We start from the raw sequence: 123,269 nt of genomic DNA, 5'->3' as shown, positions 1-123,269 counted from the left end.
TAAAGGAGAGGAAGAGAGATGAGTCACTATAAGTGTCAATTTTACATTTGAGGAGAATGCTAGCTCGTGCATGAAGCATGCTACTTCAAATTTGAATAACTAAGGCTCTACGACCCCAGTGCTCGGTTGGAAAAAGAGAGTCATGTTGTCATGGAGACCATCCTTTACAAAAGAAGCAGTGGTGAACTAGCCTCATACCTCAAGCCATTGCCTCTCCATGTGGCACAGGGAGGAGCTTCTAAGCCTCTGAACCTCTGAGCCATAATTACCCTTTCTCCCATGTGTTCAAAATGATTGAATTCATTCTGAGCCATATGTGACATGTTGTCAATTTTAAACATGTGGGCCTTTAAGCGAACCTACGAGCCAGCAGTCTTAGAGCCAAGGCCTCAATGGATTCTGCCTAGGACACATGCAGTTACTATATAAGAGTCATTAGTACATTCCAAATTGTTGTAGCTACTTAACCTAAATGGGCTGAAACAGGCTGATATGATATTGAAAGTGACAGATTAAAATAGAACTCTCGCTGAGTGAAGAAAAGTGTGTTAATATCAAGCACACATTTTACCTTGATGTTTAAATCTGATTGCTTTTAGTTCTTTGAAATATTGGTCATTTTATAATGTCAAGAACAAATATGGTCTGATTTTCTCTGCCAGGGGAAAAAGAAAGGGTACTCTCCTGAACAAAAACCTTTACAAACTGCTTCCTTATAAATTCTATATATTTTCAACATAAGAATGTCAAAAATGCAAGGCATAGTAAGTGCCATCCAATACACTGCACTTTTACAGATGAGGATAGTGAGGTCAAGAGAAGGCTGGGCCCAAGTAATGCAATGGCAGAGTCTAGAAGGGAGTTCAGAGTGCCTCTCCTACACTGTGAAACACGGGGCTTGCAGCTAGAGGACACTCACTCTGCTGTCTGTTCTCCTACAGCAGCCAGGGCTATCTGCTTGATGGAAATCTATTCAGAATGTCTGGGAGTGAAAACTGCCTGGCATTCTTATTAATGATATTCTGAGTGGGAAGCAAGTGATAAAATCAAGAACAACAGGTAGCCTGGGAGGCAGAGCAGCAGTCAGATAAACTGAAGCTGCAGCCCCTGGCTCATAGCAGGAACTAAGTAACGACATGGATATGAACCTTCAGGACTGGCGTCTGGCTTTTATTCCAGCTGTGAGCACTGGGTCTTCCAGATGTGCCATTTGACTTGTAGAGTATGTTTTTCGGTGGCATCTGGCATACAACTCCAGCACGGTAGTACTTTAGACTTTGAGATCATGCTGGGGAAGTAGACAAGGGCTGCACTAGGGAGACTACAGGCTACTGCAGAAGCCATCTGGGAGCTTCAAGAGGCCTTCAAAGGCCCACTGGAGCTGGACATCTACCAATGTTGTACAGCTATGCAAACCAGGCAAACATTACAGCTGCTGACAGGCCTGTCTGTGGACAGCAATCAGAGTGCTTTTTTTCAGTCCGAGACTTATGCCATCTAGAAATCTCAGTTATGACCACAAACATCTAGACTGTTCTGTCAACCATAGAGGCTGTTGAAGGATTTGTAGCAGGAAAAAAAAAAGACTGTGGGAACACAGGGAACACATTCTTTACAACCATTCCACATCCACAGATCTGTCTCCTCCTTCCCTCCCACAGTTTCAAGCAGACCTTTTTCATCCTGTCCATCAGGTTTTTTTTCATTAATCACAACTTCTAATAAAGGTAAGGGTAGCAGAGGCTTTCATTCAAAAATCTACAAAGAAACACCAGTTACTGAAATCGGGTCAAGGCACTTTTTCCACATGTCACAGAACATGGCAGAGCTCTTTGGATCAGGCCAGAGCATCTCCCTGTAATCCAAGAGCGACCCTTTGGGGTGAGAGGTAAGTGACAGAAATAGGGAAATTCCTGATTCCACAGACTTGCAGTCAAAAAGCTGCTTCGGGGCTGGTAAGATGGCTCAGTGGATAAAGGCAACTGCTACCCAGCCTGCCCACCTTAATTCTATCCCCAGAACCAAGATTATAGAAAGAAAGAAGCAATCCCCACAATTTTGACCTACACACACAGACACACACACACACACACACACACACACACACACACACACACACACACACACACACACCATGGCATGAAGATGAAAGTACACAAATAAATGTACTTTTAAAACATTAAAGCAACTTCAGTGCAATGGGACAGTTGGAGTTCCCAGTCTAGAAATCTTACCAACTCACTGCCAACCTTAAACTTACAGAATGATTACAGATCTGTACCTATGGCATGGTTTGCTGCTGAGCTCATTAAAATTTAAACAAAGACCCATATGTAATACAAGCTTTAATAAGTATCCCTCTGTACATAAAAAATATTTTCTCCTTGAACTCTATTACAAAAATAAGCATGCTTGTTTATGAGGTTTGCTACTAAAATTCCTCCCTGGGAGAGAGAGAAGTAATGTCTACAGCCCCTCCCAAGGTCTTGATCATTGGAGGGCAGGCACAACAGAACAAGGCAGTGCTCATAGGAACGCACAGAGACCATGACAGCACACAAAAGACCTACACAAGCTCAAGGCATGTTGAAATAAGAGCGGCGGGCTGCGTCCCAGGCACCCGGCCACACGCACGGCTAGCTTTACCAGAAATAATTACACGGAAACTGTATTCTTTTAAACACTACCTGACCCATTAGTTTCAGTTTCTTATTGGCTAGCTCTTACATATCGAGCTAACCCATTTCTATTAATCTGTGTAGCTCCACGAGCTGGCTTACCAGGAAAGATCTTAACCTGCGTCTGTCTGGAGTGGGAGAATCATGGCGATTCCTGACTCAGCTTCTTTCTCCCAGCATTCTGTTCTGTTTACTCCGCCTACCTAAGGGTTGGCCTATCAAATGGGTCTAGGCAGTTTCTTTATTACTTAACCAATGAAACAACAGATAGAAAGATGACCCTCCTCCATCAAAGGCAGACAAAAAAAAACCAGCATTAAGAGGGGGTGGAGGGCATGAAGCCCACCCCTAGCTGAGGACCTACTGGCAACTGATGGCTTCTAGCAGACAGAAAGTAGGTTTTCTTCAAGGATATGAGCACCCCATGGCAGGGCAGGCTCAACAGGCAGCGGTATTTCTGCAGTACAAATTGCACTCAATGGGTTAACAAAGGAGAACTTGTGAAGTTGGATGAGTAGAGAGGTAGAGATGGATTTGGGAGGAGATTGGCAAGGTTGAATAAGTATCATCAAAAGTAGAGAGGTAGAGATGGATTTGGGAGGAGATTGGCAAGGTGAATAAGTATGATCAAAATACCTTGCATGAAATTCTCAAGGAATTAATAAAAATTTTGTTTAAAGAACATTTGGGGGGCTGGAGATATGGCTCAGTGGTTAAGAACACTGACTGCTCTTCCCAGGTTCAATTCCCAGCAACCACATAGCAGCTCAAAACTGCCTGTAACACCAGTTCCAGGGACCCAACACCCTCACACAAACATACATGCAGGCAGAACACCAATGCACATAAAATAAAAATAAGTTTAAAAATAAATGAATAAAATAAATTAAAAAAACTATTTGGAAGTCTATCTATGAGAGTAGGGTTTCTTCCTTTGTATACTAAAGCCCAGTGTGAAGGGGGGGAGGGAACTGGAGAGATTACTAATCAGAACCATCCACTGCCATTTAACTAAGGAAGGAGTCTTGCCACGTTCTTTTGTTTCTGTTATCAGGGCTCACTGCTCACACTGCTTCAGAGCTCTCAAATAAATCATGCTGGGTCTGAGCATGACCCCATTCTGCAGTTGTTCTTTGCTCAAATAGTGTTAAATTGATTTCTGTCTAAAGTGTTCCTTTTTGAAAGTTTTTATTTATTTTGGTTTCTCTGTGTGAGTGTTTTGCCTGCATTGTGTATGTATGTCACGTGTATGCCTGGTGCCTGTGGAGGAAAGAAGAGGGCATCAGATCCCCCATACTATATAGCATTAGCTGTCCCTCAAATTTTATATTTTATAAACAAAGGAAGCATACTTCTAAAGATTTAATTGTTTATTAAAGGTTTAAAGAAGCCAGTTGTGGTGGCACACGCCAGTAAGATTTGCTGAAGGAGGCAGAGACAGGAGAATCATGAGTTCGAGGCCAGCCCGGGTAAGAATTTTTTAATTTGTATTTTATGTTTATAGGTGCTTTAATTGCATGTATGTTTATGTAACATGTGTATACAGTACATAATAGATTCCTTTGAAGGCCAGAAGGAGGCATCAGATCCTCTGGATCTAGAGTTACATGTGGCTGAAAGGTGAGGCACCACGTGATCTTAACCACTGGGCCATCATTTCCAGCACCAAGGGTTCTACTCCTAATCTTTATCATCTAGGACTGAGAAGAGCGCATGCAGAAGAGAGCATAGACGTGAAAACATCTAGGAGAACCACTGGCTGAAATGAAATCCTTGTGTCCAGAACAAAAGCTTGTCTGAGATTTTAAATTTCAATATTAGCTCATTTAGGTACGAATTCTAGGATGAACAAGGTTGCAAAGAAAATTAAGCTCTGAACCCATAAGCATAAGGTATAACAACAACAAAGCTGCTCAGCGAAGAGAGAAAGTGTTGCTGAGAGAGGTCCCTGTAGCTTGCAGATCAGGAAAGCAATGTAAGGTAAGGACCAAGAAAGAGGCCCTCGCTCTAGGCAGTCAGTCCTCTGTGCTGATTTGTTTCCCATTTCCTAAGCATCAGGAGAAAGCCTTCGGAGCTGTAACGGGAGGGACGAAGAAAGTAGGGTTCTGTATCAGTCTCCCTTCTGACAGCACAATGGTTACTTTTATTTTTTTTACATTTATTTTCTGAAGACATCTGCATATAGGTGTATTGTCTTTTAAAGATTTGCTTATTTTATTTTAGGCATATGAGTGTTCTGCCTTCATGTATGTGTATGGTATGTTTAATCTGTGCCATGGAAGCGAGAAGTGGACACAGACCCCCTATAATTGGAGTTACGCCCCATTGTAAACTGCCATGTGGGCACTGGGAACCAAGCCCAGGTCCTCTGAAATAGCAACCGGTGTTCATTTTTTTTTAAGTGAAAATAAATACTTTGATACAGTATAGTCTGATCACAACTGTTTCTCCCTCATCTCTTCCCAAATCCTCCACACCCACCAAACTCCATGCCTCCCTGCCTTCTTTAGAAAACAAACAGGCAAATACAACACACACACTCATACACACACACATAAACAGCAAAAAACCATGAAAACATAACATCAGAAGCCATGATATACAAACAAAAGACTGGTAAGGTTTTTTAAAAAGTCCAAACAAAGCAATAGGAGGCAAAAAGTCTACAGAAATACCATTTGGTTCACTTTGTGCTGGCTGTCTACTGCTAGGCATGAGGCCTATCCTCAAGTGTGGTTTATACACCCAGTAAGACTGACTCCATCGGAGAGAACTAACTTTGCCTTTGCGAGTGCTTGGCAGCTGGAGCTAGCTTCTGGGTTATGGATGGAAGCCAGTTGTCCACTTCTCCCTCTCAGCACTGGGGCCCCATCGGCAGCCAGCATTCTTAACCATCCCTCCAGTCCCTGGCATATTTATTGTCTTTTGTGTTCAAGATAAATATTTCACACCTACTTTAGATACTTGGGAATTTTGCACAAGAGTATGGTTAGCAATCTCTGTTCTCCCTTCCATTTTATATCTAACAATGACTTATTTATCTAGCAAGTGTGCGCTGAGTTTCTTGGAGTTCGGACTCTTACCTTTAGAGCTGTTTTAATTGTGTACAGGACCAGGCCCTGAGCCAAACAGCCACCATCTTCAGAAGTACTACTGGGCCAAGAAACTCAGTTATCGCTGTGAATGAGTACCAAATGCATGCTGCAAATTATAATTAAAAAAAAAACTTTAAGAAGGAAAATGTGGGGCCGTTTGCTGTTCTTGAGGAGCAGCTTTGGTACCCAGCACCCAAAAGGCAGTTCACGACCAACTCTAAGTCCAGTTTTCGGGGGATTTTCTTCCCTTTTCTGGCCTCAGCAGGGGCTGCACACACATCCACATAAATAAAAATATTTAAAAAGAAGTGGAATGAATCAGGCACGGTAGAACATCCCTTTAATCCCAGTACTCAGGAAGCAGAGGCAGGGAGGTTTCTGAGAGTCTGAAGCCAGCCTGGTCTATGGAGTGAGTTCCAGGTCAGCCGAGCCTGTTCAGTGAAATCATGCCTCAAAATTTTTAAAAAAGGAGACTGTTCGTGAGGTAAAAATATTGAGTTAACTTGACCTTAAAGAGGTTCTCAGATGACAACTGCTCACATATTCCTAAGTGAAAGTATTTCTTCAACATAACAGTCTTTATAAATCCACGAAGATTTATCGTATGGTGACTTTCCATTGTGCAAACATATATGTTCATAGGAATTTGTAGCTCTTTGTAAAAATGGTGAGAAAGAGGTGTCGCCTGATTCTCAGTCATATGTAAGACAACAACAACAACAACAAAATAAAACCCACAGGGACACATGGAAGGTAAGATTGAAAAATTTCAATCATCACTAGAGAGGACATTTAATTCTACTATCCTAGTACTAAAAGAAGGCAGAATATTTTCATATGAAGATATTACTGCCATAAAATTGTATGGAGAATAACATGAACTCTTGGGTACTGCCCCCCCTCTCCCTATCAACGTTGATTTACTTTCATTATCCTGAATCACATTTGTTTACTCCAAGTCATACATTAAAACATCATTTGCACAGCTTATATTTCATAATTTCATGTAAATGCTATCCTGTTGTTTTTATGCTATATTTTCAGATGAGATTATACTTATTGGTGATACTATATTTGGTTCTAGGACATCTGTTTTTATTTCTGTACAGATTGTATTGTATCACCTTCCAGAATGTAGTTATCTGATTATCAGCTTGTTGTTTATGTTCTCTCCAATTTTTTCCTTCTGCCAAGAAATGCTAGTAAAAGTATCTTGGCAGTTATGTGGGTAGATGTCCACTAGAGAAATTAGTAAGCCTTCATGCACATACTTTAACTACACTTGATATTAGCAAACAACTCATTAAAAACTCATACCAACTTATGCTCTCAGTAGCAGGGTATGACACAGCTCTTTTTTCCTTACTTTTTTGTCTTTTTTTATTGATTTTTATTGAGCTCTACATTTTTCTCTGCTCCATTCCCTGCCTCTCCTCTCCCCTTCAACCCTCTCCCAAGGTACCCATGCTCCCAGTTTACTCAGGAGACCTCAGCTTTTTCTACTTCCCATGTAGATTAGATTTATGTATACCTCTCTTAGGGTCCTCATTGTTGTCTAGGTTCTCTGGGATTGTAATTTGTGGGCTGGTTTTGATGTAGGAGGTTTTTCTGTTCGTGTGTTACTTTCATTGGTTAATGAATAAAGAAACTGCTTTGGGCCTGACAGGGAAAACTTAGGTAGGGAGAGAAGACAGAACTGAATGCTGGAAAGAAGAGCAGAGGGAGAGCCACCATGCAGCCACCAGAGACAGACATGCCAAATCTTTTCTGGTAGGCCACTGCCACATGGTGATACAGAGATTAATAAAAATGGGTTAAATTAAGATATGAGAATTAGCGAATAAGAAACTAAAGCTAATGGGCCAAGCAGTGTTTTAATGAATATAGTTTCTGTGTGATTATTTCAGGTGTAAGCTATTCAGACAGCCGGGACAAATAAGCAGCCTCTCCTTACAACATGCAGGAGTGTTCCCTTTACCCCACAACCTCTCCAGCATAAGTTGTCATCAGTGTTTTTGATCTTGGCCATTCTTACAGGTGTAAGATGGAATCTCAGAGTTGTTTTGATTTGCATGTCTCTGATGACTAAGGATGCTGAACATTTCCTTAAGTGACTTTCAGTCATTTTAGATTCCTCTGTTGAGAGTTCTCTGTTTGGGCCTATACTCCATTTTTTATTGGATTATTTCTTGTTTTGATGACCAATTTCTTGAGTTCTTTGTATATTTTGGAGATCAGACCTCTGTCTGATGTGGGGTTAGTGAAGATCTTTCCCATTCTGTAGGCTGTTGTTTTGTCTTGTTGACCATGTCCTTTGCTTTACAGAAGCTTTTCAGTTTCAGGAGATCCCATTTATTAATTGTTTCTCTCAGTGTCTGTGCTGCTGGCGTTATATTTAGGAAGTGGTCTCCCGTGCCAATGTCTTCAAGTATACTTCCCACTTTCTCTTCTATAAGGTTCAGGCTTTATGTTGAGGTCTTTGATCCATTTGAACTTGAATTTTGTGCATGGTGTTAGACATGGATCTATTTTTATTTTTCTACATGTTGATATCCAGTTATGCCAGCACCATTTCTTAAATATGCTTCCTTTTTTATTTGGTTTTTATTTTGCTTCTTTTTCAAAAATCAGTTGTTCAAAGGTGTGTGGATTAATATCCGGGTTTCAATTCGGTTTCATTGGTCCTCCTGTTTGTTTTTATGCTGTTTTCAGTACTGTAGCTCTGTAATAGAGTTTGAAGTCAGAGATTGTCTTCAATGCCTCCTGAAGTTCTTTTATTGTTTTGGCTATCCTGGATTTTTTGCCTTTCCATATGAAGTTGAGTACTGTTCTTTCGAAGTCTGTGAAGAATTTTGCTGGGATTTTGATTCATTGCATTGAATCTGTAGATTGTTTTTGGTAAAACTGCCATTTTTACTATGTTAATTCTACCTACCCAAGAGCATGGGCGATCTTTCCACTTTCTGGTGTCTTCTTCAATTTCTTTCTTCAAAGATTAAAGTTCTTGTCATACAAGTCTGCCACTTGTTTGGTTAGAGTTACTCCAGGATATTTTATGCTATTTGTGGCTATTGTGAAGGGTGATGTTTCTCTGATTTTTTTTCTCAGCCCACTTATCATCTGTGTACAGGAGGGCTACTGATTTTTTTTTAGTTAATCTTGTATCCTGATACATTATTGAAAGTATTTATGAATTGTAGAAGTTTCTTGGTGGAATTTTTGGGGTTGCTTATGTAAACTATCATATCATCAGCCAATAGTGAGAGTATGACTTCTTTTCCAATTTGTATCCCCTTGATTTTCTTTTGTTGTCTTATTGCTCTATCTAGGAACTCAATAACTAAATTGAATAAATATGGAGAGAGTAGACAACTTTGTCTTGTTCCTGATTTCAGTGGGATCGCTGGGAGTTTCTCTCCGTTTAGTTTGATGTTGGCTGTTGGCTTGCTGTATATTTCCTTTTTTATGTTTATGTATGTTCCTTGTATCCCTGCTCTCTCCAAGACCTTTATCATGAAGGAATGTTGTATTTTGTGGAAAGCTTTTTTGGCATCTAATGAGATAATCATGTGGTTTTTATTTTTCAGTTTGTTTATATGGTGTATTATGTTGACAGATTTTGGTATGTTGAATCATCCCTGCATCTCTGGAATGAAGCCGACTTGATCATGGTGGTTGATGTGTTCTTGGATTTGATTTGCCAGTATTTTATTTAGTATTTTTACATCAATATTCATGAGTGGGATTGGTCTGTAATTCTCTTTCTTAGTAATGTCTTTCTGTGGTTTGAGTATCAAGATGATTGTAGTCTCATAAAAAGAGTTTGGCAATGTTCCTTCTGTTTCTATTGTGTGGAATAATTTGAGGAGTATTGGTATTGGTTCTTCTTTGAAAGTCTCATAGAATTCTGAACTGAAACCATCTGGTCCTGGACTTTTTTTGGTTGGAAGACTTTTGATGACTGTTTCTATTTCTTTAGCAGTTATAGATCTGTTTAATTTGCTTATCTGGTCTTGATTTAATTTTGTTAAGTGATATTTATTCAGAAAGTTGTCCATTTCCTTTAAGTTTTCCAATTTTGTGGAATACAGGTTTTTGAAATATGACCTGATGATTCTCTGGATTTCCTTCGTGTCTGTTGTTATGTCCTTCTTTTCATTTCTGATTTTGTTAATTTGGATACTCTCTTTCTCTGTCTTTTGCTTAATTTGTATAAAGGTTTGTCCAATTTGTTGATTTTCTCGAAGAACCAATTCTTTGTCTCATTGATTCTTTGTATTGTTTTCTTTGTTTTTATTTTGTTGATTTCAGCTGTCAATTTGATTATTTTCTTTTATCTGGTTCTCTTGGGTGAGTTTGCTTTTTTTTTTTTGTTCTAAAGCTTTCAAATGTTCTGTTAATTCACTAGTGTGGAGTTTTTCCAGCTCTTTATGTAGGCAGTTAGTGCTGTGAACTTTCCTCTTAATACTGCTTTCATTGTGTCCCATAAATTTGGGTATGTTGTATGTTCATTTTCATTGAATTTTAGGAAGTCTTTAATTTTTCCCTTTATTTCTTCCTTGACCCATTGATGATTCAGGTGAGCATTGTTTCATGTGTTTGTGGGCTTTCTGGAACTAGTATTGCTGTTGACTTCTAGTTTTAAACCATAGTGATCTGATAAGGTACATTGGGTTATTCCAATATTTTTGTATTTGTTGAGGTTTGTTTTGTTACCGAGTATGTGGTCAATTTTTGAGAAGGTTCCATGAGGTGCTGAGAAGAAGGTATATTCTTTTCTGTTTGGGTGGAATATTCTATAGATGTCTGTTAAGTCCATTTGAGTCATAACATCTGTTAGTTCTCTTAATTCTCTGTTCATTTTTTTGTCTGAGTGACCTGTCCAGTGGTGAGACTAATATAGTCTCCCACTATTAGTGTGTGGGGTTTAATGTATGATTTAAGCTTTAGAAGTATTTCTTTTACATATGAAGGTGCCCTTGTATTTGGGGCATACATGTTCAGTATTGAGATTTCCTCTTGATGGATTTTTCCTGCGAGTAATATGAAATGTCCTTCTTTGTCTCTTTTGACTGACTTTATCTTGAAGTCTATTTTGTTAGATATTAGGATAACTACACCAGCTTGTTTTTGTTTGTTTGTTTGTTTGTTTGTTTTGGGTTGGTTTTTTTTTTCGAGACAGGATTTCTCTGTAGCTTTGGAGCCTATACTGGAACTAGCTCTTGTAGACCAGGCTGGCCTCAAACTCACAGAGATTCGCCTGCCTCTGCCTCCCAAGTGCTGGGATTAAAGAGGTGCACCACCACCGCCGTCCGGCCACCAGCTTGTATTTTAGGTCCATTTGATTGGAAATTTTTCCCAACTCTTTATTCTGAGGCGATGTCTGTATTTGAGGTTGAGGTGTGTTTCTTGTATGCAGAAGAAGGATAGATTCTGTTTTCATATCCAATCTGTTAGCCTGTGCCTTTTTATAGGTAAATTGAGTCCATTTATATTAAGGGATTGTTATGTCCTGTTAATTTAGTTTTCGTTGTTGGTGATGTTAATTTGTGCGTTTTTCCCTTCTTTGGAATTTGCTGCTATGAGACCATCAAATGTCTGACACAGCTGTTTTATTGAGTCTTTCCCAACACTTGGTATTGTTTTAAAGACTTTTAAGCTAGTAAATCTCATAGAATGCCTATTTTGTATCAGACGCTGGTATTATCTTAAAAGCACTGTAGCTTAAAATGTACAGATGTATTCGTATCTTTTCTATGTTCAGGAAGAAAATTATTTTAGCTTCTAACATTAAATTCTAAAATAGCATTAGGACTTTTCCTTTTTTTTCCATTTATTATGTTTGTAAAAGCACAGCCCACTAAGTTTCTTGCCCGTTTATCGTGTGATAGATCATAACTTGCCATCCGAAAAGGTGTATTTAAAGTTTCCTCAAGCTATTAGCCAAGGGACCCCACCATGTTCTTCTCATGCTCAAAATCGTTCTCTTCATTGGGATTCCACCCCACTTGGATGCTGCTGCCTGCTCTGCAGATTGACTACATTGGCTTATTGGGGCAATAATCAAATTAGTATGTTCCTCTCAAATATTTAGATAAAATTTTTCAATGAAATGCTTTCAATTTTGCTTTGTTCTGGGTTTCAGGCATATTTCATTTAACTTAAGGAGCTTATCTTTACAAAATCCACCCACTGACTGTTCTTAATATGCATCCTAGTCTTATTCAGTGGTAAACAAGCTAAAAATATCTCCTCAGAATTAAATGAGTTTATTTATACTGTGGAAAATCAAGTGCTCAAATAGCAGCAGGTAAACCCTCACAAAATACCAAGGGAACAGTAGCTTTGAGTAGTCCATGAAATTTGATAGACAAAATGAAGTTTCAATTACAAAGGAATAAATTGTTTTTATTTTCCCCTTTTGGTACTAGAGATTAAATGTAGGTTGTTGTACATGCAAACTGTATGTTGTACTACTGAGCTACATTCTGAGACCTAAAATATATTCACATTTTAAATGAAAAATAAAACATCTGATTATCTGTCTGTTCTAGCAATTTCCTTTTGAGCAATACAAATAAGTTAAGCTTTATCCTTAATACTCTTTGTTTTCTACATATTTTATCCCATAAGACCCTTCCAAGATGACTATCCCAAAACATTGTGCAGAAGGGAGAAGTAACTGGCATATAATAAAAGTGACTTGTTTGCTGTGTGATTGCTCACTTGACTGTAGAGTCCACTGCCTGCAGAAAGGAGGTTTCTGTATTTTTGTACTTAATAGTAATAGGCACTTTCTCAGAGGTCCGTGACTGATACGAGATTGATTTCTTCCTAAACCCTGACCAAAATCACAGACCTAATTTTGCTTCAAGTGGAGTATTTCTTCTGCCTCCCCTTTTCCAAAATACACTCTTAATGTCTTCTCTTCTTAACAGAATATTATCACCCACATAAGGCCTTTTTTAACATCTATGTATTCCATACTGCAAGAACAATACATCATTTTGGAAATCTCAACAATAATATTTACTCCTCAGCCAACACAGAAATAACTTGAATACACATTTTATTTCTCAGGTAATTATCTGGATATGAATTAAATATTGATTAACTAATAATTCACTGATGGTAATTCCTCAAGAACTCAAAATAAACGCACAAAAAGGTACTACTTACCATGTGAAGGATGCACATTAAGTTATCCAAAACAAACTCAATGTTCCAAAAGTGGAAAATTCAATCAAGACAATGTTATAGATTGCCAGGCCCCCCACCTTAAGATGCAAATTCTAGCTTCGACGTAGAATATAAAGAGATTGCTGGGTCAAGCACTCCCAACTAAGAGACTTTTGCAAAAGCAAGTGACAATTCAGACAAATGTACATAGCTAGGTACTTTCCAGGAGGGATTATGGAAGTGGACATTTTCCTGGCTATCTAAGGCCTGAAACTGCTTTAATGGTAAAGCAAAGAAACTTTTGAACAAAGCATTACTTTACCAACATTTTCCAAAATTTGGTTCTGGTCAGACTGATCCCCATCTTGTCTGTCACACACATACAACCATGAAGCAAAACTTAAGATAAAGCTAGGTGGTGGAGGCACACCTTTAGTCCCAGCACTCAGGAGGCAGAGGCAGGCAGATCTCTGAGTTCAAGACCAACCTGGTGAGTTCCAGAACAGTCAGGACACAGATAAATCTTGTCTCAGAAAACAAAACAAAATAAAACAAAAAAACTGAAGATAAACAAATTAAGTGAAAGTACTTACAGTACTGTCTTGGGGTTTCTACTGCTGTGATAGACCACCAAAACCATAAAATAACTTGGAGAGAAAAGAGTTTCTTGCATTTTAACACTTCCAGATCACATTCCACCACTAAAGAAAGTCAGGGAAGGAACTCAAGGCAGGAACATGTAGGCAGGAACTGATGCAGAGGCCATGGAAGACTGCTGCTTACTGGTTTGTTCCCTTCCGGATTGCTCAGAATGCTTTCTTATAGTCCTGAGGACCACCTGTTCCCAAGTAGCAGCATCCACAATGGGCTCCGCCTCCCATATCAATCACTAATTAAGAAAATGCACCACAGACTTGCCTACAAGCCGAGCTTATGGAGGCATTGTCTCAGTTGAGAGTCCCCCTTTCCAAACAACTATAGCTTCTTCCAAGTCGACATAAAATAGACAGGACAGTTTCCCTCAGAGAGAAAAAAAAAAGGGATTTTCAACTATAAATGATATCATACTAACCTGAAAAAATTCACTAAGGAATTAAGGCTAGATATTGTAGTGTAGAATTAATGCAACTACATTTGCATTGTAAGTACATTTACAATGTAATTAAATTTTGAAGACTTCAAGGGAAATTGCTGCTATGTTTTATAGTAACACACATTCATGGCCTAATAAAATTAATATACTGCAGTTAAGTTTACGAGCAAACTCAAATACAGCATTTTTTACAGTGATTACAACATTCAAGACCATAACTACATTTGAATCTAAAGAACTTGATAGTGTCTTAAATTATTAAAATCTTGACTCTAATACCACTGTATGACATTTTGTACATAGGGGCACATTATTTCAATATTTTGAAGACTTGGTTTTTTTATTTTATACATATGAGAGTTTTACCTAGATGTATGTATGTGCACCATATGTGTGCCTGGTGCCCATGGAGAACACTAGAGAGCTTCCATCTCTTGGGACTGGAGTTGCAGAAAGTTGTGAGCTTCCTGTGGGTGCTGGAAACCAAACCTGGGGTCCAGGCAAGAACATCTGGGTCTCTCAACCACTGAGCTCTCTCTCTAGTCCCAAGTCATGGATATTTAAGTTATGACTGAAGTTGAAATTTTCCGAGGAATGAAAACTGATGAGACCTTATCACCTTATCTAAGCACGCAGCACCAGGGTAAAATAAATGCTTTGATCGTTGATGACATGTAAATCAATTATTCTATGACTCTTTCAAGAGCAATGCAAAGCCCTATGTGATGAAAAAACTCGCCATTTTTCTTGGAAAAAGAAAAAGAAAAGTAACTAGAAAACAACATTATTTCTTCCTAGAATTTTCATATGAACACACATAGTTAACTCTACATGCTTCAAAAATAGACACAGAGTCAGAGCAATTCAAGTTGTTGTTTTACCATCTACTTGTCAAAGTGTTTTAATAAGTCCCGAGTCCACTGGGGTTACAGTAATGGAGTCATTTCCAATTAAAGCTAATCAAATATGTAATTTTATATGTCCTTCATTAGTTAGCTAAAAATTAAAGTAATTAATTTTGTCCTGAATTAAGTAAGAGGACATCTATATTTAAAATGATGGCTATAAGTTATATAAAAACTTTAATAAGTCTTCTTAATGCTGAATGCAAATGTCAACAATAAATAGAAGTCAAGCAGAAAAACTTTGAGATTTTACTTCTGAGTTTTGATGGCAGGAGCATGGAAATGTTGCTCTTTTCTAGCAAAAACATTGCATTGCTATTTCTTGACTGCACTGGCTTTTCTAAATTGCTTCTAAAAATCTGATTTTTTGGGCTGGAGAGATGGCTCAGTGGTTAAGAGCACTCCCTGTTCTTCCAAAGGTCCTGAGTTCAATTCCCGGCAACCACATGGTGGCTCACAACCATCTGTAATGAAGTCTGGTGTCCTCTTCTGGCCTGCAGACATACAGACAGAATATTGTATACATAATAAATAAATATTTTTAAAAAATCTGATTTTTTCTTACATTTTTGGAGAATTTCATTCACAAACACTGTACTTACATTTCTGAAATCTCAACTTCTTCCCCTCAACTCCTCCCATGCCCCTACACTTCCTCCCAAATTCATGACTCTTCTTAACTATGGTCGACCTGTCTGCATCTCTGTCTCTCTTTCTCTCTCTCTCTGAGCCATAAATACAACCCACTGAGTCCATTTAATATTGCTCATGTCTATATGTGTTTAAGACTGAAAAACCTGATTTATATATTTTAAAAGATGTGTTAAACAACTTTTTAAGGGACTCAATTTTTTATCATTAACTATATAAACAAACAAAAGTAGATCACAACTTGTTAATCAAATATCTTGTTGCTTCTTTTTTTCCTCTTTTGAGACAGTGTGCCATTATGTAGCCCCAACTAGCCCCTGTCTCATTCTGACCACTAGGATTACCGCAGTGCCCTGTCATGTCTGACTTGCATTTTCAAAATAAGTCTTCAGTTAGGCTAACATGAAATCAGCTATGTTGGAGGAAATATGATTGAATGGAACCAATTAACTTTTGATAGTGTTTAGAATAACATTGCCTTGAATTTATCCTATTGGAGTGTTTAAAATTGAAGTCTATGCAGGACCACTGACAGTGGCACCAGGATTCATACCTACTGCTTGTACTGGCTTTTTGAAACCTATTCTCTTTGGACGATACCTTGCTCAGCCTATATATAGTAGAAAGGGCCTTGGACCTTTCCCAAAGCATTGTGCCTTACCCTCTCTGAGGAGTGGATGGGGGTGGGGTGGGAAAAAGGTGGAGGGAGTGGGAGAAGAGGAGGGAGTGGGACCTGGGATTGGTATGCATAATGAAAAAAGATAGTTTTTCTTTTTAAAAATATAAAAGAAATTTAAAAACAATTGAAGTCTATTCTATAGTACTCAGTTTTACGTGTGTAATATTGTTGTCTGATATTTTTTCACGGTACTTCTTACCTTATATACAAAATTATTAAATACATAATGCCAAGAACACAGTGCCCTGTGTTTTCTTTTAAGAAGCTTCAGAATTCTGGCTTTTATGTTTAGATCTATGGTTCAATTCCAATTAAACCTGTATGAAATTAGGCAAAAGACGGAGGCTCATTTTTTTCCATGTAAATACATAGTTGCTCAAAGCCATTCGTCAAAACAAGCTCCCTTTCACCAATCCATTAACATAACACCATGACTAAATTTTTTTTTTTTTTGCAGATTCCACGTATGAGTGATATAATATGGCACGTGTTTCTGTGCCTTAAGCACCAATATCTGGAGCACTTTGGGTTGAGATGATGTTGGAATAAGTTCAAGAGGCTACTGGACCATATGAAACTATTTTTAATAGAAACTGAGTATATTCAGTAAAATGTTGAGAAAGTATATGTTAGTGCCTTCCAGACACAACAGGAGTGATATATATATATATACACTATGGCAGTATGCACAGGACCTGCACAGGTTCAAGACAGATAGGATCCTAATGCTGAAAGTGGGAAGTTGACACAAGCCACTATACCTAACCAAGAAGCTATCTCCAGTTGACAACTGCTTGTAAAGGAGTCTCACTGCAAAAACAAACTACTCTTAACTGTAGGTTTGACAGTAGATGGCCAACAGAAAATGAACTCAATGCTGGTTTGGGAGTTTTTTTGGTTTTGTTTGTTTGTTTTGTTGTTATTGTTGTTGGTCTCATAGTGCTTTGGGCATTTCCTATCTTACAAGTCGTTTTGCTTATATGCTATGGTTTCTAATTTTGTGTTCTTATGGATTCTGTGTATGTGTATGTCTGAATATGTTTCTCATACATTTTTGGTTTTTTCTGTTTGTATTGTTTTATTTTGTTTGTTTTTATTTGCCCATTAAAGAGAGAGAAAGAAGAAATGAAGTTGAGTGGATAGAGAGGTGAGAAGGATCTTAGAGATCAGAATATATTGTATGAAACAATTTTCAATAAAATTAAACTAAACACAAAAAGCAAGTGTATGCTAAATGCTCTCATCAAAAAAAAGACAATACTATAATGCTTTTGCTAATTAGGTAGTCGTTCTACAAACTGCAAATTTTGTTCTATTTAATGTACCTTTATGTCCATTTAAAAATCAAATGATATGCCGGGAGGTGGTGGCGCACGCCTTTAATCCCAGCACTCGGGAGGCAGAGGCAGGCGGATTTCTGTAAGTTCGAGGCCAGCCTGGTCTACAAGAGCTAGTTCCAGGACAGGAACCAAAAAGCTATGGAAAAACCCTGTCTCAAAAAAATAAAAAATAAAAAATAAATAAATAAATAAAATGATGTTTTAAATTTCTCTGTGGAGGATGTCTGAAATCTCTGTATGTGCAGAGATATAGGTACATCTCTATATTTATGCTATAGTTTGGTGACTACTGTAATTTATACCCTGTATTTGAGTCAGGTCTTCCAAATTTTGTACAATTCTTCTATTTTAAAGTTTTATCTTTTCATGGACATTTTAGAATACAATTTCTTTTTTCAAAAAATGCCTAATAAGGTTTGAACCGACATGTAAGTTTGTTCAGGTTCATGTATAATAAGGTAAATTACAGATTTTTTGACATTGATAATTCCTATCTACAAACATGGTATATCACTTTTTATGCCATCTTAAATGTATGTGAGCAAAGTTGTGTATATTTTACCAGTGTGTAAGCTTTGCACGTCTCATTATATGCTTTCCTATTTAACACTTTAGGGTCTTAGAAATATTGCTGTTTCTAATTTTAGGGTTTTTAAAAAATTCTTTGTTGCTAAAAGACAGAATTACAATTAATTTATTCTTGTACAATAATTTTGTGCACTATAGCCAGTAGTTCTAATACATGAATTCTCAGAGTTTTGTGCCCATGTATAATCTACTAATCACGATACTGCTCCTTAATCTCTTCCTGAAGTTACAGTGCTGGCTAAGAATTCTGGTAAGATGCTTAACGGAAATTGTCAGACGAGATATCTGTGATTTGTTTCTAGTCTTGGAGGGAAAGCGTCTAGTATTTCCCCATTATGTATGTTAGCTGGTGGCTTTTCATCAGTGAGTTTTACCAGATTGAAAAAGATTCTCTTGGGGGCCTGGAGAGATGGCTCAGCGGCTGGGAGAACTGGCTGTTCTCCAAGAGGACCCAGGTTCAATTCCCAGCACCCACATGGCAGCTCACAACTGTTTGTAACTCCAAGATCTGATACCTTCACATAGACATACATTGACACCAATGCACAGCAAATAAAACCAATTTTTTTCAATTTTTATTGCCTTATAAATAATACCATTCAAAATTTCCACTTCCTCCCCTCCTCCCATTTCCCTCCCACTCCCCCACTCACCCTCCTCCCTCCCCCCTAGTCTTAAGAGAGGCCCTGTGGGAAGTCCAAGGCCCTTCCCCCTTCATCCAAGCCTACGAAAGTGTGCATCCAAATAGACTAGGGTCTCAAAAAGCCAGTACATGCAGTAGAGACAAATCCCAGTGCCATTATCATTAGCTTCTCAGTCGGGCCCCATTGTCAGTCACTTTCAGAGAGTATGGTTTGATCACATGTTCATTCAGTCCCAGTCCTTGGTGAGCTCCCATTAGAACAGGCACACTGACTCAGTGGATGGGTGCACCCCTCGCGGTCCTGACTTCCTTGCTCATCTTCTCCCTCCTTCTGCTCTTCAACTGAACCTTGGGAGCTCAGTCCAGTGATCCGATGTGTGTCTCTGTCTCTATCTCCATCCAACTAAATTATTTTTATAAAGAAAAGAAAAAGGTCCTTTTCTTTCCAGTGTTTTATTGCAAATGACTATAGAGTTTTTTGTCACTAGCTTTTCTGTGTCTATTCAACTGATTACATATAATTTTCTCCTTCATTGTGTTAATATGATGAGTCACACTGATTTTAAGCACATAAGGCAAGCTCTTAAAAACTGCACATTTCCCTCCTTCGTTAGCAAATCAGTGAATTTTGGTGCTACATTTTCTTATTCATACAACTTGAAATCAACTTAATTTCTTCTGTGTTTTCATCTTGAGCCTATATGTTGTTTACACATATACTGTTTAAAATTTAAATATTTGGAGATATTAGATGCTAACATAATACCTTGAAACTATATGCTGGCTAGTTTTGATATCAACTTGACACAAACTTGTATAATGTGTTATAGGGAACCTCAGTTGAGAAAATGTCCTCATCAGACTGGCCTGTAGGGCATTTTCTTAATTAGTGATTGATGTGGGAGGGCCCAGATCACTGTGGGTGGTACCTTCTTTGAGCTGGTGGTTTTGGGTACTATATGAAAGAAGGCTGAGCAAGTGAGGAGGACTAAGCCAGGAAACAGCATTCCTCCTGGCCTCTGCATCAGCTCCTGCCCTGACTTCCATGAATGATGGACTACAAAGTGTAAGATGAAATAAACTCTTTCCTCCCTGAGCTGCTTTGGGTCATGGTGTTTTATCGCAGCAATGGAAACCCTAAGACACACTAAATGATTCCAATATCTTTAATCAAGATTTATTTCATAGCTTACCTGAGCTAATGGGAGCTCACCAACTCTGGCCTGACAGCGAGGGAACTAGCATAGAACCAATCTAGGCCCTCTGAATATCGGTGACAGTTGTGTGGCTGGGGCACAGCACTGGGGCAGTATGTGGGACCACTGGCAGTGAGACCAGGACTTATTCCTGCTGCTTGAACTGGCTTTTTGGAACCCATTCTCTTAGGAGGGATACCTTACTCAGTCTAGACATAGTGGGAAGGGCCTTGGTCCTGCCCCAAAGCAATGTGTTAGACTTTGTTGACTCCCCATGGGAAGCCTTACCCTCTCTGAGGAGTGGATGGCGAGTGGGATGGGGGGAGGTGAAGGGAGCAGGAGAAGGGGAGGGAGTAGGAACTGGAATTTATATGTAAAATGAGAAAAGATAGTTTTTTAAAAAAATTAATTAAAAAATATTTGTTTCATAAAATAGCACATGTTCTAGTGAATGTTCTTTAAAGTCTTAAAAATAATTGTGTGTGGTACAATTGTTGAGAGTAGATTTTAAATACCTAATTATCAGTTCCGACTGTTGATTTAACAAATTGTTTTGATTACTAGTCATCTAAAGAATTCAATAATGATCTAAATAATTCAACTATTAGTGCAGCAAGCCTTTCAGAGGGGCAGAGCTTGGAGAACTTTGGCTTTCCATAGGTTTCAGAATGCCCAAATTTACAGATATAATTATGATTAAACTGTCCAATATTTGAAAGCCAAATTTCCCGATATTTGCCTAGTATTACACTGGTGTGCGAAAAATCTTTCTGCAATTAGAAATAAAGCTGCAAATAAATTATGCTTGCTAGCATTTAATGTGACCCAGTATTTCCACTGAGCACTACCGTCATCAGTCTTGGTTTCGCTTGATACATGAAACTTGGTACCAAGTAAATTATTCCTAGTCTGTTATATGTGTGGAAAGAACTGTGTACCATCACATGGAATTCAATACAAGGCAAAATCCAGCATTGCATATGAATTACATGCATATCAATCTTGTTATCTGTGTCCTATGTTTTTATAGTTAGGTAAATGTCACTAAGGATAAAAAATCTGTGAGAATATTGATATATAAAGAAATTTTTTCTTTCCCTTCTAAGGACAGGATTAACAGAAACACTAAGTTACATCTCATTGCTTCATGAAGTATTCACACTGACATCTGGGTGCAGACACTAGTGTACATGAGTGTGTGTGTGAATATATGTATATGTGCATGGAGGGGAAGCCATCCACACAGAAATAACATGTTCCTCAAATGGAATAAAAACATACATTGGTGAAGCATTCTTGGACAGTTGGACTAACATCATAAAAGCACATCCCCAGTATTACATTTAGAAGGACTGGTTAACTAGATACCACAGTATATGAAATCTCTCCAAGCTAGCAACCTTGTAAGAAGGTTAACACGTCTAAAATTTTTGATTCGCAAACACCATTTTATTGAAGAGAACATTAAACGCTAGCAAGCATAATTTATTTGCAGCTTTATTTCTAATTGCAGAAAGATTTTTCACACACCAGTGTAATACTAGACAAATATCAGGGAATTTTGGCTTTCAAATATTGGACAGTTTAATCATAATTATATCTGTAAATTTGGGCATTCTGAAACCTATGGGTACCCAATTAAAATCTGTAAACTATCTCCTCAAATCAGACCTTCTTTTCTTCTCTTTAGATTTTTCACCACCTAAATAAACATTGGATTAGCATCAAGGGCACACGGGTTACACTGCAGCGAGTTTTCACTGCGCCCTTGCATGTGTTCAGACACTCGCATGGCATATGCTTGAGCCCTTCAAATAACCTACAAAGGACTTTGGGGACAAACAGGTTATTACTTTAAAGATTCACTTTTTTTTAGACTTATTCATTTTATTTAATGTGCATGAGCGTTTTGTCTGCAAGTATGTAAGTGCATGTTTCACATGTGTTACTGGTGTCCAGAGAAGTCCAAAGAGGGCATTGAATCCCGGAACTGGAGTTAGAGATAACTGTGAGCCACCATGTTGGTCCTAAGAGTGAACCTGGATCTTCTGCAAGAACAATAATGACTCTCACTTACTGAACCACATCTCCAGCTCCAAGCTTGACACACACGCTCACCTTCCTTCAGGGTGGCTTTTAGTTCAAGTTAGTGACATTATGAAAACACAATTGTTTCATTTAATATATTTTGGAATAAGTATGGGGGCCTAGTTCGGTCTTTCAAGCAATGTCTTCCCACTGTTGGTTGGTACTCTCCCAATTAAACAACATGTGGGAAGAACCATGGCTGCCCTTGTTGCTACATAAGGTCAAATGTATAAGAACTGGGTGATAAGCTCAAATGTCAATATTTAAACTGATAAAGAGAATTATGGTTCTCTTGTAAAATGTCAAAGCAAAGACCCTGACACTTGGTGTGCATTAGATATGTGATTAATAAATGACTTAAACAACCAAATGGAATGTGGTCTGTCACATTACGAAAGCCCAGTGACCAACTAAATCACCTGAGCCCTAAGCAAATAACACATCTGCATAGCCTCCGAGTGTCTCACAGCGTGTTCCACTCAACAACAGTTAGCCAGCTTTTCGGCAGGCTCTGTAAGCATGGCTGAAGCAAAGAAGATGAAAGGCATTCCTGTGATCTCGGCTGCTGAAGACTGTAAGGAAGACACAGACGTAACAGACACGTGGACTCGCTACCCACGTGCACCAGCCTGAGGACACGGTAGCCATTGATTGCAAACACTCCTACCATTGACCCTAAGAATCCTCACGGGAAAGTTTCTCCCTCAGAAGTCTTCTGAAGCACTCTGCTTTCAGTCGGCTAGGGCCTTATTTCACTCAGACTGTGAAGTTGTAAAGAAAACCCACATGTTACAAGCTTGACAACTTTCCTAACTGCCTGTTGATGGCCACGAAAAGAATTCACTCCCTGCTTCAGTGACAAATGTGACAGCTTCAGCAAGTCTTCTCTGAAAGACCAATAAAGGGGATCAATCTGTGACGGGAAAAACAAGCAAACGAAAACCAAAGGATGAATTTGTGGAACCCAAAGGTTTCATTTTTATTTGAAAAAGAAAAATTACAGCATGAAATGTACAGAATAGAGCACAACTAATTTGCTACATGAATTATAAGCATAAATTGAGAAAAAGAAACAAGCATGAAAATATTACATTTTAAATGCAATTCTTTGTAAACTACTATCAGGAAAAGTTCATCTTGGCACATAGAAAAGGCAATAGCCCTGAAGAGAATTTACTAATGCCCCTCATCCGCCCCAGGACTTCTGACTCTGCATTATCTTGTGCGTTTAAAAGGAGCGCTAGGTCTAAAAAGCGAATTAAATCATAAGTTGTGCTTCCCTTGGCCTTAACTACTCTACAGCCCTACATTTAACTTAATTCATAATAAGCTAAATAATCGAAGGCACGCTGATTGCATTTGGTTACAAAGTAGACAGAGAAGAAACAATTTTCAAGTCAAAAGTATTCTGAGATGACATTTTATCCAGCACAATGTGTTATCCACTGACTGCAGAATTTGAGGAATAAAGAATACTACAAGGAAAATGTTTTTAAAGTAAAAGAAAAGAAAGAAGTATATGCTGTTGCTTCTTTGCATGTTCAAACAAATAAACCTGAAAAAAAAATCCCCATCATTTGGGCTGAAAGTCTTTTGGGTGGTGTTTCCACATGGGCTGAGAAGCAGGCTGCAAGATCTACTTGCCAGTTGACATAGTAGCTTCTTTACATCAGCAGAGTCACCTCCGACACGGCTCTCTGTAATAGAAGTGGAACCCATTATTTCTCAGGGTGTTTGTTTCTCTGTGTGTGTATGTGCATGTGTGTGCATGCGTGCGTGCGTGCGTGTGTCTTTCTGAAGCAGGGTCCTACTATGTAGCTCAGGCTGGCTTGGAACTAACTATATAGCCCAGGTTAGCCTCAAGCTCCCAAACCTCTCGCTTTAGCCTTCTCAGTGCTGGGATTATGGGCACACACCAGTAAAAGGGGCTTGCATCTCGATTCCCGTGTTTGTAAAGTGAAGTCAAATGAACAGCTCCTTTCAGTTTCTGTATGTGTGTTCATATTGTGTGCATGTCCGTGTGGGTGGATTGCAAGTGTATGGATATAGGCCAGCATGTATATGTGTGCCCATGCATGCAGAGGCTAGAGGACATCGGGTATCATCCTTAAGAACATCATCCACAAAAAAAATAAAAAAAAATAAAAAAGAACATCATCCACCCTCTATGAGACACAGTCTCTCATAACTTCTTTTAAACTTTAAGGTGCAGGTGTTGTGGACTGCACTGCATTGCTCTTGTGTAGGGTTTCCTGGGTAGCATGACTCAGGAAGGTATTCAAAGAGGAACTCTAATAGGTTTTCCTGAATTCCCAACACCTGTGATGAAAGCATTAGTCAATTTTGCAGACTCACTTTATTTTCTGACTCCAAAACTAGATAAATAATGCTAGAAGGCCTGGTTCTGACAAGCCTTCTAGACACACACAGGCAGTGTTCAAATACCAAACGGTTTCCTCTGATTGCTCATATCTGACCAACTAATCCAATCGAATTCATCTAGCAATGATATAAACTAAGGAAGTTTCACTTATTACTATAACTGATATAAACCTGTAGGTTTCAAATTACAGGAAGTAAACCATTTAGGGTTTGTTTCTGAGAGCCATTCAATAGGTCTGGAAGGTCAGGTTTACATACGGATATTACTTGCCTCTTGTACTCTCATTCTCAAATGTATGCAGGAGTTTTGTACAGTTTATCTGATCTATGATAGTAGAAAAAAATTGGATTCAAAATTACATGAGAATCAGGACATCTTTTTTAGTGTTTTGTTTTGTTGACACAGGGTCTCTCTGTGTAGCCCTAGCTATCCTGGAACTCAACTTTGTAGACCAGGCAGGTTCTGAACTCAAAGAGTTCTGGGATTAAAAGTATGTGCCACCAGGCCCAGCTCAGGATAACTTTAAATAAACCAGATGTTAAAGATATTTAAAAGAGTGCTTTATTTCTCACTATTTTCTAACTTAAAAAAAAAATCAGCCAGCCAGGCGGTGGTGGCACACGCCTTTAATCCCAGCACTCAGGAGGCAGAGGCAGGCGGATCTCTGGGAGTTCGAGGCCAGCCTGGTCTACAAGAGCTAGTTCCAGGACAGCCACCAAAGCTACAGAGAAACCCTGTCTAGAAAAAACAAAAAAGTAGGCCAAGTGGTGGTGGTGCATGCCTTTAATCCCAGAACTCAGGGGTCAAAGGCAGGTGGATCTCTGTGAATTCCAGCTCAGTGTGGTCTACAGAATGAGTTCTAGGACAGCCACGGGGTGTCACACAGAAACCATCTCAAAAAGAAAAAAGAGAAAGTCACTTTATAATAAAAATGATATTTACTCAAAATTCTAATAGATTTCTTAATTTAAATCTTTGTTATTTCTCATTTTAATATATAATAAAATATATTTTCAACAGATAAAGCTTGCATAAGAAAATAAAAGTCCTTCTTTAAAAGATGCATGTGTATTATATATACCTATGGCCCTTGAAAGCCAGAAGAGGGCATACAATCCTCTAGAATTGGAGTTACAGATGGTTGTGAGCTGCCACATGAGTGTTGGACATTAAACCCACGTCCTCCATAAGAGAAGCCACTGTTCTCAGCTGCTAAGCCATCTCTCCAGTCACTTAAAGATTGAAGTTCTCAATCTCAATATTTTAAGAACATAAAGCATTCGATCATTCAAAATATGAGCACTGCAAATACAATTTTGACAAATTTCCTTCTAGCCCTTAATTTCTTCCTCTGTAAATTATAACTTAAAAAGTTTAGTCTTTCTCACACTAATACTGTTAATATTGAGAAATTATTGTGTAAAGTAATTTCTAAAGTATATTTGAAACTTCATTACATCTGTGTTTATACCTCATACTTAAGTAGAAAACACAGCTCTGAACAAAATTACACGGCAATACATATACAAACATACAAAAGTACATGGAAAACTGGTGACATCTGAGTAAAGTTAGCACTAATGTCAATTCCTAAGATTTGGTATCATCCTCTAATTATAGAAGATAACTAGGTGGAGGGAACACAGACATTTCAGTAGTTTTTTGTTAGCTTCTTCTGAATTTATAATTTCAAATATTAAGCTTAAAAGAAAATTCCATATGCACAGAAAGGTGTAATGAAATAAACATCTTACTTTTTAAAAAATCTAAAATTGAGAGGATCATGAAATCACATACTTGACAGCCTAAGGCAGGAGGCCAGCCTGGGCTACCACAGAGAGCTCCAGAGTGGAAAAAAAATTAAAAATAACAATTGGAAAACTGATTATTTAACATCAGTAGTGTCCTGTGTGTAATTGCAATGTATTCTACATAAAGAGAAGTGACTAGTGAATCTTTATAGGACTCACCTCAAATCATTTCATTTAGATATAGAATATACTCAATAATCCTCAAGGATTCTGACAAAAGTTGTTCTTTATGTGCCCTATCTGTTTCATCAGTAAAACTGCCTCTGTAATTTTGATGTAGTATGTTATACTAACCATTTGTGGCCGATCTTCTTCATTGTCATTGTAACTAGGGTAGAAATAGTTGGCTGAACATTCCGCAGATGCTCCAAGACCTTCTGCAGATGGTGACACCTGAGTCCAAGCTACAAGAAAAATGACAGGTATATCAGTTACTTAAAAGATCTGGTTCTCCACCACAGGAGAAGCAAGCTCACTGTTATAGTTAAAGCTGCGGTCTTCAACAGGCCAATAGTACACACAGTCTTGCTCTACAAAACAAAACTGCACATAGGTTGTACTAGTTTTTAATTTGACATTTCAGAAAAGATTTGGACTACATTATACTTCTTCAAAATTTCAGAATGGTAGGAAGTTGAGGATGATGGACATTATTAAAAGTAATGTTAAGCCAGGTGGTGGTAACACATGCCTTTAATCCCAACTTGGGAGGCAGAGGTAAGTGGATCTTTGTTAGTTCAAGACCAGCCTGGTCTAGAAGTGAGTTCCAGGATAGTCAGAGCTACACACAGAGATACCCTGTCAAAAACAAAAAAAAGTAATGCTAAACATTTTCAAAATATATTGTTTTTCTTACCTCCACACACACGAAAAAAATGATTCTAAATGTTCTTTCTATAATATTTATATTTATCCCATTCAAATAGTACTTGTTAGGTTCCACCTGGTGTTGCTATTATTTTGTCTTGGATCCTCTCTTAGTAAGCAGAGATCATACATTACATATTCTATGCCTTATAAGAGCCTGCATGTAGCCAGGTGTGCACACCTTTGATCCCAGCATGCAGAAAGCAGAGGCAGGTAGATCTCTACAAGTCCAAGGCTAGCGTGGTAGGTTCCAGGCCAGCCTGTACTACATACTAAGACCATGTATCCCCTTGCCAAAACAATGAGGTGACAGGCAGGAGATATGAGGTTTATTTCTTCCTCCCTTTATTTCTTTCTTCCTTCCTTTTTTTTTCTTTAGACTTGAACTGCTTGAGATGAAGTAATTTGTGATAGTTTAAACTGTCAATTTGACACAACCTGGAATCACATGAGAAGACAATCTCAGTGAGGGATTGGCTAGATGATGTTGGCCTGTGAACAAGTGTTGACTGAGGTTTCTGTCCTACCCAATCTTGCAGCCATTCAGTCCCAAAGAAAACATACAGAGGTCTACATTAATCATAAACTAATTGGCCTCGTATCTCAGGCTCTTATTAACTAATTCTTACATCTTATATTATTAACCCATTATTTTTGTCTGTGTTAGCCACATGGCTTGGTACTTTTGTCAGCGAGGGATTCTCATCTTGTTTTCTCTCTGTCTGAGTGATGACTGTAGACTGAATCTTTCCTCTTCCCAGAATTCTCCTGTTCTCATTCCCCTGCCTCTACTTCCTGCCTGGCTACTGACCAATCAGCATTTACTTAAAATACAAGTGACAGGGTACAGACCATTGTCCCACAGCATGTCCCCCCACTTTTTTTTAAACAAGAACTCTGAATCAAATATCATTTTTTTATCTTTTTGTCCAGACCATTATTCATCATATCTTGTAACCAACACTCTAAACAAAGATAAATATCTATAATCCATTTTGTGGGAATGTGGGTGTAATTTTTGGGGATACTTCCTGCTGATTGGAAGCACTGATAATCTTATGGGGACCTAAAGAAAATTTAAGATTATGGCCAAGTCCTGACTGGAAAATTCTGTGAGACTGTGAGAAGTGCTGTGGGACAATTGTTTGTACCCTGGCACTTGTATTTTAAATAAACACTGATTGGCCAGTAGCCAGGCAGGAAGTAGAGCTGGGACAACGAGAAAAAGAGAATTCTGGGAAGAGGAAATAGTCAGTCTGCAGTTGTCACCCAGACACAGAGGAAGCAAGATGAAAATGTCTCACTGATGAAAAGTACCAATCCACATGGCTAATACAGACAAGAATTATGGGCTAATATAAGTTATAAGAGTTATAAGGAGCCTGAGCTAATAGACCAATCAGTTTAAGATTAATGTAGGCCTCTATGTGTTTATTTTGGATTAAACAGGTGTGGGACTTGGTGGGAGAGAAGTCTCTGTCCACAGACAAGCCTGTGGGGGTGACTTTAATTGATATAGTAAGACCTAGCCTGAAAGTGGACAGCATCATTTCTTTATAAGCATAAAGAAAACTATCTAAGGAAACTATTAATGCAAGCAAACAGCATGAATACATTTATTTCTCTTTGCTTCATGACTGTGAACGTGAAGCTGCTTCAGGCTCCTACAGCTGTGACTTCCCTGCTCTGATAGACTGTAACCTGTAATAGACAAGCTCCCTCAACTGGTTTTGTCAGGGTATGCTCCTACAGCACCAGAAAAAAAAACTAAGACAAAATCTAAGTCACACATTTACAGACTCCCATCTCAGCCACAGTCAACTATTCATGTCACCTTGGAAATATTATGTGACCTTCTCTGATGTGGTTTCCATATCTGTCAAATGAAGGTATTGGATACTAGGTTCTCTCTTTGTTTCTGGGGCTGGGAGTCACAACATAATGATCTGAGGGAAACAACCTCTAAATGGATAACTAAAAACTGAACATGGTCATCATTACTTTTTCCTCCTCAACTAGTGGGATTAAAGACTACTATATTAAGTCCTGAGTATTTGGCATTTCTCAGGGAGTCCATGCTACTGTTTCCAAAGCTATTTAGGGAATCTCGTATGCTTGTATAGTACCTTATACCTCCCTATTATGATACTTACCACATTCCATTTTAATCGCTTACTGAATAATCTCCCTTCCTAACATTGTAAAGATGGCAGATATGTGTGTTTTAATTAGACTTCAAATGCAACTCTACAAAATTCCTGATGCACTGATTAGATGAATCAAATGCATTATGTACCATCATTTCAAATATCATAATTCTCATAAGAAAACAAATTTTCCAGCTCTAGTCACAAAGCCAATGGTAAATAAACAGTATATCCACTGAAGGCAATATCTGTGTTGCATTCATTCCTGTCCTCTATTGCAAGAGTTCTAAAACTTGAACACAGATGAGCATTATATAGAAAGTTGGTCAAAATTCAGGTAGCTGGGCTTCACACCCAAAGTTTCTGCTTCAGAAGATCTGAAGTAGAAAGAGCCAATAAAACCTTCCTCTATAAAACAAGTTTCCCAGGTGATATTAATGTTACTGGGCCAAGGATCACAATTTGACAAACAGTGCTCTGCAGTTTCCATAAGAGTGTTTTTTTGTGTGCAAGAAATGAAAGTCTTCTAAAACAGACTAACTCGGGGCTGGAGAGATGGCTCAGTGGTTAAGAGCACTGACTGCTCTTCCAGAGGTCCTGAGTTCAATTCCCAGCAAGCACATGGTGGCTCACAGTCATCTATAATGAGACCTGGAGCCCCCTTCTGGCTTGTGGGGCACACATGGAAGGAATGCTGTACACATAATCAATAAAAAAATATTTAAAAAATATTTAAAAAAACAGGCTAACTCTCTTTTCTTTATACAAAAATAACACATGACTAGATTCTTTGCACATTAGCAGCAGAAGTTAAAACTCACATAGTTATTGAATCTTTTCTTCAGATAACCAAGACACATACCTGTGCAATTTACTTGTGCTTGAACTGGCACAACTGCCTTCCTGACCTCCACCATGCCACTGGCTTGTTCTACCTCTTTTTCCACTTCCACAGCATTTAGAAGAGCTTCCTCTTGCTTTCTGAAACAGCCACTATAAAAATAGGTGAGCTTTTGCATAGTCTAAGAATAGCAAAACTTAAAATGTTCTATCTTTGATATTGTGCTAACAATAAGCTGAAAATCCATTCCAATAGCTGATGTGCCCTTATTTAAATCTGTATAATAGTTAATATAAAGGGACTGGAGAGATGACTCAGAGGTTAAGAGCATTGCCTGCTCTTCCAAAGGTCCTGAGTTCAATTCCCAGCAACCACATGGTGGCTCACAATCATCTGTAATGAGGTCTGGTGCCCTCTTCTGGCCTGCAGGCATACACACAGACAGAATATTGTATACATAATAAATAATAAATAATTATTTAAAAAAATAGTTAATATGAAACAGTTTCAAGAGCTTAAGTCCGAGGATTCAAGCCAGCACACCCCTTTTATGCAAACTTAATATTGCTCCCTTCTAGACCCAAGACATGTATGTGTACAACCTGTATTGCTCTGAAGACTTTTCACCTTAATGTGTTGATGTAGAATGCCCTTCTGCATGCTATAAATATGTTTTATTACCATTGGTTAATAAAGAAACCACTTTGACCTATGGCAGAGCAGAATATAGCTAAGCGGTAAATGCAAACAGATATGGGAAGACAGAAGGTGGAGTCAGGGAGATGCCATCAGCTGCCAGGAAAGCAAGATGTGATGCAATAAACCACAAGCCTTGTGGTAAAATATAGAATAATAGAAATGGGTTCATTTAAATTGTAAAAGCTAGTTAATAATAAGTGTAAGCTAAAAGGCCAAACAGTTTGTAATTAACATTAAGCCTCTGAGTGGTTATTCAGGAAGTGGTGGATGGGTGAGAAACTTCCAGTTAGAATGTGTCAGGGAAGGTACATATAAATGTGTAGAAGAAATTTTATCCTGATTCACACTGTTAAGTTTTCACCAGCTACTGTTATAGCAACTACTTCATACAACAAAGTCTTCACTTCTTTGTTTGAATGTTACAAACCCTGCCAGAAAAAGACCTTCAGAGTTGATCCCGATGAAAATCATGTGCTGTCTTAGATTTTAGAGACCTCTGGGAGATAAGTGTGACAAAGGAAAAAAAAAAAACAGTATATGTCATAAGTCATTCAGTGTTTCCAGTACCATGCAACTAGTGTAGCTCAGTGAACTCTATTGGGGCTTTGAAAATGGCATGGAAAAATCTCTGTGTACACTCAGATGCAAAGAGTGCATCTTTTAAGATTGTTAAAGGCAGAATGTCAAGATAGAGTTTTAAAGCAGCAGTGCTGAGCTGCCATGTACGACTGCTACCATCCTGAAGAACTTCAGGCTAACTTCATTACCTAGATCTATGCCTTAACTATGTACAAAACATATCTAAATCACCACCAAGGGTTCTTCATTAAGGGTCTACACAATGTGAACCCGTCCTTTATTGTTGTTCTCATACTGTTTCCCCCAAAGACTGAAAGTAAGTAAAAGTACCCCAAAGAGAAAGTCATGAATGAGAACCACTACATTGACCGTCAGTCTGAATGCAATTCTTTGCAAGATCAATTGCAAAGTACTTAAGTATTTTAAAAACAGCTTTGCAATTTATAGGGACTGTTGGTCACTGTGTGACCCCAATACATGGCTTAGATATGAGAAAACAGTGTGGTTTCATTATCTGATGAGTTATTGCTAACACAGAAGGCTGGTTGTTATAATTACATTGTTTGGTATGTCTGGGAGCTGAAGAGATTGCTCAGTGATTGGGAACAACTGAGACCTTTGCAGAGGACCCAGGTTCAGTTCCCAGCATCTACACAGTGGTTAGGAACTGTCTGTAACTTCAGTGTCCAACACCTCTTTGAACCTCCCTGAACCAGGCAAACATGTAGTACACGTTTGTACATGTAGGCAAAATATTCATACACATAAAGAGAAATAAATAAATCTAAATAAATTTAAAGAATTATGTTTCTGAGTGAAATGATCACTTACTCAGCTTTCTGCTGCTGAAGAGAAAGTTCATCCGGTTCTCTTGGCTGATCCAGCTGTTTCATAGCTGAACAATAAAACATCTGTCATTTATAAGTCATGTTTCTTACTTCTTTGAAGGATGACTTTCACATACACCACAGAGGGTGGAGAAAAGAGAGAGTGAGATAGAGAGAGAGATGGAAACACACACACACACACACACACACACACACACCCCATTTTCAGGTATTTGAAATGACCAACAAACAAGAAGACCCATCTAAAGTTATCTGTAGAGTCCAAACTGTGTATTTGGATACAAACTAAGGGTTGGGGTGACACGCAGTTTCTACACAAGAATGAGGGCCTGCATTTGAATCTAAAACTGACAAAAAAAACCAGGGCTCAATAGCACATGTCTGTTGATGTGGGATGCCTTTTTGTATGCTGTGAATATATTTTATTACTATTGGTTAATAAAGAAGTTCATTTGGCCAACAGCCAGGCAAAATAGAGCCAGGCAGGAAATCCAAGCAAACATAAAGAGAGATGAAGGGCAGAGTCAGGGAGTAGCCAGCTGACACCCGGGAAGCAAGATGTGAGGTAACAAGCCACAAGCTTTGTTGTAAAATATAGAATAATAGAAATGGGGTTAATTTAAGTTGTAAGAGCTAGTTAATAATAAGCCTGAGATAATAGGCCAAACAGTTTGTAATTAATATTAAGTCTCAGTGGTAATTCGGGAACTGGCAGACAGACGAGAAACCTCTAGTTACAATCTTTACTCCCAGCACTCACAGGAGGTAAAGTCAGAATTCCCAGAAGCTCCAGGGCTAGTTAGCCTGTCTTATGCAGCAGTGAAGAATGAAAAAAGGGCCTGCCTCAAAGAAGGTATAATGCAACTGGTCTTCTGATCTCCACATGCTCGCTGTGGCACAAGCACATATGAGCATGCATGCACACACACACACACACATCTATAGTCACATACACAAGTATGTACATCTACATCATACACACAAGCAGAGACTCTTTTTTGTAAGTACAAGTTCAAAAGTGTAAACAATTCTTCATCCCAAACTTTCTGAATACTGGTTCTGTGAGGTTCGCCCCCCAGGAAGGACTAGAATTTGATACTTTGTTGATCTCAACTGGTTCTGAAGCACCGAGGCTCACCTTAGAATTTAAATTAGCAGTTGGTTTTTTTTTAAAAAAGCTTTCTGAATCTCAATGTCACATTTTTATTGTAGTTTAATAAATCCCTTCATTATTATCAAATTATCAGCCCCATTCCCAGGAAGCCTTTTCATAAAACCCAACTAGTGGGTTGTCATTGTGCTTCTCCATATAAAGCATGGATGCCTGAAATTACCAGTCAAAGGGAATGATACAGATGGAAAAGGAGGTAGAGAGGAACTGGGAGGAGTAGAGGGAGGCAAAATTATAATCAAGATATATTATTTGAGAAAAAAATTCTATTTTCAATTTAAAAAAATGAAATTACCAGTCAAACATTCTTGCTGCTTCAACAAAATGTTCCTTATTTCTTTTAACCATAGCATCTTCACATCAATATTTGGAGCCTAAAAATTAAAGCAGAAGGAAAAAGTATGTTTCCTTTTGAAAAGAATGCTTTTATAATAATGAAAAATGTAATCAAACATGAGTCACTCTATGAAATACCAGGTTCAAATTCTAGCCTTTTAATTCTTAAAGCATTTAAGAGGCTAATCACTAGCAATCTGATTAGATATTATAATCAAAATCATTTTAAAATTGCCGTAAAGAGTATAACAACTGGAAGAAATACAGAGATCCTTTTAGCTACTGTTGCTTCACTGGAGGATCACACACACACACACACACACACACACACACACACACCACTTTGTTTCAATTTTAGTAAAAACAAAGCAAGCTCTAGTATTTCCACAGTTAAAATTAATTACATAATCATCTTAAAAACTTATACTTACATGATGGATTTCCTAAATGCTTTCCATTGCTTATAAGGTAAGTCTGTTATATGGTACCAACTCATAACTTAAAGTAAACCAAGAAGGGTTTATGTACTGCTATCAATACAAAATAAAAAAAAACTGAACATCTGTAACAGCTAATAACATATGGGTCAGCCAGAAGTCGTGACACAGAGACTTAGTGAAAATAACACAGCACTATCTTGAAACGTCTTGAATCTACTCCCCTCCCTGAAACAGGGTGGGCCTCAGAGCACACCTGCCCAGGATCTTGACTATGTTCTGTCAAAAGAAGGAATACATCCAAACAGTCATATCTTTAAGTCTTTAAATGCTGAAGACAAAGGAAACTAAAGGCTAACTGTAGAAACTTCATAGATGCAAAAAAAGTAGCAGCCAAACTTGAAAGGAATGAGATTTTATAAAAGGTAACCAACATTTTTTTACCAACTCAGATTTTTAAATCATTTTTAAACTATCTATTTATTTACTTTTATTCAGTATGTATGGATGGCTTGCCTACATGTATGTTAAGCACACCACATGCTTTCAATGCGCATGGAAACCAGAAGGAGTCAAATTCCCATAGATTGTTGTAAGCCACCTATCATGAGTGTTGGAAATCAAACAGAGTCTTTTTTTTTCTTAATGTTGGTGCTGGAGAGATGATGGCTCTGTGGTTAATAACATGCACTGTTATTGCAGAGGACCAGACCTTGATACCCAGCACCCATTCGGGAGAGCAAACAATGAACTCCAGCTCCAGCGGATCCATTGCTCTCTACTGGCTTCATAAAGCACTGCACAAATTCCCAGAGACACAGACAGACAGAGAGACATACACACACACCTAAAATCCTTAGCATGAATGTTATGAAGGTAACCAACTGCTTCCAGTTAGATTTAAGGTCTGCTCCACTAGAGAAAACACAGGCCTAGTATTGCAAAGTTGGTTAAGAACCTTGGTTGGTGAGCTCATAAGCTCCACATGTGAACCTACTAATATTATTTTGTTAAATAGGTATAATATCAAACTGCCCTCTAAATTAACATCTACCTGAGCAAAACTCTCCGAGCTCATCAGACAAGTTGATTTGTGCAGTGTTTGAAGGTTAACAAAGAAGCTTAGAACTGTTTAAAGTGTAGAGACTGAGTATGGCGTGTTCATTCATAAATGGCCTCTTCTATATCACACCCCACACACACGAGGCTCAGAAACCACCACAGGAGAAGGGACAGAAAAAAATTTAAGATCCCGAGGTTTGGGAGGATGAAAGCAAACCAGTATCTTCTGGATGTGATGGGACCACTGCATTCAGGAAATGATGGCAGCTATGGATGCCCAGGACCTCAAAAGACCAAGTCAATCAACATTCCAATGCAAAGTGCTGGGAAGGAAGGGATTCAGAGTTCCCACTACTAAGTAAAGAGTAATAGATGATTCCTGGCTTCTGGGGTAAAGAGAATCAGTTTTCTTTAATAGTGAGACTCCTGGTAGGTTTAACATTCTCCAGTGGATTCTTCTACACCCAGAAATATATAGATAATACAAATTGAAGATGATGGGTTAATAAATTAAATAAAAATTTGTCATTTTAATGATGATTATGGTTTTCAGAAGAATAACCAACCTGAACAATGTAAATTTCTTCCTTCTCACCATACCATATTTCAAATTTGCGGTTATCGCCTTTCACGTGTTCTGTGATTCCAACTTCTTCCATCTACAACAAACCAAATTGTTCTTGATCATTGGATTACAAATATGAAATTACATTCATCATGCTCTGTCATAATCTCTGGGAACAGAATGTCTCACGTAAGCAAAATACACATTTTATTTTCAATGAGCAGAAAAAGGGAAGTATAGCCATAGGCATGATGACTTAAGAGTTTTTGTGGAAATATGCACTCAGAGTTCAGATACCACGTTCCATTCCAGTGGTTGATATAAATGGCATACATCTGAATATCCAGGTTGCCTATCAAAGGTTGAATTCTGCTGGAAATTAACTATACGGTAGTAAAACAGAATTTTGTCAAATGTATAAGTTCTTAAACATCAATGGGAAAAGCCACTTGAACTTGATTAATTTCAATGTTTTTTGAAGTAATTATTGACCAGATCAATTTGATCTGACAAGTTTATCCCCTATGACTTATAAGTAGTAAATTTATGGGTTAGGGAAGAGTTCCCAGAAGTTTTTCAATTCCCCCCAATCCCTCAGCCTCTAGAGCAAAGAAAATACCTAACTTTAATGAGAACCTTCTCAGGGCAGTAAAACTTGTGTTGTATGAAGTATTTCTTCCCACCACTCTCTTCTCACCGTGGTTTCTGCTTTGCAAAATTGTCTTTCACCATTTGCTGCTAACCTTGCCTAATTCCATGGGGGACAACTTCAGTCCCTTGTGTAACTTTTCTTTAAGCTGTTCTCTGCCTTTCCTCTTTTCTTTCAACTCCTTCCTAATTGTCTACAGGAATATCACACTCCATTACACTTACGAACCCCCGAAATGACCCAAATTAAAACTAATAAACATTAAGGGTAGTGCTCATAAGATTCCTGCATTAAGGTAAAGAAAAACAATTATACTTAGAAATGAAACTTAGCTATGTTAGTTTAAGAGCCTCTGACATCCACCTTGAATACAGTCTGAAGTGACTTTCAAATGCTCCCAAATATAGCCTTCCTGCGCCACTCTATCTCTGCTTGAATATTTCAATATAAGACTACTTGGATCCTACTGTTTTCCAAAAGTAATTATGTTTCATCACATAACTGTCTCAATGGGATGATAGGTAGCAGACAAACAGACTTCCAAGTCAAAGAAGGACAGACTGGACCTCCATCCATCACTAACATTCATCAGCTATGTGTCTTAATGTAAGGTGATGAATTTTCCCCAAATTCCCTTATTTCAACCATAAATTTGGTAAATCGTGTATTTCATAGAGTTGATACAGAGATATAAGTAGTAAATGGTATGTTCAGATCATATAAGTTTTTGTGGAGGTATGTGTATGTGGGTATGCATGTTCACATGTACATGGGTACATATATACATGTGTGAAGGTCAGAGATTCATGTCAGGCATCTTCCACAATAGGTCTTCACCTTATTTATTGATGCAGGGTCTCCTGTTGAACCCAGAGTTCATCTGATCCAGCTAATCTAACTAGCCAGCTTGCTTTGAAGATCCCCTAGAGCTGAGATTACAAGGGGCAGCCACACCCACTAGTGATCTGAACTCCAGTCCTTATACTTGAATGACAAGCTCTTTACCCTTCCCTCCAGTTCATAATGAGCTTTGAATGTATGGCTTTGCCTCCCGTCCTTTTCTGTATTTGAATGGCAACTGTTTTACTATTTCCCATTGCTAAAATATATAACACATCATTATTTAATACATGTGGGTATTTCCTAGGAAATCAAACCATTTTTATCTGACACAAAGTTAGCACTGTTGTGTGGTCAGTGTAAACAACAGTTGATGATAATAAGCAAGTACACAATCTGATGGATCTGAGGAAGCGATGTCTCTAGCTGGTTACCTGTGACCTGACATATGGCTTTTCTGTGGATGTTAAGTGCTTGCATTAGAGTACATAGTCATTAGAAAGACATGAGCAGGCTGTGTGGTTCCAGCTTGCTGTTATGCAGTCAAAAAAATACATTTCAGGGGAGAGAAGTTGTTCAGCTATGCTTAGCAGCACACTGACCAGTAATGATGGACTCTCATGAGAAACAGCTGGAAGAAGCAAGCATAATGAGACCTAAGAAACAGTCTAACTTCTGTCTTTCTTAGTCTACAGCATCACCCTTTTCCCAGGAATCTTTATCTAAAATTTTGCAAGCACCACTGTCTAGTTCTTTTCAATTAAAGATACAATTATATCAAAAAACAAAAGAAAAACCGGACAGATTTTCTTCTTTTAAATGTCAAGTACTATTTATTTTCTATATCTGGTAAGTCACTAAGCCCTTATGTCTGCCTTCTATTGAAATGGTTCTTGCATCAATTCCTCCTTCTGTTTCCATGGCAACTATTGTAACCCTTCTGGCTTCATTACCTCATTAGTCCTTCTCTACTTTAATTATCTTCAGAAACACTCTGTTGTTGACATGTCTATCATTGTATCAAATTTCAAATAAAATAGGAAATCAATGCAAATAAGAAATTCTACAGTAAGTAGTTACTAGATGACCTCACAAACAGAATGTGAATCAAATTGGTTTATGTAAAACATGCCTACAAAGGAGAAGTACCTTTTCAAGGAGTACACATACAGATGGCAAGATCTAAAACCTGTCACAAAGATATCACAATGTCTTGGTTCTCAATTGATGTTTATTAAAGTCATAAGTACATCAGATATGTAGACTTAGAGGTGGACTATATTAAAAGAGTAATTGAGTACTTGTGATAAAAATGACTGGAGTTTTGAAGAATCTGTGGAGCTACTATGGATTCAAAATTGAATACAAAACGGACAATGGGAACCATTCAGGGAGGTGATTCTAGGTAGGAATTTTGCGAGATACAGCTAGAGGCAGCTGGCCAGTCTGAGGAAAAACAAAAGTAGGTAGGGCCTGCTTATCAGGTGGCCTCCTTAAACTATGTCCTCAAGCCCGTGACAGGTCCAGCCACATAATCATTGCTAAATTTCCATCAGCCCTCAACTATACTGGGAAAGCTAGCTGAGAAAGAAAACTCAGAAAAAATGATTCAAAGGACCGTGACTAGAGAATTGAAGGTAAGAATGTTCCATCTTCCAATCATTCCATAAAAAAAATGTGTTGCTTTTAGAATTTAAACTTGAAAGATAAAATTCATTAGGTTTGAAATAACCAAATTTGCCAGCTAGTGCCTCAGGTTGATTAGAAGTACTCCTGGGCCTCTAATGACTTTCACAAACAACCGTCTCTTAATTTTAACACAAGACTAATATACAGTAGTAGCTTGGGTTCTAGACAGAATAAAATAGTTTCAAAGAATAGCACAGAATACATATATTAGGAAGGTCCAACTATAGGTAGGGTAATCAGAAAGCATGGGGCTAAGGAATGGAGGAGGAACAAAGACAGGAGGGTAGGAATACGCTAAGCACAAGAGTTCTCCATTTTTTAAACCGCAGTGAGGAGGAGGAGGAAACCCTTTGCTTCTTGTTTCTCTTATAACAAAAGCTTCTTGGTAATGAGACCAAGAATTTTATCCGGGACGATTGGAAGAGTGCTCACAGGTGAGCTGGGGCAGAAAGGGCACCTTGGAGAACATCTGAGACGACAGTGATGGGGAGTTGAATCAAAGCTGTAAACCTGGACCCAACCCCTTGTCCTGATTTCAGACTCCCAAAACCCATGTTCAGCTAGATGTGGTAGTACATGCTTGTGATCCTAGTGTTCCCATGGCAAGAAAGGAGGTGGAGACAGGAGACCCCCTGGAAGCTCTTGGGATAACAAGACTGGTGTGCATAGCAATGATCAACAGGACACCTTGCTTCAAACAAGGTAGAAGGGGAGGACCAACACCTGAAATGTCCTATGACCTCCAAAGTTGACCTGTAGTATATACGTGTCTGAGCTCACACATGAACACACATGCATTGTTTTGTTTTGTTGATTCTTTTAACCAGAGGGATGAGTAACTAAAGTATAAAACCTACTTAAGTTAAAAAAAAGTATTCAAGGTAGAATACATATAAGATAATATTGTATCACACAATGTGAGCTTTCTTACTTTTAGGCAGTGCTTAAAACTGTATGATGGATATCTATCAGCGCCTTCTCCAGATTCAACACGCCTCTTACAAAACATAACAGCTTTTTCATACAAGAAAAGGTGTCGCTGCATGGGCTTGAATCTTGCAAAATCCTTCATTTTTGTAGCACCTTTCCGGTGTCCTAGCCAAACACTGAATGCACCTTGCAGAATCATCTTGCCCAGCTCATTCAGATTCCCCTAGAATGAAAAATCAAAACCAATTCAGAGAAAACAGAGCTATATCCATGTGTCAGACATTGACATCGTAGTTTTTAGTTTGACCTACTACTACTCTGAAGCATGTTTTGCCTACTTTATTTCTTTCAGATCATTACATAAGACTTTATTGCTGAGGACTTGTCACATTTGGTCACAGGAAATGAATAAATCAATCTCATACTGCCCTGCATGGTTTACCCCTTACAGGCTAACTTTCATAGTACTAAAAGGTACTATGCAGGCTGCTAGGTGGGTAGTCAGTTATCATTCACCAGCAGTGAACCAGGTGAGACACAATAATGGCCAAGATGGCAGAATAGTGGAATGAATTTCTTTTTTGTCCTTTATTTTCTTTTATTGAAAATAGAATTTTTCATACAATATATTCTGATTACAGTTACCACTCCCCAAATTCCTCTTAGGTCCTCCCCCACCTTCCCTCTCAGCCAGATTCACACCCTCGCTGTTACTCCTTAGAAAACAAACCAATAATAAAATAAAATGAACTAAAATACAATAAACAAACTGGAATAGGATGAACCAAACAGGAGAAAAAGAACCAAAGAAAAAACACAAGAAACACATGTAGATGCAGAGACATACATGTTTGTACACACAGGAATCCCATAAAAATACAAAACCAGGAGCCATAATACATACACAAAGAACTTGTAAAATTTTTTTAAAATGTCTTGACAAAACATTACGGGACAAAGAACCTCCATCTGCCCCCTATGGCAATCAGGAAAGAGAACTCTGTACCTCCCCAGGGCAAAACATTAGAGCTGGCCTGATGCTGTGAGTGTGAGGACCTGGATCTGAAGGCCTCATAGCAAGAACTGACCTGGTTCCTTATTGTAAGCTGTATTAGGTAAGCTAACCAAGGCAGAGCTGGAGGGCTTGCTCTGGTAGCGATGATGAGGGAAAGCTAGCAGACTGACCACTCCAGCCATCACCCAGGCAGGCCCAGAACCAGGTCTATGAGTTGGCCCATCCCAGCAACCACCAAATCTATGAACTGTTGGAGCATGTGAAAGGGATGAACCTACAGATCCAAAACAGCAGGATCCCTACACACAGGACAACAAGAAGATACCCAAGAAGAGCCCTCGTGAAAGCCATTATCAGTGGTGTAGCAGAAGCCAGAGGCCTCTAGCCAGACCAATGCTCACAGCAATGAACACTCGCAAGTAAAGATGAACAGACTAAAGGGCACACTGTGTGACTCAACGGGCCACACTCAGCTTCTCTTGTTGTTGCTATTTTTATTTTTGTTTTTTTATTTGTTTGGTTTTTCTTTTAAATTTGGTTTTGTTTGGGGGGGAGACTACAAGGGCAGAGGGAGGACTCAAGGGGACAGGGAGAGAAGTTGGATCAGAATGATGTGAAATCCACAAAGAATCAAGAGAAGTAAAATCTTTTTAAAGTTTTGAAACTGTTCACTGTAACCATAACTTTTTACTTTGAAACACACAATGTCTCGCATACATTTAAAATTGCTATGAAGGTGCCACATAAAAGAACCTTCCTTTTTGTTGGCTTCTTGGCATTTGCCATGTGGACTTATTTCAGCTGGAGCAATGCTCATATCTCTTCCTCACTCTTGATTAATTACCTCACTCATGATAAATTACCACCTTCTGGATGGAGCAGTTCTGGGGAAAGGTGGCAAGCCCTGAAGAGTTGAGCCTTTTTATTCATATCTACTCCAGACTAGGGAAAGTATCAGTTCTGGGACAGAGAGTCTGCTTAACTGACTCAAGGTTCAGACTTGAAGGCAGGCTGCTACAGACCAGGAAAATGTCATCGGATTCCATCTGGCTGCTCATCTGCACCCAATCCTCTACTTAGCTTACCAATAATAATGCTTATACTTTTATTTTCATTTGTCTGCCTCCTATGTTATTTTCCAATTGAATCCAAAAGATGAAAAGGGATTCTGGTAAGTCTACCCTCTAAAACTCCAACAATCATTAAAGTTTACTTACAATATAGCCATTGATTGCAATCTGATGCATGGAGTCATTTACTGACTTCAATAAGTCCAGCATTGTATCAAGTGCCTCCTTTAACTGAGTTGTTCCTTCTCCTTCTTTGCTGTACTTTAAGAGCTCCTATGAGTAGAAGTCAAGAATTAAACAATATTAGTCACATATTAAAAACTGCTGGAAAAATTAATTATTTGAAGCTAATATGCGTTTGAGCAGTAATCCAAAGATAATGTCATTTTTAGAGTAATTTCTTTCATATTGTCTGTCACATTAACATATTTAATAACAATGTCAAAATTGGAGAAGTAGAATAATAATTCTAGAGTATAAAACAAAGAGCATCCATTCAATGCTTTTATAGCTAAAAAACAATAGTTATAAAAACACATCAGAGATTACACAGAAGATTCTTCTTCTACATACAATGATTTGTCACTCATAATGCATATAGCATCATGAAACACATTTTAAAAGAATCTATGTTGGATTTGTACATAACATAGATTCTACTAATCCTTTTCCATTAAACTAGGGGAGTGTCATTTGCATTTTTCATTGAAAGGGCCAATAGGAAACATAATCTTAAAATTAATAAGTATATATTTCGACCTTAATATAAAAATTCTTTAAAAAATATTATGCTTAAAAATGAATAGAACTTATATGGAGGATGAAGATCTCCTTATACTCATAACTTAATCACCTTGTGATTGTCATTTGTATATCACCATGAAAAAGCACAATGCAAAAAAACTTAAACCTAAAGTTCATCTTCTTCAACCTATTGCTAATGCTTCCTAGTCAATCACTTCCTCACAGATGACTACTAGATTTGATTCCAAAAATAACGTTAAGGAGGGTCTAAAAAGATAGCTCACTGATTAAAAGCACTGGTTGCTCTTGCAGAAGACCTGGGTTCTATAACTCTGATGCCATCTTCTGACCTCCATGGGTACCAGGCAGACACATGCTACACATATAGACATGCAAAGTACTCATACACATAAAATAATTTTTAAAGTAAAGAAACAAGAAAATGCTTCGTGTAATTACCTTTAAAAGCAGCTGATACTTAGTGATTCGTTGCACTGGTTTGAGCAAATAGGAATCCAGACCAAGTCGATGTTTTAATTTTCTTTGACATTCCTGTCATTAAAAGATAATGATCAGCTGGGTACAGTATTAGACACCTTTAATCCCAGCACTCCAGAGCCAAAGGCAGGCAGATTTCTGTGAGTTTGACGCTAGCCTGGTCTACATAGCAAGCTCCAAGTCAGCCAAAACTGCACAATAGAGAGACCCTGTCTCAAAAAAAGATAATCAATAAATGTTAAATTAAGAAATGTACAGGGGTACAAGTGACAAGCAAAATATGTATGAAAATTCCATATAGAATGCTTACTTTGTAAGCTTATTTTTAAAGTAATTTATTTTTAAAAGACATATACCAAGGCTGGAGAGATGGGTCAGAAGTAAAAGCACTTGCTGCTCTTCCGGAAGACCAAGGTTCAGTTCCCTGCACCTGTGCCCACACAGTGATTCACAATCATTCATAACACTAGTTCTAAGGAATCCAATACATGGGGTGTGTGTGTGTGTGTGTGTGTGTGTGTGTGTGTGTGTGTGTGTGTGTGTGCTGGCAAAATACTCATACATAAAATCTTTAAATAATTTTAATGAATAAAAATACATGTTCCTGAAAAATGTCAAATGTCAAGTGCTCATTGATTAGACCCCAGACCTGAATCTTTCTTACCTCTTAAGGAACATGTATCAGGAAAATCACAAAGGAGGGAGAGGGGTAAGGGGAAGAGGAATGGAAGGAAGGAAGGATGGATGGATGGATGGATGGATGGATGGATGGATGGATGGATGGATGGATGGATTTGGAAGGTAGAAATTTACAGCATTTCAAAGTCTAAAAGATTGCCACGTATAAATTCACATTGGTATAAACTGCATCAAATTTGAGAAAGCAGGAAATGACAATAGGTTAGAGTGATTAAAACATTCTTCAATCTGTCCAGGAAAATTAACAAAAGACCACTCTACAGGCAAAGGCCCAGAAAAGAAATAGGTTGTGCTAAATATAAATCTGACTGAGTATGAGAACAGAATATTTTTTAAGATCACAAGAAAAATACAGACTTCATCAACTGGTGCTGTATTTCATTCAGTAACTGGCTTGCTGCCACTATAAATATAGGGGCTATGACATTGGGTCCTGGGAACAGTGTAGGGACCATAGTTAATAGAAGATGGGGGTAGTTAGGATGAATGTGCATATGGAAAATGCATAACACAAAATGACTGGAAAGAGGATATACCTGAATAAGATACAGGGCCTTCCACTAAATGTGAAAAAAATTCTGCACATAATTTAATTCAAATAAAAATAAACAATCAACAATTAAATTTGATAGTCTGATACAAGCCATTTTGTTCTCCTTCATAAAACCCAATTAGAAAAATAAAATACATTTTTCTCAAGACAAAAATATAATTGAGGAGGAAGAAAATATTTGCAAAACTTAAAAACTAAAAGTCAATTCACACATGGTATATGATTACAAGTTGAGAGAACTGTTTGCTAAAAACAGTTCAGATTTTATGTTAGAGAATGCCCCACGCCTTTCTCAAAGAAATACCCGTAACTCAGAAAGAGAAAAGTTCAAAATATTTATGAAATCAATACCAACAACTGTTGATGAGGATATGGGCCAATTAGAACTCATTCACTCTAGTAGTAATGGAAAACTGCAGTCACTATAGAAAACAGTCCAACAGCTAGCCATTAAACATAAGCAAGCATGATGGAGCAGATGGATCTTTGTGAGTTCAAGGCTGAGCTGGTCTATATAATGCATTCCAGGCTAGTTAAGGATATATGGTAAGATCCTGTTCTACATTAAATATATAAAATATGACCCATTTTATTCCTAGGTGTATAGCCAAAAGAAAAAGAAATTGCTTAAATTTTTTTGTGTTGTCTGTTTGGTTACATTAGAGACAAGTATGTGAAATTCTGATTCAAAGTTTCTTGTGTGTTTCTGGATTTATTGAGAATGGTCCTCAGTCTTAGATTGCTTGTCTCTGGTTGTTTTCCTTTGGTGTGCTCGTGAGAGATGGGGGAAGTTTGCTAATACATCTATCATTATACTCTCTCTTCCGCTGCTTAGATCTTCCAGACTGCTGTTCAATAGCAACATAACTGGCTGATACTATGCTTGAGGAAAAGGACATGCGTTTCAAAGTTGTTAGATATATAGATATGGTGGATCACAACCACTTCTAATTCCAGTCCTAAAGAATATGAAACCCTCTTCTGGCCTTTGAGGGAACTACATACACCTGGTATACAAACATGCATCCAGAAAAAACACATACATTATAAAATAATAAAATTTGTAAAATATTACATAATAGCTATGTTAAACAAAAGATAGAAATAAGTCAAATGCCCATCAACTAATGACCATATGAATCAACTGTGATCTATCTATTCAGCAAAATATTCAAGCAGAAAAAGAATAAAGTATTACTATAAACAATAGTATTAAGCTCAAAAATATTACGTAAAATAAGTGATTCCCAACCTGTGGGTCACGACCCTGTTGTAACTTGAATATCAGATATTTTACATTACAACTCATAATAGTAGCAAAATTACAGTTATAAAGTAGCAACAAAAATAATTTTATGGTTGGAGGTCATCACAACAAGAGGAACTGTATAAAGGATCACAATAGTGGGAAGCATGAGAACCACTGTGTTAAGAAGCCACATTAAAAACACCATAAAGTGTATGCTTTTGCTTATATAAAATTCTCAGAATAGGTTAACCCACTAAAACAGAAATCTGATTAATAGCTAAATGTTAGTTGAATGGATTAGGAGAATTCAGTAAGTCAGTGAATAAGAGGAAATGATAAAAAGGTAAAAGGTTGCATAAATCCTTTTTTTCTTTTCTTTTTTGTTGGGGGGAGTCTTTGTCCATTAGTTGGTTGCTATTATTTGTTTGTTTTCAAAGGTAGGATCACTATGTAGCCCAGGCATGACTCTAACTCAAGATCCTTCTTCCTCAGGCCTGTCAGTGCTAGAATAACAAGTGTATGCTACCACAACTGACTTTAGGGAGGGAACTTTTAATAGTAAAAATGTTCTGAAATTGATTGGGTTTATAACCATTTTACAATCTAATGAATATAGTTAAACTACTGAATTATATACTTTAGAGCAGTGGTTCTCATGACCATTGGAAAACACAAACATTTACATTATATTTCATAATAGTAGCAAAATTATACTTAGGAAATAGCAACAAAAATTTGGTTGGGAATCACCACAACATGAGGAATTGTATTAATGGGTCTCAGCATTAGAAAGGTTAAGAACCACTGCTTTAAAGGAATAGATTTTATAGTATCTTATTTGCATAATAATAAATCTGTTACCAAAACCAATATTGAATGCACATTAAAATCTAAAACAAAAAATGTAAACGCTGCACTAAGCACAACTGAGTCACACACACTCACGTGTATACACACACACACACACACACACACACACACAGCAGAAGAATGATTCTCTATAAAAGTAAACCAGAGGGCCTCTGGACCAAGGTATATAAGGTTCAACTAATTTGAGAATACTATATTGAAAACAAGGAAAAGGGCCGGATATCTTAAACATCTAACAACTTTGAAACTCACGTCCTTTTCCTCAAGCACAATTGCAGCCAATTATGTTTCTATTGAGCAGCAGTCTGGAAGATCTAAGCAGCGGAAGAGAAAGTACCTAAAGATAGATGAATTAGCAAAATCCCCCATCTCTCACGAGCACACCAAAGGAAACAACCAGAGACAAGCAATCCAAGACTGAGAACCATTCTCAGTAAACCCAGAAACACACAAGAAACTCTGAATCAGATTTCATGTGCTTGTCCCTAATGTAAATAAACAATTAACAGACATTTCAGGAAAGCATCCAAGGTGAGTAGCAAGTGCTAATAAAGAAAAAGAACAGAAAAGCGATTTAAATGCAGTTGGAACCATGCAGAGAGACTAAAACTACTTTAAAAGGAAAATCTATTATTATGTTCCTAAAGATAATTGAAAAGAAGTTCTGGAACAAAAATCAGGATTCCATTAAAAGTAACTCAGAGAGTACAGAAAACTGTTAACTGACAGACATACCAGTGTGAAAACTGATATGGAAGTTCCTGAAATAACTAAAACGATGGCCAGGATGATAGCTCAGTTGCTAATATACCTGCAAGCATGAAGAACTGAATTAGATGCCCCACCACCTGCATTTAAAAAATTTAAAAACAAAGATGTGCTTAGTGACTTGCAGCATTTATGTACTTATAATCACAACACTAAAGAGGAGATAGGCATATCTCTGATGTTTGGTGGCCAGTTAGCCCACCGTACTTAGCTTGTTCCAAACCAATCAGAGACTCTGTCTCAAAAAACCAAGGATAAATCTCACCCAAGGCACATATGCGTATGTGTATGTACGCATGCATGTGCACACACAGGCATACGTGCATCTGCAAACACATGAACATACACACATGATGTGGGAGTGATTTCTTATTAATAAAGAAACTGCCTAGACCCATTTGATAGGCCAACCCTTAGGTAGGCGGAGTAAACAGAACGGAATGCTGGGAGAAAGAAGCTGAGTCGGGGAGTCGCCATGATTCTCCCACTCCAGACAGATGCAGGTTAAGATCATTCCTGGTAAGCCAGCTCTTGGGCTACACAGATTAATAGAAATGGGTTAGATCAATATGTAAAAGCTAGCCAATAAGAAACTGAAACTAATGGGTCAGGCAGTGTTTAAAAGAATACAGTTTCCGTGTAATTATTTCGGGTAAAGCTAGCCGGGTGGCGGGACACAGCCCGCCGCTCCGTATTTCAACACACACATACACATATTTTTAAAAATTGAAACCAAAACTACTATATGACCCAGCTATGTCACCCCTAGGACTCCAACTCAGCATACTAGTTCTATGGAATAATCTTTTGTACACTGTGAAGATGTGTCACTCATATTGGTTTAATAAAAAAAAAACTAAATGATCAATAGCTAGACAGGATTTTCAGGGCAGAGAGAATGCTGGGAAGAAGAAGGACAGAGTCACCAGCCAGATGCAGTGTTGTGCTTTCCTGTCGCTTTAAGGGACAAGCCACGCCCACTTTCATTACCTCTGACCTGCCTGCCGCCATCTTGGGCCCTTCCTTTTCTGCTTCCTTGACATATGTGCCTGCTTTTTATTATAAGGAAGACCTGGCTTTTCCAGACCCAGGCCAGCTGGCCTTGGTGAGTTCCCAATAGAACATCCCCATTGTCTAAGTGTGTGGGTGCACCCCTCACTGTCCTGAGTTCCTTGCTCGTGCTCTCTCTCCTTCTGCTGATGGAGGAAGGTCATTGGCTAATAAAGGCACTGCCCTGGCCCATTTTATTGGTTAGAGGATAGGTGGGAGGAGAAAACAGGACAGAACACTGGGAGGAAGAGGAAGTGAGGTCAGAGACTCCACCGCTCTGCTCTCGGGAGCAGACGCCTTAGGGAGACGCCATACTCCCAGCTCCCAGGCAGACACACGCCATGAAGCTCGACCCAGGATGGACTAGGCTAGAATCTTCCCGGTAAGACTGGTGCTCACCGATTATTAGAGATGGGTTGATCCGGATATCAGAATTAGCCAGTAAGGGCTAGGGCAGAAGGGCCAAGCAGTGATTAAATGAATACAGTGTCCGTGTAATTATTTCGGGGCATAAGCTAGCCAACAAGCAGGCAGCCGGGGTGCTGGGGACGCAGCCCCGCTGCCCTTACTACTTCATATGGCGCCCCACGTGATGGACTAAATCCACTTAAAAAACCTGAGAAGACTTAAAAATAAGGGAGCGAGAGTTTAACACAGATTTTTGCTGTTTGTTGGTGGCGTGCTGTAGAGAGATTTCCTGATTCAGCAACAGTAGCAGAAAAAAAACGCTGTGTCATTTTAAAGCGCGACTTCCTGGGGCTGTGCCGCCATTGCGATCTCGGTCTGGCTCCTGCGGGAGACAGAGCTTTTGAATTCTAAGAGGAAGGAATTCTAAGAGAAGCTTCCTGACTCAGCTTTAGCTGCAAAGCCTGCAGCTCATTAAGAGGTCCTGCCACGAAACACTTAAACGGTGTTGACGAAAAGCCGAACGCATGCTTTTCGGTTTTCAGCCGTAACAGGAAAAAAGCTGCGCCATTTAAAAATGCCGGCTTTCTGGGCTGTCCTGCCAGGACAAACTCTGACTCTTTTACGCAGGCAGTTTGTGCGGTTTGCAAGCACAGGCTGCTGAAGCTCGCTTGCTGGCAAGGACCTTGAAATGCCATAGAGTTGTCACAGTAAACTTGGCTACAGCCAGTACCTCAGCCAGGAGGCTGGAAAGCTAAGGAATGGGCTGGATCCAGCCGGCAAAGCCACGCCTTTAATCCTACCCATATTGCTTGGTAAATTAGACTCCTGTGGTCAGAAAAAGAGAGATATACAGTAAAGAGAGATTCAAAGACAAAGAAAATTTCTAAATGGTTTACTGTGTGTTAAAAATATATGCAGACTAAAAGTTGAAGTTCTTAAAGTAAAAAACATAATAAAAGGAAGAGAGTTGTTGTGTGTGGTAGCACACGCCTTTAATCCCAGTGCCTAGAAGGCAGAGACAAACAGATCTCTGTGAGTTCAAGGTGTAGTAGTATACACCTTTAATCCCAATGCCTGGGAGGCAGAGACAGGCAGATCTCTGAGAGTTCAAAGACAGCCTGGTCTACAGAGTTACTTCAGGTCAAAGATACAGAGAACCTGCCTCAAAAAGCAAAGAGTTAAAAGTAAAAATAAACAAAATAGAGGTTAAAACACAGCTGCACAAAGATGGAAAATACACAGAGAATTTTGATACTGTATGCTATTATGCTCTCTTTGAATTGTTTGAATGCTGAGGAAGGACAAACAACTGCTAAAAGATATTTGTTTATAAATGCTGCTGAACTAATCCAACATAGATACTTTGAAAATGCCTTAAATTTGAAATTTGGATCTAAGGACATGATACTTTGGAAAGGAGTTTCTTATTTTGTTTTCACAGAGGATGAGACGCTGTTCATTTCTTCTACTCCGATTTGGTATGATGGACCACGCCCTCCTGAAGGGTTGGTGTGAACACCTTCAGAAAATTGCTTCGCTCAACTGCCAACTGAGATGAAACTAGCACACAGGTTATACCATGAAAGACCTAATTAACGACGCCCCCATTCAGCAGGAAGCAGTTTGGAGAGAAAAAACTGCGCCCATGTTCCCAAATATTGTTTATAAATGTTCTTTTACATTTAAAGGGGGATATGATATAGATATGAATAATTTGCATTAGTATAGACTTTGCTTTATTGATAGAGATTTAAGGTCAATTTTGTTATACGTGTTTCTGATTTTGATTAAGGTATTGTGATTGTGTAGTTCATTTAAAAATGTAATGTATAATTAAGAAATATAGGTTGTTAATGGATAATCATCGATAATAGTAAAGCTTGTAGTCATGTTAGATTTTCTAGATATATAGAGATATATTTTAGATAGACATTCTTCATGTCTTTCAAAGATTACAGAATAGGACATTTAATGTTTTAATAACTGAGGACTTTTCATGACAATGAGACACTCTGCTCCTGGCAGCACCAATGTACTTCAAGAGTAAGATGGGCATCGAAGAGGCACCTTATGGAGTTTGATAGCCATTTGGGCAAGAAACTGCTCTTGCCTGGACTATTGCATAAACTGGACACAGAACCCACAGAGAGAGGACTACTGAACTTGCCTAAGGTGAGATGATCTTTCAGGGTTCCTGATTCATGAAAGAGTCTGCAAGACATTCTGCAGGACACAACAGATAGTGACTGAACTGACTTTGAATTTTCCTGCTTTATGGAAATGTCTGCTGGATACCATGGGCCTGAAGGCTGAAGATGGATGCCCCAACGGTACAGAGGAACCTTGGGTGACTGTCCAGGCAGCGAGATGTCTCTGTCATTTCTAGAGTTTGAAAGTTGCTTTTTTCTTGTTTGCTTAGGTAGTAGTGTATCTTTCTGGAGTCTTTGATGGAGTTAAGAATAGTTAGTTATAGTTATAGTTTTCCTTAGTTATGATAAAGATTATTGTAACTTTTACTTCATAACTGTTTTGTTATATGTAATTTTGCTATGTTAAAGCCTTTTTTTTTTTGTTTAAACCGAAAAAGGGGAAATGATGGAGGAAGGTCATTGGCTAATAAAGGCACTGCCCTGGCCCATTTTATTGGTTAGAGGATAGGTGGGAGGAGAAAACAGGACAGAACACTGGGAGGAAGAGGAAGTGAGGTCAGAGACTCCACCACTCTGCTCTCGGGAGCAGACGCCTCAGGGAGACGCCATACTCCCAGCTCCCAGGCAGACACACGCCATGAAGCTCGACCCAGGATGGACTAGGCTAGAATCTTCCCGGTTAGACCGGTGCTCACCGATTATTAGAGATGGGTTGATCGGGATATCAGAATTAGCCAGTAAGGGCTAGGGCAGAAGGGCCAAGCAGTGATTAAATGAATACAGTGTCCGTGTAATTATTTCGGGGCATAAGCTAGCCAACAAGCAGGCAGCCGGGGTGCTGGGGACGCAGCCCCGCTGCCCTTACTACTTCATTCTGCTCCTGATTTGGACCTTGAGATTTCAGTCCTGTGCTCCAATGTGGGTCTCTGTCTCTATCTCCTTTCATCGCTTGCTGGGATAAAACCGGACTCTCTGAACATAGCGGACAATGAGGACTACTGAGAACTCAAGAACAATGGCAATGGGTTTCTGACCCTACTGCACACACTGGCTTTGTGGGAGCCTAGGCAGTTTGGATGCTCAACTTACTAGACCTGGATGGAGGTGGGGGTTCCTTGGACTTCCCACAGGACAGGGAACCCTGATTACTTTTCGGGCTGGGGGGGGGGGGCTTGATTGGGGGAGGGGGAGGGAAATGGGAGGCGGTGGCAGGGAAGAGACAGAAATCTTTAATAAATAAATGAATTAAAAAAAGAAAATACATACAAAAAAACCCCACATATAAAATGAATACTACTGTAAATGAAGACACAACTATAGCTCCATAACGTAGCACAGGAACTACCGTATCTTCAATACACAATAGGGAAGGACAGTCCCTTCCCATAAGTGCTAGGAAAACTAGACGTACATGTGCAGGAAAGTAAATGTAGACTTGTACACCATCATAAAAATTAACTCTCTGGTCAAGAATACCACTTGCTGCTTTTGCAGAGGAACAGGTTCAGTTCCCACTATGCACATGGTACCTAACAACTGTCTGTAACTCCAGTTCCAGGGAATCTGATACCTTTTTATGATCTCTCAGGGCACCAGACACATATATACATTCAGGAAAAATGCTCATCCACATAAAATAAAATAAATCATAAAAATTAGTTTGAAATGGATTAAAGATTATTAGTTAAACTTTTGAATCACAAAGCTTGTGACAAAATACTGGGATTAAGTTCTTCACACTGGTTCTGTCCCCACCTCCCAACCCCCCTCTTTTCTTGGACAACATAAAGTGAAAATAATAATAAAAAAATTGGACAGCACCCAACTAAAAAAAAAAAAAGGAAGACCTGGGAATGTTATGGTTTTGTTCCCTTTAAGAGACAAGCCACACCCATTCCCCTCCCCTGAGGCAGGCTGATCTTCAGCTTCCGGCCTGAGCTCGCTCTCTTTTCCATCTTCCTCTCAGAGAGGCAGCTTTGCTTCTGCCTCTCTCCCCACTTCTCTCTTCCCCCTTCTCTGTCTCTTTCTTCTCTTCTCTCTCTCTCTCTCTCTCTCTCTCTCTCTCTCTCTCTCTCTCTCTCTCCCCCTCTCTCTCTGTCCCCCCCTTCACCCTTCCTCCTCCATAACCCCCTGAATAAACATTCAACCTCACCCTGCATGTCTATCCATGTTTCTGTCTTCTGCCCGCCCACCATGTGTCTCCCTGCCTGGAACCTGCCATTGCTCGGGGACCAGCAGCCTACTCTGCCTGGGGCCCACTGCCTGCTGCCTCATGGCCTGCCACCACTGCTCAGGCCACAGGCTCTGGGACTGGCAGCCATTTCTGCCTGGGACTGGCTGCTCCCAGGGCCCGCTGCCTGCCACCACATGGCCCGCTGCCACCATTTGGGACTTACAGCATTTCTGCTGCCTACTGCCGCGGGGATCTTGCAGCATTTTTTAAAAAAGAACAACATTTTGTTGCCGTGACTCGGATGATTCGCCCGCCCCAGACTTTCACCTGGGGCCAGAGTTCCAGCTGTAGGCGCCATCCGGGACTCTGAGCTCCCTCCTGGGGCAGAATCAGGACTCGAGGACCTTCTCTACAACGACCCACGTGTTCCATCTGCCTGGACGCAGCTCCTCCAAACAACAAATCGACTAATCGTGAGTGTACCCATCTCGGCTAGCTTAACCATCTCTTTTAACCCAAGGGATTGACCTTTGAGCTCCCGGCAACCCTTCATGGTTTTTAGGGATGGGGGGACCTCCAACCGTGGGCTTTCAGTGCCTCGGTTGTTCCTTATAATAAAAAGCAGGCACATCAAGGAAGCAGAAAAGGAAGGGCCCAAGATGGCGGTGGCCAAGTCAGAGGTAATGAAAGTGGGCGTGGCTTGTCCCTTAAAGCGACAGGAAAGCACAACACAGAGCAAGGAGGATGGTCACGATGGAGATGACGTAATAAAGCCACAAGGCAGAAAATAAACTAAAAGATATGTGTTAAGTTATAAGAGATAGTAAGAAACAAGCCTAAGTTATCAGCCAAGCTTTCATAATTGATAGAATCTCTGTGTCATTTTTGGGGTGTCAACAGTCCTGACCAAAAACTCCAACTAAAAATGGTATCAAATGTGAGAACACATATTTCCACATAAGACCCGAGAAAGATTTCAAGAAGGTTCCAAACACAAAAAAATGGAGGCGAATGAGGCTTCCTAGTCCCATAGTCTCTCATGTCATCTATGGTACAGAGACACATCTCTGAGCCGCTGGCTGTGGGCTTCAGCCACCAGCACACCTTGAGCTAAGCTGGGAAGAGGTTTCCGTTTTGTCATGCAGACAGAAATGGTTACAGATACACAGTAAAACAGGTCCAGATGGGGGTGGGGGGGACCTAAACAGGTTACAGAGTGTTTAAAAGAAATGTGTGTAGGCTTTTTAAAAAATGAGTATAGGCAGTCATAGAAAAAATAGTTTGTAAGTAATAAGATTGGGGCTGGAGAGGTGGCTCTGCAGTTAAGAGCACTGATTGTTCTTCCAGAGGACCCGGGTTCAATACAGAGCACCCACATGGCAGCTCACAACAGTAACTCCAGGATCCAACATCCTCAAACAGACACACATGCAGGCAAAACACCAATGCACACAAAATTTAAAAAAATAAAAATAAATGAAAAAACTAATAAGATAAAGTCTTTAAAGAGGAAACATAGTAATATAAAAAGGATAAGTCACATAGAGATAGGAACTACATGGGGAATCTGGGTCCTGTATGGTGTTGTATTGACTTTAAATCTTGTGATTGCTGATAATCAAATGATGGCTGAGGAGAGACATTGGAACATACAAACTACTAATTTAAACCAACCTATCTATTTCAAAAATGTCTTAACATCAAAATGGAAGTAAAAAAATAAGTTACATTGGAGAAGAGATTGTGCTTTTGTTTCCACAGAAAAGGAAAGGCTGTGGATTCATTCAAGGCTGATAGAGATCAGGTTTGATTGGGGTAGTCCCCTGAAAATCCTGGCATCAGACATAAAGAAATAAACCTAGAAAAATACAAGACAGGTGCTGTATATTTTGCCTGCTCAAACAGGAAACAAAACATCATCTCTGGCTAGCTTGTATACAGTGCACAGTCCATAGTTGTATTATGCATAGCTATGTGCAGATATGTATGTTACCTTTGAAAGTTTATGTGTTTTCAGAGCACAGGACCAGACACCAATGAAAACAGGTGGCCCTGGTGATCCAGCCTCTCAGAGTGCCTCTGTTGCAATTTCCTCAGAGTTCTACATTCAGAATAGCTTCAAGGCTGCAGGCTGAGATGGCCCAGCCTCACAAACTATTCTAGCCAGGAATTTATCATTATCCTAATTTTCTCAGGGTCCCCAAAAGATGTCAGTGCCCCAAGAAACAGGAAGCAATTTAAAAGCATAATGCCCTCATTCCCAAGAAGTGGGGTGGGAGGTTTTTGGTTGTTCAATAAATCTTTGTTATCACCTAGGGGGGTTAGGCACAAGTCATTATTGGTTATGGTCAGGGAGGATACTAAGCAAAGAAAATTAGATTCAGGAATTTCATTCTGAAAAGAAAAATGGGATGCAGAAATGATAGGATAAGAAAAAGTGGGAAGTACACTTGAACCCATTGGCACAGGAGACCTCTTCCTAAAAATAACCCCAGTAGCACAGACACTGAGAGAAACAATTAATACATGGGACTTCCTGAAACTGAAACGCTTCTGTAAAATAAAGGACATGGTCAAGAAGACAAAATGACAGCCTACAGAATGGGAAATGATCTTCACTAACCCCAATGGTACAGAGGAATTTTGGGTGACTGTCCAGGCAGCGAGATGTCTCTGTCATTTCTAGAGTTTTAAAAGTTGCTTTTTTCTTGTTTGCTTAGGTAGTATTGTATCTTTCTGGAGTCTTTGATGGAGTTAAGAATAGTTAGTTATAGTTATAGTTTTCCTTAGTTATGATAAAGATTATTGTAACTTTTACTTGATAACTGTTTCGTTATATGTAATTTTGCTATGTTAAAGTTAAAGCCTTTTTTTGTTTGTTTGTTTAAACCGAAAAAGGGGAAATGAAGGAGGAAGGTCATTGGCTAATAAAGGAACTGCCTTGGCCCATTTTATTGGTTAGAAGATAGGTGGGAGGAGTAAACAGAACAGAACGTTGGGAGGAAGAGGAAGTGAGCTCAGACTCGACAGCTCTCCTCTCGGGAGCAGACGCCTCAGAGAGACGCCATGCTCCTGGCTCCTGGGCAGACGCACAGAATCTTCCCGGTAAGCGCACCTAGGGGCGCAACACAGATGATTAGAAATGGGCTAAATTAATATGTGAGAATTAGCCTAGAAGAGGCTAGATCGAAATGGGCCAAGCAGTGATTAAAAGAATACAGTTTCCGTGTAATTATTTTGGGTAAAGCTAGCCGTGGGGGCAGCCTGGTGCTGGGGACACAGCCCCGCCGCCCTTATTACTACAATATGATACATCTGCTCCTGGCAGCACCAATCAAAGAACCTTCATATGTAGTTAGCTTTCTATATGGTAAAATTTAGCTACTAGGCAAATAAACGGCCCTTTCCTCAATTGCTGACAGTATAATATCCAGTAAATAGGGGCGGCGGGGCTGCCCTTTCCTCAATTGCTGACAGTATAATATCCAGATTGAACAAGCAGGACACAAAAGAAAATATCTGCCAAATTTTGTCAAGACAAGGTAGGACAGCCCTTCAAAATTCCTACTTCACAAAAAAGCCTGTCACATCTCCTGGGTCTATAGGCCAAAGATGGATGTTCCAAAGTTGGAGAGAAATCTTGGGTGACTGTCCAGCCAGCTAGCTGCTTGTATAATTTCTATAGGATTGGAAGTTGTTTGCTCTGTACTTCCTGTTTATTCAAGTAATATTTTAATCTTTCTTGGGTTTCTGATGGAGATTGAAGACTAGATAGTTATAGTTTTACAGTTTTCCTTGTAATAAAATTATAGAAAAAAAACTTATATAAGAGATATAAAGTTTATAAGGTTGAGAAACATAAAAGCTTAATTTGTTTATCTAAAAATGTTTTTGAGGTCGGAAAAGATAGTTTTAAGATGGTAATACAAGTTATAAGAGAAAATTGTTTAAGTATAAAACTTTAAATACATTAAAATAAGAGATAATAGAGAATTTTCTCCAAATATTCCAAATACAAATGGACTGGACATTGTAAATATAATTCTTACTTAATTAGTCTTATTACATATAGTTTTATTAGTTAAAGTTAATACCTTTTCCTTCTATTTTGATAATACCTGATAACTCTTCTTATTGCATATAACTTTACTATGTTAAAGTTAAAACCTTCCACTCATATTTAGACAAAAGGGGGAATGTTGTGAAATAATCTTTTTGTAAACTATAAAGATGTGTTACTCTAATTAGTTTAATAATATATTAAATGGCCAATAGTTAGGCAGAATTTTCAGGGCAGAGAGCATGGTGGTAAGAAGAGTGAAGTTGCCTGCCAGACACAGGTCAAGCAGGATGGGCACTACAGAGATGAGGTAATAAAGTCATGGGGCAGAAAGTAAATTAATAAAAATGGCCTAATTTAAGTTATAAGAGCTAGTTAGAAACAAGTCTAAGCTATTGAATGAGCTTTCATAATTAATAAGAAGTTTCCATGTGGTTATTTTGGAGCTTGCAGTTGGGACAGAGAAAGACTGGATACATACTAGAGAGATGCTTGCACATCTATGTCTGCAACACTATTTGCAGCAGGCAAGATAGGCAACCAACCTGCATTGTCTTCAACAGGGGAATGGACAATATGGTGGTGTTGAGTACAGTCTTGTTGAGTAATAATGAAGAATGAAATTATGTCATTTGTAGGAAAAAAAGGAATGGAGGTAACTATCGTCAATACACATGATATACTTAAATCAATGTGATAAAATCCATGACCTTGTACAAAGAGTATGTGCCAGTAAAATTTAAAAATATGATAACAGAAATAAACCTCTCAGAAAGAGTAGCAGATAATTTCCAGAATACAAAGCAGAAAGACAAAAATCTTGGGAAACAGAGAAAGGATAATTATAGAAATAGGCCAGGACTCCAATATCAGTACAATAGTTCAAGGAAAGAAAATAAGGAAAATTATGTGGAAGGAAAAAATGAGTTAATTTAGACTGGAGATTCCAGTTTCAGAGAGATCAGCAAGGGACAGGGGACAGCTCAGTTTTAGAATCTTGCCTAGTACATAAAAGGCCCTAGATTCCACACGTTTACCACAAAAATAAAAAGAAATTATGCCCCAAATACCAAGATAATTAAGAAAATAATGCCAATAAAGAAATTCTAAGTATTAGTTCCATATCATTCTGAGAAAGAGAACTGTGTCTTTTGAAAAGTAACAAAGTGGAGTCATTATTTTTCTAGAAGTCAGAAAAGCATCTTCAAATTTCTGAGAATAATCCTTTCTTAGAATCCTATAAAGCATTAAGGAACAATAAATACACTTGTTCGTACAAGTTCTCAAAAACATGCAAATATATTACCTAACATGTATACTTTCTAAATAAACTATTAGATTTATTCTACCAAATAGGGGGTAAAACAATGAAAATTACATGAGGCTAGAGAGATGACTCAGCAGTTTATATCACTTGTTGATTTTGCATAGGACACAGGTTCTATTCCCAGAATCCGTGAAGTGCCTCCAACCATCCAAACACCAGTTCCAAGGGATCCCTTAGCTTATTCTGACTCCCATAGGTATCAGGTACTACTGAGGGATAATTCTTTTGTACACCGTAAAGATTTGTCACTCATATTGGTTTAATAAAATGCCAGTAGCCAGGCATGACATCTAGGCAGGGCAACCAGACTAGGAAAATTCTGGGAAGAGGAAAATCAGAGAGTCAGTCACCAGACACAGAGCAAGCAAGATGAGAATGCCTTACTGAGAAAGGGTACCAAGCCACGTGGCTAAACATACAAAAAAATTAATGGTCAATTTAAGTTGTGAAATCTAGTTAGTAATGAGCTTGAGCTAAAAGGCCAAATAGCTTATAATTAATACAAGTCTCTCTGTGTTTCTTTGGGACTGAACAGCTGAGAAACAAAAACTTCCACCTATAAATGGCGCCCATGCAAAAATACAGGCAACACATGCATACACATAAAATTAAATAAATCTTTTTATAAAAAGAATTGGCATGTAGACAGTAGGTCAGGCTACTCAAGAGACCAGTAAGAAGTACCTCCAACTGATATGCACCAAGATTCTGAGATGAAAGCAGGTCAGAAATCTCTAGAAGGTATTTCTTTAAGATAAAATTTAAAGATAGTGGGGCTAGAGAGATGGCTCAGTGGTTAAGAGCATTGCCTGCTCTTCCAAAGGTCCTGAGTTCAATTCCTAGCAACCACATGGTGGCTCACAACCATCTGTAATAAGGTCTGGTGCCCTCTTCTGGCCTGCAGGCATATACACAGATAGACTATTGTATACATAACAAATCAAAAAATAAATATTTAAAAAAAATTTAAAGATAGTGTATGAAAATATGAGGAGGACAAATCTCTATGATTCCTAAAATTGAAAGAGGTTGGAGTAGGAAGAAAGCAAAGCATATAGAAAATTAAATGAGAAAAGAAAATGGTAAAACACACACACACACACACACATACACACAAGAGAGAGAAGGAAAAGCAACCATATTTTACTATATGAGTCATCTGCCCAAAGAAATTCCAGTCTTAATAATTGAGTTAAATATAGCCAATTGATCTAACAAAAATATACTGGAAGCTTTGGAGAAAAAGAATTTCATGCGGATATGGTCGTGGGACAAAAAACAGTGAAAGAGACCTAAATCTTCATTTTCTAAAGCAGAAAGGAGAAAGACAAGCATGTTATTTAGAGATAGGGAGGCAAATACCAGAAGAAGCTAAAAGTGGTTGCCTCTGGGGAACACCAAAATATATTTATATGTATAAATGTACGTATGTACTTTGCTTGAGAGCAGAGTTGCTGTTTTATATATAACATATATATATATATACATATATAATTTAGTCAAAGCAGAAAATGAAACTGTTAATGAGAAATATTCCAATATATTTCAAAAAGAATATGTTCAATACTTAAATGATTAATACCTGGAAAAAGGCACATTCTGAATACTTTCTCCAAATTAACTCTGACCTGGGTTTATTCTGACAGTACTTGGCATACATCTGAAAATCATCTTTCTGTAATAAAAAACAAAAGCAAATATATTACTAATTTATAAATATGAATTTTTATTTCAAAAAAGCTGAACAACAGAGTGGGTAGCCAACCATTGTAGTGAATGTGACATAAAATGGCCTGCTTTGTGTTCCACGGACAACAGGATATATAATTCTACAAGCAATTTCAGAACTCCTGCCTACCAGATTTGCCAGAGTAAGAAAAGTCTTATCTTTTTGAACTATTTATTACCATGATCTAATAAGGGCCCAAAAATGAGTTTTCTGTGCTACTAGTCTGCTGGCTGTCTAAATAAAGAGCTTGCAGCTAACTTCCAAGTTACAAGTAGTTCATAATTCATCACTGGGACATCATCACATCTAAGCACATGGTTGCACAGTTTGTTCTCCCTTGAATCATTTTCCCTAATCTTCATCCGTCTCCTACTCACACTTTCATCTCATGAGTTTCTTCTATACAGCCTCTGTTTATATCCTCAGGCTATGAACAATGTCCTTCTTTGGTGTGCCATAGGACCCTTTGTATATCTCTAATGGAGGATAACTCATTCTGTACATGCATTAGGGTTTCTATTTCTCTACCGAAATGCTCTTTAGCTTGGTATCCATATCGCCCAGCATAGTGCTTGGTAGACAGTAAATATTAAATAGATGGCTATTGAATTGACATATCATCAAGAAACATTTATTAAACCACCACTACTACTACTAGACAAGAACTCTGCCAACTTTGACAGGGACAAAGACATATAGGATATGAGACCTCATCAGGTTGGGAAATAATTTACATATATATGTAAAGGTACACAGTAAATATAAAATGTCCTGTAAGTAGCATAGTGTTCGGTATTTTTAAGGATGGGCTCTCACTAAGTACTCCAGGATGGCCTGAGACTCAAAATTCTCTTGACTCTACCTCCTAAGTGCAAGCACCGTCACGTCTTTCAAAGTAGCAGTGTTAAGAACTAAGGATGTTGAAAAAAAAAAAAAAAAAAAACTAAGGATGTTGGACCAATGGCTGTTTAAAAACGATGATGAATTTATCCGTAGTTCAGACATTTTTATGTTTAGAACACGTTGAGAAAAGGTAGTATCATACCTTCTTTCTTAGTCCTGTTCTCATTTCTCATTTTTTCTCAGGCTTATTCTCTTCAACAATTTCCAAGGTAAGACAGTTATTCTAAATTTTCAACAATCTCTTTAATCTAAGTGATTCCCAATCAGAAGAGGTTTGATTTTTCAGGAAGAAGAAAAACTAGATAACTAGATAAAGATTTTTTAAATTCTATGGTTACATAATGAGACTCTCTATCATTTAAGTTTTATTTTTTAAAATTGCATCTTTTATTCTAACTTTAACCAAGTTCATAGTTATTCAATTAATATGCTCCCATCTTTCACATCTTCCTAGCTAGGGTGGTCACTGGATTCCTGAGATTACCATTGCTACTACCTGAGTAATTGAAACATTTAATACCATAGAATAAAAGTGTACCTTGATCGCCCTGCACATCATTTTCTTCAAATAAAATAGTTTTACATTAAGAACTTGCTAAAATTGTTGTGTCTTCTCCAAAAACATAAAGACATTAAAGGAAAGGGGATATCTTATCTTTAAGCCTGATTTATACAAGAGGTACTTTTGGGTTGCCAAAATTTACATAATTTCAAAACAAATAATCAGACTAACCCTTTCCAGGAAACAAGGTCCAACTCTTTCTGGAGCATTAGAGCAATCTTCCAGGCTGCTCATAAAAATGCTGTGAAATTTGCAGAGAAAAAAGTTATTTTTGACATATAATAAAACAGTAAGTAGCTCTTTTATTTTCCATCTTTTGAAACTGGGTCTCCTTATGTAGCCCTGGATGTCCTGGAACTCACTACATAGATCAGGTTGGCCTCGAATTCACAGAGAGACCCATCTATTTCTGCCTCACTAATGCTGGGATTAAAGATGTGTACCAATGACACCTAGCAGTAACTCTTTTTGAAAAAACAAAATCACCAAAAACTTCAGTTTAGCAATTACGTACTTGTTATGGAATTCATATATTTCTGCCATATTTCCAAAGAGAACATCCTTTTTATTTCTCAGTAGAGGTGGAATAAGATCAAACATCTGTGGATTGTCCATCTCAGATCTGTAGCCCTATTAAAAATAAATAATTTTTGCATTTTAAGTATTTATATTAAAGTTTTGTTGAGTCACTGATGATATCAGTACATCAAAGTGAATAAAAGACTTGTGGGTACAGCTGTTTGAATTTTAACATTTAAATCCCTTAGTTACCAGAATTATCTGTGGCATTTTTTTTCTTTTAGTATGCAGGATAAGAAAATCAAAGCTTCGACTACATGGTTAGAATAAAAAGGTAGTACTTTGGCCTTCAAGGCTTTTATTGTAGTGTTGGAAACCAAACAGAAACCAACTATGAAAAATTATAGTACAGAATATAAAGGTCTCCGTAAATTGAAAGTAAGTGCTTAGATTTCTGTTCAGACCAAATTAGTATCATGGCATTTGTGTCAAATGAGTATTTTTATCCCACCCTCAGTTTTTTCCATCTCAACCTCTAAGTAGCAGCCTGGGAATAATTATAACAATGCCCCATGTCCCTAAGAGAACAGCTTCTCTTTTCTATAAGAAATTCTAAATCACGTATCCCCACTACTGAGAAGGAATATAAATGCCGTCATTAAAACAACATGTATTCTCAAATAACAGCAAACATACACTGCTACCAATGACGGAGAGAGAAACACAAGACTGCTTAGAATACTTTCTAATGGAAGTAGCCAGGGACAAGTCAAGAAAATGCGGCGGGGGGACGACAATTTGCTACACTTACCAACAAAACAGTAAACAGTTCTCCAACATATGCCTTTTCTGTCTGTATCAGCTCATTCAGGACATGGCTACAACGAACAGAACATAATTACCAGTTAATGTCCTACTCACAAATCACGGTACAATGGTTCAGCTATTATCTTTAGACATAATCTAAGGGAAAATAAGCTAATCTTGTGGAACTACCTGAGGATTTTGTTCCAGCATCAAAATATGTAGCTTATTTTATGGGTTTTGGAATCAGTACCACCCAGAAGGCTCTTAAACAGATTTAAAAGAAAGAAGTCTGGGTGTGGTGGCACACACTTTTAATGCCAGCACTCAAGAAGCAGAGGCAGAGGCAGAAGAATCTCTGAGTTCAAAGTTAACATTCATTCTAGGCTTGCCAGGGCTACATACCAAGACTCTGTCTCATGGGGGGGGGGGGGGGGGGGTTCAAGGAAGAAACATGTTTAAGGCTATGTGCTAACACAAAAGTGATTTCTAATTCACTTAGATTAAGAATAAATTTATTAAAATGTTGTGGAGTATTATTTTATTTTAAGATGTATTACATTCATTTTTGCTGTGGAACATTTGTTTAATGATGCAAAGGTATGTTGCATTCTTTTATATTGCATTTGTTTAACTCTGCGAAGTTATGTTACTTTGCCTGTCTAAAACACCTGATTGGTCTAATGAAGAGCTGAATGGCCAATAGCAAGGCAGGAGAAAGGATAGACAGGGCTGCCAGGCCGAAAGAATAAATAGGAGGAAAAATCTGGGAAGAAAGGAGATCAAGGAACAAGACAACATCATGGGCCAGCCACACAGCCAGACGTGGAATAAAAAGAAAGATAGGCAGAAATAGAGAAAGAGAAAAGATGAGCTAATTTAAAGTTAAGAATAGATGGCAAGAAACAAGCCAAGCTAAGGCCGGCTTTTGTAAGTAAAAATAAGCCTCTATATGTGATTTATTTGGGAACTGGTTAGCGGGCCCCTCAAAAAAACAAATAATAAAAACAACCAACAACACTAAAATCTCACAAAACCTATTTGGGAATGAAAGGCAAGTTTTGATCTTTCTAGACAGCTTAATTTCCTTTTTAAAAACCAATACATGCCGAGTACGTTCCACGCTATCCCCAATTCCTAGACACATGGTAAAATCATTACCCTTTTCCTCACATTGGATAGGAGGAAAACTTAAGACTCTACAGCACTACTGCCTGCCATCTCTATCAAATAAAATACATTTTATTTTCAACTGGCATATTTAAATTTTACTCCCCTCTGTAATATAAGCCACCTACTTAACCTCTACCTTTGTATATTTCTTCTTTTCTTTCTTATACTTTAAAGAATTTAGACCCTGTAGTTTTATAATGAGTCTCTTTCAATTATCTTTAATAATCTTGGGATACATATATATCTCCATGCAATTTGCTGCAACCTGCTGGCTATTTCCAACACCAAGATATGAAACTTTATTCCCTTTGGTTTTCTGAGGCAGGTTCCACCATGTACCTCTGGCTGTCCTTGAATTATGTAGACCAGGCTAGCTTCAAACTTGAAAGATTCACCTGCCTCTTCCTCCACCCCCAAGGTCTGGGATTAAAGGAATGCACCTCTAGGCCCAGATCATGATATGAAACTTAGAGGTAAATATTTTCAAGTTTAGAATATTAACATAAGAATATAAAAGCATGTAAAGGGGCGTTGCTAATATCTATGAGGTAGTATCTAGAATCCTGTATGGCTTTTCACAAACCACTTCATTGATTTTCATTTATTTTAAACTGAAAGAAACTGTCATGGCTTTAACTGTCAACTTGTCACAAAACGACAATAGCCTAAGAAAAGCAAACAAAAACTGAATAATTGCGCAGTCTGACTTGTGTACATAAGTCAGTGGGGGCATTCTTTCAATTGATGTATGAGGACTCAGCCCAGGCTGGGTGGTGCTACCCCTGGGCAGGTAGTCCTGGACTGTCTAATAAATACATACATACATACATACATACATACATACATACATACAAAAACTTAGCAAGCTATGGGGAGCAAGCCAGTAAGCAGCATCCCTCCATGGCCTCTGCTTTAGTTCCTATGTCAAGAAGCCTGCCCTGACTTCGTCTCATAGTGAACAGTGATCTAGAAATATAAACCAAATAAACCATTTCCTCCCCAAATTGCTTTTGATCTTTATCACTGCAACAGAAACCAAACTAGAACAGATGGTACATCCCAATCCCAAGGGTACAACATTTCATTTATTAGTGCAATCATTCTGGGAATCTAATGTACAGCATGGCTACTATCATCAATGAGGTATCTTATACAGAAGAAATACACTTAAAAAGTAGAATTTACACACTATGTTTTACCCTAAAAAGCAACAATCAGTGTTAACTAACTTGCTATAGTAATCATCTTATCCCCCACATACACACATACAGACATACGTTATATAGATATAGATATCTCATATTGTATATCCTAAATGTATACACTTTTTCCCAATTATATTTCAATAATACTAGGAAACACAGGCTTTGGAAAGAATGCATGCTGCTCTAGCAGAGGACACAGGTATGGTTCCCAGGATCCACATAGAGGCTTATAACCATTTGTAACTGCAGGTCCAGGAGCTCTGACTCCCTCTTCTGCCTCCCTGGTCACCAAGCACACACATGGTACACAAATATGTAGACCAAACATTCATACACATAAAATACAAATTAGATAGATAGATAGATAGATAGATAGATAGATAGATAGATAGATAGATAGATAGATAGATAGATAGATAGATAGATAGATAGATAGATAGATAGATGGATGGATGGATGGATAGATGAATTAATGAAAAATAAATAAACACATGATCTGAACTGGTAAAAACAAAAACAAATCAAACTCTTTCATTTTCCTTTTCAATCTGGAGATGAAAGATACAAAAGTCCTAAAAGCGGACTAGGATGTAGTTTAGGGCAGAGCACTTGCCTTACAATCCCCAGTACTACCAAATAAAAATCATCAGCTCCTCAAACCTAAATCCAAGATGTGTGACACCTTGCTAGTACTCTATTAATGTCCTCATTAGGACCCTATTTTGAAAACATAATTCTAAACACATGAGCCTTGGACACCGAACCAGAGTCTCCTGTAAAGAGGTGTACATATGAATGTAGGTAAAAAAAGAAATAATACTTCTTTAAAATATCCAAGTTATTGTCCAATCTGGGAGAGTGATCAGAATTCCTCTTCTCTTGGCTATCCTTAACGACTTCAATCTGAAATAATGAAAAAAAAGTTCAATCATGTCTATGTAGGTACAGTACTTTCTCAAATATATCTAATACCAAATTAACTTCAATCCTAACCTTGAAGGTAAACTGATAGAAAACACTGTATTTTTTTAAAACTTATTCCCCAAGGATACATGCCAAGACCCTCAAGGATGCCTGAAACTGTGGACGGTACTGAATCCTCTATGTACTGCACTTTTCCATAGATACATATGCATGATAAAGAAATGTAATTTTTAAATTAAGCACAGTAAGATTAAAAATAATAATGCATAATAAAATATCTTATAATAAAAATTATATAATTCTATATCTTTTTTTCTCTAGAATTTTCCAGTTAATATTTTGAACCACCATTGACCACAGGTAGCTAAGCGTGTGAAAACTGAAATGAGTCAAGTACTGTGCACATCAAGAAACCAATAGAAGCTGGGCATAGCGGTGCATGTCTTTAACCTCAGCACTCTGAAAGCAGAGCAGGTAGATCTCTATGAGTTTGAAGCCAGCCTAGTCTACATGTTGAGCTCCAGGACAGTTCAAAATAAGGGAGGGAGGGAGGAAAAGAGGGAGGGAGGGAGGGAGGGAGGGAGGGAGGGAGGGAGGGAGGGAGGGAGGGAGGGAGAAGAGAAAGAGAAAAATTAAAAGGAAACAAATAGATGTGTTTCCTGCATCCTGAGTCAGTCTCTGCACTGTCCATGATAAACTGGACTCTATCCTTCATACTTACAGTGCCACACTCATTCATGAAAGAAACCACTATCTGTAGAAAGATAAAGCATTGCTTAGGAGGGTGGAGGTGGGCAGTATGAACAAGAACTGGAACTGATACACAGAGCTCTGCAGAGATGATTCTGAACTTGAACCAGGACTTTAAGAAATACTGCTCACACACTGGGACTATGCCAATACTTCAATTAAACACAAGGCAGCAGATTTTTCTTGTACGTGTAGGTTTTCAAATGTACAAGGTCTGTGTAATGAATGGAAAACATGCCTAAAATCCCCATACTAATTCCGCAATTATAGCAGCACAGCCAACTTTGAATTCATTAATTAATTGTACTTACTTTACTTAATTGCATGTTGCTCTGAGCTTGAGTCTGTCTCCAAGACTTCTTTACTAGTAGGGAAATGTAAAATAACGTTAGACCAGAATTAAAGTCAACAGTTTTAGTGACAACATGGTGTGTGTTCATTGAAAAGAAAGCGAATGCTTCAATATATTTGTTAGTATTTTAAATCACTCTACAGAAGACAGCAATTGGTTAGATGTCTATATAAATCCAACTTTTTATGGAATATCATTTTGCTATATACTACCCATTTCCTCATTAACCACACAATCACCTACTTGCCAAAAGAAAGGGGTGTTAAGTAGTCCCAATTATGCAATTATGTTTATACTTAGTATGCATTCTGCCACACAAACATTCCATCAGATTGTACTTCACTTGCTAACTGGATCAAAGACTTCTTTGAATCATACATAGCCCTACATGTATGAGACCAGGGAAGACCAGGGAAGGGTACTTGGGGAGGGTAGTGAAAAGAACAAATTATGGGGCTGGCAAGATAGTTGATCAAGTAAAAGTGTTACTGCTAACCCTAATGAGCTAAGTTTGCTCCCCAAGACCCATATGATAGCAGGTGAGCAGCAACCCCAGTAAACTGTCCTCTGACCTCCATATGTTTACCGTTACACACACACACACAAATGCAAATAAATTATGTATGAAAAGCCATAATGAAATTCATTGCTTTATATATTAACTTAAAAATTAATAACAAAAAATCCAAGTTGAACCTAGTAAATATAGCATTCAGCATTTATTTGGCACTTACCCCAAGCAGGCCCCGAACTAAGCCCAATGGTTTGTTTTCTTTTTTCATTCTCAAGTCTACACTAAGCGATGGAGAACAGTATCTATCTCATCTTACAGGTAGCACTAAGACTAATACCTTGTTCAGGAAGTAAAGGTGGTATTTAAACCCATACATGTTTCTAAATACTACATAAAGGATTTCCAAAATAATTGATAAAATGCTCATAAAAACCCCTTCACCAAAATGCAAAGTTTTACTCTTTATTTTTAAACAGTAAATTTCCAGCACTGGGAAAAAAACAGGGTGTAGGGTGAACTGGGAATATAGCTCAATGACAGAGCACTTGCCTAGCATGTGTTCAGTTCCCAGCACTGACAAAAGATGTTTTCACAGAAACAAGCAAGTAAAGGGCATGGACAAATCAAAGAATATATAAAGTTCCAAATCCTGAAAGCTGTTACCTGAGTACTGGCCTCAGCATGGAAGATATATACCCTTTATCCTCCTCTCCTTGGCAAAAGCTAATGGCAGACACATTGAGGAAGTGGATGGTCTTTCATAGTCTATAAAATGTGTACTTCACTGCCATTCATTAAAAAGTATTGACATATGCAAGCTATATATAACTACATATTAGACTTAGTGTGAGTTACCATATAAAATCATTTCTTGATAAGTACTGATGTGCCTCACTTTAAAGATATCTAACATACAAAGATCCAAATTTATTCCTAAAGGTAAATTATGGGTTGTTTGCAAACACACAGAGGTAGAAAAGGGTATGTGTGTATACCTCCATAACACACCTTTTTCTCAAAAGCGAGGTAACTATACTCATTCTTTTAACAATGTAGAGACATACGAAATGGCTAAGCACCTGTGTGATGTGACAAGCTACTTTCTGTGTTTGGGGATATGCAAAGGTGACTTGCACACAGATCCTGTCCTTGCAGAGAGTGTCCTGTCTAGCAAGTGCAACAGGAAACAGAGAAGTTGGCTGCAGCTGAGAAGAAATAAGGAAGCTTGTTGTTACATGAGATGGACGCCTGCTTGAGCCAAGCTACAGGGGACCAGCACAGAATAGAGAAAAGCATGTCTAGAGGAGGCAGCCTAGAGATAGGAACTAGCAACGAGGCAATGGAGCAATCAGGCAAAAGCAGTCCAGAGAATCAGCAATCTATGCAAATTCCACAAGGTAAAAGAAAAGGAAACAAGGAAAGTGTGGCAATGGGAGCCAAAAAGACTATTGCCAAGGCCATGGGTGATGCTACCTTAGACTCAGAAAGTGTCAATAAAGGAAGTAATGGTGGGAATAAATAGACGCATAAAGGGCATATTTAGTGACAAAAACAATGGTATAGGAGTGAGCAGGAAGAACTAAATTAGGACAAATGGGGCCATCATAGTACCTATCAACAAGATGAGGAAGAAAAGATTTACAGAAGAGATATGTTCTTGTAGGAATGGTGAGACTGTTTCCTATGGGAAATTCCATATGACAAATACCAGTCTGAAGCATAGGTGACAAACCTAGACTATAAACAGAGCTTTTGGAGCCCAAGCATAGCTTCCACTTTATTCCTCAATGGCACTGCCCTTCCACAACTTCCCTCCGTTCTCAATGCGAATTCATCAAACATCTTATGCCATCCTGCTCGTTTCCAGGCACGATGCCAGGTGGAAGATTCAGTTTGATGAAAAGGGGGGGAAGCAAAAACAGAATAAAAAACCAGTTTGACTCATTTTCATGAAAAAATTAGCACACACTTTGATTTGGTCAATTACTTGGTTTACCAATTCCAAGTTTTGAAAACTTGTCTGAAATATGTTATTATATCCTGCATTACCCACAGATAATCAATAGGGTAAATGTTCAGAAGATTCACAGCATAAATGGTGATTTGGTTTCATTTACAAACCATGAAGGATGATGGGAAAAATCGCCTCTCCCAGCCATTTATTCATTAAGGTGTCTTCTCCCTCATAAATACACCAAGTAGTCTTAAGCTGAAGCAAATCCAAGCTATTCCCAACAAATATCTGGATATGAGTGGTGTGAGTCTTTAAAGTGAAGAAAACCCTGATTCACATTAATTTCACTAAACTCTTTTTAAGATGTATTTTTATTTACTTTGAATTATATCTATGTGAGTGAGTCTATTGGTACCCACAGAGGCCAAAAGAGGGCATTAGATCCCCTGGAATTACAGGTTGTTGTGAGCTGCCATGTGGATGCTGGGAAGTGAACCGGGGTTCTCTGGAGGAGCAGGGAGTACTCTTAACCACTGAGCCATCTCTCCTGCCTCCTCTCTCTTTTGGTTAAGTGGTAGTTTTATGAAAGAAAATTGACTTTAGAAGCATATTTTATTCTTTACATAGTCATTTTTTAAGGAAAATTCAATGTCAAAAGAGAATAATGGATAGTTGGTATGAAAAAATAGATAAAGTTATTTGAAGGTAGAATTCATGAATGAACTGCTGCTGTTTTTATGTGCCAAACTGGTTTTTCATGTGTACAAACTCATAAACTCTATTGATGATAAGTAATATAATAAAGATGGGTACCTTTTGAAAAAAGTTTACATGCTTGAAAGAAAGAATATCCAACTCCCACTGCAGAAAGAAAGTGTAATGCCATTAAATAAGAATATGAGAAAGAAAGAAAAATGAAATAATACAAAACAAAATTTTCTTTGAATGACTAATGACATGAATGGGTCTTGGACAGCCTGGTCACGAACCAAAGTTCTCTGCTTCAGGAAGACTTAAGCTTTGGGGGGGGGGGGGTCTGCTAAGAAAGGAGATTTAATCAGGAGGAAGAGAGAATCCAATTTATTGAGTAATTGTCATTTTCTGTATTCTGTTTCACTTTCTCATTATAATCACCTCTGAAATCAGAAGGTATTTGTCCCTACTTTACAGACAAAGACACTGAGTTAACAGTGGGTAGCCGCCCAAGGTCACACAGCTAAAGTATCCTGAAATCGAACTGATATCTACTTTGTGCTTAGAAATATCAACTATTGTGTTTCATCAGCTCATTGTGCTACTGTTATTCTTTTACTTTTTTCATTACCTTTGATATTTCCAGTATCTTGGTATGTTTTTTACTATAGTCAACATTATTCATTTACACCATTGCTCACACAGTCTTATTTTGAGTATATGTATGCATTTTGGAATTACTAACCATATAACTTCCATTGCATTTGTAATTTGACCCATGCTGGAGATGAGTTGTATTTATTCATTACCTCTGGTTCAAGCTTCTCTGCATTTCAACGTAGTTTCATACACTAGTAAAATGACTGATTCAATTTAGGTCAAAGAGAGTGAATTTAGCCATATGTTCACCTCTCCTACTAACCTAACTTGTGCAAAAGATCAAAACTGCTCTCTCCCCAAAAGCTGCAGAGATAGCTCCAAGAAACCCTTGGGGAATTAATTCTTATTTTCGCACTAATTCAACACCTTTATAAGAATTATTATTTTTCCTATAGAACTTGGAAAGGAATGGGAGAGTACACAATAAAATAGACTTCAAGGAGTAAAACATAAAAATGGAATCTGTAACAAGAAATTACTAACACAAGTGGCATTTACCGGCACCAACCTATTATATAAAACACTCGTATGCAAGGATCACATAAGGTGCAGGTATCACAAACTGAACTGGACTTTCGGGTCTATCTTTTGCGTCCTTGGAATCAGCCTGTTGGTTCTCAACTATACTTGGAATACTTTCAAGCTTGAGTTGTACAGTCTGCATTTGAGCCTACAGATTACATAATAATAGCTTACTGGAGTACCAATAAGTATTATGCTTATAACTACATGTATGCAAATATAAGTTTCATGTCCTTTTCTCTAACTGCCGAGGAAAACAAAAATTGAAGTCTGATGCTGAAAACTTGTCATACTCATTTCTCAAGCTACAATATTCCATGCTGAGGTGTTCATCATCTGACGCAATTCAGTGTTACTACTATGTCTTATGAACATAAAGGAATCTCATTCTGACCTCTGTCTTGTACAACAGCATTTAAACATGCACAAAGAGGCTAAAAGATTTTAAATTTATCAGTATTGAAAAAGAATTTAGTAGATATATGAACTATATCAAAAGAAACAATAGCAAGACCAAAAAAGAAATAAAATGTGAAAACAAGCTACTTTACCATGTTTAGGTGAAAAAAACATTGCTCTGGACCTCATCAAATTTTCAGGTGCAGGTATGACAAACTGAACTGGACTTTCAGATCTACCTTTTGAATTCTTGGAATCAGCCTGTTGGTTCTCAAATATACTTCGAATACTTTCAAGCTTGAGTTGTACAGTCTGCATTTGAGCCTACGGATTACATAAGAATTCTATAAGCTGGGGCTGGAAACATGGGTCAGCAGTCAAGAACACTGGCTGCTCTTGAAGAGGATCTGGGTTCAAGTCCCAGCACCCACGTGACCACTCAGAGCCATGTGCAATTCTAGTTTTTGAATTATCCAACATCTTCTTCTAGCTTCTGTATACACCAAGCATTGTACATTGTATACATCTATACACACATGCAGTTAAACACACACACACACACACACACACACACATATATATATAATAAAATGTAAAATTATATGAACTGCTAGGCATAGTAAAGTACATTTTTAATTAAGGCACTAAGGAGACAGAGGTAGGTGAATCTCTGTGAGCTCAAGGCTGGCCTAGTTTACATAGCTAGTTCCAAGTCAGCCAAGGCTGCATAGCCAGGCTTGTCTCAAAAAACATGAAATGAACTAAAATGAAATAAGTCATAAAGACTACTATTAAATTCTTCAGATACAATTTCAAATTTGAATTCCAGGACTGGGGAGATGGCTTAGTCGGTAAAGCGCCTGCTACGTAATCATGGAAACCTGAGTTCAGAACCCGAGCAGTCATATAAAATCCAGGCAAGGCAGGAACTTCTATCACCTCAAGGCTGGGATAGCAGAGACAGGAGTGTCCCTGGAGCTCACTGGCCAGCCACGCTAACTGAATCAGCAAGAGCTCCAAGTTCACTGGAGAATGTCTCAGCATAAGGAGAGCGACTAAAAACCATCTTGAGGGTCAACTTTGGGCTCCCACCAGTGTGCACATGTGTGCATGCTCACACAAGCATGTAGATGCACATGGGTATACATACCCACAAGCATTTAGATGAATACATGTACATATCCACACAAGCATGAACATGCACACATGTACACAACCACACAAGCATGAACATGCACACATGTACACAACCACCCAAGCATGAACATGCACACATGTACACAACCACCCAAGAATGAACATGCACACATGTACACAACCACACAAACATGTAGAGGTACTGCATACCAAATAAATTAATATGTAGGTATCGAAGCGATATATCTTTAGATTATAGTCTAGAAGAATAATTGTTTTAATTGCTGTTTAAGGACTAGGGAGATGGTTCATTGGGCAAAAAGATTTCTACACAAGAATCCAAAGAACACATACACAAAGTGGGGCATAGCATGTGAATCTCTGGTCTCTGTATGTCATGTGCTCACACGTACATGCACACATACAAATGCAAACATATAACACAAACACAGAAACAACTTATTTTGAACTTAAAATATAACTAGGACAAAATTAGGAAAGAAACAGAACAAATTACTGTATTCTCTATGTAAATATAAAACCAAAGTCCCAATATAAACAAACTGAGGGAAAAATGTATCAATCATAAAACTGGACATAACACTCTACTCCACTTAAGGGCCTCTGAGGATATAGAACAAAATGTACTTGAAAACTCATAGCACATTTGAAAAACTTAAAAATAATAGAGTCAGACTATAAGAGTCAGCACTCAGGAGGTCAGAGTTCCAGGCCAACCAAGGCTATACATGAAACCCTGTCTCAAGCAAACAAACAAATGATATACAATAATAGACTCAGAGCTCGTGGTGAAAGTTAGTCTTACATATACAGCCCACGCATGCCTTTGGATTCTTTGATACTTGACAGTGGCACTACTATCATCCCTCAATCCTCTTGAGAGAGGACTGTGGATATATCCCCACAGCTGACTTTATATCAGGATACTGATATAAAGTCAGCTGTGGGGTAGTAAACCCTTACCCCATGGTAATTAGTTTGTGTGTCTTTGAATAAAATGTTTCTCACCTTTAATTCAGAAGAAAGGTGCACATCAAATTCATATTGCAAATTCTCAATATCATAATTGATGAAGGGCACAGCCATTTGAAGGAAATTTTGCACATCCTGAAGGGCTTTCTGAGCATCTTCTTTAGTCTGAAACTGATCCATTCCCTGATTAGCCAGGAGGCATTCTCCTTGATCACAGCACTGACGTGCCTGATGAGGAAAATCATGAAAATCAGAGCAGCAAATGTAAGAATGGATAAAGGGGATGTGGGTTTGCCAGTAAAAGAGCTGTCTTGGGCTGGAGAGACAGCTCAGTGGTTAAGAGCACTGGCTGCTCTTCCAGAGGACCCAAGTTCAATTCCCAGCACCCATATGGTGCCTCACAACTGTCTGTAATACCAGTTCCAGGGACCCAACACCCTTACACATATATACATGCAGGGAAAACTCCAATGCACATAAAATAAAGATAATTAAATCATTTAAAATGTTGAAAAAAAGAAGCTGTCTATCTTTTTTATTATCACAACTTAGTGGAGGGGAGGGGAATGTAAATGGCTGTGCAAAGCACACGCAGGCCACAACACACATGTAGAAGTTGGAGGACAATTTGGTGGGAGACAGATCTCTCCTTCCAGCAGATGCATTCTTGGATTCGACTCTGGTTATAATGCCCGTCAGCAAGTGCCTTTACTCACTGAACCACCTGTGTGCTGGAGCTTATCTGTCAATAAGAATTGCTTTCAGAAGCCAGCCTTGATGGCACACAATTTGAATCCCAACGCTCAGAAGGCAGACGCAGGTGGATCTCTATGAGCTTGAAGCCAGCTTGGTCTATAGAGTGAGTTCCTAGCCAGCCAGAGCTACATAGTGACACTCTGTTGCCATTAGAAAGAAAAGAAAGACAGACAGAGGGGGAGGAAGGGGAAAAGAGAGAGAAGGAGGGGGAGGAGGAAGAGAAAGAAAGGAAGGAAGGAAGGAAGGAAGGAAGGAAGGAAGGAAGGAAGGAAGGAAGGAAGGAAGGAAGGAAGGAAGGAAGGAAGGAAGGAAGGAAGGAAGGAAGGAAGGAAGGCTTTCAGAGCTGTTAATAAATGGTATCTAGGGTTGCCCCCAGAAGCTCTGATTCAATAGCGCTGGGCTGCTAGGCAGCCATTCATATTATTAAAGCACTCCACTGATTACTGATGCACAGCCAAGGTTGAGAAGCACTGCATTTATTTCGTAACTAGTAATTTCTTCTGCAGCAGGTGTCTGACCATTTTCTCAGTTGCATGTTATTTTCTACAAATCAATAACTGAAATATGAAACTCCTAGTAAAATATGAAGTGTAATAGCAATGCTTAATGATTGCCAAGAACAAGAATAAAGGGTGGGGTTTTTCTGAACCAGAAGAGATGTGCAGATTAGCACGCTTAGTGCAGATGCGATGCTGACAAATGGGACTGCTGTTTACATTCTGCATTGCCATGACCAGGTCTTTTCATTCACTGCTTAATCACAAAAGAGTTCTGACCCACAGGTATGGCAGAAGAACTTTTCAGTCACCAGTTAATTTTTAGTGCCGAACTATGAAATGTGGAAGGAATTTCAGGCTTCTGCAAAACGTCCCCTAGGCTTTTAAGTACTCTAACTGCAGAATAGCACCAAGTTTCGGAGATAGACTTAAAATAGAAAGGAAGCCATCACTGCCATGGTCTCCACATTGAGAACAAGACAAAATTAGTACTCCATGGAATCTGCCACAAATAGTACATAGGGAGATAGACTGAAATCTATAAGCAGGCTCCATCCTTAAGACCTCTGGCAAATCTAAATCCAAAGCTATGGCCCCTGACCCCTTAACCTTTGAAGAAAATATACAATAAAATGTATGGCCAAGTATATGGGAATAGGAAAGGTGTAGAGTAAGGCATAAGGGCAAGAATGTGAAAATTAGAGAACCCAAGAAGAAAAAAATGATCTTTCTCGGAAATGAGTCATTTTCCATGCTATTACCTGCTGCAGGAGCTTGTGCATTTTGAAAGTCCTGCTCAGCTGTACCCGCTTTGCTCTGATCTCATTAACCAAAATATCAGAAAGGTAGCGAAGCTCATTGCATCTCTGGCAGATTAAATCAAGTGCATAGTGGTGATTTGAGGCAAGCTTGTGGCCATGTAGTATCACAAGCCGGGCCTTGGCTAACAGCTCCTGATTGGAAAGAGGGGAGAAAAGTCAGGACTGGATGATCTCTGCTCTTAGAGCATTGGGGGGGGGGGGGGGGGGAGCAAAGAAAAACATCATTAAAGATTACATTTGGCAGGGAAAATAAATCGCCATAAAACATGATGTCATGTCATTTTTCTGCATTCAGTAAAATAGGACACACACACAAACAAACAAAATAAAAACCTCACACTGATAACGATTAACTACAACTGGCATTAAGCATCAGAAGTGCAAGCATTTCTGGATATAAAATGAAAGTCAACTACACCATTCCACTCAGGATATAGATCGCCTTCTAGAGTGCACAGACATAAAACAGAAGCACATACAGCACCCAGCATAAAGTAAACACCAGCCGAATGAAAGCTAATCCATTTCTATCTTAATTCAAGTTGTTCCTCACCTAAGCGCTCTGGCTGTACCTAAAGTGAATAGCAGAAGGGACTCTCATGACTTCACTTCCATTCTGTCAACTACTGACTCCCATAGCACAGTGACTGAAACATGGTAGCGACATAATGTTTCCCGAAGCAAAATAAGGCAAACTGAAGCCCAGATGAGGCAGTGACTGGCCTTCCTAGCTATTGGGAAACCCACAATTAAAACAGAGTTGCTTTTTTTAAATGCGCCAGACATTCAATCTTACATATGAAAATACCACCGTCCTAGTTAGGTTTAATTGCCAACTTGACACAGCCTAGAGCAGTGGTTCTCAACCTGTGTATCACAACCCCTAGGGGTGCCAAAGAAGCCTTTCGCGGGATTCACTGAAGACAAACAGAAAACATGGGTATTTACATTGTTATTCATAACCATTATGAAGTAGCAATAAAAATAATTTTATGGTTGGGGGTCACCAGAACGTGAAGAACTGTATTAAAGGTCGCAGCATTAGGAAGATTGAGAACCACCGAACTAGAATGAGCTGAAAGCCTCAGCTGAGGACTTTCCCATATCAGATTGTCTGGGCATGCTTGTGAAAGACTGTCTTGATTACCAATTGATGGAGGAGGCCCCGCCCACTGTGGTCAGTATCCTCCCTAGGCAGGTGGGCCTGAGCTATCTAAACTAGCTGAGGGTGAGCTGGGGAGGAAGGGAGCAAGCAACATTCCTCCGTGGGGTTTTCTTCCGGTTTCTGTCCTGGCCTCCCTTAAAGACGGACTATGACCTGGAACTTTAAGCCGAACAAACCTTTTCTTCCTCAAATATGCTTTTGCTCAGCGTGTTTTATCACCGTAATGGGAAGGAAACCAGAACCACTACTGAACTGGGGGCTTAAAAATGGCAGGTTCTGGGCCATCCGTTTAAATCACATTGGAAAAAAGTATTCAAAACAAATAAAGCCCCTGGCTTCAAAGTCAGGTTGCCCTCTCTGTCCACTCTGTCTGTCGTGGGGAGGTGTCAAGGGCAACACAGCACAGAGGGCCACATGCCTAACTCCTTTACTGGTTACTGCAACTTCCCGACCTCGGCTACCACTTGCACACGCTTGTGGTTCAATCATGAGTTCGTTTTCTAAGCATTGCTTTGCTGTCACATACAAGGCAGAAGAGCAAAGGTAGTTTACTAAGTATTAAAGTCACGAATCTAAGCTCTAGAATTAACAAGAATGCTGGCAACTGCTTTTCCGTTGAGTACATAATAATATTCAGGGGCTATACTAAGCACTATGGATACATCTAGAGAAATACTCACCCATCACTCTCCAAAGAAGGTCATTTTACTTCCAAGTTCTAGAAAAGGGCATTGAAGCCTATAGATCAATTCACCCAAGGTCCAACAGCTACTCAGACTGAGAAGAGCTGTCTGTGTGGATCTGGGATTGATTCAACTATGTATAATGAACATTAGACAATCCGTAGTCTTATATCATTCCATAAGTTCCATATACAAAATAACTCTTTTTTGAGGCAGGGTCTCATGTAGAATAGGCTGGCCTAAAACTCGCTATGTATCTGCGGCCCCATTATGTATCATTCTTGACAGACATCTTTTCCTAACGTCTCCAAGACAATTTAATCTCATTGTAGAGCCTACAACTTACATAATTGTATACAACTACATGATGCATCTGCAATGTTATCCTAGGGCCACACTTAAAAATGGATTTAGGCTGGAGAGATGGCTCAGAGGTTAAGAGCATTGCCTGCTCTTCCAAAGGTCCTGAGTTCAATTCCCAGCAACCACATGGTGGCTCACAACCATCTGTAATGGGGTCTGGTGCCCTCTTCTGGCCATACACACAGACAGAATATTGTATAAACAATAAATAAATAAATATTTTTAAAAAATAATAAAATAAAAATGGATTTAGGCTAGTATCACTGTGTCAACTATATACTTATGACAGGTTAAGTATAATAAGCATGTATATTATGCCCCAATAAAACATAAACAGAGAAAATACTAAAATGTAATCTTACCTGAGATTTTTCATCCAAGTTCTCTATTTTTTTAAGTCTTTGTTTTATCTGAGTTAAGTTCCCTGTTGCATCACTGAGTTCTCTTTGTTGATTTAATACAAATTCAATTTTAGTCATAACCTACAAGGAAGATATAAAGGTTTTAAAAGCATGTGAATTATTAAGAATTCACCTTTATGATTAATCTTACTGCAACTTGATATGCCATGTTTTATTGATACTCATTAGAAGCCTTCCCTTTGCTGTATGAAGATGGAAGAGGAGTGGTTTGGGGGCAAAACGGGGCACTGGGAGAGAGGGACTGGAAGGGGAGGATGGGGAGAGAGGCTGCAGGTGGGATATAAAATTAATAGATAAATTTAAAAAGGAGAAAAAAAGAATTCACCTTTAGCAATGATCAGTTACATAAGAAATGCTATTAAACAAGAATGCCAATAGGAGAAAATTATACATATAGGAAATATGTTCAGCTATTTTGCTCACAGAAATAAATGTAATCTGTTAAGTTATAGCCTCTTAGATATCCATGCATACTTAATTATATATAAGATCACTGTGTACATGTGCAGACATATATAGCAGACATACTTCTTTGTGACCTCTGGCCTCAAAACTATGCACAAGAAAGAAAGAGAGAGAGAGAGAGAGAGAGAGAGAGAGAGAGAGAGAGAGAGAATACAACACAGAGACAATAGCAAAAATCATAAGCCATGAAAATTCTAGAAATATATGCGTCAAATAAATGAATGAGAAGGGAAAGCTTGCTTTATCGAAGTTCCTATGGTAGATAAATAAATATGGAAAGATTATCACTGAAGGCTGCCAGAGCAAAGACTGAGTCAGAAAAGAATCACCAGATGCTCTACGGACAACGCTGTGCACTCTATGGACAAATCCGAAAAGGAAAGCAGAGACTTTCCATCTTCTCCCCACATACTTACTACTGGCTACAAGGAGAGAAAGAGCTGTGAAGCAGTGAAGAAACCCAACAGTGCTCGCACTGGCTAATCCAAATCCGCACCAACAAAGCGGGATAAGTGGATATTTCTGACCTCTAGATGTGCCACCTTGAAAAGAGCACTTCTGCACTATTCTAGTTGTCTACAGGTAGACAATCTCATTGCGAAAACACATTAAACAAACTCAAGATGAACAAATTCTACTTCTAAATTGGACTATATTTTTCAAAATATTAGCAATGTAAAAATTTTTTAAAATCTAAAAATGTTCTATATCAGAGCTACAGTACTGAAAACAGCCTGGTATTGGCATAAAAACAGACAAGATGACCAATGGTATCGAATAGAAGAATCGGATATTAATCCACACACCTATGAACACCTGATTTTTGAAAATTAAGTAAAAAATATCAAATGGGAAAAAGAAAGCATATTTAACAAGTGGTGCTGGCATAACTGGATTTCAACATGTAGAAAAATGAAAATAGACCCATATCTATCACCATGCACAAAACTCAAGTCCAAATGGATCAAAGACCTCAACATAAAGCCATCCACAATGAACCTTATAGAAGAGATAGTGGGAAGTATTGGCACAAACGACTACTTCTTAATATAACCCCAGTAGCACAGACACTGGGAAACAATTAATACTTGTGACCTCCTAAAACTTAGAAGCTTCTGTAAAGCAACCAGACCAAACGGAAGCCTACAGAATGGGAAAAGATCTTCACCAACCCCACATCAGACAGAGGTCTGATCTCCAAAATATACAAAGACCTCAAGATATTGGTCATCAAAAGAAAAAATAATCAATAAAAATGGAGTACAGACCTAAACAGAGAACTCTCAACAGAGGAATCTAAAATAGATGAAAGACACTTAAGGAAATGCTCAACATCTTTAGTCTTTAGAGAAATGCAAATCAAAACAACACTGAGATTCCATCTTACACCTGTCAGGATGGCCAGGATCAAAAACACTGATGACAACTTATGCTGGAGACATTGTGGAAAAAGGGAACACTTCTGCATTGCTGGTGGGAATGCAAGCTGGTACAGCTCCTTTGGATGTCAGTGTGGCGATTTCTCATAAAATTAGGAAACAACCTTCCTCAAGACCCAGTAATACCACTTTTGGGTATATACCCAAAGGATGCTCAGTCGTACTGACGGAATTAGATAATATAAAGGCCTTGTACTGTCATTGAATGTAGTGATTCTGATAACTACAATTCTGTAAAACAGTATTCTTACTATAAGAAAAGAATAAAGCATTTAGTAGAAAATAACCATCCCTATGGCATGTGGTATCTAAAGATCAATGGGCATTGTTTCCTTGGAAAAATATCTTATAGCCTGAAAGCACTTTGTATTGAAAATGTTTGAAGGATGAACATGAAAGTAGAGAAAGACTCTGACCCTGTCACACTCGACACATCAGTGCTTTGTCCCAGTGGAAGAAATGAAGGCTTGGATGCTAGCAGAGCTTTCCTTTGTTCCAAGCCAAGGAACTCGTCTCCTTTATTCTCCCCAGGATGGAAACTGGCATGCTGAAAGCCTGGCCTTCTAACACTCATGAATAAGGGCCTCCATCACAAGGAAAGAACTGTTTCAACTGACCTCTTGAAAGTCTTGCTCAAAATTCCACAGTTGCAGATACTGCTCCATTTTTAGCTGATGTTTCTCCCAAAATCCATCAAAAGCAGTTTCCATATCGTGCACTTGAGTCAGTAACCTTAACAAACAAAAGGCAAAGAATTATTTAAAAATAACCATTTGTGGGCCAGGTATGCAGCTAAACCTGGTCAGCTCCTTAAGATTTTAAACACTTCCCACCAACATGATACACTGTTCTGCCATGGGCCCAAAGTAACAGGGTCAAGTGAGCAGAGATTGAAATCTCTGAAACTGTAAGCCAAAATAAATACTTTCTCCATAAAAACAATAAAGAGTTAGTGAATGAATGAATGAATGAATGAATGAATTATAGGCAAAGGCCAAGCCTAGTGGCACACACCTTTAATCTAATACTTAGGAAGCAACGGAATGCAGAGCTCTGGAAGTTTAAGTCCAGTCCAGTTTATATGGAATTTCAGGCCAGCCAGAGCTACATAGTGAGATCTTTTCTCAAAAAAAAATAATTATAGGCAAAAATAGTCTATGACATTATGACACTTGGCTCAGGCAGAGAAAAATCAATGTCTGGGGAACGTACTCTGCAAGCAAACTAATGTCTGCAGACCAACCCGAGAAGAAGTTCCCAGACTTCCAGAGGTCCAGAAATACTTTCATACCTAACAGCAACAAACAATGTAAAATTCCTAGTTTGAAAATATAAGTACATTTTCAAAGAAGGGAGCGCGTACTTATTAATAGTTTGCCAGTCACCGCTGATGTGCTGAGGACTTTCAAGACTTGAACTGACAGTTTCTCCAGTGTTAGGCACTTTCAGGTTCATGAGCAGAATTTTTCCTTCTTTGGTTACAGCTGTTAAGTCATTCTATATAAAGGAACAACAGGATATGTCAACCAGTTAGTAACCCAAGATGACGGATTTGAAGGGAATATACAGATAGAGAGGATGTATATAGCACAGGAGATACAAGCAATTCTAGCACAGCCTTTGCTTTCACAGTATTTCAGGACCACAGAATCTGCAAGTGTGAGGCTCTGTGGCCAGGGAGATGACTCAGTTGCTTAAAATGCTTACCTCTGAAGCACGAAGGCCTGAGTTCAATATCCAAAACACATATTTAAAAAAAAAAACAGGTGTGATGGTGTTCATTTAGAATATGTGTGCCAGGGAGGTAGATCTAAGCAGATCCCTGAGGCTCACTGGTCAGCCAACAGAGCCTACATAGTTCCAGGCTACTAAGAGACCCTGTCCCACAAACAAGGTAGGAAGCTGGGAAGATGGTTCAGTGGTTAAGAGCACTGACTACTCTTCCAAAGGACCTGGGTTCAACTCCTAGCACCCACATGGGGGTTCACAACTGTCTACAACTCTAGTTCCAGGGGATCTGACACACTCTTCTCGCCTCCATGGGCATTGCATAAGTATGGTGCACAGACAACAGGCAAGCAAACCATCCATATACATTATGAAACAAAATAACAAACAAAGGCAAAGTGGATGTCAAATGAGAAAGAATAACATCTTCCGGCCTCCACACACATGCACTGGCAAACACAGGGCATAAACACTCACGCAAATGTCAGCTTCAAAGAAGCTACTATCTTACAAACAGACTGGAGTCCCCAGCTGGCGAATTAGACATTACAGACAGAAGCACCAATCATGCTGTTTTGAGCTTCTTGCTACAGACAGTATTGGTTAGAAAGTTCTAACCAATCTTGTTCTATTCTGATAATATTTTTAATGTGCTCAGATCAAACCATATTAACACAATAACAACTACAATATCAGAAATCGTAAAGTTACAAAGCATATTTAATGCATATTCAGAAAAAATCACATACGTTTCTTAATAATCATTATTACCAATCACTTTGTGCCTTAAATCTTATTTTAGTTCACATGTGAGTTTAAGTAAGCACATGCTTGGGACATCTATAAACACAGATGTTCATCAGATATCTGAATGAGCCAAGATTTCCTTCGAAAGGTCCAAACAACTTACAAAGTTATGAGCAGATATTTGGCATAAAGAATAGGTAGTGTGGTAGAAAGGAAAAGATATGAGGCTCTAAGTTTAATTCCCAGCACCAAAAGAAATAATAAATAAATAAAAATCACACTAATATTAATAAACCACAAACTATGTGTTAAAAATCTATTGCATGTATACTACATAATTATCTCATTACATCATCCCTACAGCTGCACAAAAATTAGTCGTGCAAGCCAAGCCATGAGTGGTATCACATGCTTATACCTGGTGAAAGCATGAGAATCAGTAGTTCAAGGACACCTACAGCAGTGTGCTTAAAATTAGTCTAGGCTACAAGAAAGTCTGTCTCAAAGAACAACTACAAAATAATCATGAATCATCGTTAGCATCATCATCATCATCATCACCGTCGTCACCTTATTGCATACCGGGTTTTGCTTCTAGATTGTGATGCAAACATTTGGTTTCTCACATCTTCATTTAAACATTGCATCTGATATAGAACTTAAAACTGACAAGGAACCCAACATGCATTTTACGGGAGAGGGAGACAAATACTACACTCAGCTGTCTGATTTCCCTTGACCAAATTTTCCTGCATTTTGAGGAAAGTGCCTCTAAAAGTCAAACTGCCAGAACTGCTCCTCTTCTACTCCAGGCAGAACTGAGTAGAACAAAGTCAATTCCCCCCTGGGGAGGGGGGGGGATTGGAAAGATGTCTCAAGAGATGCACAAGCGTCTCTTGTGGAGGACCCAGGTTCAGCTCTTAGCACCCACATGGTAGCAGGCAATCACCTAAACTCCAGTTTCAGAGGATCCGATGCCTTCTATAGGCACTAGGCACACATGTGGGGTACTCACATACATAGAAGCAACATACCGAAACATATAAAGTCAAAAGAAAAGAAAAAATATTTTGAATGTACCTTCCCTCTTCCCTATGTAAAATGAACACATTAAACTCCTTCCTGGAACAATAAATACCACGTGGCAGGATGTGATGGTGCATACCTGTAACCCCAGAACTCAGGAGGTTGAGAGAAAAGGATTCCAAGATTGAGGTCACCTTGCGCTAAATAGTGATTTCCAGGTCACCCTGGGCTACATAGTGAGAACCTAGCTCACAAACCACCAAGGACATAGGATTGCAATTTAGTGACAGCTTTTGCCTAACACTCAGGAGGCCCTGGATTCCATTCTTAATTCAACACAAAAAGACTTCAAGGAGCAGGATGATAGGGTAAAATCTGTGTGTTCTAAACAGACATACCTTCAACATCTGATACCTCTCAGCACGAACTGCCAGAATCTCCTGTATTGCAGGAATATCATCTGGTAGCTCTGTCTCAGCAAGCTCTGTTCCAAAGGATTGCAACATCTGAGCCACTTCCTTCACTGTAAGAGCGAACTTTTCTATAGCCTGTAAAAAGCCAGAGGATCTTTGATGGAAACTCTTAACATATCAAAATTTGATCAGTAATGTGTATTGCTCTATATATGGGAATAGACAACAGACATGTATGCTACAAACTTTACTAGGAAACATTGGCACTACCCCTGACAATTAATGCTGCTAACTCTGCATCTAAACCCCCAAGAGACTAAAAAGCAGACTTGAAATCCTTGAATGTGTATTTCTACATATCTGGACTCAGTCACAGAAACTCTTTCTAAAAGATGCCATGTGCTGAGTACTTTGCTGTATGGCCTTGAACATCAGTGTCTTTCTTCCCTTAGCAAACTCAGCACTTAACAAAACTGCTTTCTAATAAGTTCACTTCTAAAGAGACATAAGACCAGCAATGTCAATCGACATTTATTAGTGTTTGTGATCAGCACGCCACAAAACATGATGATCTAAGGAGCCGGAGAGCAAGTGGTCACAATAGTTCATTGCAGGTACTGCCAAAGATCTGAAGTTGTTATTCCAAAGGTGCTGTTGCCCTAAAATGGCAAAGAAGGCTACACTATTTTGTTTCCAAAATCAGTGCCTCACGGGAACACAGAGGCAATGCAGACACAATATAAACCACCTGTTTGGCAGGTATCTCCAAGAGATTTGCTCTTTCATTTAAGGCAAGGCACTGCTCACTCTTAATGGTTCAACTTCACGTGAACACCTGAATTGCTGAATGAACCTACCAAACACACGGTTTGAATGAAGACTAGGAAATGTGACCCTGGTTTAGTGGTTATCATTATTTTCTTCAGAAGAGTTCTCATATCGTGAGATTGTAAGTCAAGACACTTAAATCACAGGCTTTATTCTATGTGGGAGGCCACAGCCCTTACCTCTGACAAATCTAATAACTTTGGGAGTGCCACTAGGCTGCAATGAATATACTTGCACTTTCTGAGGATCTCCATATACCAAGCAGCGAGTCATTTTGTATTCATTATCTCCCAAGATCCCTATTAGGTAACATATTATCAATCTCATTTTGTAGATAGAAAAAAGACTTGGAGAGGTGATATATATTGTCCAAGATCTAAGTGCTAGGATTTGAACCCAAAGCCTTTGTTTCTTTTTTTCTACATGATCACAGGAAGGGGTAGGCAGAGATTCCTCTGCTTTTTCCCTAGGTCTCTCCTTCAGTTGCCATCCTTAGTGACTCTTCATCATTTCTAGAAATATCTTTGAGAAGAAAACCAAAAATGTTGAATGATATATGTATTTGAAAAGTAGGAGACCCAATATTGCTTTTCCCAAGTAGGAAAATTTCTAGATAGAATGAAGGATAGGCTCTACAGTAAGGGCAGAAGCAACATACATTTCTGAAGATGATCCATTCACTGTGGCAGTACTGCAAGGTGCCGCCTAACTCAGGGGTTAATTGCTTGTCATCAATGTATGTCAGCAAATCACTAACTGAGCTCAGCATAACAACCTATGTAAATAAGCAAGAAAGACACTGTTAACTGCCCTTCATGACAGCCCTCCATCAGACTGCAAAAGGAATTTCAGTAAACTTAGCAGAGAATCATCCAGTTTAAAAACTTCAAACAGTTCTTTCCTGTGCATGCCCCTCCCCTGGATGCATTAACCATCTTCAGATAACAACAGTTTTTATTTACAGAACATTTCTATCAACCAATATTAGCTTCTACAGAAACCCAAACACCCTAATTCTTCTTTGTCTAAAAGGTTTCATTATTAATGAGCAATCTTGAACACACATATACATGCAAATGTGTGCACATGCGCACATGCACACACACACACACACACACACACACACACACACACAGAATTTCTGTGCTCAGAACACAGCAGAAGGACTTTACGTAGTAAGTTACGATTCAGGTATCAAATTTTATGAGCACTCTATTTAAAACAATAAAAACTAGCAAAGACTTATTTTCAAAATAAAAACCATGGTACTCTGGGCTAGCTAATGATCATGGTATTTCAGATATATAAACCATATAATGTTCACAGAAAATAAAAATTCCTAAGTGTACACACAGATATATACATACATCTATAACATATAACACATATTTTTCAAAAGGCATTGCCTTGTTATAAGTTGCCTGAACTAGTCCTTTTTAACAGTAGAAGCAGATGGCTGAAAGACATTTCAGAATTGAATTTTTGAGAGACAAATTTTACTTTAAGTGTTACATGGACACATGCAAAACAAACAGTATAAGATACAGAACACATAAGCATTAGGAGGACCAGAGAGTCAAGCAATAATCTTACTGGTAGTTTCACCATAAAATCCTCCTGGCTAAATCGAAATCCAATGTCCGTGAAAGTCCTCTGAAGAAAACTGGTAGGGCGTAAAACCAGGACTAAGTGTAAGCTCCCGGGGAAAGAGGCCTATAGCAAGAAAGAACAAAAGAGTGAGCTGGGACACAATTGACACAACAAACTCCCAACTGAGCACAAATCAGAAGACATGTCATTGGAGGAAGCAAACTTCAAAGTTACAGAAGTCAATAAAAGGCCAACCTGTTTAAGTGACTGATGATAATATCTGAAAACATGGAAATAGACATAAGAATGACATAGGGCTATTGGGCTATCCTTATAATGTTGCCAGTGTGGAATTTTCTAACAGGACACAAGCAGATCCTAACCTGCAAAGAATTAGGCTCTAAAGCTGTATCTTGAAATTAGTTTACTGTTTCTGATGTTTTCTTTCTTTTTAATTGATATATTAATATTAGGCTTATTCTTGTCAGAAACGACTATAATTTGATACATACATATAATATGTGATGATCACATCATTAATTAGCATATCGTTCACGCCAAACATTAGCATTTCTGTATCAGGAACTTTCAAACTCTTATAGTTATCTCATAATTACAGAGTGAAATTAACCCTGCCTCATAGGACACCAGAACTACTTCCTCCTCTTTAACTGTGCACCTAATATCCAGCCTCATTATATGTCTCTTTGTCTCTCCCTTCCCCTCCCTATACAAAGAGACTCCTAGTCTATGTTCCATTTCCAAGTGATCAGCTTTTGTAGCTTCTACCAATGAGGGAAAATATGAAACTGGCTGTTTTTCTGTTCCTGGCTCATTTTACTCAATAACATTTCCATCTCCAGTTCCATCCATGTTATCAAAAACAATGGATGCTATGTCATAGTTTTACAGCATGTATACATTTTTAAAGATTTATTTATTATGCATACAGTAGTCTGCCTACATGTATGCCTGCATGCCAGAAGAAGACACCAGATCTCAATATAGGTGATTGTAAGCCACCATGTGGGTGCTGGGAATTGAACTCAGGACCTCTGGAAGAGCAGCCAGTGCTCTCAACCTCTCAGCCATCTCTCCAGCCCCCAACAGTTTATCTTTTAATCCATGCATGGATATGTTGCATGGTTCCACACACTGCCTATTATTGATAATGTTGCAATCAACATGGATATGCAGGTATTCCTTTACGATACTCATTTTAATTTCTTTGGACATCAGTGAGATTGTTGGATTATATGCTAATTGCATTCCCAATTTTTGTGAAGAAACTGTTCTCCAATAATGATACTGATTCTCATTCCTATCATGTGCAAGGCAGCTCTCCTGTCTTCATCTTTGTCAGCATGCTACTTTTGGTCTTTTGCATGTTAGCCATTCTAGCCTTATTGTGATTTGTGATGCTCATCATGTGTATACACCTGTTTGATATTTGTAGAACTTCTTTTAAGAAATGTTATTCATACCATTTACCAATTTTTAATTAGACAGGGTTTTTGAGGAGTTTTTTGTTTTGTTTGGCTATTGAGGTTTTTTTTTTAAATACTCTAGGTATTAACCCTTTAATGAACAAACAGTTTAAAAATATTATTTCTGTTCTGTAGACTATCCCTGCATTGTGTTTATTGTTTCTTTTTTATACAGAAGTTCTTTTCATTAATTTAATCCTGTTTGCCTATTTATCTTATGCTTTGGGGCCCATATTTATAAATACAGCACACATCTGAAGAACCCACTTTCGTTAAAGTAAAATAAGAAAGGAAGGACTCGAACCCCCTAAAACTATATATATATACATATATATTTCAGTGATACCATTTAAGAATGCTTCCTATATTTTTTGCGAGTGTTAATAGTTTCATAGTTTTGAGATTTTGTATTTAGGTGTTTGATCCAATTTGATTTATTTTTTAATGTTGAAAGATAGGAAGCTAGTTTTGTTCATATATGTACATCTCCACTACCATTTATTATATATGCCCTTGGTTCTTTTTGATGAAAACTGGTTGAAAATAAATTTCTGGGTTCTGTTCCACTCCATTGGTTTATGTTCCTGCCTTTATGTCACAAAATTGCTGAATTTGAAGTCAAATTGTATTTATTTCCTGTAAAAATGAAAACAGATAATGGAGCAGCCAAATGGCTCAGTAGGTAAAGGCATTTGCTATGCAAGCCTGGTGACCTGAGTTCCATCCCCAGAACCCACACGAAGTTGGAAGGAGAGAACTGACTCCACAGAGTTGCCAGTGCCTCACATACAAACACATATTATGCACATACACACCATAATAATAATAAATTTTATAAGAAAATTTAAAAACAGAATAAGGAGGCAAGTCCTTGGGATAACCGAAAAAAAACCAAAGGGAGCTAAAATATTATCTATCTATACTAAACAACTGATGAAAACTGTATCATAAAATCACGTTCTTGTTTTTATCCAAGGAAGTCTTATTTTCATTGCTATGTGAACACTCCATGCATTTAAATGAAAGATTATCAAGCACATACAGGCATTGAGAATACACAAATTAATTAAATGCTGTCCCTTCCAAGAAAATGACAGTTTAATAACTGAGTTTATTAGTAATCAACACAGCATGGTAAGCCAAAAAATAAAAGAATTAGAATAATATACACAGGAAACAATATCACGAAAGTTATGAAACATGAGAGGACCAAATAGCCTTTAAGAAAAAAGAGAAATTCCAAAGAGCAGTCAGGGTTCCCTGCCCTGTGATAAGTCCTAGGTCCTCCCCTCTCCATCCATTTCTAGGAAGGTGAACATCCAAACTTGCTAGGCTCCCACAAAGCCAATGGGGAGAGGAGTGGGGGGAGGGGGAGAAGGGTGGGAGGAGGGGGAGAAGGGTGGGAGGAGGGGGAGGGAAATGGGAGGCTGGGAGGAGGTGGAAACTTGTTTTTTTTTCTCCTTTTCTCAATAAAAAATTGGGAAAAAAAAAGAAAAAAGAGAAATTAATTGAATCAAAATGCCATCCAAATTTTTTCAGTATTTCCCCAGCTTCTAGAAAAAAAAAGTCTGGCACATAGTAGGGCAGTTCTAGCTTTTAGTTCTGTAGCTGTGATAAGTATTCGGACTAAAAGTGATGTGGGGTTAGAGTTCAGTTTATAACGCCAGGTTATACAGTCCATCATGTGGAGAACTCAAAGCCAAAAGAATATGCGGGAACTGCTCACATTCACAGTCAAGGACAGAGAGGAAATGGATGCACCTAAGGGCTTGGTACTCAGCTCACCTTCTCCTCTCTTAAACAGTTCAGAATCAGCTGCCAAGGGGATAGTGGTGTCTAAAGTGAGCATGGTTTTCCCCCATTGATGATCAAAACAGTCTTCCATACGTCAACAGGATCTTTATAATTCCTCATTGAGACCCTCTTCCCAGAGGATTACAGATTGTGTCAAATTGACAAGGCCAACTGTAATCTCTTGGTCTGGTCTGTCACCTGGGTACCCTGTCCCTTTAAAAGACAAGCCCCGCCCACTTCCACCAAAGCAAATACCTCCCCCCCCTCTTTCTCTCTCTCCTTCTAGAGAGGTAGCTTCAGACTCTCTCTCTTCTCCTTCTCCTTCTCCCCTTCTCTCCCTTTTTCCCTCCATATAAAATAAACTTTATAGTTCAGCTCTCTTCATGGCATATCTATCTGTTTCTCTTCCACTAAGGCCTCAGGCCACCAGCCATGAGACCCACCAAGGACTTGGGTGACCCCTGCTGCCCCTTGTGGGACCGGTACCCCATCATCTCTTCATAAATAATAACACCAACCATCACAGCAGTGAAAAATACTTGCTACGGAAAGAAATTCCAAAACAAAAGAACAGGGACTACAATGCAAGATTGGCTATAAAAAGAAACAGCATGGCCCAATATTATATCACCACATAGTAAATGTGTACTCTATGTCAAATATTTAGCCAGTCCTTATAGGTCTACTTTACCATAGTTCAGTGAATGAGTTAAGTTGCCCTTTTTACAAATAAGGTGAAGCTCAGAGTATGCTTAAGCATAACCTATGAAGCCTAGTCTTATACTAAGCCTTGTCTTATACTGACCTTAGTCATTGAACTACCCCACCTCTTGAAGATGCCCTATCAAGAAAGGTAGAGGAAAAGGACTACGAAGGGACAAGATGTTGGAGAGGCAGACAAGAACCATAACAGGAGCTAGTCTGATGATTTCCCCCTTAGAAGTTAAGAAAATCAATCTTTTGAGTACTAGAGCACCATGGTCAGACACATATTTTATTTTATTTTAAAATTTGATGTGGTTCTAGGAATTAAACCCAACGCTAAATACAAGTGCCCTACCATGGCACTACAATCCTAGCCACGTCCTCTTATGTCTCATGAGCCTTGAGAAAGAACTGAATTCAGATACAAGGAGAACCAGATTTGCGGCGACCTTGTAGAAAGATACAGTAATCCAACAGTCAGATCCTCAACCAGAGCAAAAGTAGCAAGAGTCATGGCAAAATCCAGGAAGTAGCATCATTAAATCATAATGATTAAGCGTACTTGATGAGATAGAGGGACTCAGTGAAATCCGTTCCAAGGTTTGAGATTTGAGTAACCCAGATGGGAACAAAAAAATAAGCATGCTTTATGAAGGAAAGCAAAATTCTGTTTTTTTTTTTTTTCTATAGATGCTGTGTTTGGAAGAGCCAGCAAGACATTCTCATGATTTCTATAAGACAGTTCTCTGCATCTGCTTCCATCAGTTACTAAATGAAGGTTCTAGGGTGACAACTAGGGTAGTCACCAATCTGATCTCAGGAGAAGGCCAGTCAGATACTCTCTCCATTATTGCTAGGCATTTTAGAAGGCCTTTCTCAGCCTTGATGCAGGGGGGAGGGGATTGGTCCTGCTCAACTTAACAACTTGCCAGGCTTTGTTGACTCCCTGTGGGAGGCCTTACCTTTTCTGAGGAGTGGATGGGGGTGGAGTAGGAGGAGGAGTGGAAGGGAGAGAGGGAGGAGGGGAGGAAGAGGGAAATGTGGTTGGTATGTAAAATGAATAAAAAAAATTTAATAAAAAAAAAGATAGCTCTCCGTAGGGAAGGAGAGAGAAAAGGTCTCATTTGGGAGTGCAGTCATCAACATCAAGAGGGAACATTAAAGTATAACAAAGCAAACTATACAGAAATGTTTCAAGTATACTCATTTTAAGAATAATACAGTACCTGCGATTGAACAAAGCTACAAAAACAAAATGAACAATGAGTTTATGAGAACTTCTTGTACCCCTGTTCAATTTAGTTCTGCAGTTAAAGGTACTCTAAACTATAAAGTCTATAAAAAAAGAAAATAATAACATTATTGATACAAAACCTAGATCTCAGGACTGGCAAATAAGTCAGTGGGAAAAAGCACTGGTTACATTTCCGGAGGACCAAAATCTGGTTTCCAGCACTTAAGTCAGATGGCTCACAACCATCTGTAAGTCCAGTCCCAAGGGATCTGTCATCTTCTTCTGTCCTCCTAAGGTCCTGCAGTACTGCATGCACGTGGTGCACAGAAGTAGTTTCTGACACTCATAAACATAAAAACAAAATCTTCAAAAAACTTTAAGGCCAGCTTGATCTACTTAGGAAGCTCCAGACCACTCAGAGCTATATAGTGAGACCCTGTCTAAAAAGAGAGGGGGAAGGGAGAGAGAGATGAGAGGAGGATGGAACAAAGGGGGAGAAAGGGGGGAGAGGAGAGGGGAGGAGAGGAAAGGAGAGGGAAGAAAGGGAGGGGAGAGGAGAGGAGAGGAGAGGGAAGAGAGGGAGGGGAGAGGAGAGGAGAGGGAAGAGAAGAGGAGAGAAAAAAAAATGGCTCAGTGATTAAGAGCACTGGCTGTTCTCCCAAAGGACCTAAATTCAGTCCTCACCATCCATATCAAACATCTTACAGGTGTCTATAACTCAAGTTCCAGGGACTCTGGTCTGTGTATGCATGCACACATACACACACATATATGCATGCACGCACACACACAATTAAAATATATAAAATATTTAAAAATGAAATAAAATAAAAACACATGTATTGGGTAGAGACTTGATTTCTTGTTTCTCTTGAAAAATCAAAGACTGGACAGTACTTGGGACCATTTTCCCAACCTGACAACACTTGCCTGAGGCTGACTGCTTAGTACCCCATTTTTGGACATTCTTTTGTTCACTACAGTGCTCACCACTTCCACTTCCTGTTCCTCCTCAACATAAAGGAAGTATGCTGGTAGGCATTTGCTACCATTTAGGCTAGATGTTACCAAATCCTCACTTCTTCCTCATGCACGGTTTATGGACTGAACTGTAAACTGATTCTTGTACCATCCCCTTTATGTTTCTCCAAATTTTTCTTGTTGATAGAGTCTAGTTTTCCAGGTCAACTAGGGTTTTAATTCTGTTGGATACTTGATAAAATCTCTGAGTACAAGTTTCTCACTGCTGCTATAAGGCAACACTTCACTGCTGTGCTTCTGGGGGTCAGAAGACCAAGATTAGCATCACTGGACTAAAAGCAAGGCATTCATTCCAGGCTGCTTTCCTTCTCCATGCTCTAGATAAGAATCTATTACCTTGACATTTTCAGTTTCTAGGGACTGCCCATCACCTCTTTGGTTTATGGCCTTGCAATTGTTTTGACCTCAGCTTCTGTCATTCCCTCTTCTCTGAAGCTTTCTTCACCTCCTTTCTTTTTTTTTTTTTTATGATACTCAGGATAGAACCCAAGGCCTCACACATGCAAGAAAAGATCTCTACTACAGAGTTAAACCACAATTCCTCTCTCTTTTGATAATAAAGATCCTTGTGATTATACAAGTCCTACCTTGAAAATTTGGGATAATCTCCTAATCTCAACACTACTTTTATTATCAATGACAGAGTCTCGTGTATCTCAAATTGGCTTTGAATTTTGTGCCTCAAACTTCTGATCCTCCTGCCTCTAACTCCCTAATAAAGGCATGTGCTACCACATCTATTTCAAGTTGCAGGTCTGAGTGTAACCAGGATGTTGTGCATGCAAAACAGGCAGTCTACCAACTGGGCTACAATCCTAGCCTCCTCAAGATTCTTCATCACATCACGTCCATCCTTTTACCATAGCCTATTCATAGGTTTGGGGAATTGGGTCATAGACATATAGAAATTGATTATTCTGTTCATTGTACTCAGTTTCTCCAGCTGTTAAATGAAGATGGAAATAGCACCTCTTCACATTAAGAACTTAGCAGAGTGTTTTAATAATGTTCACTGTGAGTATGAGTCTCAGGATAAGCCTTTAATAAATATTAATAGTCCTACCCTTGCACCCGTGAAGCTTAGAGAAGTCCTGAAAGAAAAGTCTATTAAAATATACCTGCTTTATATGTAATTTTTGCTTGGTTGCTTGTTTCTTAAAGAGTGTATGTGCTGGGAATGTATGGTGCTCTGCTAGCAGGCATGAGGTCACGGGTTCATTGACCAGCATGTAACAACAGAAACATAAGCTGAAAATAGAGGGGCTGTGAAAAGTATTTGCATAAGGTTGTAAATTCACTTTGTACGGGACAATTTGCAAGCACCTGTTCATGGCTGATTAGGACAATCTAGGATTAAAAACTCACTGCATTTGACTTGCCTGTGAACATGGAAGATATAACTAAAATGCCTCGTCTGAACTGTTATGCTTCCATTTCATAAAACAAATAACTGGTAAATCAGATGAACTACTTAATGCAACTCATTTGTTGAGTAGCTGCATAAATGAGATTAGCTATTGCTTAGCATCATTTCAGAATCATTCTGTAGTGAAAAACACCACAAGTGTAACTCTATAAGCAGTAAAGGAACTACTCATATTTTGAATGTACATTTCCCTTTAAAATGATGTTTAGGAAGTTCCTCTACATCAGCACTATACTGAAAAAATCCTAAGCAGAACTTCACTTTTCTAATCCTCAGGAATTAGTGGATACTAGAAATGCATTTGGAACCAGCATGTAGAATAATAGCAGAGAGAATGGCTTCTCAAATGATTGGAGGGTTAACTGAAAAATGGCCCCTTGGGAGAATTGAGAGTTGGATAGCCATCCAATTTAAGTCTATTTATTTTATATTGTATTTAAGTATGTGTTTGAGTGAGTGAGTGTGTGTGTGTGTGTGTGTGTGTGTGTGTGTGTGTGTGTGTGTGTGTTAATACATGTGTAGGAGCCCAAAGAGACCGAAAGAGGTTATCAGATCCTCTGGAACTGGAGTTTCCAGCAGGCTGTGAACCATCTGACATGCTTGCTATGAACTGAACTCAGACCCTTTAGAAGAACAGCAAGTGCCCTTAAGTACCGAGCCATTTCTCCAGCCCCAAATTTATGACTATTTACAATCATTATTTAATGCATTAATTTAATATTGTATTCTTCATTTACCTACCCATGACTATCAAATTCAGTTCAGTGTAATATTCATTATCACTTAAATATTTGTGGACTTTCACAAGTATCTCAGATGGAAAGTTAAAGCTCCCCAGTTGTGCTAGGTACGGTGGCTCATGCCTATAATGCGAGCACTCAGGAGTCCATCCTGGGCTAACATTCTAGGTCAGCTTGAGCTGCTTACTAGAATACTGTGTCAAAAACAACTAGTTGTGATTATCATTGCTCCAAGACTCTAGGTTTTGCTATGGTTTCTGTTGATTGGTTGGTTAGTAGGTTGGTTGATTAGTTGTTGCTTTTTTGGGTTTTTTTTGGGGGGGGGGGGGTTGTTTTGTTTTGTTGTTTTTTTTTTTTTTTGAGACAAGGTCACTTCTAGCTAACCTAACTAGATCAAGATGGCCTCAAATTCAGAGATCTGGCTGTCTCTGCCTTCTTAGTGCTGGAATTCAAGGTGTGCACCACCATGCCTGGCAAAATCCCTATTTTTAAAGAGGGGGGAACAGACTATAATTTTGTGAAAACATTGTAGAGTATAAACAAAACACATCTGTGGGCTACAATCACTAAAAGAAAACATTCATATATCTGAACATGGGTCAATATGAATAATATATATTCACTCTCCTTTCTTTGCTTCACATGAGAATCTATATGGAATAGGGACATCTGTAGAAAATTTAAATTGACAAACCATGCAGATTAAGAGTATGTTGTCCAAAAAAGATTAATTTGTCCATGTTTATGTGGATATGTGTGTGTGTATGTATGTATGTATGAAGGTAGCCAAAGTATTTTATTCTCTATACAAAAAAAAAGTTTATATCTAAGAATTTCCAGATAATACATGTTAAATGAGCAATTTAATAAAAAATCAAACAGCATATCATAACAGATATGCAGAGCACAGCAATCACAGAACATGACCACTGAGCTGTGATGTTTAAGTTTAGTAATACAGCATTTCTAAATGCTTTAAGAATATCTAATCTCTATGGTTATATAAACATGAAAAGGCACAATTTCTATTTTCTCCAAAATTAAGCTCTACATTCTAAATCCATGAATCATTTTCAAGAACTTGTCAGAACAGCAAAGAGAAGTAGTCATAACATAGGTCAGTCTTTTTGTTTCTTCTTTTAAAAAAATAAAAACCAAAGAAAGACTGCTTGAGAAGACTCAGCACTACTTTTGAGTATCTTGCAGACATTTTTTCTCTATCCTTTGATATTCCAACAAGCAGCTACCTAAAGGCACATACCTGTAACTAGAACAAGCTGCCCACTGTCACGGAACTTGGACTCGTGTGCCCAACCACTCACTGCTCACAGCCCCAAACCTGCCTTCTGCAGCAGCTCTTCCTGGTTGTTAAAGAGAACAGACCCAAAACGTATTCTCTATTATCTTCCCCTCCTAAAGAACAGATGGTCTTGTCCTCGACTCATATACCAGTCCCAGGACTGCCCAGGTACATGGTCTTCACCAAGACAAAAACCTGATATGCCACTTAACTATTAAGTTATATGCCCTGAAAGTAAAGTTATTTAATATTCTTTTGTGTGATACTTTCAGGGAGGCAATTCACTCATCCTTTGGGATGGCTAGCTATTTCTTCTTCTTAAAAAAAAAAAGTCATGCGGGCATTTTGCCTCCATGTATGTCTATGTACCGTGTGCATGCCTATTGTCTCCAAAGGCTAGAAGAAGGCATAAGATTCCTCAGGACTAGCCAGGCGATGGTGGCGCACGCCTTTAATCCCAGCACTTGGGAGGCAGAGGCAGGCTGATCTCTGTGAGTTCGAGACCAGCCTGGTCTACAGAGCTAGTTCCAGGACAGGCTCCAAAGCCACAGAGAAACCCTGTCTCAAAAAAAAACAAAAAAAAAAAAAAAGATTCCTCAGGACTGAAAGTACAAATGGTTGCGAGGCGCTCTGTAGGTGCTGGAAAGCAAAGCCAGGCGTACTAAGGAAGAGCAGCAGGTGCTCGTCACCACTGAGCCATCGCTCTAGCTCTCTAGGTATTTCGTTAGAAATGTTCAAACTGTGCTGTTTCTATTCCTACAGCATTTCTCTCTTAACCTTTCAGCCAAAGAAAGACAATATTATTAAGGACCTTTGACGGAAAGGGATTACCTACATGACCGACTTGTTACACACACTGCTCGATTCAGCTTTCCTACTATGGTATCACAGTAGGTATTATCCCTTCTTACAGCGTGAGAAATGAAGCGCAGTGGGGAAACAGCGGTACTAGGCCTTTCTGGGTCATAAATAGCTTTTTATCTACACTTAACCTTTCATATACATGCAGATGTACTCTTTGCAATTTAGAAATGAATTCATTTGACTCTACAAAATGGGACCAGTTAACAATTTTTGAAGTTATGGAAAACAATTGAGCATCCTGTAGCCCATGAAATGAGAAATGTGGATGCCAGGAAGAGTTGACCTGCATGACCTGTCACTGAGGAGGGAGAAAGGGAAGCTGAAAGGACCAAATGAGAGTGAGCTGTGGGCTTTTTTCAATAGCAGGGAGGCTCATTAGCAGGATCAAAGGGAATAGATTCACCCTGTTCTGACTTCATAGCTAGCAGGAGTTGGGGGGGGGGGGGGGAACAGGAGGCACAGAGAGAAGGCTTGGAGCAAAGGTAAGAGAAAGCTAATATCATGACAGTATATGATGGCATGGGAAAACCTCATGACCCGGAGCTATAGGGAGGAGTTTCCTATGGCAAGAGCTGCTTTAATTATCTCCCCTATCCTAACCCTATCCGCACTCTCAATTGTACAGATCGTATGAGTGCCCTCGAGTGTTGCCCGGCAACTTGCCAAGAGCCCTGGGGAAGAGGATAGTCCTAAGCAATACCAATTCCTTGTGGTTTTTCCCTTTTATCACATGTATCTCTTCTAATCCCCTCCTTACTGCTCAGTGAATCTTTCAATTTCCACCAGGTAATCAGTTTAATCCTCTCTTGAGACTTTGCATTCTACCAGGCCTTCTTGTTAGGCCTACCACAGCCTCCAGAATCAGTCCAAATCCAAAAGTCCTTCCCAATTAAGCCATTTTGTCACTAACTAAGGGCCCAAATCCTTCACTCTAGTCAAACAAAACAAATTTTCCTACCACTCGAGCTCTAGGCTTCAGAATCAATCCAATCAATTGCATTTTTAGATACCTGCTCCTAGTGGGCCACTTAAAGTAATTCATTTGAGGGAAATAAAAATCATGGGAAAAATTCAGAGAAAGGTAAGAGAAACACATGTCGTGACTTAAGGTGCAAACAAATGACATCTGCCATGGCAGGCCTTCCCCATGTCTACCCTGAAGTTCTTTTGAAACAAATATTTACAGATATACTTTTCCTCTCTCCTGGACTGAGAGTGTCTTTAGTCAAGAGCTATTATATATTTACCATTGAGACTGGAGTCACAGGGAGCACAGTGAAGATACATCTATTCAGTTACTACCTGGGTGCTGTATCTGTGTGTGTATTAAAGTGTGTGTACATAAAAGTTTAGTGTTGAGAAAATATGTATGCACAGAAAGGAATTAGGAACGTTCCAAAAGGTGAAGTCAAGGCACCTTTGCTACTAAAACCGTGAATGTCAGTTCCATACAATATTGCAAATACACACACACATTTTACATGTATTATAAATTGGTTGTTAAAGTTTGACACAAGTATGTATTCTCATAATGTAAAATCAGGTGTAGGACTGAATACATAACTTTATCAAAATAAACGTAATTGTTAAAGAACATTCTAAGCTAAAATGCTTATTAGAAAAATCTTTCTCTCAACTATTAGCATTTGCTGTCACTCAGCAACAATGCAATTCTTTTCTTTCCTTGTCCTCAATTGGATTTTAATTTATTTTTTATAGGTAATATTTAGCTGTTCACTTTTGTGTATGTTACCTCAATACTTGAACAGGCAAGTTTCTATCTTAAGTCAACAATAAGAATAACAATCTGTTGGGTGTTTTTTTTTAAGGTGACACTTAATGACCTGTGGATGAGTGATTTGATAATAAATTAGCCTGAGTTATTTCAACATTCCTCTAAAACAAATCTGAAGATTATGGAAGAAATTTTCTGAGTAATTTAGAATATGAATATATGAATGAATGAATGAATGAATGAATGAGTAGATAGGAAAGTTTATGGAAAGTAAGCAAAGGAGGAACTTGAAAATTGTAGCGTATGCTGGAAAACAAGCCACTTTCCTGTCCCTTCTAACAGTTGGTAATGGGTAGAATTTTGCCCCTTGAAAGTGCACATTTATAAAAGACCTGAAGCTACAAAAATTTCCTATCATTACAGATGCTTAAATGCTTCCACTTTTAAAGTCACAGCTAAGCGGCTGCCTTTTTAAGTCGTGGTGAAATTGCCTCCAGACCCATCCAGGATATCACACTCTATTTACCAGTGTCCAAAAACAAAAAAAAAAAAAAAAAACACCATAAACCCTTTTGTTAGGTATTCTTTTAACTGGTTATTTAAAGCTAAGCAGGCAAACCATTCTAAATTGCTAATCCACTCTTAAACAAATAACATGACCAGCAATGCTCTCTGATAAACTTGATGACACTGAGATTTTGAAGCGATATTCTACCTCTTTTCCTTAAATTACCCTAGGCCGGTCTCACAGTAATCACATCAATGCAATTCACGAAAATACAAGAGTCCATTCTCCCCATCTGTCCTTAAAAGCCCCACTCAGCAGTTTGTGCTGTAGCACCATGCTGCAGCATCCCTGCACTTGAACTTGGGAATAGGCTTTCCAGGACTGCAGGCAGAGCCCTTACCGCATTCCTTCTGAACCTCATCTTGCCTCTCGGGGGATTTGCTTCTGCCATCTCGCCTATACACAATTACACTCTTCTTTTCCGATTGTCAATGCAACATTGATGAAATACGAGCTGCTTCTTGGGTGGTATTTAAAAGCAGCAGCCAAAAATCTCTATCAAACAAAGCTACGGCTGCTTCCATTACCACCGCGGCAGAGCTGCAAAAAAAAAAATCCACTAGCCCTGATTAGTCAGCTGACAGGTCCTTCCCTGCTGCTCATTGTGATTCAGAGTTGACACAGTCCCCCCAACTACTTAGCCTGATTGAGCCTTGTGGATTAGCTTGTGCTGGACTATTCAAGAAGATCAGGCAGGTCCTAATAGTGGAGGGAGAGAGAAAAAAAAAAAAAAAAACGCTCTCCTCCTCAGGAACAGTCCGGATGGGACTGGCTTGCCTCTGCGTAGTTAGATTTTTTAAGGTGGAATGCTAAGATTCTTTGTGAAGGTAGTACTCACTGATACCTTGTCCTCTTGTCCTGCACTGCTCTGAGACTTAAACTTCAATTCTATATTGTATTACTACATTCTATTCTGGGCTTAAGGGTTGAGAAGTGTTACAGTTTATGAAGCTGTATCCTGATAATCTTGAAAGAAGAGAATATGCACGCAAACTTTTTAAGATGGAGAAGATTCTCCCTGAAAATTAACCTTCCCACAAATAACTAAAGAGAGCATTTTGAATGTTTTTACCACAAAGAAATGATAAATGTTTGATGTGATAGACATGTCACTACACTATGTGTGTGTGTGTGTGTGTGTGTGTGTGTGTGTGTGTGTGTGTGTGTGAAAGCATCACGTTTTACCCCATTAATATATACAAGTTTTCCTTTTGTTTTTTAAGACAAGGTTTCTGTGTGTAGCCCTGTCTGTCCTGGAACTCATTCTATAAACTAGACTGGCCACGAACTCAGAGATCTGCCTGCCTCTGTCTCCCAAATTCTGGGTGTAAAGGCTTGAACCACCAGGTCTGGCCACAATTATTCTAATATTTCTTTTATCCTAGGCATATATGTGTGAGCCTGAGTATATGTCTATGTGCCAATGCAGGCAAGAGCCCACAGAGGTTAGGAGAGAGGTCAAATCCCCTGGAACTGGAGTTTCTGATGGTTGTGAACCACCATGCAGATGCTGAGAAGTGAACCTGGGTCCTCTCTGCAAGAGCAGCAAGTGCTCGTAATTGTTGAGCCATCTCTCCAGTCCCATATGTACAATTATCATAGGTCAACCAGCAATAATTTCAAATTCTTCTCTCATTAATTATGAAGCCTAACCCACCTTCTTTCATTTATTTTGGAAGCTGTATGTTTTTCTATTTTATTTTCTATATCTACTATTTTATTTTTAGTAATAAAAGGAGTAAAAAAAATCAATGAACTAAGCGATCTGGCTTAGTATTGAACATTGTCTCATCTAAAATACACCATTCCCAAACAGAAAATCTTACGTTTCTCCTATATACTTAGCACACTATCATGGGTAGACAATATGTTAACACATAGACAATTATGATTAGTGATATGAGAAAAATGAGATTATATTTCAGGCATTGGAAGCTGTAAGTTAAGGTCTTCACACTGAACTTTACAGTTATCTCACTGAGGGGGCTGGAGAGATGGCTCAGCAGTTAAGAGCATTGCCTGCTCTTCCAAAGGTCCTGAGTTCAATTCCCAGCAACCACATGGTGGCTCACAACCATCTGTAATGGGGTCTGGCGCTCTCCTCTGGCCTGCAGGCATACATGTACACAGACAGTTATCTCACTGAAAGTAATAGACCACATGGGGATATAAGGCAGTGGTAATACACATGCAGCCCTAGGTTCTCTCCCCAGGACCAGAAGAAAAATGGCAAATGTTAGCGTAATAGACCACAAAAAACACTAACTTCTCTCCTGAGGACCCATGTATATGAATACCAGCACCCATGTCCGGTGATCCACAACTACTTATAACTCCAGTTCCAAGGGATCCAACATCTTTTGGACTACTTGGGCACCAATACTCACATATTCACATACATACATACATAATTAAAAATGAAATATATCTTTAGAAAGAAAGAAGATAAAATATTAAAAATAAACATCTACCAAACTGCATCTCCAGAGCAATTTTGTTTTGTGTGTGGTGATTTGAATGAGAATGCCCCCCCCCCATAGACTCATAGGCTCTTTATTTGGACACTTGATCCTCCGTTGGTGGCATTGTATAGGGATATTCAATAGGTATGGCCTTCTTGGAGGAAGAATGTCACTGGAGGTGGACTTTGAGAGTTTAAAGACTCATCATTTCCAACTGCTTTCTCCTTTTCTTTTTGCTTTTTTTGGGTGGGGGAGGTTGAGACAGGATTTCTCTGTATAACATCCCTAGCTGTCCTGGAACTAGCTCTGTAGACCAGGCTGGCCTCGAACTCACAGAGATCCGTCAGCCTCTGCCTCTTGCCTCCCAAGTGCTGGTTATTAAAGGCGTGCACCACCACCGCCCAGCAAGAGTTTAAAGACTCATTTCCAACTGCTCTCTCCTCTCCATGCTTGCAGCTCAGGATGCGAGTTCTCAGCATCTGCTTCCTGCCACCATGCCTGCCACGTGCTGTCAGGATTCCCTGTCATACTCTTATCCTTCTGAAACCATAAACCCAAATAAACTTTGTTTTACAAGTTGCTATGGTTGAAGTGTCTTATTACAGCAACAACAACAAAAATAACTAATACAGTGAGTATAAGTGTGTGTGTGTGTGTGTGTGTGTGTGTGTGTGTGTGTGTGTGTGTGTTCGTATACCCATGTGCATGCACAGAAACCAAAAGCTGTTCAGTCTCCTGTTCTGTCACTCTTGCCTTTCTCCATCAAGACAGATTCTGTCACAGGGCCTGGAACTAGGCTACCCGCCAGCAAGTCTCACTGATTGTCCTGTTTCCACAACTTTTTACATGGGTCTCTTAATCAAGAAAAAGGAGTATCAATCATACTTAGAACTATGAATGCTTTAGAGCAGAAAAATGCACTCATGAAGGCCTTTCTGTAGTTACTGTTTGAGACATGGTCTCATATAGCCCAGACTGGTTTTAAATTCACTATATAACTGAATATGACCTTGAACTGTCTATCCTCCTGCCTCTGCCTCCTGAGTAGAAGGATTACAAGCATGTACCACCATACCCGATTCATGTAGTGCTGGGGATGGAACCCAGTGCTTTGTAGGCAAACACTCTACCGACAGAGCTACAGTCAGTATTGTTATTTTATTTTAGTACTTTGTTTGACTTTTAGGCTCTCTTCACTGTGTGATGGTTAGTGCTAAGTGTTAACTTGACAAAATTCTAAAATCACCTGGGAGATGGGCCTCTGGGAGATGTCTGTGGGGGATTATCTTAATTGTGTTCACTGAGGCAGGAAGACCTGCCCACTATGGGTGGCACCATTCGCAAGGCACGACAACCTGGATTATGTGACAGTGGAGAAAGTGAGCTGTGCACTAGCATGTACACACTCATTTCTCTGTTCTTCTGGCTAAGAATATATTGTGATCAGCTGCTTCATGTTCCTGCCACTATTACTTCTCTGCTCTGGTAGACTACCGCCCAGAGTCATGAGCCCTTCTGCTTTCAGAAAGTTTTATATTAGCAAAAGTAAAAGTAAAAGAAATTAGGATGTACTATTTATGATTAAATACCTGTTATAAACAAATAAAAGAAAACCCCTACTAAATGGCCCCCAAATAAGGAATAACTCATGATGGATATGAAATGGATGATCTTATTCACTTTGCTACTATATCTGGCTCTAAGTGTTAGTATGCTTTTATGTTTGTCAACAAACAACATAGCAAAACAGTAATGACTCAGAACTTCAACAACCTCAATATTTGTCATGCCTTTGTAAGTAAATAGACTTCTTCTGGTGGAAGTAGCCTCTGAGTCAGTCAGGAGACAGAGAACTTCAGGCCACAGGAGCTGACAAGAGATAACAAATATACTACTAATAATATACTAATATACTAGATTTTTGCCAGAAATAAACAATAAATATTTGAGAAGAAAAAAAAATGGAAGGGCTTATCTCTGGGTGCTTAGAATACCAACTGAACTACTGCTTGAAATTTTTTCTTCACAATTTTCTATGTGGCATAGGTATACAACATAGATACCTCCATTTTCCAAAAGGTCCCATAAAATATATGCCTTCCTCTGGAAGTCATACAGAACCACAAGTCTTTGCTCACTTATAATTTGAACCATCAATTCCTCATTCTTCCCACTAGGACTTATAGTGGGGTCTCAAGTTCTTCACTGAGACCTGTCAAGTTCTTTACTTCAGACCACAAAGCCTTCCTACTTTCCCTTCTCACTATATCAATATCAACATTTATTGTCTCCATCAATATCAAAATAATCCATATTTTCAAAAGGCAATGTATAACTAAAGAAGAAATTTCTGTAGAGTACTTACTGAGATTTTCTGGAGGGAAATTTTGAGGGAAGACCATGTATCCAGTCTGCGATCCAGAATAATAGTAAATCGGGAGTCAGATCCATTTTGTCTACAAGATAAGAAATAATAATTTTTGTCAGTAAGAACTCTTATTTATTATATGTGTCTTTATTTATGACTATTTTTCAGTTAATGTTTACTTGAAGAAAAGTTTAGCTTTGGAAGTGCTATCTCAGCCAAGAAGTAGTGTTATATGCCTTTAATCCCAGCACTCAGGGAGGCTGAGTCAGGTGAATCTCTGTGAATTTGAGGTCAGCTTGGTCTACAGAGTGAATTCCAGGAGAGCTAGATTTCAAATTAAACCCCAAAAAGCACTCTTTAAAAATTATTTTAAATCTATATTCCCCTATATTTAAACTTTCTTTTTCAGTACTAACTTCAGTCTTTTAAATAGAAAAATGAGGTGGCTGGAGAGGTGGCTCAGAGGTTAAGAGTACTTGCTCCTCTTACAGAGGTCCTGAGTTTGACTTCCAGTACCTACATGGTGACTCCCAATACCCTGTAACTCTGAGTCCAAGGAACCCATTGTCCTTTCCTGGCTTCCACAGGCACACACACAGACATGGCGTTCACTCACACAAAAACACATGCATACATATGAAAATGAAATAGGAAAAGGTTATATCATAAAAATGGATTAGGAAAATTAATTTAGAATCTTGAAATATTGGTGGGAAGAAAACTGAACACCCTCTGCCTTTCATTACATCAAGCTTAACTTCACACAGTAATCTATCAATGATCTTTTTGTTCACTTGAAAATATATATGGTTAAATATATTGTTTTCCACTACAGCCTGCTGTTTGAGTTTGAGGGAAGGCAGTTTAATGGATAATATAACTTTGATTTGCCCTAACAATACTTTTAATCCTCAATGGATACAATAAAAATTTTACTCTTTTAGAGCTCAATTTTTGTTCATAAGACTCTTCCAGTAAATTATGTTTCTATTCTTTAGAGAAATGAATATATTTCATTTATTCTAAATGAAAACTGCCTCCTTTAAAATTTTATCTTGGCTGGGTATGGTGGCACAGGCCTTTAATGCCAGCACTCTGGAAAAAGAAGTAGGCAGATCTCTGTCAATGTGAGGCCAGTCTGGTCTACAAAAGGAAGTACATAGGGAAGTCTAGACGGGCCAGCCAGCCATCCGGGTCTACAAAGTATGGTCCTGTCAGATAGATAGTTCATAGAATATAGATAGATAGATAGATAGATAGATAGATAGATAGATAGATAGATAGATAGATAGATAATATTCAACATAAATATAATCTCAAAGGGAGTGTGTATGTGTGTGGAGAGAGAAAGAAAGAGAGAGAGAGAGAGAGAGAGAGAGAGAGAGAGAGAGAATTAGGTATCTTCCTCTTTCCCTCTCCACCTATTCTTTTGAGGTGAGGTCCTTTCCCTAAATGTGGGGCTCACATTTTCTTGACTAAGCTGGAGACCCAAAAAGCCCCAGTGATTCTCCTGTTCTACCTGCTCATAGCTGCTGTGTGAGACACCTGGATTGTTATGTGGAGGCTGGGATCTGATAAATGGCCCTAACGATTGTGCAACAAGTGCTCTTACTGTTGAGAAATCTCTCCATACCCCCTAAGGAAGCTTTTGCTTTTTTCATTTTAACATACACTAGTGCCAACTGATTTTATTATCATATTATCCTGCCTAGTAGTTCCCCCAACACCACTGCTGTATGTAATCCTTGGACAAAGAGAAAAATGGCTTTCTTCACTCTTGGCCAGTAAAGTATTCTTTTATAGATGACTGCCATACTTTGTGAGTGCCAAAACTTCTAGAGTATTAATCTACTTACATAGTTCCTCGGCATATTTATATATTTTCTCCTCAGGATGTATTTTGCATCTTCAGCCTATATTTTACAGTATATTTTTAAATATATTTAGAATTTAGACAGGTGGTGGTGGCACAGGTTTTCAATCCCAGCACTCTGGAGGCAGAGGCGGGCAGATACCTGTGAGTTTGAGGCAAGACTGGTCTACAGAGTGAGATCCAGGACAGCCAGAGCTACACAGACAAGCCCTGTCTTGGCTGGGCATTGGTGGTGCACACTTTTAATCCTGGCACTCAGGATGCAGAGACAGGCGAATCTCTGTGAGTTTAAGGCCAGCCTGGTCTACAGAGCTAGTTACAGGACAGGCTCCAAAGCTACAGAGGAACCATATCTTGAAAAACCAAAAAAGGAAGAAACCGTGTCTCAAAAAATAAAACAAATGAACAAACAAAAGAGAATTGAAGAATTTAAGTAGCTGTCAGCCTCCTCTTTTGTTATATTTATATACATTAGGTGACGTTTATTTACTATTCACAATAACAATAAGAACTATACTAACAAGCAACCTTCCTCTTATACCCTTCAAGTATGTATTTGATATAAAACAAGAGTTTTTGAATGTAATGAAATACCATACCTTGCGATAGATGTCAAGTAGTTGAGCACTTTTGAGATTACATCCTCTGGAATGCATCTGAAGTTACAGTTTTCTGGAAATGTAATGATCCAAGCATTGTCCCTTCCCCGGCCACCTAACATAAAACAAATTAAACAAATTATCAATTTATATGACAAAACAAAAATAAGGATTTTCAGATTTAAAGAGGATGATTAGGCTGGGTGAATGTGGTGCACACCTTTAGTCTCAGCACTTAGAGGTAGTGGCCAGTGGATCTCTATGAGTTTGAGGCTAGCCTGGTCTACAGAGCAAGTTCCAGGACAGTCAGGGCTACAAGAAGAAACCTATTGGAGGAGGGTCATCTTTCTATCTGTTGTTTCATTGGTTAAATAAAGAAACTGCCTGGCCCATTAGTTTCAGCCTCTTACTGGCTAGCTCTTACATATCGATCTAACCCATTTCTAATATCCCTGTAACACCACGAGGTCTCTCACCAAGGAAGATCTTAACCTGTGTCTGTGTCCGGTAGGAGAATCATGGCGACTCCTTGACTCAGCTTCTTTCTCCCAGCATTCTATTCTGTTTACTCCGTCTACCTAATTTTATGTCCTATTAAAGGGCCAAGGCAGTCTCTTTATTTAACCAATGAAATTAACACAAAACAGAAGACTCTTCCCCCATCAGAAACCTGTCTTGAAAAAAATCAAATAACAATCATGTTCATAGTAAATAAAAAGGATGATTAGGAGACTGGAGTAATCAAGAGTTTTATGAGAATCACAATTTCCATATAAACCAAAACAACAATAAGAAAAAGCTAGCAAAGTGGTTCCTAAAATAAAAGCAAAACAAGAAAGAAAAACAAAGAGGACAAAATGAATAAACAAGTAAGAAGAAAATTTCATGTGGTATGCATAATAAATATGGCTGAAGAAACAGATGATCTGCTAAGTTGAACAACCAAAATTTATGAAACCACAGTGTACACTAGATTTGTGATCCGAAATTCCAAATGAGAAATTGACAATGGAAAACTTCATAAAACCGAGCAAAATGAGTCATGGCAAGCAGGAAGGAAAATGATTTAAGTGTTATAGTTGAAGTTCAAAAATCAGGAGTGGAATTGATAGCCTGGTTGGCCAAGTGCTGTCCATCCAAGCTTGAGGTGTGGTGGTAGATCATCCAGAATCAAAATAAATATGGTAACACGTGCTTCTTACTATAGCTGGTAAAGTGGAAAGAGGCAGAAATCTATCCTGTTATACCATCTAATATTAGGCAAACTAGATTCCAGAACCAGGAATATCACTAGACATAAAACGTTCAGGAGAGCTGGGCATAGTGGCACACGCCTTTAATCACAGCACTCTGGAGGCAGAGCCAAGCGAACCACTGTGAATTCGAGGCCAGCCTGTTCTACAAAGTGAATTCCAGGACAGCCAGAGCTATACAGTGAGACCCTGCCTTGAAAAAGACCAAAAAAAAAAAAGAAAGAAAGAAAGAAAGAAAGAAAGAAAGAAAGAAAGAAAGAAAGAAAGAAAGAAAGAAAGAAAGAAAGAAAGAAGAAAAAGGAAGGAAGGAAGGAAGGAAGGAAGGAAGGAAGGAAGGAAGGAAGGAAGGAAGGAAGGAAGGAAGGAAGGAAGGAAGGAAGGAAGGAAGGAAGGAAGGAAGGAAGGAAGGAAGGAAGGAAGATTGGCTTGGCTTGACTACAGGGGCTTATGGGCTGGAGAAATGGCTCAGCAGTTAAAAGCATCTCTCTCTCTCTCTCCCTCCTTCCCTCTCTCCCTCTCCCTCTGTGCCAGTTACTCTTTTTCCACTTGACACAAACAAGAGATACCTGGAAAGAGGGACTCTTAGTTAAGAAACTGCCTCCATGAGATTGGCCTGTGGGCACATATGTGGGACATTTTTTGATTAGTGATTGATTGATGTAGGAGATTCCAGCCCTAATGTGGGCAGTGCCACCCTAGCCAGGTGGTTCAGGTTGTTAAAGAAAGCAATATGAGCAAGTCTTGGAGAGCAAGCTAGTAAGCAGTTTCCCCTATGGTTACTGGCTCTTCTCCTGCTTGAATGACTGCCGTGACTTCTCTTAATGATGAACCTGAGATTAAGTCTTATAAACCAAATAAATCTCATGTACCAGTCAGGGTTCTCTATAGGAAAAGAACTGAACCAAGAATAGTCATCACATCTCCCCAGTTGCTTTTAGTCATGGTGTTTATCACAGCAATAGAAAGCAAACTAGGAGCCACGCAGTGGTGGTACACACCTTTAATCCCAGCACTTGGGAGGCAGAGGGAGACAGATCTCTGTGAGTTCGAGGCCAGCCTGGTCTACAAGAGCTAGTTCCAGGATAGACTCCAAAGCCACAGAGAAACCTTGTCTCGAATAAACCACAAAAAAAGGAAAGCAAACTAGGACATCCCCTATATTCCCTTCCCTCACCTCTCTTCCCTTCTCTCTTTCTCAACAAGCTTGAGGGGGTGGGGCACTCGTACGATTTAAGCAAACATCACTTATCAATGGAAATAATACATGGGTCCTCTAAGGATCAATTATCACTAACTTACTAATCTACTAAATTTTAATCTATTAAACTTATTACCATTGAGCAACTTCATGTACTATACGAGAGTACATCTGTAATTAAAAAAAGAATTTTAGATTCTAAATTGGAGGGTATTAATCATGTTTGTCCATTGGAAGCATTTCCTTCAAAAGAAAGTGTAAGCAGAAGCATTTCTTTAAACAATCACAAAAATGCTGAGCATGCAGGAAAAGTGAGATGGGTGTGGATGGGGGCAGCAAGCACCAAGGATGGTTCCATGTAGAACATAATTTAGGCAACACAGAGGACTGGAAGTGTGGCTCAATGGTAGAACACTTGAGTAAAGCAAAAGTACCTGAGGCGTGAGAATTCTGCCACTGTCTGGGAAACACTGACAATCATAATAGCAAACCTAACACACAGCTAAATTTACTATGATAGAGTAGCAGTTTCCTATATCCAGCCAGAAACTACTAAACTGCTAAATCAAATATGTGTGTGTGTGTGTTTGTGTGTGTGCGTGTGTGTGTGTGTGTCTGTGTCTGTGTGTGTGTCTGTGTGTGTCTGTGTGTGTCCCTCCCAGGGCACTCCAGGACTGCACACAGTAACCAAGTTACTTTGTCTTCCCCTGTTTTATGTTTTGAAACCTAAATTGCATTACTCTTACATTTGTAAGGACTGAATCCAGTCTCATTCTCTGCATCACCCAATGCCTTATGTTTTAGGTTTGGGCACCATTACTAAGAAAAAGAATTAGGGTCTAGAAAGATTATGGTTCAGTAGTTAGGAGCACTGGCAGCTCTTCCAGAGGACCCTGGGCTGCTACTCAGAACCCATGTGGCAGCTCAAAACTATCTGTAGGTCCAGTTCCAGAAGATCTGATGCCTTCTTCTGCAGGCACCTCATGTATGTGGTACACAGACATCCATATAGAAAAAACACCCAAACACACAAAAATAGTAAGTAGAAAATGATAAAGGGATAAGTGTGCTGGCATGAACTTTTAATCCCAGAAACTAAGAAGCAGAGGCAGATTATTCTCTATGAGCTTAAGGCCAGCCTCATTTACAGAGCGAGTTCCAGGCCAGCCAACACTAGATAATGAGACTCCGCCTCTAGGTAGGTAGGTAGCTAGCTAGCTAGATCTAGATCACACCCTTCTAAGACACATGCATTCTCCCATTATGGGTATCTAAAGACTTAGTTTAAAAGTTAAAAGTACAAGACTGGTAAGATTGATCTATTTTTTAAATATGTATTTATTTATTATGTATACAACATTCTGTCTGTGGGTATGGCCAGAAGAGGGCACCAGACCCCATTACAGATGATTGTGAGCCACCATGTGGTTGCTGGGAATTGAACTCAGGACCTTTGGAAGAGCAGGCAATGCTCTTAACCTCTGAGCCATCTCTCCAGCCCCCAAGTAAGATTGATCTTAATGACATATTTAAAACTGTTGAAAAGTCCTTAATTAATCTGAGTGTCCACTTGTTTAGTAACTAGATGCCCAACATATGATTATTAAAACACTTTCAATTGCGTATGTACATTTGTATATATGTATATATAGATATGGATAACAAGTTATTTATATAAGTCTCAAATGAACTCTGTTGACCAGTTCATACATTTATCTGCCCTTAAATAAATGATAGCTTGCTTACCAGACAGGAAGGCAATGTCTTGCATTAAGAAATGATTGATGTCCTTTAACTGGAGGAGGAGCCCAGTTTCTATGACAAACAAGAGATCAAACAACACCACTGTTAAAATGTAGCTAGAAGCATAACAGAAATCCTCATTGTGCCCAAAAGAACACTGAGGCCCTTAGAGATGTGTGTGTCCAGACGGATCAGCAGTTGTCTCCTCTTTCCTCGCTCAGCTACAGGGAAAGAGAATCATGCTCTTTATGCCATCACAGAGTATATAGAACCAACGGCCCACTTTTCAGGATCTAAGCATGGAACAAAAACTACTCTCACTCATCAGCAAACTAAGAACAAGGTAAAAACAGCCCGGCTTCTTTAAAGAGGAGCCATGCACACGCTGCAGCAGACTGCCTTCCATATGGTGAGGTTCCATTCCATAGAACTTTGTAATTACAACACATACTTGGGGTTCTTATATAAATCATTTGGAAGGTGGCTTGAGAGATGACTCAGTGGTTAAGAGCACTGGCTGCTCTTCCAGAGGCCCGGAGTTCAATTCCCAGCAACCACATGGTGGCTCACAACCATCTGTAATGAGATCTGGCACCTTCCTCTGGCTTGCAGGCATACATGGAGGCAGAATGTTGTATACATAATAAAAAAAATCTTCAAAAAAATAAAAATCATTTGGATCCTTAATATATCCCAAGGTAGGTATTATTAACCCTAATTTAGGAAGATTAATAGTACAGTGTTCCTGAATGAGAAAGACCTGGATTCAAATCCCATTTACTGCACGTAGTAGCTATATAAAACTTAGACAGGCAGGTCATTGAGGCGCAGTTTCCTCCACTGTAACCTGGGCATCATAATACCTACCTAACAAGGGGTAGTGAACTGTAACTTGAGACAGCTCACATAACAGTAGGCTCCTAATTAACAGTGGCATTGTTTCATTACATTTTTCCCTGCATTATTTCATATAGTCATTTTAGTTGCCCTAGATCTTAAATGCTAGCTCACAATGTCCAAATCTACCAAACACTACAGGGATCAAAACTAAAAGTCCATTATCTGCCTACAGTCCATGAACAAGGATAACTTTTTAAAAGAAAATAGGTCATTGAACTAGGGTATTTTGGACTGCTGATTTAATGCCTGTGGTTTCACATCTCTTACTGAAGCCATATTTTCCACTCACTTTCTGATATAAAGGACCTTCAAAGTGCTCACACTTGGTGGTGTCAGGCTGATGATACAGCCTTCCTAGTGCTCCTGAAATCATTGCATATAGATGTACTTTATCAAGAACAAGACTCCTCAAAAGAATTGACAAAGCTGCAGAACATCCTATCTTATAGAATGACCTACCTAATTGGAAACATAGAGCAATTAATTGGTATATTTATTTTCATAAAATACAACTCATTAAAAACATATGATTGAGGGTCCACAAAATGGCCACACAGCTAGCCTGACAACCTGAGTTTGGTCCCTGGGACCCATATGGTAGCAGGAGAGAAGCTGCTCCTGTAAGTTGCAAGTTGTCTTCTGACCTCTACACATGCATTGTGCGAAGTAAATAAATATGTGCTAACCTTTCTTTAAAAATGTGATTTTTCAGAACATAAAATTTAATTCTTAAAATTGTCTTGTAATTAATATATTATGTGTATACATATAGATTTATATAGCTTTAGATTCCTGGTATATCCCAAGCCAAAGCATACACATTAGCATATGAAATAATTCTTTCAACACTGTGGTGGCCCCAATAAAATAATGTTTATAACAGTGACACATTGACATCTTTAGACATGGAGATATGGTAGAAGAACTATATCTTCTGGAATAGCCTAGATTTTCCTCTGTCCTCACATGCTTCTGAAGTAGTAATGGCGTGCATAAAAGAACACTAGAAGTGTGGTGACACATGCCAATAATCCCTGCACTGGGAGGTATAGGCAGGTGACTAGTCTCTGAGTTCAAAGCCAACCTGGTCTACACAGTGAGTTCTAGGCCAGCCAATGCTACATAAGGAGACTGACCTTCTCTCACAACAAACAGCATTAGAACATAGAAGCATCCCTACAAAAGAAACCCAGATTTCTCTTCTGAGTTGAATAGCAAGAATATTTATTAAAATAAATTGATGAATTTCATCTCAGATGGCAAACTGGAAATAATACATATGCTGCCTGATTATTCCTATACCATTCAGAATCTTGAAGAACTATAAAATTTATTACTCCACAGTTTAGATATACACATTAAAAATTGGCCTTGGCCATAAAACAAAAGGCTACAGGCTGATAATAGGAACACCATGGTTTCATTTTATCTCTGCCACTGAGATGCTCTGTAGCCTTGAGCAAGTGACTCATGTATCCTTCCCTTCATGTCCTCCATTTTAGGGCCATATAGCAGATACTTTCCAATGTACCCCATATTCTAGGAGAGCCAACACTGTTGAAAATCACATACACAATGAAAATACACTCTTATTTTTGAGACCTAAAATGCCATCCTATAAAATAGCATTTTCATACTAATGAAAAAGGATAGGTTGAGGGTTAAAAGAGATGCTACCACTTTAAAAAAAAAATAGTCTAGATTAGCAATCGACTAAAGGGAGTGGAACTAACAATGCAAAGGTAAGAGAAGACAGATGGCTGACCCGGAGCATCCACAGTGGACAAGGTAAGACTGTTGCTAAAAACAAGGAAGTGGAGAACACTAGATTCTTTAGATTCTAAAATCTAAGATTCTAAAATCTAAAAGAGAAAGTCATGATGCTGAGGTGCACCCTGTTTGGACCTGAGACATTTCTTTGCAGATTTCCTTCCATGATACAAAAGTGAAAAAGATATATAATGCCTCTCTCGCAGACCCCTTAAACTCTTTCATTTCAAAGCATAGGAAATATTGGAGACATGGTTCAGTTGATAGCATGCTCGCCTAGTACACATGAAGCCCTGAGACCCATGCCCAGCAACACATACACCAGGCGTCTTGACACCCATTTGTAATCCCGTTCATCACTCACTCAGGAGGAGGAAGGAGTATAGGAAAATGCAAGTCATCTTTGACTCCATCATGTTTGAGGCCACTCTCGGCTTGTTTCAAAATAACAAAAAAACAAACAATTTTTTAAAAAAATCTTGATAACAGTGCTGGACGAAATTCACATTACAACATCTTCCATGCTGAGCAAAAACACCTTTGACATGAAGCTGGTCAAGTGCTTCATTACAAATAAAAACCATGCAGTCTTCTTACATGAACCATATGGCAAAACCTAAAAGGGCTGCTTGTGCTCTGGCAGATGACTCAAATTTGTTCCCAGCTCCCAACTGCCTGCAACTCCAGCTCCAAGGGATCCAAAGCCTCTGGATCCATGTGGGTACTGCACTCGTCCGAACATACTCACACAGCAATACATATAATTACACATACAAATAATTAAAAATAATAAATCTCTCTAAAAAATACCTTGTTTGTGTGTAAACAATCAGGCACAAACTGAAAATCAAAGTTGAAGAAATCTCTTGCAGAGATGGCTCAGTGGTTAAGAGCATTGCCTGCTCTTCCAAAGGTCCTGAGTTCAATTCCCAGCAACCACATGGTGGCTCACAACCATCTGTAATGAGGTCTGGTGCCCTCTTCTGGCCTGCAGACATACACACAGACAGAATATTGTATACATAATAAATAAATAAATATTAAAAAAAAGAAATGTCAAGCTCTTAGGCTTTTTTTTAATGTACATAAGTATTTTTTGCCTGCGTGTTTGTACATGTACCCTGTGTATGTAGTGCCTGAAGATGCCGAAGAGGACATCAGAACCCCTATAGCTAGAGTTCAAGATGGTTATGAACCACCATATGCATACTAGGAACTGAACCCAGTCCTCTGCAAGAGCAGCATTACCCACTGAGCCATACCTCCAACCCCTGCTATCTTGATCATAAAGTTGTACACAACCACTAATTTTTATCTCAAATGAGGAAATGAGGTTAGAATTCAAAGATTCAAAGATTTTTTTAAGTGCTATGAAGTACAAAAATGAATCTATTTGGAATGACATACAAGAGGAGGGGACATCTATCTAGTCAGATGCTCTTGTTTTCATTGTGTAACTTGCAGAAATTCAGAGCACCTACCAGCTTTTTACACGGTAGGTGTTGAAAGCCCATAAAGATGTCTTTTCAATTCACTCTAATCTAGGACAGTGTCTTCTGTAGCCCAGGCTGACCTTGAATGTCTCATCTTCCTGCTTTTACCTCCCAAATGTTAGAAGGACAGGTTTGTGCCACCATATTGGGCTTTCTTTGTTCTTTTCATTGTTATTGTTTGGGACAAGGTTTCTCTGTGTATCCCTGGCTGTCCTGGAACACACTCAGTAGACTATGTTAGCATTGACCTGAGAGATCTGCCTGCCTCTGCCTCCTGAGAGCTGGCTATGCCACCACACCTGACTACTATGGGCCAAATGCCATCCAAAAGCATTTTGGATAAATGTTCTAAAAAAAAGTAAAGAATCAAACAAATTTATGAAACTTTGCCTTTTTGCCTGTAGATTGCTTTGACAAACTTTGAAGATTAAACGCATTGCTGTATTTCATAACAAACACACATAACTCCTAGGTTACAAGCCATATGTGCAATGTTCTCCATAGTTATCTGATCAAGAATTCCTTTGGTTGTTTGGTTGAATGGTTGGGTTTTCTTCTCCAAAGAAAAAATATTGTGCAGAGGTACTTAGTTCAAAATGTCAAAGCAATCTACAGGTAAAAAAGCAAGGTAGAAGACCATTCCCATAGTCTCCTTATTTGCAGTTTTCAAAGACCAAGCAGCTCTATGGTGAGTTGCTACAGAGGAGACTCAATGCTCTCGTGGGTCTTATTTCAGTGATAGGAGTACAGATTACCATTCCAGAAATTTCAGTTCTACTGAGCTAAGAAGTTCCATAAAGAAAATCATCATTGAAATAAGTAATTGGTATGTACAAGCTTTCTCATTTTACAGGACGTATTTTTATTTTAGATCGCAAAATGTAATAGCAATAATTTCCAGCCCTGGGGCTTTTATTTTATGCTGATACTCTTTTGTATCCATTTATGCTCTGTCTAGGATTCCCGTTCATATATGATAGACGAAAACTGGTTCTGAACCCTCTGCACATACATGCCACTGAGCTCACACTAAAGAGTAATGACAAACGAACTTCTGGAAAGAGCACATGCTCCCATCAGATCACCAGGGACTAGAATTACAGATGTTTGTGAGCTGCCATGTGAGGGCTGAGAATTGAACCAGGGCCTCTAGCAGAGAAGTCAGTGCTCTTAATTGCTGAGCCATCTCTCCAGAACCCAGTCTTATTTTAAGATAAAAAAAAAAAAAAAAAAAAAAAAAACAGGTTCAAGGAAACAAGCAGGCATGTGCGTATTCATTTAAGAATCTCCTATTAAATAACCACCTGGTACCAGTCACTGCCTCTACCTGAAGCAGAATCTTGCATAGATTCAAATAAGGTTTCAGAGCATCACTTATCTGGTCTGCAACCCTTCAGATAGGCCATGTGACACCTGAACTTAGAAAAACTCACCCAAATAGCTCTCATGCAGTTTTTAACTACATACAACTTGATGCTCCAGTTCTTCCCAAAGCACAGCAAGAATATTCACAATCTTTTGAAGGAAAATTCATTATGTTTACAGCCTGAAATTCTTTTATTTAACATTTATTTTATATGTATTTGTGTGCCTGAGTGTATGTATATGCACCACATGCATACAGGGGCCAACGGAGGCCAGAAGTGGTGTCATGTTTCCTAGGCCTGGAGTTAAAAATGGTTTTGAGGCCTGTGGTGTGGGTGCTGAGAACCAAACCCAGGCCATCTGCAAGAGCAGCCAGGACTCTTAACCACTGAGCCTTCTGTCTAGCCCCTACAGACTGAAGCTAACAGCAATGCTTTTTAGCCATCATCTTTTTGACAGTTCCCTATGGCTGAGACAAAAATTACACTTTCTTTGTGAGTCCCAGGTCCTGCTACAAGATGAATGGGATTCCGTGAGTGTAATTTTCCTTTTCAGTCTGAACAACAGATATGCCATACCATCTGTAAATAGAAATGACTTAGCACAGGCAAATGATTGATGTGCTCCCTTGAAAATGTTATGATTGAAAAGATCGAACAAATAAAAGGGTAATTCTGAAACCATCAAAAACAGATTGCTATTAGACTAGCAGAACAATATAGTATATTGTTCTTCAATAAAGGTACAGTATGAAAAACTCATATAACTCTCTATCAAGATTCATGCTAAATCCCTCTTTTGCTAACGTGTATTGGAGCCTCTTTGCCAATCCACAGCAACTCAGCAAACATCTAGTGAATTCCTATTTGGATTCTCTCTGCATGCAAACACACATCTCCTTACTTTACAATTTAAAAACAATAACAGAAAAGCTGGAATATAATCACAGCAAAGGAAGGCTAAGGCCAGAGGATCCCAAATTCCAGGTCAGCCTTTGCTACACCAAGAGACCTGGCCTTTAAAAATAAAATAGGCCTTGAATGGTGGTCATACCTTTAGCTCCGGCACTCAAGAGACAGTGGCAGGCCTGTGTCTATATGAATTAAAGGCCATACTGGTCTACATATTGCATTTCAAGCCAGCCAGAACTAAATAAGGAAACTCTCTCTTTAAAAAAGTAAGAAAGAAAAAGGAGAGGGGGAGGGAAGAAGGAAGATTATGCTTAATGAAAGAGGCATATAGTCTAAGTTTCCATTGATAAGAAATCTTCAAGCTAGCTATATTTAGTGGCAAAAATTAGGTCAGAGGTTGATTAGGAATTGATGGAATTGGAGGACTGATAACTAAAGAGTAACTGATGCTTTCTAGAAGTGATAAAATAATTGTAAAATTGATTACAGTGATAGGTTACAGAATTGGATCAACATGGGAAATCCACTGACTTTAAGTGGGTAAGTTGTATGGTAAATTACATCTCAGTAAATCTATTATGAAAAATACAAAGAAAAGTTAGTACTTGTAAGAATATAATTCTTTATAACAATGGATGAATTTTGTGCACCACTCCTTTCAAAAAAACTGTCATAAAAATAGATTTTAATTGAGGAAATGGCATCAAAAACACAAGAAGAAATTAGAGTTCATGGATGATTACATTAAGAAATAAAAAGCTGGACAATGGACACACCTTTAATCCCAGCACTCAGGAGGCAGAGGAGGGCCAGGCAGATCCCTGAATTCATGGCTAAACTGCTCTACAGAGAAAAATCTAGGAAAGCCAGGGCTATAGAAAGAAACCCTGTCTCAAAAACAAAAAGCATGGGGGCTGGAGAGATGTCTCAGTGGTTAAGAGCATTGCCTGCTCTTCCAAGGGTCCTGAGTTCAATTCCCGACAACCACATGGTGGCTCACAACCATATGTAAAGAGGTCTGGTTCCCTCTTCTGGCCTGCAGACATGCACACAGACAGAATGTTGTATATACATAATAAATAAATAAATATTAAAAAAATTCAAAAAAAAACAAAAAGCAAAAACAAACAAGCAAAAATGTAAACATATGAATGGGGGGGGGAGTAGGGAGGTGGGGGTGAATCTGGGAGGACTTAGGAAAGGAGTTGGGGACAAATATGGTCAAAATGCCCTGAAAGAAATTTTCAAAAAGCAAATAAAAATATTTAGTTTTAAAAAGCAACCTTTGGTGGCACAAACCTTTAATCCCAGCACTCTCAGGAGGCAGAGACAGGTGGATCTCTGAGTTGGAGACCAGCCTGGTCTACAAACCATGTTCCAGGGCAGCCAGAGGTATACAGAGAAACCCTGTCTTGAAAAACCAAAAAAAGCTACAGAGAAAACCTGTCTCGAAAAATCAAAAAAAAAAAAAAAAAAAGAGCCGGGCAATGGTGGCGCACGCCTTTAATCCCAGCACTCGGGAGGCAGAGCCAGGTGGATCTCTGTGAGTTCGAGACCAGCCTGGTCTACAAGAGCTAGTTCCAGGACAGGCTCCAAAGCCACAGAGAAACCCTGTCTCGAAAAAACAAAAAACAAAAAACAAAAAAAAAAAAAGAAAGAAAGAAAGAAAGAAAGAAAGAAAGAAAGAAAGAAAGAAAGAAAGAAAGAAAGAAAACAAAACAAAAGCAACCTTTGGAAATATATGTAAAGGAAAAGTAATATATGTAAATATATTTTGAAAATATATGAAACACATGCAAATATATTTTTAATAATGTCATAGGAGCAGCATTACCACAGAATTATGTATATGTCTTGTACTCTTGGGTGAAACACACGACATTAAATTTGGAGGGTTTGCTTGTTTGTTCTTGCATATTCTAGAGAAGCAGTCCCACTGAGCTGTATATCTAGACAAAATTTGGAATTTTTCAAACAAAGAAGTATTTCTCACATAAGCCATACCACATATTACTTATGAATATACACTCTAGGATTGCCTGGGCTCCAATTCCAGCTCTTTCTTGCTAGTGAGGTGACCTTCCGCAAGCTGCTTAATCTCACTCTGGGAAATGGAGTTCAGGGGTAGAGAATTTATTTGCCTTGCAAGCCTGAGCTCCTGGTTTCCACCCTCATTAGTCCTGCTAAGAATTTTGAAAAGGGGTTGGGTGAGCTATGAGACTGTGAGGTGTGGAAACCATGAAAGAGCTCACCTCATTGGTCATGGGAAGAACAAATCTGCCTGCTGCAAAACGCAAGGTGGGGAAAAAATCAAATCCTTTCTAATGCATACCTGAGTTGGTAGGGAACCCTAAGAAAATCCTTGGAGGCTAAAACTGCAGTGGGCAAGTGCACTGTGGGCTCAGCCAATCAAGCAAAGCCCTTGCCCATCTGTCAATTCCCAGGCCACTAGGAGCTTGTGAGGCTACTTGTGTTTCCAGTGCTGTAGCACAAACCCAGGTGAAGCTGTACCACTGAGCTACACCTCCATTCCAAAAGCGTGGCTTTAATGGACACACACAAGAGAACCAGTGGAATTCTAGAGAAAGGTGAACAATGGAAGGAACGAGTGAGAGGGTGACAGTGTTCCATCTTTCAACACCATTTTGTTGTTACTTAATGTATCTATCAGCTACTCTGATAATTCATGGGTTCAAAGCTGAAAACCAGCTCCCCTTAATGTCAGGCTACAGAAGCCAATTAGGCATCAACCCAAATCGGGGGCACTCTTTCTCTAGAAGCAGGACGCAGTTCCGGCCCAGAGTGGTGAATGTTACAATTATACCGATTGATGGGTGCGGTGAGCACGGAGGAAAAGGGTGTCCAGAACTGCACTGATGAGACGCGCATGCGCAGAAGAGATGAGAAGCAAACAGGTTTTCCAGCCTAGTCCTTGAGGACTACCTCCCAGAGAGAGCCTTCCAGCAGCTCAGGATTTAAAGGATTTTTTTTTAATTTATTTATTTATTAAGGATTTCTGCCTCGTCCCCACAACCGCTTCCCATTTCCCTCCCCCTCCCCCGATCAAGTCCCCCCCCCCCCCTCATCTGCTCGAAGAGCAATCAGGGTTCCCTGACCTGTGGGAAGCCCAATGACTGCCCACCTCTATCCAGGTCTCGTAAGGTGAGCATTCAAACTGCCTAGGCTCCCACAAAGCCAGTACGTGCAGTAGGATCAAAAACCCACTGCAATTGTTCTTGAATTCTCAGTATTCCTCATTGTCCGCTATGTATTTAAAGGATTTGAAGGTGGTCCAAACAACTTTCCCTCTGTCCTGGGTTAGAAACATTTGCATGCTCTGCAAGTGAAAAGTAGTCTTTGCACGCACTGATATTCACATGTATATGCGTGTGCATATAGTGCAATGACATGCAAATATGAAGCATTGTGATTCAAATGAAAGGCCTTTAAAACCTAGGAAAGGATAAAACCTGCCTGCACCGCCTCCAAATCTTTTATACTCCTTCAGTTCTAAAGCCCTTTGGCGACTCGACCAAATCTTGAAAATTTATAGATAAAAATCTTTGATAAATGCAAAATCGATGTTAAAGAAGCATTTTTCTGAAATGTGTTTGCATTGTCTTCCAAATGACTGTCAGGAGAAAGCTGTTTTATTGAAAAGAATTCGCTTCCTTGGATAATTCTGAAAACTCTCCTTAAAAACAAACAAGTTAGACACGGTGGCTCCAACTCCAGCTCTCTGGAAGGCTGAGGTGAGAGGATTTCTCTAAGATCAAGGCTAGTCTGCACTATAAAGTGATTTCCAAGTCAGCCTGGACTGGAGTAAGACCCTGAAGGAAAAAAAGAAAAGAAAAGAAGAAAACTAAAGAAACAAAACCGAGAAAACTATATTGAGCACACAATTTTATTTTACTTATTTATTTTTGCTTGTTTTTAAGACAGGGTCTCTCTACATAGCCCTGGCTGTCATAGAACTCACTATTGTTGACCAGGCTGGTCTCGAACTCAGAGATCCACACACTTTTGCCTCTTTAGCATGAGCCACCACACCTGGCCAGCACGCAATTCTAAATATCAGACTATTCTTAGCAACATAAATTGAGAATGAAAAGAAAATCCTTTTGGAATCAGCAAGATGATCCAGCAGGTCAACACTGACCTGCAAGCTGGAAAACCTGACCTGAGTTTCTTCCCTGGAAAACAACTGAAAGGCAGAAGGAGAAATCTAAGAATGCCATAAAGCTGTCCTCTGATCTCCATCAGTATGCGCCCCACAGCCACACATAACACACAAGTATAGTGTCTTAAAGAGAAAATTTTCTTTATTTTTAATTACTTTATGCATATGAATATTTTGCCTGCATGTATGTCTGTGAACCATGTGCATGCTATGCCTAAGGTCTCTAGAAACCAGAAAAGGTTATTAGATCCCCTAGAAATGAAGTTATTAGATCCCCTAGAAATGAAGTTATAACCCTCTATGAGCAGTCACATGGGTGCTGGGAATTAAACCTGGTTCCTCTGGAAGAGCAAGTCCTCTCTCTCTCTCTCTCTCTCTCTCTCTCTCTCTCTCTCTCTCTCTCTCTCTCTCTCTCTCTGTTTTTTGAGACAGCGTTTCTCTGTGTTGCTCTGACTGTCGTGGAACTAGTTCTGTAGACCAGGCTGGCCTCAAACTCACAGGGATTTATTTGCCTGTCTCTGCCTCCCAAGTGCTGGAATTAAAGGCATGTGCCACCACTAACCTGGCTATGGATTTCCTTTCCTTATCTATCTGAATCATCATGTTCAAGCAGGGGTAGACTCACAGTGTAAACGAGTCTACCCCTGCTTAAACATGATCTTAAAGATGCAATGACAATCACAAACATGATGGTCACAGCCATGAAATAAATGTCCTAAATGTATTAAGAATTTGCATTCACCTTTTTTAAACTTTTTCTTATAACATCTGACCTTTTGAGGGCAGCTATTTAAAGCACAGGCTATAAAAGTATACAAGATGGCCCACTAAAGTCAAAACCCACAATACCCATTCAGATATATAATCAAATGCCAACTCTCTTACTCCATGGCTATTCATC

General features: G+C 38.8%; 1 protein-coding gene across 6 annotated transcripts; it reads right to left on the bottom strand.

Annotated features, from left to right (window-relative positions):
* Nucleotides 1-23,091: 23,091 nt before the first annotated feature.
* Nucleotides 23,092-100,878, bottom strand: LOC121437356 (proto-oncogene DBL-like). 6 transcript variants are annotated; one of them, XM_041637233.1, is made up of 26 exons: nucleotides 100,594-100,878; nucleotides 87,363-87,482; nucleotides 86,428-86,544; nucleotides 84,927-85,076; nucleotides 82,391-82,524; nucleotides 81,645-81,759; nucleotides 79,064-79,183; nucleotides 76,431-76,622; nucleotides 74,453-74,644; nucleotides 72,439-72,610; nucleotides 70,826-70,873; nucleotides 67,504-67,556; nucleotides 66,339-66,421; nucleotides 63,148-63,214; nucleotides 62,332-62,447; nucleotides 61,989-62,058; nucleotides 60,206-60,298; nucleotides 43,278-43,370; nucleotides 42,222-42,347; nucleotides 39,991-40,212; nucleotides 35,883-35,975; nucleotides 33,777-33,855; nucleotides 32,294-32,357; nucleotides 30,206-30,336; nucleotides 26,624-26,733; nucleotides 23,092-23,832 (listed from the first exon to the last, which is right to left on the bottom strand). In XM_041637233.1, the coding sequence occupies exons 1-26, from the start codon at nucleotides 100,642-100,644 to the stop codon at nucleotides 23,800-23,802; spliced, it is 2,844 nt and encodes a 947-aa protein (XP_041493167.1). In that variant the 5' UTR covers nucleotides 100,645-100,878; the 3' UTR covers nucleotides 23,092-23,799. The 6 variants fall into 6 exon arrangements, with proteins under 6 accessions (XP_041493167.1, XP_041493162.1, XP_041493161.1 ...); XM_041637228.1 differs by having other exon boundaries at nucleotides 72,526-72,610; XM_041637227.1 differs by lacking the exon at nucleotides 70,826-70,873.
* Nucleotides 100,879-123,269: the final 22,391 nt, after the last annotated feature.

Source organism: Microtus oregoni, unplaced genomic scaffold, assembly GCF_018167655.1.
Source record: "Microtus oregoni isolate MIOR12 unplaced genomic scaffold, Mior012 000052F_001, whole genome shotgun sequence".
In the NCBI taxonomy this organism is placed as follows: Eukaryota; Metazoa; Chordata; class Mammalia; order Rodentia; family Cricetidae; genus Microtus; species Microtus oregoni.
This window is presented reverse-complemented; position numbering and strand designations above follow the sequence as displayed.

Excerpts from the sequence above, each read along its gene's own strand:
- LOC121437356 (XM_041637233.1), bottom strand. The coding sequence starts at position 100,644 with ATGGCAGAAGCAAATCCCCCGAGAGGCAAGATGAGGTTCAGAAGGAAT. Across the intron at positions 82,525-84,926 it reads AGAGGTATCAGATGTTGAAG|AATGACTTAACAGCTGTAAC; the intron begins GTATGTCTGTTT and ends TCCTTTATATAG. Across the intron at positions 70,874-72,438 it reads GTTTTTTTCACCTAAACATG|TGGGAGTTGGATATTCTTTC; the intron begins GTAAAGTAGCTT and ends TTCTTTCTGCAG.